At 29.6% G+C, this 135,099-nt stretch overlaps 2 protein-coding genes across 2 annotated transcripts; both read left to right on the forward strand.

The window, feature by feature from the left end:
- Window positions 1–429: 429 nt before the first annotated feature.
- LOC129957621 (phosphoserine aminotransferase-like) lies at window positions 430–91,532 on the forward strand. The gene is made up of 10 exons (XM_056070040.1): window positions 430–593; window positions 7,693–7,753; window positions 33,056–33,125; window positions 38,521–38,723; window positions 42,500–42,577; window positions 46,448–46,542; window positions 47,099–47,268; window positions 68,985–69,113; window positions 72,954–73,091; window positions 89,736–91,532. Exons 1-10 carry the CDS (start codon window positions 525–527, stop codon window positions 89,836–89,838), a joined length of 1,116 nt encoding a protein of 371 aa, XP_055926015.1. The 5' UTR covers window positions 430–524; the 3' UTR covers window positions 89,839–91,532.
- Window positions 91,533–96,901: 5,369 nt separating this feature from the next.
- LOC129957475 (phosphoserine aminotransferase-like) lies at window positions 96,902–130,582 on the forward strand. Its single transcript, XM_056069795.1, has 10 exons — window positions 96,902–97,069; window positions 100,015–100,075; window positions 119,710–119,779; window positions 120,639–120,841; window positions 122,538–122,615; window positions 124,484–124,578; window positions 125,507–125,676; window positions 127,115–127,243; window positions 128,590–128,727; window positions 129,865–130,582. Exons 1-10 carry the CDS (start codon window positions 97,013–97,015, stop codon window positions 129,965–129,967), a joined length of 1,104 nt encoding a protein of 367 aa, XP_055925770.1. The 5' UTR covers window positions 96,902–97,012; the 3' UTR covers window positions 129,968–130,582.
- The last annotated feature ends 4,517 nt before the right edge of the window (window positions 130,583–135,099 follow it).

A 135,099-nucleotide genomic window follows, 5' to 3' on the forward strand; every position in this document is an offset into this window, starting at 1 on the left:
GGTTACATTGTAAATTTTGTAAAATAACTTTTCAGTATTACAAAAATTATAAAAATAAGAAACAGCTCATGATATTTAGCCCAAAAATTTATTTTAGTGTTAATTGTTTACAAATTCATCGCAAAACCTAATGGTAATAATAAAATAGAACAATCTGATAATAAATTCTTGATTAAAAAGTTTACATGAAATTTCTATTAACAAATAATTTAAAATAGTTTAGCAAAGAAAAAAAAAACACATTAAAATATAATTGATTTTTTCCCCCAATTATAAAATGTTTGATGGATTTAAATTCATGAGAAAAATGAAGGTAACATGGCATTCTAATCTTAAAACTACCGTTTCGATTTCCGTGCGCTAATGCCATGAGACCGTTGCTAGAGTAGTCCATGACATGAAGAAGGGGTGTCCATCTGCATGGGTTGGGCCGTCTTTGCAGTACTTAAAGGCTTGTGTGCGCTACTTTCCGTGTGATGCAATACTGAGTGGAAGAAAGCCGCGAAAGCGTTAAATTAAGCAAAATGCCTGCAGATATGTCTTCAGATAAAATTATTTATTTTGCAGCTGGTCCAGCCAAAGTGCCGAAAGAAGTGAGTATTATAAATATTGATTTTTATTATTAAATAATGAAGTTATTACTATCTCTATGCGGGATCTTCATAATTGATTTTTACAATGTGCAATTGAAACTAGTTAAGGGACCTCTCTTTATGACAAATATTTTGAAAAATAAATATGTTTGAGTTTATTCGTACAAAGAAATATATAAAAAGCGATGGAAAATATCATAATTAGAAATATTTTCCCAAATTGCATTATTATAATGGGGGTTTTTTCGTAGAAGATTCAAACTTTAATTTTAATTTTTTATTGATCGGAGATTAAAACTAAATTTAATTTTAACTAAAAAATCAATAATCCATGTTAATTAAAAAAGAAGCTAGTAACAAAACTGAAAAATAATCAGCAATATACAAATATTTTTAATTTGAGATAATTTTTTATATATATATGTATGATTTATAAATACATGATTTTATATTGACAATTAAACGATCTTTATGCATTTAAAATAAATTTTTTTATATAGATATCTCAATTGTTTTTTATGTCAAAATTTTAAAGGTAAATATTTTAAGAACACGTTTTTGGTAATTTCTTTTATGTACTTGGTCCTACTTATTAATTAAATAATAATATTTTGTTTAACCATCTTTGAAAATATACAGAACTGCTTTCCAGATAATAAATAGTTTTTTTCATGGAATATTCTGAGGTTTTTAACCTAGCATATTAGTTAAATGATAGTTAATTGTTTTTATATTGCAATAAAAAGATTTGTTTGGTTTTGTGCTGAAACATAATTATCGAAACTGCTATAATTTTTTTGGTATGTAAATTATAGTTATTCTTTTAGTTTGTAATCTTTATTGTAATCTGGTTTTAAATATAATGATTCAATTCCATAATTCGTTTCTTTTTGAATTAATAAAAATAATATGAATCAACGGGATGGTCTTTCCGAAACTTTCTTCCATGATTCCAAATAAAGCTCTCCTTTCTTTTCTTTGTAAAATTATGGACCTTTGGCAAAAGCATGAACTCCATGTCTTTTATTATCTGAGTCTCATACGTGAGCGTTTTATGCTTCGTAGTATAGTGAAGAAAATCGATTACGCACTTTAAACATCATAATTTCATCCAAGTGAAGTAAAAAATGATTGACACGAAGTACAATTTTAACAACAGAAAATCACATGCCAACTATTCTTCATATAAATCAAGTCCTCCCTACAAATGTGCAGATTTGAAATTCGATATGGTTTTATATTTTAAATAGTACAAATTTTGTACAAATTTTAAAATTCTGTTTTTTTTTTGTTTTTTTTTTTGCGTTTGTAGTTATGTTTTTTCGATTGTATTAAGACAGAAACAGTTAAGGCAAATTTCTTGCATATAGATTTAGTTAATAATTTGACAGAAATTTACAAATATGTTATAATAACCATAGTTTAAATTTCGTACGTCTAGATCAAAGTGTTATAGAATTATCTTGTTCACAGAGAGACAGACAGACATAATTCCAAAAATGATTTTTCTTTTGGATCCATGGAAGTCTGAAGCATGAAGATTCATCGTATTCTCGAGGGCTTATAACTAATTGATTAATAAACACCAGTGAGAGGGGTCTTCTCAAAATTTCTCGCATATTTACTGATAAAATTGTTATCCCAAAGAATACTTTGGGTGGCTGTTGTTGTTGTTGTATGATGTTTAGTGGCGCAAGAGCCATATCTGGCCATGCTGCGCTAAACAAATGGTGAAGTACAAAAGCAGAAATAAAATATTCACATATGGGTGTTTTAATACATTAGTTAAAATCTAAAAGAAGATCAAATTAAATTATGTATGTAGTAGTTAGTTATGTAGTAAATTATATAATAATGCAATGCTATAAGGTAAAACTTCTCTGAATGAATGCAAGATGAATGATATGAACGTAATGACCATAAAGAAAAAACTAATGTTTACCATACTAAATGCAAATATAAAAGTTAATAGACTTTAAAAACTTAAAAATACTTGGGTGGTATCTCTCACCCACCAAGTCCTGCAAAGTTAATGACGATGTTTTAAAAAAAAAGAGCACAATTTAAATTAAAAGCAGAGCATTCAATTAAAATATGATTTACTGTAAAATCCACATGACATGTTGGGCACTTTGGCGCAGCATCACCAAAAATGAGATGTCGGTGTGTATAACGCGTATGACCTATACGGAGACGAGTCAATTTTACGTCAGTCTTGCGTGTAGGCAGAACAGACCACAATTCAATAGTTGGTTTGATGGAATGCAGTTTATTTTGTGTCCGCAGGTCCCACGTTAATTGCCAAGTAGACTTTGGGTGACATTGGCGTACAATAGTTACGGAATATTAACTTTTGGCGAGAATTTCAGTAAAATCTTAGCATTTTTACTAAATCTAGCGTGTCATCCTTGGCGAATTTTTTGGCAAATAATCCTTGCATGCAATTGATAATATCCGAAAAACGAATTTCATTTCAAGCAGATTTTTCCGAACCGATAAATCAAAATCTGACAGAAAACTGCACTTTTAGTCTCAAACTTACGTACCAAATTTTATATATTTAAGTCACTGCGTTTCTGAATTGTCGCGGTTACATGTTTCTGAATGTACAGATTGGCAGATGGTCAATCCCTTGTTGGATTTAGTTTTAAAATTTGATAGATGTTTGCACTATAGATATTACATTTGTATACCGAATTTCACTGTTTTCGTTCTCTTCGTTTTATAGTTATCGTGTTAACTTATATTCGAACAGCCAGACAGACAGACTTCCTTGTAACGAATTTTGCTACTTTTTGTAACCGCGAAAAGTTTTGTGTGTAAAATCCTAGATGGGCCCACTTCTTTTCGATTTATTTGAAATCTCGCCACGTTGACTACTAATTGAATATTTGTTATTGTTATTATTTTTCAATTAACAAAAGATACTTGAAGGCCAGAAATAATAATAAATAAAATAAAATAAATATAATAAAAAATATAATAACAAATAAATAATAAAATAAAATAAATATAATAACAAATAAATAATAAAATAAAATAAATATAATAAAAAATAAAAAAAGAATTAAAAAAAATCCGTCTAGGTTACCACATTGGCGACGTTATCGCCACTCGTTTGGCGAGAATTCAAAAAGACGCCAAGAGGTGGGCTGTGCTAGGATCCACCCGCTTTGTGTAGCAAAGTACAGACCGACAGATGGTCAACGAATTTAGCTCTATATTTTAGATGTTAAATCTGTGCGGCAAAATTTTATCTTTCTTGCTCTCAGCGTTTTATAGTTATCGAATACATTTGTACTCCAACAGCTAGAGAGAGAGACTTCTTTTGAACGAATTTTGTTCAAAATTTGATAAAAATTTACACATTTGGTGTAAAGATCTTATACAAATTTCATTCGTCTAGATCAAAACGGTAATGAGTTTTCTTTGTCAGAGACAGACAGACGGACGGACAGACATTCTCCAAAAATGTGTTTTTTGAACTCGGGGAGATCTGAAATGCGGAGATTCATCAAAATCTGGAGTTCGAATTTTTTTGATAATTACTTCTCTCTACTATGTGTACCAGAAAGTTAAAAAAAAAAGTAATGGAGAATTATCCATTAGCCTAACGTCAATGTTGAAATACGCCAGTTCCAGCTCTTTCAGCGAGAATCCGAAGGTTAAAAACATTCACTTTCCTCCTATACTTCTGTGTTATTTTGATGAATGTATTAAGCGTATTCTGACACTTTTCTGGGCTGATTTTCTTGTAATTCTATCCCATTATTTACTATTTTATCCAATGTATTTTTTTTAATTCCTAGTTATTTTTTTTAAATTTCTTATACTGAAAGTATATTGTTACGAAATTTTTCTTCTACAAATACCGCAAATTAATCGTAATAATGCAGCGCATTTACTCGCTAGTTCAGCAGCTTCCTTGCTGTCTAATCCTCTAATCTCTTTTACTTGTCGGCGACTCCGACTCTCTCACACACGACTTCCGCCGATCCACACAACTTCTTCACTGCAGCTTTAGAGTGCCCGTCTTTTATAGTTCCGGGAGGCGGGGCTAGAATCGTCAGACGAATCAGGGCATATGTGGGCGTATCTCGGTTATTACTGGATGGATCGTGAAACTTCTAGAATTTTCCGGTATTATCCATTTAGTCGCCAAACTCGCCAAATTCATCGCCAAGCTTACCACGCATAGGACAGATCTTACAAAGGTATTAACGGTTTTTCCCAGGATGACACTATTCGAGCCGGGTAGCAAAATTACAGATTTGTAACATTATAAAGAAAAAGTATTACAGGCATCAAAAAAAAAATTCTAACTCAAAATTTTGACAAATCACCTCATTACAAATCTTCTTGAGTTCGAAAATAATGTTTTTGTTATTATGCCTATTTGTCTACCCATGTGTCTGCTTTTGACAAAGATAACTCAAAACTGCTTTGAGCTAGACAGATGAAATTGGTATATGGTCTTTACATCAACTGTCTATTTCTATTAAATTTTGAATAAATTCTTTTCAAAGGAAGTCAGTTTTTCTGAATTCAAAGGAACGCCATAAATTCAAAATGCAAAGAACTAGATAAATAAAATTTGGTACACAGATTTAACATCAACATCGTTGATAGCGATCAAAATGTGAGCCAAATGCAGCAAGGAATTGAAAGAAGCATGTAAACGCGATAGCTCAAATACGAACTTAAATATACCAAATTTAGTATGTGAATTTTTGACTGCAGTTGTAACTCTGGTTGAGTTGATCTAAAGCACATTATGTCTGCCTTTCTGTCTATCTGTGGCATAGATAACTCGGAAACGCTTTGAGCTAAATGGAGAAAATTTGGCATATGTTTTTACACCTAACTTATAGATTTCTATTAAATTTTGTGTGAGATCCGATTCTTAGGAAATTTGTCTGTCCGGCTGACCGAATAAAGTTAACACGATTTAACATGGAAGAACAAAGAGAGCTATATAGATGAAATTATATAAAGTAGATTTAATGTCTAAATTTTATGAAATTTGGAACTAATCCGTCAAGGGTTTGATTGTTTGCGTTCTCGTTGCGTATGCAAACGAGATAATACAGAAATGCAATGGCTTAATATATGAAACATGGTAGTTTATTTTGTGATTATAAATATTTTTATGTGTCAAACGTTTATTTCAACTGACTGAAAATAATGCGTCTAAAGCAGAAATTTGAATTTAGGTTATTATTAATCGTATGTTAGACTTTAATCACCAAACAGAAAGTTTTCCAAGGATCAATTATATGTCCATCGATATCTTAAAAGGCATTCGCAGCGTTTCCAAAGGTTCATAATTTTATGCGGCGCGAAGGTGATAACGTCATTATTAAAAAGAATGCAAAAAAAAAAAAAAAAATTGTGGAGGAGATCATTTCTATTGATTTCATTTCCCTATCAAGCTTTCAATATGAAGAACTAAATACTAGGTGTTCCATAAATTCGTGCAAACTTCAAAAAATCACAATAAAATAAATAATGTTCGAAAAAAAGTCTGAAAGTCTTAGGACTTTTTCTTACTTATAAAAAGGACTATAAAAGACCGATAGACGATGCTCATACGTCAAACTGAGATGGTTTGTGCAAATAAGGAAAACAGAGCACAGTAAATTTACATAGGGCATGTTATTTTAAAGCAAAATATTATAAACGTGACCACCACCACAAGGTATTAAGTAAGTGAAGAGCGTAACTGCGCCGATTACAGCTGAGCGTAGCATGACGGCATCGATGCCATTGACGACAAGTTGAATGGTATCTTGCAGTTCCATCAAAATGGCTACAGAGACCTGGTAGACAGGAGATTTTAATTATCTCCACAACCAAAGTCCTCTAGAGTAAGGTATAGCGATCGGGAGAGTCACTTAATCTTACATCCTCATGTAAACTGGTTATCATTCAGTCCTCAGTAAATGTGTCTTGGAGGAACGTTTTGAAGGAATGGGAAATGTGAGATTCAGCACCATCATGCATGATGATGACGGTAGATAATGCATATAATCACGCAAAAGTGTAAGATACCATTCTTACAGTCACGGAACATGTTTTCCGACTGGATACAGGACAGCGTTCTTCAAAAAAGAAAGATCCCAGAATGAAGGACGTGGTGAAACTACACCAAAATAGTCATACGCGGAGAATTTAGTGGTTTGGTCTTGCAGTTACGCAATTTTGATGTCGCTCTGTGACGACTGTTTGCGCATTGACGTCACCATGCAATGCAAAATGAGCTTCATCCGCCCATTAGCTGTTCAACAACCATTTGGGTCACGTTCATTTGTGCAAGCGCTCGCGTTGCAAAGGTTTGTTTTTCATCGGAATCTGCTGGCAATAACTAGTGAAGTGTCTGTGCGGATGCAGTTTCATGATTCTGTACAGATTGCGTCGGATCGATATTTCCGGAATCCACGTTATTCTCCCACTTTAAAGAGCACTGCTATTACCCGTTAAGGTCTCAGATCCTAAATTTCCCATGGCGCTTTGTGCAGCAGGAACGGGGGCCGTACTGACTCGTAATCTGCCACTTCGTGGACGATTGCTCAAAGCAGCGTATTAAGTTTGGTATCCCATTCAATGAAGTAGGGCTTTTATTCGCTTTTATTCCTTTCACCGTGCAAAACTTTCACAATGTTTTAGTTGTTGATTTGCCCTTCTTATATAAATGTTTAACCACTAAGGCTCGATCCGATAACGATATGCTACTGGCATTGATTCACAGACTTATTTCCAGCCTTGTGTTTTATAGCTATCTTGATTTCCATAAACCACCTCGGTCTGACAGGTAAGTACCATCTATCAGTAATTTTTTGAATGGAAAAAAAAATAGTCCAACGGTTTTTTGAACATATTCCTGCAAAAGCAATTTTTTTCGAGTATTACTTTTTAGATTAGGTTTTTTTTTTATTTGCAAGAATTTATGGCGCACCATGTATATGCTGTGAAAAACACAAAGAAATTATTTAAAAGTATTTATAAGAGGAGGGGTATGCTTACTTTAATCTACTGCGTCACTGACTTACCCACAAGGAAGTTGAAATTTAAGCTTCATAATTCTCATTTTTTATTCTAGGTGCTTCAACAGGCTCACGAAGAATTTCTGAACTACAACAACTCTGGCATAAGTGTAGTAGGTAGGAACTTTTATTCATTTGCTGAAATTATGTTTAAAAATTGCCTCCGATATGATTTCTGAAGACATTTATCGTACTGAAATTTATATGCTAATGATTTCCTAAATTATAATGAAAAAATATTTCAGACCAAAAACAAACAGCTTCAAAAATCAGAGTTACTGATTGGAAGTAACAACTTATTAGTTTTTTAATTGCACTTTTACTTCCTCATATACGTAATGTAGAGAATGTATGGTTATCGTCAAAAAGAATGCTGTAAAAGAGCAGCAATTATGCTTAATTTTATTTATTTCACCATAAACAGTAATTACCTACATACATTTAATGGAAAAATAATTTATCGGCTTTTTACAATTTATTTTGTCTAACATTGCAAGAATATTATAATTAAAATTTTTCCGAAAATATTTTTTTTTTCTGAAAATGATTTTGAAAACTTAATAAAAAGTAAACGAATATTGTTATATTTTAAACGAGTAATTCATCGTTATTTGGATCAAGATTCGTTTAATGCGTCGTTTTAGATTGAACTTAACATCGGTCAGAGGTGGTGTTAGATTTTCGCCGACGGGGGAGAGCAAGACATCCGACAGGAGGGAAAGCACAATATTTCTAATTTGGCTTCAAAATAACTCATAATGATTAATTTTACATATAATTAAAGAAAATCAAGTATTATTTAATTCTTTTTTATTCAGATGCTGATACTTTTTTTCATTGTTAAAAAAATGAAAACAGGTATAAAGGTACTAGCTGACCAGGCAAACGTTGTTCTGCCATATAAATTATTTCTAGTGAATATTTTGGTTGTTAATTAAAAAATAACGAATGTATTGTAAGTGTGTGGGGATGGGATCTATGACAGAAAGGGGAATGGTGCGCTGTAGACGATGATCGCCGATAAAAAACAACAACACCAAACATTCATTTCTAAATACAATGTATTTCATTAGCGTAACGAACATATACATTGTTTGACCCCTTAAAAGTTAAACGTAAAGGGAAAAAAAATAATATATTTTTTATCCTAAAGTATAAAAATGAAATAAAGAAAATCAATATTCATTTTGAAGAGCAATTGAGTGTACGATATTTTTTGTCAGTCCGTCTTTAGCCAACACAAATAAGCTCGATAGTTTGCCCACGCGAGAACATGTCACGTATAATGTGAAAAACATGGTGTGCCCAAATTTAAGCCGCAAACAGACATCGTTTGGCCTTGCAACTAATTGATTGTCATTGCGAATGCTAATCTAATAGGAAACTGAACGCGTTTGAATTCAATTGGCACGTCTGTGAGAATCATTGGAATTCGTGACAGCAAAACATTTTCGGCTCGAAATTAGCCATTCAAAGTGGTGGCTTCGATAACATTTTTCATCAATTTTTAATGACCAATCGCATGCCATTGCACAGCCGTGATGGGTTCAAATTCCGAAGTAAAATAACTGGAGATCCAAATTTCAGTCGTAGAAGGTGTGGTGACATGCTTAGCAAATCCAGTGAGTTCAAAAACTCTGTTGGATAATTTACAGCTTCGTTAGCATCGCAAACTGTATCAATCGATTTGTATGATACCAAGTCACCTGGCAACGACTGCTGTATATCAAAGTTTAAATCTTCGACGTCCACATTTTTTGCTGCCAAAATGGACCTTTCTGCCAGCCACGCATGATTTATGTATTGTGTGTGTACACTGAGAAATATGCGGTCAATGAGAGCACTTTTCGAATCAACGATAGTGCAGAAATTAGTGGGCAATTTTATGCATCCAGCATTTTCATAGACAGCAACTTTTCCATCACCGATATCTAACAATTAGTCCGAGAATGTGTCAGCAGATGGATCTTGTAGTATTTGGACGCGCATGTTTATTTTTAGCTGGACATTTTCAACATTACGCCAAAGTGGCGATGATTTCAAGCAAGCGTTGATCTCATCAGCGTACGTTGAACGTGGAATGACGGGAAGACACTGGATAGGGACACCATAATTACCTAGTGTTATGAAATATACTTTACGACCTATTCTCAGACTTACCAAATACACATAAAACATTTCATAAAATTCCGTCCAGCCGTTTCGGAGGAGTACGAACACAAACACCGTGACAAAAGATTTTTATATATTAGATTTGTAAAAAAACAGGTTCTCAGTTTCTTTTACTAACCATCAAAAAATTGTCAATATTTGAGTCTATTTTTTTATGAGATTCTCGAGATTTAATTTCTCTGCGATCTAATTTTCGATAAAATATAGTCATATTCCCATCTAGATTGCAATATATAGATAAAAACACAGATTGTACCAGAATGACGTGTCATGTAAAATGGCAAATGCATACTCTTACTATTTTATATCAGAAGCTATATAAAATGAATGTTGAAACAAAAAGTTTTATAAAAGTAACTGTTTTAGAAATCCAGAATAATAAATAAAAAATATTCGATGTTTTCTTCAAAAACCGATTTTTCCTCTACCTAAAATATTTGTTAAGTAAGGTTTGGTTATATTAACGTCCCGTTTGAAGCAACACTAGGGCTATTTTGGGACGGACCTCGTAATTTTGAACCGCGGTCAGATGACGATTTTAAGTCAGGATTGCAACAACGAGCAAGAATTAAGATGTGTTTCGAATCCGAGAAAAATAAGTGCGCGTACTCAACAAAAATTTACTATAGTTCGGACACGAACAATATAGAATGCAGAAAAGATACAATATGTTGCTTTTTAAGAAGGCCGGAGAAAATATTTTGTAAATATATGTACAAGCTTACTATTTTATGTAAGATATGAAAAACATTCTTATGAAAAATGGGGTGGTTAAACGTTAGATCCCCCCCCCCCTTGTATTTATTTTTCTATATATATTTAGGCTTAAAAAAAACCAATACATTTTATTTGAAAAAAAAAAATAGATCTTGAAGATGAATTCACCTATCTTCATTTTTATTTATGTACTTTCTGACTATTCTATGTACTATTAAGTACTTTCTTAATTCGAAGTTATTACAAGCTAATATTTCTACCAAAAGGTGAGTTTTATTCCCTCAGGCTTTTTTTAACCCCTTCATATGCAGTGGCGAGTCTAACACGCGTATGGAATTATTTAATTTTTAATTTTAAATCTGCAGTTAAATGAAAGCATTAAGTAATTTAAAACGCTAAAATCACTTGAAAACGCATCATTACTTCAAATGCCCTTATATTTTTCTGGGGATTAAGATAACGATAATTGTCCCAAATAAGACCTGCCATCTAATTAGGAAATTAAGTAAATTTGTATATCAAGGGGTTAATGTGTTATTTATGAATATTCTAAGAATAACTATTTTAATCATCTTTTTATCAAGACATCTTTATTCAAAGTCCATTAAAAATTTAGGAGCATCTGAAATTATATACTTTTTTACGATAATAGTAATTGAAAGAAAAGTTTATATAAATGATACGTTCTCCGATTACATAGTGATAATATTTAATGCAGAGTCTTAAGCATTTAGGTAGTAATTTATTTTTAAAAAATTAGTGCATACTTGGATAAACTCTTTTAGTGTAGCTAAAAAGCTACTATACCAAAGATATTTTTTTTTTGTCGTCAAGTGCAGTCGCTAGTATTTCTTTAGTGAAATAATTCTAGCCTGATAAATTAGATTGCAAAAGAAAACAGATATTTTATTGTTAAATGGATTTAATTAACAATTATACAATTTACTTACTCCAGTGATTTATAATGAATTCATATAATTTGGTTACAGCAAAATAACTCTTCTTAGCATGCATACTCACAAGAGTGTCAAAAGAAAACAGTGTTTTTTTTTTTTAAATTTAGTTTAACCATTAACTAGATTTTAGTCAGGCAATTCTCATAGTGAAATGAATAAAATAAATTTATCAATTCGTTACCGGGGAAGTAAAAATTATTTGAATAGGATGATGATTAATTTTAGAACTTGGATTTGAATTATAAATTATAGAAAACAACTCTATCGCCCTATTCATGAATAATATAACAGCTTCAATTTCTCTAATAATTCCACTGGCAGGTAATCGAAATGCCCGATGAAAACAGTGGACTCATCGACATCCTTTCGCATTGAATTCTTCGTCAACCGATCAAAATTTTTAGACAAAATGCGACATGTCTTATGTTTTACACACATGTCGTCTTGCTGGTTATATTGTCAAAAGTAGTGCAAATTAAAAGCTTAATGAACGACATTTGAATCAAATGTCTGAAAATTCTGTGGATATATTCTTCGACATTCATCATATTTAGTTCATAGTCCGCCGCCCAAAAGTTATCGGCAGAAAGCGGTATCTTATTCGCTTGTCGGATATATTGCCAAATCTAATGCAAATTATAAGCTAAGTGAACGACATTTCAATCAAATGTCTGAAAAGCTGCAGATTTAACATCTTCGGCACTCACCGCATTGAATTCATAATCGACCGACCAAAAAGTACTAACAAAATGAGAATATCACCTTGTCAATATCTTATTCACTTGTAACCTTATCGGTTATATTGCCACAAGTAGTAGAAATTATTAGCTTATAAAAGACATTTGAATCAGAAGTTCGAAAATCTGCGAACTTAACGTCTTCGACATCCATTGCAATCAATTCTTAGTTTGGTCTATCAAAAATTGTCCGCAAAATACGGCATATTATTGACCTACCCCCAATCGATTTTGCCAAATATAGCCAAAACACTTTAACTATTACTTGGATATTTCGCTTGTTTACAATATATTAACTGTGGCGATCCTGCTTCCATCAAAATGACTGTATTCGAAAAACTATTTTCCTAACTGCGCACCGGAAGTACGAAGCAGTTATCTAAGATCAAGCGCGCAAGCTGTGCGAATTAAAAAGATAAATTTCCGGTCTTTCACAAAATCTGTTGTCTGTCGAAGTGTTAGCGTTAAAAATTAAAAGATGTTTATTTTTATATAAAAAAAAGTCGTCGCTCATTCTTTATGTGTGGATGTAACTTAACTATCCCAATTTGCAACCTTCTCCACTAAAACATCCCACATAACTTTAAGGTTCATTTTAAATAATAATATACGATAATGCTCAACTCTCTACAGCCATTATGAAATGGTGAACACTTTTGCCGACGAAACTCTGAATTTCTTGCCGACGGGGGGGAGGGGGACAAGAGGCTGCTGAATGGGGGGCAATTGCCCCCCTGCTACCGCCGCCTCTGACCACAGTCCCTAATAATGCCGACGAACGGACGGCTTTAATATACATACAAATATATAAATATAATAAAATAAAAATAAAAATATAATAAAATAAAATCAAAAACAATAAAATGATTAACCACTTAAAGACTTCATAAACGAGGATGATATGTAAATGCATAAATAATATACTTTAATACAGTTTTTATTACATTTTTACTTTCTTGTAAACGTAGGCCAGAGAAAATATAATAATCTTCAAAAAATTTGAACTCGGGATTTTGACGAGCCTCCATGTGTTAGACTTTCTTGACTTCGAAAGAAACTTCTTTGGAAAATGACCGTCTGTCTGTCTGTCACAAAGATAACTCAACAATGCTTGGATTTAGACGGATGAAATCTGATATATATGCTTGAAACCAATTTTGTAAATTTCTATCAAATTTTGAGTAAAATCTGTTCAGAGGAAGTCAGTCTATCCGGCTATTTGAATATGATAACTACAAAACGAAAAGAGCTAGATAGATAAGATTCGGTACACAGATTCAACATCTATAGCGTAGACACCCTTCAAATTTTTGAGCCCAATCCAACAAGGGTTTGACTGTCTGGCTAAATTATATCGAAACGATTTTATCAAAATTAAAAGGGAAATTTTTTAATTATTAAAATTAAATAAACTTGATATCCCTGGCAAATCAGCTGATCGCCAAAGTTATTAATAAAATTTTATTACCGATAACGGCGTATAATAGAACCCATTATGAGTCATGTGGCCAGAAATTGCATGGAAACATGCCAAATGAATACCGTGTCTTTTCTCGCTCATTTAATTAATATATTATTCCAAATGCAATCGATATGAATAGGTACTCACATTGAACAAGTATTTCATTCTTTTCTCATTTTTTTTATCACAGTTTTTACAAAGTTCTTGATTGTTACTATAATTGACTTCAGATAAAGAACCGCGAAAAATGACCTTAGGAAAAAAATCTAACCTTGAAAAACTGAGATTACACGTGCTAATCATTTTTTCCCCCTTTTTGTGTTACATCAGCTGTTATCTGTCGTAGGGTTCAGAAAACGCAAAGGAAATACGATTGATTCCATGTATGACGTTTCTACTCGTGACAAATAATACTCGAAACTTTGTATTCTATGAGTATCTCTGTAATGTAAAACGAAATTAAAATTCAATTTTTGGTGAATAATCAGATTTTCCGTACAAAATTACATCAATAAAAATTAAGAAATTTTCCTCTATGAGAACTATTTAAAAGAAGAAAACAATTTTTATCAAAAATCTGAAAATCTGAAATAAAAACGTAAAGGCATACGATACTATCTCTACTAATAATAAAAATGAATCTCTGTATATGGCTGCGATCTGAAGGCCAGACTGTTTGACATACAGCTACCAAATTTGGCACATACTGTATAACTTTGAGAGTTGGGATGTGCATCTCGGAGTGATTTTTTTTTTCGAAATTTTATTTCATTAAAATTAAATTGATTTTTGATGTTGCACCGCATTAATTTCACAAAATATTATACACAAAAATAAATTTTACATCATTTCAAAATACTGTTACCAAATTTCAGATACCAGTTTATCTGTTCGTTTCAAAATTTCAATGATACCTCTGGCTAGGACGTACTTTGTGATGTTATTTTCATCGTTACTCACCTTGGTTGATTGAATGTCAATCCCCACGGAGACGAACAATTAATATACATTAAAATGGATAGTTATAAATTTTTCAACATTATTTACTTACCTCAGTTGGCAACGTTATCAAGTATATGCTTTCTTTTCTCTTTCTCGGCAATCTATCTCTGACATTTGGTCTCTCTCCTTTGCTCAAAGCAGTGAAATAACTGTAAATTAATAGAAATTTATCAAAAAATTATACAAATGAGGAATATTGATAGTAATTCAATATCATGAATGTGTTGTTAACTAAACTAGTCGCTTTTGGCGATCAGCTTTATATTCACTCACCATATTAACAGTATTAATTTAATCATATCAACTACTTTGGCAAACTGGTTTTTTACACTCTTATGAAATTACTACTTTACATTATACCTACGCAACAAACATTGAGCGTTAGTTAGCTATACTTACAAAGTAACGAGGGCCGGGATAGCCTGGTTGGTAGAGCGTCGGATTCGCGTCCCTCAGGTTGCGAGTGCGAACCCCGCCGGCCGAAGATTCCCCGCGTGCTTGGTGGCTGACGCGCGTTAAATCTGTCGTGGTCACAAAGGCCTCCATGTCGAGAGTAATACCACTGGGGGTACTGGATCAGGGGTGATCGTTCTCTGATTCAGGTCTAAATTACGATCGGTGGTTGAGTGAATGGTTGTGACGTGTGTGTAGCTAAGTCGTTCTCTTGGCCCTAGATGGCGCTACGATAGAAACAAGAGGCGCTCCCCCTCAGGCTTAAAACGGCTGTCTCCGAACAGCGGGCTTGTCAATGGCAAGTGCCGTTAGAAACAACAACAAAGTAACGAAATTAATTTGCGATAAAAATTGGCGGAATCTGCTTAGTTATTAAGGTTGGGGTGTTGTCTATGTTTTATTTTGTTACATGTTTTGAAATTAAGGGTGTGAGGGGATACACGATTCTTAACTGGTCATGAACTTTCATATGGAATAATGATTGAGGAAATAATCAGTATATAAGATATATTATTTAATGATTTTGACTATGAAGAATAGTGGATGTTTTTGTCCGTAGAAAATGTACATTGAAATATTCTCTTTGAAATTTTTTTTGCATGTAAATGATGGTTAAAAAAGATGGATTACTGATGACATATTAAGACCTCACTCTGCTTTCATATAAAATGAGAATTGGTGAAATCGGTGCAGTGGTTTTGACTGGGAGATTGGTCTAATAATTTGGTCAATCAATTTAAATATAAAAAATTTTGGAGGCGAACATGAAGTCATCGAAGGGGGCTGATAAATATTAAAACAAAATGTTCGATATGGTTGCCATTTTACATTCATTTTGAAAGTCATAAAGCCACGGCAGATATAACAATAATATCAATATTTCTTTGTTGAAAATATTAAGATGCCTTATTAAATACAATTATTGTTTAATTATTTCTTGCCGCCTTTCGCGAACGGTCGAATCTCTGAAGATACTGATTGTATTTAATTTTAAATAAACCATTTATATATAATTTCATATCCGTGATTCCGTCAAACTGTTAGACAATAAAGCCGTGTTGTTTTAATTGTCTCTTATATATGATCTGTTTATTTTATAGATTAAACTCTCTAATGAAAATGAGTCTCATACATCATATCCGATTAAAAACATAAATATCCGATTTATCACTCTTCTGAATTTCGCGATATTGTAATTTCATTTTATATACTTTTAGTAAACTGCACAAATATTAAATAAAATACTGGCTTTCAACAATGGAAAAAAATCAGCTATTCAGTATTTAATGAAAAAATGAAAAAGGTTTGTGTTTCAGGGCAACAATGTGATTTATTATTGGAAATTCAGGGAAAAATATTTTAAACAAGTAATATATATATAAAAAAATTAAGTCAATTCCTACTTAGGTAAAAAAAAATTGCTTTAGTTACTTTTTATTAAATAATTAAAATTAATATAAATATGTTTATATATACTCATGTCCAAAATTAAGGTAACAAAAATGTTTTTCAAAGTAATTCTAAATCGCTACCAGTAAAATTTAAACAAATTATATTTTATATATTGTGAAGGACCGCTAACACGATATTAACCTTTGTTGTGGGAAAAAATGTTGTTTAGCATTAGTTTTTGGGGAACTACTGAAATTAGACCGTTTAGGCATCTGGGATATTTGCCTGTGAATATTGCATTAAAACAAAAAATTTAACTTATTTCCAATGAGAATGAGTTCTCATAATCATTTAGACGATGCCTTGAGATGGAGAACCGTTGGCAGGCTTGAAGCTGGGCAGTCTCAAGCGGAGGTGGCTCGATGGTTACAAGTGGCACCAAAAGTGGTATCAGGTTGGGGAATCAATTCCAAACAAGTAGTACTGTAACCAGGAAGGCCAGACAAGGCCGTCACAGAGCAACGACGCCTGCACAGGATCGCTTAAGTATTAAGTATCGTATTAAGCGCACGACGGCATAGGCTGACAACGGCTCCTCAACTTGCTCGTCACCTTGCTGCTGCGTCTGGAATAAAAATTTCCAGACAAAAAGTATACAGGCGTCTCGCAGAGAGGGCTCTTTATGCCCAGTGACCAGTTGAGTGCGTTCCTTTGATTGCATCCAACAGAAAAGCCCGGTTGTTGTGGAGCCGAACACATCAGTCTTGGGCAAAGCAAGAATGGGGGCGTGTTCTTTTCAGTGATGAGTCGAGATTTGCCACACAGAGTGACATTAGTCGAATATTCATCTGGACAGAGCGAGGAGCTCACGATCATCCCTCCTACGTAAAAGAAATCGACAGATTTGGTGGCAGAGGAATTCTTATCTGGGGTGGCATAATGTTAGGCAGTCGTACACCACTGCACGCCTTCGATGCGGGTACTATCAATGCACACCGCTAAAGGGTTGAGATCCTTGAAGCCTATGTGAGGGTGTTTCGGGGTGCTTTTAGCCCAGACTTCATGTTTACGGATGAAAGTGCGCTTTCTTACAGAGCCCAGATCGTTGATGATTTTCTTGAATAAGAGGATATTCGACGTATGGACTGGCCCTCGAGGACTCCGGATCACATTCCTACTGAACATGTTTCGGAAAATTTAAATTTTTTGCAAAAATATTTTTGGAAGCTATCGCTGTAAAACTCAAAAGTTTAGCTTAATTTTTAATTACTTAAAATTTTAAAAAAAATCACTCCGAGGTACATATTCCCGACCTCCAAAGCAGACTTGTGCTAAATTTGGTAGCTATATGTCAAACGATCTGGCATGTATTGTGCCAACACACACAAACACACGGACGCGTAAGCGCGAAGGCATGTATCTTTATTATTAGTATAAGTTATAAACTTTGTACTTGAAAGTTTACTGTATCTTATTGTCACTGCCTCAATAAAAAAAATTCATGTCTATAAGTACGATAGATTCTTCTAGACATCACTGATACACACACAGAAATACAAGTTTTCCCATTAAAAATTGAGATTTATATTTAGAAGTTATTTGCCTGTTGAAGGATGCCATCCTATTAAAATTATCTTAAATCTGATTTATACAAATTAACTGGTAGAAGTTATAGTAAGAAATATCATGCACATTGACAGAGAACTTCAGAAATTAAAAAAACAAAGAAAAAAAAACAACATTATTTTTATTACACTTTAATTGTAAATATATAGTTACAATAAAAATTTTGTTTCCTTGCAGTTGGATATTCTTTATATGTAATGTTTATGAATGTTCATATCAAATCTGATAAAGGATAAAAAAGGATCAAATCTGATAAAGGATAAAAAAGGATAAAAATATTAAAAAATACCAAAAAAAATAATAAAAATAATTTTCAACTGTCCCATGAAATGAGAATGTAATGAAACAATTTAATGTAATAAAACTTGCAGATCTCAGCTCATTCATCTTTGCTACAATCCAGCATAAAAAAAATGTAAATAAAACTACTCCATAACTCAATTTTATTCATGCTTAGCTTTATTCGCGCACATAAACTGTCTGAATTGCTAGACATCAAAACAGAAGTTAAGATTTCGTATCGGCAGGAATATTTTTAAACTCCGTCCAGAATTACAAATGGCGCTTGACCATTCTAAATGCTAATAGAAGTCTTTGTAATGTAAATGACCTGTTTATGCAGAAATATGCGAGACAATCGTGATATATTCTAGGCTGGTTAATTTGGTACCTCTTCCAGCAGACACACCCACAAGTTGCGAGCGACGGTTCTAAATCACTAAATCCACTTTTCAATTCGTCTGCAAGAACCATTAAATATAAGAAGCAAGTACAACTGGTGACGGGCTGTCGAAAAAATCGAAGCCCTCTGCTCTTTATTTGTAGCCCCTTTCTTGGCAGCGAAATTCCCAACAGACAGATCTTGGCTCGAGGCCATTTTCTCTTTTCTATTTAAGAAGAAAGTAACGAATTATTTCGCCAGTAGAATATAAAACTATAATCAATAATCTGCTCTCTGCATGCTGGTAAACTTCATCGGAATACTTTTCTATTTCAAAATTAACTTATTTTCTTTAATAAAAACTAGTACTTTGAAGTGTCACAAAGCAGAAAAAAAAATGTATTTAATCCTATGACAGATTTTTTTATTTTATTTTTATGCATTGGAAACAGTGTAAGAAAAAAATTCGAAAATGTCACAATCGATATTCTGGAGGATTACATTTTTATGTTTGAGTTTTTCTCTTGAGAATACAATTAACATTAACGAAGAAAACAACAGTACAGAAAATTGGGCTCATAAATGGGATACGCATCTGAAATTCAGTGTAAAGACCACCAATCAGATTTTATACATTTATCTGATTTTGTTTTTGAGTAGTGCTCATTCTCACAATAATGTTAGACGATCTCTGTTGGTTAAAATAATTTCTCATTTTAAACTTCTTGTTTGAACCAGCGGGGGTTGTCTTCCCAGAACATTCTCGCAAACATTCTAATAAACTTGTCATGCCAGAGAATGCCTTGCATGGCATTGGCGTTTCAATAGCTACGAAATATCAACCTTTGGCGTCGTGGATTTAGCACTTTTACTGAATATATCGTGTCATCCTTGGAGAGTTATTTGGCGATTAATCACTGACATGAGGCTAATAGTATTCGAAAATCGAATTTGTGTTTTAGACAGACACATTTTTTACAATCGATTAAAGCAAAAGTTTGACACTTGTAGTCACAAAAGCCCATACCAAATTTGATATATTTGTCATTGTGTTTTTGAGTTACTGAGTTTACATGCTTCTGAAAGTACAGGCAGACAGACGGTCAACTAGTTGTTGGATGTGACTCAAAATTCGACAGATGGCTCTGTACCGAATTTTATCTATCTCTCTTCGTTTTGTAATCATTGCGTTAACTTATGTTCGAACAGCTGAAAGATGGGCTTTCTCTGAACAGCCCTTAGCCAAAATTTGACACAAATCTGCCGTCAAATTTTAACTGTCTGTCTGAAAGTGCATTTGAGCTATCTTTGTCACAGACAGATAGACGGACATTTTCTAAAAAAGTGTTTTTCGAACTCAGGTAGGTCTAAAACTTAGAGATTCTTCAAAATCTCAAGTTCGAATTTTCCGACGATTACTATATTTCACCTATACTACATATACAAGAAAATAAAAAGCAAAAAAAAAAAGTCAAACCAGGAATTAAAATTCCAAATAATAACAATTAGTAATAGTTTCTTCACATCTTTCTTGCAGCTCTCTAATAAATGTATCCCCCCCCCTTCTCCATATAAAATTGACTCTTGGGCAAGACCATGGACACTACGAGTCCACGAGTGCTCAGATTTTTAATTTTAGAGTCCCACATATGAGAATTTTGTTCTGCCTAGAGTAGTATAGAAAGCCGAATATGTCGTAGGGAGGCATTTTTTTAGACCGATTGAAAGCAATTTTTAGCACAAAATTGTAGTTATAGACACAAAGTCCCATGCCAAATTTGAGTTTTTGTGTTTACATTCAAGCAAATATATAGACCGACATACGGTTTGGACGTTCGCTTGATAGATGAAGTTTAGAATTTTTACCTCTCTGTATTTCTAATGATAAAATTGGAAACTAAATTTCACGTAACTAAGATGTTGGGTGTTGTAGTTATTAGACTCACTTGTATTCGAATAGCCAGACAAACATAATTTAACGTCACCCTGCGCCCCAGTCCTATAACACTGCGTTATCTAACCAGTTGAAAGAGTGCAAGATGGAAGGAACAGAAAAGGGGGAGGGACTAAAAAATGATAAAAATTGATAATTAAGATAGACAGACTTCTTCCTGCAAATAAACTAAGATTGACAGACTTCTTCCTGCAAATAAACTTTGTTCAAAATCTGGTAGAAATCTAAAGAAAATTGGGATAATGGAAATATACCAAATTTCATCTATCTCTCTCAAAAATGTTTGAGTTATCGTGCTCACAAATCAACACAATTCTAATAATGCCTTTTTCGGATTCTTTTAGGTCTGAAACTTTGAGGTTCGTCAAAATGTCGAGTTCGAATTCTTTGATAGTTATAATGTTTTCTTTTTGTATACGAAATTAAAAAAGTATAACTAAAATTTTCGTTAAAAAACTTTTTTCTTTTCGAAATGTATCCAAGTAAATACATTAATATCTCCAAATTAAACATTTTTTTTTTTTTGTTTACCAAAATTCAGGACAAAAATCAAATATATGTAATAATGGTAGTATTTAAGAACAGGGTCCGGTTTTTCGCCAAGCATGTTGCAATTTATGCCAACGGTCCAAAAATTTGCCAAAAATTCTCCATGTTGAATTACTTTAAGTAATGGTAACAAATGCGTATTATAGCTCCAATAATAATATCAGTACTACCAGATTTAGCAAGAAATTGCCAGAAAATTAAATTTTGGAGATCGTGCATTATTTTTGACCAGTTCGAGTTCCTCCATAGTCTTAAGTTTTTCTTATTAAAATATTTTTGTGTGTATCTTTTGTCAAAAAGATAAAATTACGGTTGAAATCTACTTTAACATATCTCTTTACACCGCCAAGGAGCCAGCAATGCTAAGGCGCCAGAGTCAATAATTAATATTGTTGATAAGGTAAACAATGCTGTGCATAGGATTGATTGCTGAATGAAATTTTCGCCAGCTTGTTTGAATTACTATTTTGGCGATAAACTCAACAAGCATGTTAAAGTAAATTTCAAATAAAATTATAAATGAGCCTATATTTTACTCTGTAATTCAATGAAAATTTATAAATAACGAAAATAAGGTAAGTGAAATCTAGCTACTTGCGTCTGTCTTATAGCGGCCCTAGAGTTTACTAGACAATTTTCAGATTGCGCCAAGATCGCCTAACTCCATTATACATAATGCATCTATCTTGGCGATGAAATATACGGGCGGCTATAAGATGCACGTACCAAACATAATCTAGAATAGTGCAAGCTATAAAAAATCTAGCGAAGTGTAAATGCCTCCATCAAGTCGTAGCCAAAACCACATCAAGAAACAAATTAATTACTACTGTAATGGCATTGGTCATAGATATGTTTGTCGGTATTAATTAACAGAGAAGGATTGACGATTTGTTAGAGAAAATAAACAATAAACAAACAATCAAAAAAATGTTTACTAACACAGGATTTCAAAATGTTTTAAAACATTGGGCTGCAATGCCAATTCGTTTTGGTGCTACATTTGGAAAGTTTTGGTTCTCTCACCGTTAATTAATAAGTACGTGTTTGTCAAAGCTGTTGAAAAGAGTTGTAGTTTTTCAGCCTAAAATGTTACACAAAAATATTTATAAGTACTTGTCGATTGTAATGACGATCAAAGAAAAAATTGCGCCAGTTTGGCGATTTCAGTTGGCAGCATGTGATTCGTACGAGTTTGATATATATTTATGCACATATTTATTATATATACATTTATGCACTTGAGTATGGTTGAGTCGAGTAAACGTGTAGTTTAGTGTGCCCCTTTCTGCGCTAAGGATGCCAAGTTGCCAATAAAGATGACAGACTAAATAAACAAACATTTCTACAAAAACAGTTACGGTTACCACTTTCTGCATTAAAATTATGAACTTTACTGATAAGTATTGTTTTATCTGAGATTTTTATATTTTTTAGCCTTTGGATCGATCACTATCGCTGCTTATTTTAACACTTTTGAAATAAAGAAGTTTTTCAAACCGGCTGCGCTAGTCTGTTGTGTAAAGAGCAAAATTTAGAGCATGCGATGCCTTCGGCATCTAAAGAAAGCACCGAGTAGAATTTTTTTACTCATAAAAAAACATCCTATAGTTTCGCTAACATCGGGAGCGGGAACCTAGTAAATTTGCTAGCTCGTTGAACACAAAGACTGTGTGTAAAACAGGAACAGTACATAATCAAAAGAAAAGAAAGAACAAAGAAAGAAACTATAAAACCATTCTAAATACAAGATTTCAAACAAGCATTCTTTCCCCAACTTCATCCATTCTTCAAAATATTTCCTGCCATCCCATTCACCACATATCCGTTCTTGAACAATTAGCGACATAACGAATTATCAAGGAAACCGTCAGCTCAGAAAAAGAATACGAAAAATGCAAGGAATTCCATTGCAGACAATTTCTTAAATTAATAATTCAAACGATTTCTAAAGCGTATACCGACAGTTAAGTATTGCAAAAGAATAAATATTTTCTGTTCGTATTCACATTAAAAATGACATTACAATGTCTTGTTAGCAATAAAAAAAACTTTTAATTATAATACAAAACTAAATTAAAATCTTTAATCGATATTTTTTATTATTTTTAATTTAACATTTTTTATAAAATAGTTGTAATTCATACACAACTCAACCACTGTGAAAAGTAGTAAACAAAACAGCATTAGGGTTGCTATAAGATCGTTTCGTTGGGTTACCATACTGGCGACAAACTCGGGAGGCATACTAAACTACACTTCAACCGAGTATATTTTTATAATTTAACAAAAAAAAAAAAAAAAAAAAATGTGCTTTTTGGCCGCCGTTGAAACAAATATTCAAAACTATTTGTGAAATAGTGTTGAATACATATCAATGAGGTTCATAATTTTACTTCAAAAAGGCCGGTAACTGTATTTGTTTTACAGTATTGTTTATTTGATTCGCTACTTGGCATCTTTGGCGAGGTAATAAGCACAGTTAACTAGAATTTTACCAAACATTTGTTTAAAAATTTTTTTTAATTAATATTAAAATTATTAAGTTCAGATCTGAATAATGAGATTTAGTAAATAATGGAAAATGTAATTTATATTGCTTTGGCGATCGTTTTCTTTGCGAATAAAATTTCACCACGTGGTTAATAGTTTAAAACGAGCTCATTCAACTGTATTATTTATTATATAACATTACCTTATTGACCATTCCAATAAGTTCGGTGGGTGTGTTCTGATGGCGGCTTTGGCATAATCCTTTAAAATGAAAGGAAATTCTTCTGGAATAGTTATTTGATCGTCTAAAAATATATGCTCCATGTTTTAATCACGCATTAAACTTTAAACAATATATTTTTAAATTAATAACTCATAAATGCGCGTTTTTTATAATACTGCCATTTGAAAAAAGTAACTTATATATTTAATAGCAAATTTAGCAGATGCCAACATATTGGGAAAAAAATGAATCCTTATATGTTTCATTACTTTGTCTTTATAATCTTCTAAATTTTCTCTCCTTTATTCTTTTAGAGCGCTTATTCTTTTAATAATTTTTCTTTAGGTTGGGATAGAGTTTACTGCCATCCGTTGTCAAGTTCTGTTTAAATTTCGCATAATTCAGGTGTTTCACTTTTTTTTTCATTCTGATTTTAAAAATAAAATAACAGCAGGAAAGACTGATGCAATCTCTAGTTTCAAATACGAAAAATGTAAGAAATACTTCTGTTGAAAAAAAAATGCTTCCTAAAATTTGATAAATTTTTACATTTCTGACCTCTTTGAGTTATAAAACGGATTTTTAAAATTTCTGTTTATCTATAGACACGAGAATTCATAAATGTTTTAAACTTGATAGAAGAAATTTGTTGCATGTTTTTTAAATCATATTTGCAGATTTCAGTTAAATTTTGAAAGATATCCATTCACAAAAGACTTAACTGTTTGAAAGTAAGTGAAAACGAGAATGACAAAGCATAAACTTGCGGAAGTGCCCCCCCCCCCAAAAAAAACCTTTCTCGCAAATATTCTAATCATTTTGTCATACCAGAGAATACCTTACATGGTGTTGGCGTACAATAGTTATGAAATATTAACTTTTGGCATGAATCTATCATAGAATTTACTGAATCTATTGTGTCATGCTTGGCGAGTTTTTGGTGAATAATTCCTCACATGCAGTTCCTAGTATCTCGAAATGGAATTTGTATTTTAGATACGTTTTTCTCAACCAATTGAAATAAAAATTTAACACTAAACTGCACTTGTAGTCACAAAATCCCATACCATGTCAAAATTCCATACCATTATTTATGCCATTGCATTTTTGAATGATCGCTTTTACATATTTCTGAAAGTACAGACAGTCAAACTTTAGTTGGTTTTGGCTAAAAATTGACAGGTATATATATAGATGTTAAATATGTGTACTGAATTTTATCTATCTAGGGCTCTTGGTTTTGTAATTATCCTGTTAACTCAGCAATTCTCAGGGGGGCACGAGCACACTAGAGAGGGGGGGGGCGAGAATATTCAAGAGAAGATATTATTTTAAAAAATTGATTAACTGACTGAAAGGAAAGCACACATACACATAGAAAACAAAATACATTTCAACATATTTCATAACTTATTAAAAAAGACAACGTACTAAATCAAAACTTATTTAATCAAAACATACTAAATTAAAACAAATTTAATAATTATTAGTGACTTCCTGGGGCCTGTCTTGCAGAGCAAAGTTTTTCGAAGGAAGGCTTAATATTAGAAACAGCCACTCTCAGTTCTGCCGAGATCTATATTATGTCTTCAAAGTAACCACAGCAGAAAATCCAGTTTCACAAAGATAGGATGTTGAAAATGGTAATAGAATGCGAAATTCCCTTGCTTTTAGTGCAGAAAAATCATCCTCTACTCCTGCCCAAAATTCAAATAGTGGTTTATAACTAAATTGTCTTTTAGTTTCGCCACTTGTCGTGAAGTTTATGAATTTTTCTTCCTCATCAATTGAGAGTCCCTCAGGAGTCTTACGAAATGGATCCCTAACTCACTCGTAATTTGCTATCAGTTTGTAGTTAGCAAGAAAATACTTTTTAAATTTCTTTGCCAGCATGGCTAAATGATTTTCAGTAGTTACAAAAACAACTTTTACACGTTCTTCTTCAGCCTTGTAAGTTTTAGTACAATCATCCACATTTGCAAACATTGTTAGGTTTCTTTGCTTTAAATTTCTGCTCCACAATTCCAATTTTCCACAAAAAGCATTAACTTTATCACTCGTATCCAACATATGTGTATTTGCTGCTTGGAGCTGAAGATTCAAGTTATTTAATTTCTCGAATATGTCGACCAAGTAGCTCAATTTCATCACAAATAAATTATCGCGAAAATTCTCGGCTTCCGGTCTGTTTTCTTCTTCTAGAAAAATGGCGATTTTCCTAGGAAAATGGCCTCGCAATAAAATAGTAGCTCTGAATGTACTGAACCCATGTCTTTACTAAGTACGGAAAAGATTCTCGATTTCAGGGGGTCTCATTTTTATATAATTTACTGCGGTTACAACCGTAGTTAACATTCAGACCAGGACTCATTTCTTTCGAAGCCAAAGCTTCTCTGTGGATCATGCAATGTGTCCAGACGCACTGAGGCGAGTTTTGTTTTACAAGTGCTTGTATACCTTGGAATCACCCGGGCATTGAACGAAAACCATCTGTGCATATTCCGACGCAATTTTTCCGTTCTATGTTTGCCTCGTTCATAAAATCATTTAAAATAGCAAATAATGCGAGGGCCGTTGTTTTGAGTTCTATTGGGTTGCAGACATATTATCGTAAAATCGAACATAGGCAATTAAATGAGCATCTTTATTACTATCTGTTGCTTCATCAAGCTGTATTGAAAACAATTTGTCACGCAACATCGAGAAAAGCTGACACTTTACATCTACAGCTATCACCAATTCGACGAGCAACAGTATCATTTGAAACAGGTACGGACTGCAATTGTTTTGAAAAATTATCTCCAAACATAGTTTCTACAATCTCAATTGCTGCTGGCAAAATAAGCTCTTCACCAATGATGAGAGGTTTTTTACATCTTGCCATTTTATATGAAACTTTGTAAGATACAATTAAAACTTTTTTATTCACAGACAAAGCTTCTTTAAAAAATGATTTTTGCTTTTTATATGATTTTAATTTTAATTCGAAGAATTCTCTGGGTTTGTTGACGTACTCACTATGAAGCGTTTCCAAATGTCATTTAAGTTTATTAGGTTTCATGCTGCCTGCGGCCAATATTTTTGAGCAAATGATGCACAGGAGCCTTTCTTCTTCATTTACTTCAGTAATGGTAAACCCAAACCAAGTATTCTTGAGAATATTTTCTTGATTTTATTTTCGGACCCACGTTCGTCTGTATACTTGTTGATGCTTGACTGTCGTCTACTGCTCGCTTACTTCCGCTCAAAGATTTATCCATGAGTCTGCATAAATCTGCTGCCGTAAATATTTAATATGGGGAATGGCAATTAACACGAAAACATATATAACATACACATTCACGATATATTCGATAGCGATAGAAGGATCGTCTCGAATGAGACTGGCTGGAATTGAAACTTGCGTTATCGAACATTTTCCTTCTTCCTATGAGAAAACATCTGCGCATGCTCGAGATGGCATTGGTCATGTGGATTCTTTTCCACAAACATTACTTATTTTTTTTTCTCTTTTGTTTAGTAATGTTTCTGTTTCATTTCTTTTATTATTCGAAAAAATGCATTCCCAGTTCCTAAATTTTGCTCACCCCGTATAGGATAACTTTCATTAACGAATTTTTCTACTTTCATATTATTTGAACGTTATCTCCCTGTTTGGCTTTCATTTCAAATATAATATTTAAATTTTCTCCGCTTTCATTCATTTCATCTGTTCACTGCCCGCTTTGCAAAATGCCAGATGTGGTTTTTCGCCAATATTGGCTCACTTTTACTCTTTTTTTTGGCAGTGAGTTAAATATAATTTTAAAAAAGAATACAAAATACTCAATATGCACTATTGTTGTATACATTTTATTGTAAGCGGGGGGGGAGGGGCGAGATGAAAACTATGATTGAAAACTGGGCCGCGAATACTGAAAGGTTGAGAAACGCTGTGTTAACTTATATTCGAAATGCTGGGCAGCAGGTCTTCCTTTCTACAGATTTTACTCAAAATTTCATAGAAATCTACAAATTTGGCGCAAAGACCATATACGAAATTTATTTCATCTAGCTCAAAGCGTTTTTGAGTTATCTTTGTCACAGACAGACGGACATTTTCTAAAAATGTATTTTTCGAACTAAGGGTGGTCTAAAACGCTGAAATTCGTCAATATCTTGAGTTCGAATTTTTTTGACTACTGCTATACATTCTCTATACTACTTATGCGAGAAAGTAAAAGACTAGAGAATTATAATTTGATACACAGTTTTAATAAGAGTAAATTGTGTCAAATTTTGAACCGAGTTTGTCAATGGGTTGACCGCCATGCAGGCTGTATATTTGCATACATGTTGTTATTGTTGTTTCTAATGGCACTTGTCATTGACAGTGCCATTAGAAACAGTCATTTTAAGCCAAGGGTGCGTCTCTTGTTTTTCAGTAGCGCCCTCTAGGGTCAAGAGTACGACTTAGATACACACATGTCACAACCCTTTTTACGGTGCGGACTTCATTCATGCATTTCATTCACTCATCCACAGATTGTAATTTAAACCTGAATCAGAGAACGATCATCCCTGATCCAGTACCCTTAGTGGTATTCCTGTCGACATGGAGGACTTTGTGACTATGACAGGTTTATACTGCGCCAGCCACCACACGCACGGAGAGTCTTCGGCTGGCGGGGTTCCACCTCGCAACCCAAGGGACTCGAATGCAACGCTCTACCAACCAGACTATCCCGGTCTCTAGCATACATGTAAAAGCGGTAACTCAAAAGCGGAATGTCCTAACTAAATGAAATGTGGTATATGATCTTTTTATGAAAAGTGTAGTTTTTTGCTTCAAATTTTAATTTCCACAGGCGGGAAAAAAATGTTGCCCAAAATAAGGTACTCGGCTTTTATCATTATACTACTAAGGACAAAATGTTAATGGGCGATACCAAAAAAACTTGAAAACTCGTGGCATTATTGGCTTTGTTCAAGGTCCACTAGAAAGGGAAGGGAGATAATACTTTTATTAAGGAGTGTGAGAGAAACTTTCGGAGAGACCACTTTCATTATTTTTTTATTCTAAAAACTAAAATACAAGAGATTCTCAATTATTAGATACTGCAATAAACCTGCCATTCTCTTAATCCGCCGCTTTGAGCAGAATGATATGAATTTTTAAGATGGAAACAAGTCAATCTCTTTCCAGTCATATCTATCATATACTAACCGTCATCGGTGATCAACTGTTCTCCAATTTTATTAATTCCATTCATTACCATTCATCCAGTTCAGACGCGTATAAACAGACATACCATCGACAGTTTTCGTACAAATTTTGAAAGAAATATTCTATTTTGGTGTAAAAACTTCATATATATCTCATCAATCTAGATCAACGTGTTTTTGAATTATCGTTTTCATAGAGCAACAAACAGTAGCAGACAATATTTCAGAAATGTGTTTTTCGGACACAGGGAAATCTGAAGTTTGAAGTTTCTTTTGATATATTATGTTCATGTTTTCAGACTGAAATACTTTCTTTTTTGTATAATTTTTATCCGAGAAGATAAAAAATTTAAGGTAATGACTACGACTTTAGTACATTTGAGTAATTGGGGCTTAAAGTAGGATTAAATATGTTCATTTAAAGTAATTGGAATCAATGAATGTTACCGCAATACATGTGAAATGAGCCACATAGATTTAAAAAAACATTTCACCTCTCCCCCGATGTTATCACTCTTTCTCCAAGAATTTACATTGGGCAGAATCGTGAACGTCGGAGAGTGCTCAGATACTATTTTCTCTGTTATCAGATTACCTTACATGAGAGCCTTGCACTTCGTAGAATGGGGAGTAAAATCGAAAACGCGCTTTGCTCTCTTTTTTCCGAACCAAAATTTGGCTCAAGACAACAATTTTGGTATCAAAATCGCATATCAAATTTCATTCATCTGTGTCTTTATAGATACAAATATACAGACTGACATACAGTCCACTGTTTGCCAATTTTAAATTCTGCCGGATTGGACGTTACTGGAACTATATTATATATATATATATATATATATATATATATATATATATATATATATATATATATATATATATATATATATATATATATATATATATATATATTATAAATATATCTGTGCACAAAATTCATAAATTCATATAGCTCTTTTCTTTTGTTAGTTACCGTGTTACTTTGTATTTTGACATACTAACAGACAGATTCCGGTTAAAAAGATTTCGTTCAAAATTTGACAGAAATCTACAAGTTTGGTCTGAAGACCAGATTTCATCCACTTAGCTCAAAACGTTTCCATTTTTCTTTTGATTCAGAGAAGTCTGAAATGTGGAGATTCCACAAAATCTCGATGTCGAATTCTTATGTAATTATAAAATTTTTACTTTCTGTACTTCGTATGCAAGAGAATTAAAAAACCTACACTTTTGGTAATTCATCTGGGTAATTGATCAGATTTTATCGATGAAAAAGGAAGACGTTTGGCCACTAATATCTGAGTACAGTAAATTTTTATCTCGGATTTGAAGAGAATTTTTATGTAGAAATGTAAGATAAAACTGGTGAAGAGCACTCCTATTGTTTTTTACAAAAAAGATTTTCGAAATTTCTAAAATCGAATTAGCTTTCCAAAAATTATGTTCAGAGAAGCTAACTTTTTCTGACTATCCAAAATAGAATTGCAATAGGATTAGAAGTAGAGTAATCAATACTTATACTCAACACACTTATTACAAGAATGAAAGGAAGGGGGAAAAAAATGAATAACGGAAGGAAAGTAAGTTATCTTCTGAAGAAGCTATTTCAGTTATAGCTTTCTATTTTTTTTTTCTATCCGAATTATGAATCCATGTTGGCGGGAAAAATTAAAAGAATATCTGGGAAAAATCAAGTACCTTATTATCATGTGAGAACATGATGTTGTTTCGGTTTGGAGTTTTTGAAGCCTTAAAATGCACAGGCAAAAAATTGGAGATTTATTACTTTTCAGGCATCAATTTTTCGCTTTTAGGATGATTAGAAAATCATAACGAATGTTGTCACATTTGGCAACTTATCGCCAACAAAGAGTTAAAACTTATTGTTCTATCTGGCAAAAAAAAGTTTTACCCTCAAACGATTTTGAGATAGGGGAAAAAAAAATCGCTTTTCTGAAAGTTGATAATTGCGCAATACAATAACCATGTAAACATTCCATATCAGTTTTAACCGTATTTTAGCACAAAAAAAAGGGGGAGGGGGGTTGAGATGAAGTTTTAAAGCTTGAACAATTTTGAGATTAAAAAAAAAAAAAAAAAAAAAAAAAAAAACCGTTTTTTAAATATCGAAGCATGAGTAATCTGATAGTCACGTGATTGTTTAAAACCGGTTTAAACTGGTTTATCACGAAAAAAAATTTTGACCACGAGATAAAGTTTTGAAGCTCGAACGGTTCTGAGATAAAAAGAAAGGGGAGAAAGCAACCCATCGTTTTCTGAGAATTGACGCATGCGTAGTCCGATCGTCACATGATTGTTTCAAACCGGTTTAAACTGGTTTTTACGAAAAAAATTCTGACTTTGAGGAAAAAAAGTATTAGAAGTCGATTGATTTTGAGATGGTTGAAAACCATCGCTTTTCTAAATGTTGGTGATTGCAAAATATGAATTATGTGAGAACATGTTTTTTTCTGTGGGATTGATACCACGTGATTTAAAAAAAAATAATGTTTTCACAATATAGCGTGAAATTTGCGATAGCAGATTTCAATTTACTTTTATATTTTTATGATTTTTGTTGCCAGGACGATCGAACTCGCACTAACAATGCATTTTTTTATTAACGCTATATTATTCCAAAAGACTTAAACCTTTATTTTTATTATGTGTTGTGTTGAAAACAATGAAGTTTTCTACTGATTTCAAGTTGCATAACAATGCAGAGCTGTTAATTACGTAACTGTCTGGTTCTCCTTTGCATACTATAACTTCACATTTTTATTTCTCTTGTAAAATTCAAGGTGTTAGATAGAAAAAAAAAAAAAAAAAACTTTTTTATTTAACATCCAGGTGTTGAATAGAAAAAAAGTCATATTTTTTCTTACCTTTCAATAATGGAAAAAATAATCATAGATGCCAAATTTGGCAATTCTAGATGAAATGGTGCGGACTATCGAGAGTCAACAGACTGAGATACACAAAAATAGGCACAAATTCTTTTTCACTTGTTCTTATACAAAGTACAGTACACTCCCGATTATCCGCGGAATTGGGTGGCGCGGCCGCCGCGGATAATCCGAAAAAAGCTAAATACGGGTATAGAAAAAGAGAAAACAGTCATTCCAACTTTGAAAAATCGTTTTATGTACAACAAAACGTAAGATAAACAGCAGGAAATGTTTACTAACGCTTAATATTTTAGTATATCACTCAGAACTAACCTAAAATGCATTTTGTTAATGAAAACAGAAAAGTGCTTTGTACTTACGAGAGGCGTCAAGGATGCACAGAAAAATTAATACATATGTACTGTTTTAATACTGTAATGTATTATGTAATTACAAAAGCATAACTGTAAAACGACACCTTTTTGAAGAAATCAGTCATTTGTGTTTGCTTCTTGCTTTGGAAGCCTTTTCTCTTTGCTTGGAAACAAAAAAAAAAAAAAAAAAAAAAAAAAAAACTTAGTGCGGCAGGCGCGGATAACTCGCCCGAGGATAATGGGGAGTCTACTGTATAGAGATAGTATTGTAATCGCCGAAAACTTCAAATTGGAGATTTTGACGAATCTCCACGTTTTAGCCCTCCCTTGTTCGAAAAACGCATTTTTCGAAAATGTCTCTCTCTCCGTCTGTCTGTAACAAAGATAACTCAATAACAGTAGCAAGAATTAATATAATTCTTTCGATATGTACCATCATTTCACAAACTGTAGAGCGGAACGAAAACGCTTTGTAATTTATTTTTTTATTGAAAAAAAATGATATTTAGTGTTTATTTACTCTGTTCGTACATGTGCTTTTTCATTTTCCAGAACTGACGCACAGAGGAGCTGATTACGAAAAAATTAATGATGAAGCCGAAGCTGCTCTGCGAGAGATTTAGTAAGTGAGACTACATTATTTCCTCATATTAAAAACAGTATTATCAGCTGCGTAATCTAAGAAAACTTAAACCCTAATTCATTTTTTAAAAAAATATTTTAGTAATTTTTTTGATTATTTGGGTCATAGAGGATTTCAGAAGAAAGGAAAAAAAAGGTTTTTTTTAATGCTAAATTGATATTTTATTCAATTATAAAGTATATACAGGGTAACCAGTAAAGTCATTTTAAACCCTTTTAACTCAAAACAGCGTCTCGTATAGCCAGAGAAGTAGCATATGCGTAATGCGTATGCTAAGTGTAATGTAATTGCTTAAAGCGACTATGCTGAAATGATTGAGACAGGTTACAGCGCCCCTAACGGCGAAATAACGAAGTTACAAAAATGACTAAAAAAACAAAGAAGATAGACCAAAAAGTGCAGTTTAAGAATTGTACGCTATACCATAATAAAAACACAGGAAAACGTTTCATGAAGTTATCTATAAGATTACCGGAGAAATCTGCGATAAAAATCATGAATTTCTTATGACTTGATTAAGGGTTCATCTTAAAATTGAAAAATATATTTCCAGTATTGTCATGCAGCATTTCCGAGTTAAGCAACGAAGAAAGTAAACAAGCATAATAATAAAATATCTTAAAAAAAGCACTCATTTTGCGTAGGTGGGACAACCTGAAGATACATTTTTCAGTTTCGAGATAATTCCTTTTTCAAGTTACAGGAAGTTCATAATTTTAATCGCAAATATCCCCGCCAATTTTTGAAACAGTTTCCTATTTTTTTTTTATTATGGAATAGCGTACATTTTCTACATTTGAATTTTTGGCTAAGTTTCTTTATTTTTTTAAAATAATTTTTGTAACTTTCTTATTTTGTCACTAGGGGCACAGTGGCATGTTTTAATAATTTCAGCATAATCAATTTACTATAAGTACACGATTATTCCCTCGCTGTACCAGACGCCATGGAGAATTTAAAGGACTTAAAAGGATTTTATCAATCATCTTGTATATTTTATGAAATCAAATCTGTCATATGTAAGAAGGTTTGACCATACTTTAAACAATTATTTTAAAAATCAAATATTTATTAGGATTTAAAACTCATTTACCAAAAATGTCGATTGTGGTAACAGTCAAGGCTTAGGACTACTATTTGTAAGCAGCCAGTTTGAGAGTTTGGATTCCCATATTGACTCCAATTCCGCTGCTTCAGAAACTTCATCCTAATAGACCAGTAATCTTCAATAGTCTCCGAATCGAAGTTGTAACAAGTAACAAAAGATAATTGTATCAACTTTTATTTTGAAAAGATTTCTTACATTAGAGTTTGATTTTTTTTCACATGATTTTAAAATTAAGCCACTGGAATTAAGATATTACGTACATTCGTAAATCAAATTATAGTTTGAAATACGCTAAAAATATAGAAATATTTTAATTTACCATATTTCCAGAATAAAGTTCAGTTGCCTTCATTCATTTTTCAGAATTTAAAGAAGAATGAAAGAAAAAAAAAATAAAGGATATCCCAAAATTAACGCAAGATGTGAATTTGCCACCATTCGTGCAGTAAAGTGTTGGCAACCTTATTAAAGAAAACCATTTGGTAGCTGATAGTTTAAGGTTAATAAAAACGGAACATTCCACGACAGAAAAACGTTTTTTCGTTGTTGAACAATATTTCAAAAATAATTAAAGTCTGACAGCCACAATTCGAAAATTTGAGAACAGGCTTCCTAGATCGTGTGATTTAACATCATTGGATTTTTTATGGGATTATTTGAAGTAAAAGGTCTATGCCGACATGCCCAAAAGCACGCATGCATTGAAAGAAGAAATTCAACGCTGCATCAACGAAATTCAGCCGCATTTATGCCACAAATAGGAAAATGATAATTTAAAATTTCGACAAAAGAGTGCTATGTGCCAGCAAAGCTGTGGAGGCCATTTCCCTTTTTATTATTCCATATATAACCTTATCCCATATATTACTTTACGATTCAATAAAGATATAACAATTTAAAGAAAGAATGATTAATGATTTTGATTTAATTCAAATCTTGCTTTTACACGTTATTCTATCATATAAAGCTCCATTTTTACTAATCCTAAACTATCAGCTGTCGAATGATTTTTTAAAATAAGGTTGCCAACTTATTTCAGAAATGGTGGCAAATTCAAATCTTGCGTTAATTTTGGGACATTCTTTATAATTCGAGAAACACAAAATACATTCTTTTTCGCTGTGGTTTATCACGTTGGATTGGGAAAGAAAAAAAAATCCAATAAATTGTATGACTAATGGCTAAATAAAGATAGCGTTAAAAACTTACCAGTTATCACACAATTTGGGAAATCATTTAACATCAAACATTTGCAATTTTCACTATAATGATCTTTTTTAATTAAAGAGCCCCAATTCTTATTGTTTAGCACAGAAATGTAAGAAAAATAACAATTAGTAATAAGAGCGTTAGGTGCATAAGCATTTATTTTTAACTATATATCTTTTAAAATCTGATTTCCTCCCCCCCCAAAAAAAATGGGAATAAAAACATAGTATATATTGTACGGGAGGCATTGTCTATCTATACTTATAATAAAGCTCAATGTGTGTGTATGTGTGTGTGTGTGTTGGCACTCTACAGGCCAGACCGTTTGACATACAGCTACCAAATTTGGTACATGTATACCTTGGAGGTTGGGAATGTGCACCTGGGGTTCCTTTTTTCAAATTTTTAATTAGAATTTTAATTATTAATTAAAAACTAACTTTCCCGCCAAAAAAAATCTTCCATTTTCCCCACCGCCAACTTTTCCGCCAAAAAAATCTTCTATTTTCCCCACCGCCAAACGAGAAAGGCTTCAGTTTTTTTTTCTCCCAACAGTAATGAGGCTAGGGTTAAAATTTTTCGGCGGATTATTTCAATCGATTCTGTTTATTTTCTTAATGTTTGATGCATTTAAAATTAAACATTGTTAATGAATCGATCTTTCAGATTCATTCTGAAGTACTTTTGAATTAAAATAAAACAGAATAAAGGAAATTAAAAATTTCTAATCCGCATAGCGTTACCCCAACTGGCGTAGTAAAAATCACGTAATTGCGTTACGTAACCGGCGAAGAAAATTCACGCATGCGCATTCTGTTCTGATTGTTGCCATGACAACCGTAATCAATGGATGATTTAAATTATTTTTGGGTTAGTTGCATGCTTTTGTAAGTAAATTGTATTTATGTTACTTATATATTTTTTGTATATGCTTATAGTTTTAAGTACATCGTTTTTTAAATAGTTTTTTTAAAACCTGTTTTCAACCGTTTATTTTAAACGATTCGTTTTATTTTCTTAGTGTTTGATGCATTTAAATTTAAACATTGTTAATTAATCGATCTGCTCATAATGAATCTAAGAAAATTTTGTTGACCAACTCTTGAGATATTACATAAATTAAGAAAGATATTCTTTAGTGCCCATAAAGTTTAAACGCTGAGTGACTCTATTTTCAGTAATCAGATTATAAAAAAAATGCTTTGTTTCAGTAAAAAATATTATTATATTAATTGAAGATTAATTCTTTCCACTTTAATTTAAAGCATAAATTCTACGGGTGCTAACAGAAAAGGAGAGAGATACATATTACGTTATGACTGATGGCCTTTATAATATTATGAATGAATTATATGATAATCAAAATTTGAAGTTTTAAAATATTTTGATGAAGAAGCTATTAAAGTAGAAATTGCATAAAATATTTAATTATTAAAATTTTAACGAACATTAAGATTGGCGAACCGGCTGGTCGCCAAAGGCGGCTAGTATTAAATAAAAACAAATCATTAATTATTTTTTTACTCCTTATAGAAATCTAAATTACAAAATAGATTCTCTTCAACTTTGCTTATAAATAAAATGACATTCAAATTAAGCTTTAGAGAAGCTTTGTAATAATTCATTATTAATAGTTAATTAATTAATAATTAAAAACTATTCCATCGCACAAGCAACCAATTTAGTGTAGTGTTCAATATTTGTCTGAATTTAAAATATCCAAAACGTTAGAAATAAATAAATTTAACTGAGATGTATTTTACTTTATTGATATTGAAAAAATACGTTTTTAATTTAAAAATTGTTTTGACGCTCCTTGTAACTTAAAAATTTGTTCAGAATTTAATTATTTAAATTTAACAGTCGAAAGAATTTGACTTAAAAATAATTATCTTCATGCTGTATTTGGTAAAAGCATAATTAAGTTACAATTCACGATATTTAATTAAATTTTGTAGCATTTTCTACAGATTATAATTGAAAAATATTAGTTTCCTATTGTTTTAAAAAAATCGTTTGGCGCCGTCAGTAATTTTTCTCAGAAACTACGATAGTAAAAATCTTTTGACGCAACAGTCTGTTTCATTTTAATTAAAAATAAATTTGCGGATGATAAAAAGATTTTAGGTCTAATAATATTTTATTTAATAGCATTTTTGAAATAAAAATATTATATAGATCTAAGAAGCATCTGCTTGCTGGTGAATTAGATTTCGGTGAATGTTATTACCGAATCTATTTTTAATTTTTTGCATATGACGTCTTAGCTAGGTAGCTTTCAACAGCTGCTTTAATATATGCGAGCCTTCAAGCTTTGATATAATTGCTTTTAATATAACTTTACCTTATTATACAAATTTTTTTTGTGTGTTATAAATTACTCATATAAATTTTCCTCGCAAATATTGAGCTATCAAGATTTTTATGAAGATTTTAAGACAATTAATTAAATAATTGATAATTCATTAGTAAAAATATAAAATAATTTCATCTTGAGTAAAGCTTAGTATATCGTCTAGTTTCACAAAAATATGATGATAAACTATTGTACTGATTGGATTAACCATTATCACAACGACAAATGATAATGCTATTTATTGAAAATTGCAGATCTGCTACAAAGTAGTTAAATATTTTCTTAACAGTTTTCATTTTTTTAAATGTTAGTAACATCTTTAGGTGTTAGATGGATTTTTTTAACTGCTAATGTATTGTCTTTATATTGCTAATATTCTGAAATGAGCTATAACTATTCGCAGTTTTTGCAGTATCAAACTGACGCTTTATTAAATTGATACTATTTCGAGAAAATTCTACATTTTAAATATCTGTGAAATTAGCGATAATTATCTGAGTCTTTGCAGCATCAAACTTATGCTTTATTAAAATAAGAAATTTTAAATTTCTAATATTTCGCGAAAATTTTAACTCCCAACTATTTCTGAAGTGAGCGATAACTATTCGCAGCTTTTAACTATTTGCAGTATCAAATTGGTGCCTTATTAAAATGAAAAAAAAAATATTGAAATTTTGTGTAACATAAGCATTTATTTTCAGCGACATACCTCCCAATTACAAAGTTCTCTTTCTACAAGGAGGAGGTACTGGTCAGTTTTCTGCAGTTCCTCTGAATCTGTGCTCATCCCCCGATGACGTCGTGGATTACGTCATTACTGGCACGTGGTCATCTAAAGCTGCTTTAGAAGCTGAAAAATATTGCAAAATCAACAGGGTTTTGCCGAAAACAAATGTCTATACAGGTACATTTACCAAAGATACTTTTTTCAACGAATACCAGCGGGGCACATTAACTTGCTGATGTGTTTGGATAAATACTATAATCGAATTCACGCAGTGAAGCTCGTTTTTATTTCTTGAAAATTTTAAAGAAATGTATAATTAATTGGAAATTAATTTTGTAAAGTTGATATAATACTGTAGCGGATAATTAGGAGCGAGGATAGAACCTGGGACTGTTGTGGTTCGCAGCCGAATAACAAGACCACAAAACAAAAGTAATTATTCGTGTTTCGTCGCTGTTATCTGGCTTATAAGCTTTTCGCCACAGTACTAACAATACAATAGAAGAATTATTATATTATGACTGTATTTTTAATCATCATAAAATGAATTTAAGGAACACGTTCTTATCAGAATGTTTCCATTTTACTTTCTCGTATATGTAGTATAGAGAAAGCATAACAATTGTCAAAAAATTCAAATTCAAGATTTTGAGGAATCTCCACGTTTTCGATCTCCCCGAGTTCTAAAAACACATTTTTGGAAAATGTCCGTCTGTCTGTTTGTCTGTGACAAAGATAACTCAACAACGCTTTGATCTAGACAGATTAAATCTAGTATTACGAGTATTAGGTTTTTATTCTAAATTAGAAGATTTCTATCAAATTATGAGCAAATTCCGCTCAAAGGAAGTATGTCTGCCCGTCTGTCCAAATAGAAGTTAACACGATAACTACTAAACGAATAGAGCTAGATGAATAAAATTTGGTGCACGGCTTTTACATTTATAGAGTAGTCACCTGTTATATCTTGAACCAAATCCAACTAATGGTTGACTGCCTGTCGGTCTTTATTTTCAGAAACATTTAAATGCCATAATCCAAAAACGAAATGATAGCCGACTACGTTCGAAACAATATTTTTGAAAAATTGGATTTTTTAAAAACTATTTATGGTTTTTAGATGTATTGTCAATTATAAACACTATATATACAAAAAAATTATTTGGAAATATAATATATTTTGAGAAATAGGAAAATTTGTAGTAAATTTTAATGAAATTTAACCTAAACGGTTAACACTCTACACAAAATTGTAATGCAGCTATCCTATTTTTCTTTGTACACAAGTTATAGAATATAATGGTGAATGAAATGAACCAAAATCTAAGAAACATTTTGAGATGCAAAGAAATTATGGGTAAAAATGTACGTATATATACATTTTTTCCATAAATTTACAACTTAATTTTTCTAAAAACACCTATAAATGAAAAAGTATTTCACCAACAATAAAACCCTTGGTTCATTTCATTGCCCACAGTATTTAAAACACACGCTGAAATTTTTATGTAAATACCTCTATTAGTTTTTGAGATATCATGTTAACGGTGGATAATTTTTATAAAAATTGAAGTTTAGGAAAATTGAAGTTAAAGAAATATTTTAGCTAAAAAATTGCTTAAAATTATCCTGGATGATAGATCAGACCTTCCTTTTCCTAGAAAATACTATTTTGGAAAGAGGAAAGCCTGAACTACAAGAAATAATAATAAAAGAAGAATTCGCCAATGTGGTCGAAAACCAGTGTTTTTAACGCAGTCGGATACCTTATTATGTATTAAATTTGGTAACATTTTGTGACTACAAATACAGTTTTGTGTCAAATTTTTGTTTCAATCGGTTGGGAAAAAAGTGTCTAAAGCATAAATTTGATTTTTGGATACTTTTCAAGCATGCTAGGGATTAATCGCCATGGATGGCAGAATAGATTCAGTAAAAATGCTAATTTCAAGCCAAAAGTTAACATTTCGTACTATTGTACGCCAATGCAGTGTAAAGAGTTCTCTGGCATGACAAGTTTACTAAAGTGTATGCGAGAAAGTTTTGGATAAACCACTCTCTCTGTTTCTTTTTAAAAATATTTCTTACTATCTACTTACTACATTTAATGATTTTTTTAAAAAAATTTTATGATTAAAATGTTTTGAAGTCCATTTTATGCGTAAAAGAGTTTTCATTAATTTAATGTTGTCATTCAAAGAGAAAAGAATTCATATTCTTAAAAATTATTTGCTCTACTATATTATGGTTTTATTTAATGTAACATATTTCACGTTTGTAAAGAATGGAATTTCATAATCGGTTATTCATTTCCCGTTCTAATATAATAGAGTTATGTATCCTATACACACACACACACACACACACACACACACACACACACACACACACACACACACACACACACACACACACACACACACACACACACACACACACACACAGATATATATATATCTGTGTGTGTGTGTATCGTATATATGTGTATTTTAGTATTTTAATTCTTAATTGTTAGTTAATTTTATTTAAAAGTTTTGTGCATAAGGCGCCATCTGGAAATGGAATTTAGTGTAAAGACTATATACCAAACTTCATTTTTCTAGCTCAAAGGGATTTTGTGTCATCGTGTTTACAGACAGACAGATAGACATAATTCCAATCACATGTGATTTGGATTCAGAGAGGTCTCAAACGTAAATGTCGTCAAAATTCGAGTTCGAGTTCGATTTTTTTTTTTTTTTGATTATTACAATATTTTCTCTTCGTATACTGCGTGTAAAAGAAAGTAAAAACTGATATGAAAGTAAATCAGATATTTTTATTTATTTATAAATTTTCATACCGATAATTGATTTCATAGCACCCATAAGTCAAGTCAGATATTTGACTAATAAAAATATCTGATATGAATTGTGGTACCTCTTAAATATTACTTGACTCTAAAATATTCTCATAATCATTATTATTATTTTTTTGACTACATAAACATTCATAAAGAATTTTAACTGAGATATTTGTCCTTTTAAAATGCACACTTATATATATATATAAAAGTATTAGAATCAAGTTAATAGGAAAAAGGAAAAACAAAAAATCAAATAAAAATTAAACCAAAAAAATTATAAAAATATAAAAAAAAGAATCCGGCCTGAAGACTTTTTCAAGGGTCACCCTCAGGCAGGGATTCAAAGAAAGGGATTTTTTCTGTAAGGAAATACAGACATTGTCTAATAATGATTCCTCGTGACCCGAAAATCCCCTGAAATTATGCTCAAGAGATATACCATTTTAACAGAAAGGAAATACAAAACAAATATATATATATATATATATAAATTCTAATTTCAATTTAATTAATTTCCAAGATTTTATCTTATTTTGGCCATAGTAACTTCATTCTAAAATATTCTCTTATTTCGTGATCCAATTCCACTTTCGGTCTAATTAATCCCTTTGTAAAACTAATGCGCCATCAGTACTACGTCTCAAATGAAAGTAATCCCTTCGGTGCCCTAGAAACGGTGTCAAAGATCACCACGTGTATTGAATTGGCGCGTGGCCGGAAATCCTATGTTATATAAGACTTGTGATCATTAGTCTTATATAACTATCACCAGTGATCGCGCTTCTTTTTTATTTCTGCTTTTGTGCCGCGCTGCTCCTGCTTGTAAATAAATTGCTTTCCCGAGATGGATATTAAAGAGAATTAAAGATACAACATCTCGTCTATATCTTCAAACCTGCACTCTGCTTCAACCAAAATAATGTCATATATATATATATATATATATATATATATATATATATATATATATATATATATATATATATATATATATATATATATATATATATATATATATATATATATATATGACCTGTTGATTTTGTTCTTTAGGTAAAACGAAACCACTTTTTACTTTTCTTGACTTGTGACGTTTCTTTTCTTTCAGGCATTCCTGATCAATCAGAATGGAAGCTGAGCAACAATGCAAAATACGTTTATTACTGTTCAAACGAAACCATACATGGTAAATCTTTTTAAAGAATTTTTTTGTATAAATTTTGTATCTTTCTGAAAAAAATTGATTGGTAATTTTTTTAATTATCTGTGATATGAGTTTATGATTCATTTATTATTTTCGTAGCTTGATAATATTAATATGCTGACTTACACTCTTCAAACTGCGATGAAAAACTTGTTTAAAATTATCTATAAGGAAAACCATTAGATTTACAACCACTGAATTAACTACGTAGCTACTTTTTGAGTTGAAGGTGCTCTTTAAAAAGATTTTTTAAGTAACTTTTAAGTAAATTTTTAAAAGACTTTTAAGTAAAAATTAATTAAAATGTAATGTTTTTCTTAATAACTTAGAAATTTATCTAATATATAAAAAGAATTTTTTCTTTGTTGGTATCTTATTCATTGGTGGCAAGAAAATAAATATCACTCTTTCTATTATTCATAATTAAACAAGGCAGTTATTTCAAATTTCAAACGATATTTCCAAGATTATTTCTTCTGCGGCGGCAACGCGTCGGGTACCAGCTAATTATCCTACAAAAATTATTTTTTCTTCACTTTACAACCATTTGATTAATGCAAACACGCAATCATCTGCTCTCTTCTTTCATAAATAATTTTTTTAAGTGGGCGCAAATGGGAAAGAGGAGTAAAGGTTATTAATTATTGTGAAGAATTCATCCTCATTATTTTTACCTCATATATTATTTATCCCATTTATGTCTATACTCTACCATTGTAAATGACATTTTTAAATAGAAGTAAGTATCAAAGATGCGATGTAAATACTAATTATTGTGAAAAATTAATCATTTTTGTATTCATTTTTTATGTAATTTATTTCATTCGCGTCTTTATTTTCATTTCTTTACTTTTTAATGGGCAATAAGATCTTTGAACCTTTAATTTTTAGAATTTTTTTTAATGATTTCATTTGATATTCGAAACTCTAATTAACATAATTTTATATTTCACATATATGTACGTTTATTAGTTTAAAACATATAGCTCAAAAAAGTGAAGGTCTTTGATGATTTTTCACTTAGAATCCTCTACTTTAAAGTCATTTTTCTCAGTACTACATTTTCAGAGCTTGCGCGCAGGATTTAACAAAAAGGGGTCATCGTATCAATATTTCTAGATATCCTTATATACACATAAAAAAGAAAACCATGCAAAGTCGAAACATTATTTTGTATGCTTTTTTTAAGTGCTTGCTAATATGCTGAAAATATTTCTTAAAAAATGCTACCATGTTTTAACAATATTAAAAAGTAAAATAGCCCCAGTAAATCTATTAAAATATTTATAACTTTACATGATTATCAAGTTGTGTTCTTTGGAAGTCAATTGGTGTAACATTTGTTAATATAAGTTGATTATTTTCAGAAAAAAATTGCGCGCAAGTGAATTCAGTCTTCGACAATTTACACAGAAAATGTTATTTTTTCACATACATTATAATTATTGAAAATTTTTTCACTGCCTTAAAAAATCCATAGTTAAAATGATAAATGTTTAATAAAACTGTAGTAAAAAAGCTATTAAGAATTTTTCTTACGTTAGAGAGAGTCACATTTAACCAACTTTTGAGGTCTGTTTTAGCCGTTAAAGGTCCTATACATAGCAAACTCTAAGAACTACTAATTAAGTGAAGATGTTAAATTTTTGAATGTAATTGATTGAACATTTTTTCGTCATTTGTTGTCCGCATAGCAATTATTTTTATTAATAGTTAATATCCACGTATTACATGTTGTATAATTAGAATTTTTTTAAATCTGAATATTCGTGTAGTACTAGCTGAGATACTCATTGGCATTAAATACTTCATTGGCATTAAATTTTAATGTTTTTCACAATTAAAAAAAATAATGGTTAAATTACTTGTTGCAAAAAACTAATCACAACATCGCTTATGCTTCAGTTTTTTTTTTTTTTTTTAGAAAAAAAGTTTGAAGTATACATAGTATACGAAAAATAATAAATGTATTTAATAATATTAACACGTGACGAAATCTCTAAAGAAACGTATTTTAAGTAACGTGCTTCCAACGCAAAAAGGAAAAAAAAATTTTTTTAAATTAAATATCATAATATTTAAAAAATTTTTATCGTCTGCAATTTAATTTTTAATTAAAATGGGAAAGTCTGTCGCAAAGAAGAATTCTGAAAAAGTTACAGATTGCCCGCAATGATTTTGAAAACTTCAGAAACCTAATTTTTTTTTCTTATAAGCAATTAAAAAAAATATGCAAAATTAAATTAAACTTTGTGGTAGGCAACTTAAATACGAGTTGATAACATGGAATACAAAAACAGCTATTTCCAACCGTGAGTTTCTGTCTCCATTGGCCATTAAAATTGAATAGTCAAATTTTGCATGAATATTTAAGTAATAGGAAATATCAAAATATTTTTCAAGTTAAAGAGCATTTTCCATCACCTATAATGAAAAATTTATCCTATTTAAATTTGTCTTCTTTTTTTTTCTTTTTTTTCATGTTTTGGCTTCGTAAAATTCTGCTTATTAAGTAAGTCTTGAGCGCCTCCATATTGTTTTGGTGTAACATTGCTCATGTTCAAAAATTACTTAATTTATCATTACTCAAATTTGCTTAAAACCATCTTTATATTTTATAGTATTTGGAAGAAAAAATTTGAAAAATATCTTTTTAGTAGTTTGCATTTCTTATGAAGAATAGAAAAATTACCATTATACTTTGTTTATATACAGTGGCTCAAAAAAATTGAGAGTACACCTTACTTTTACTTGATAAATCCGGCTTTCAATATAAACAACACATTACCGGGAAGTGCAAACATGTTTTTATTTTTACACATAACAAATGGTTTAATTTAGAGTAAAAAGAAAGAAAAATCAACCAAAAAATTCTAAATTGAAAAGTTTCAGAAGCATTCTAAATAAACATACGCAGAATTTTGCCTCAAAAAATTGAGAATACACCAATGAAATTCTTGTAATATCTCGCATAGAAAGAACGTGTCAGTATTTAGTTGCATGTCTTTTGGCTTTTATAATGGTCTCTAAACTTCATGGTACCTATTCAACCAATTTTTGATGGTATCTGATGATATTTTATCCCATTCTTCTTGCACCACTTGTTTTAAATGGGTTTTGTTTCTAATTTTGTGTTTTTGAACCACTTTTCCGAGTATGGCCTGCAAATATTCAATGGCATTATGTCGGGGTACTATAGTGGTATGTGTAACTGCTGTTTACAATGAAAAAGACACCATATTTTGACGTTACGTGCATTCTGTTTGGGGTCGTTTCCTGCTGGAAAATACCATCAAAACCATCAAAAATTGGTTGAATAGGTACCATGACGTTTAGAGGCCATTATAAAAGCCAAAAGACATGCAACTAAATACTGACACGTTCTTTCTATGCGAGATATTACAAGAATTTCATTGGTGTATTCTCAATTTTTTGAGGCAAAATTCTGCGTATGTTTATTTAGAATGCTTCTGAAACTTTTGAATTAGAAGTTTTTGGTTGATTTTTTTTTTAATTTTTACTCTAAATTAAACCATTTGTTATGTGTAAAAATAAAAACATGTTTGCACTTCCCGGTAATGTGTTGTTTATATTGAAAGTCGAATTTATCAAGTAAAAGTAAGGTGTACTCTCAATTTTTTGAGCCACTGTATATAAAGTGACATGCTATATCAAAATGTTGAAACGAATTCCCGTTCATTTAAGAGTTTAAGTAAAACGTTTAATAATTTATTCGGCCAAATTCTCTTTTCCAATATGTTTCCTTTAACTCTTTATTGCCTTTCTTTAAAATAATCTTCATCCATTTACTTCATTTTATTCCAGTAAGAATTTTATTTGTATTTTTTTCAGGTATTGAATTCGATTTCATACCGGAAACAAATGGTGTGCCTTTAGTGTGTGATATGTCTTCAGATATTTTAACAAGACCTCTTGATATTTCAAAAGTAAGTCATATTTTTAGTTCAAAATTGTTTTATTGCGCAACTCCAAACTAATGTAGTCTTAACTTTTCCACTTAATAAATAATGCAATTAATAATAATAATAAATGAGCAAAATTAACTCAGTTTGATGAATATCGATGTTATATTATTTTGAATTGGGTTGTTTCAAAATTATGCTTTATGTAAAACATTTTTCTGAAAACATTTAACTTTAACATAAACTGCAATTAAATCGTCTGCTAAACATTTATCAATATGTAAAATCAAAATATTAATTATAATTTTTTTTTTATTTTGTCATGGAAACATGTATTATCGTTTGCAAATATTTTAAATTTGAAAAATTAATTCAGAATTTTCGTTTAGAATAGATAACTTATTAGAGATCATTTCGGGAATTGAAATTGTGGCTTTATGATGTTTAATTTTTCGTTTCACTCTTTATCGACGATTGTTTAAGTTTTATTGCAGTTATGTAAGTATTTTTCAGTATGTATTTTATGTATACATTTTATGAATGTATTTTCCCGTTAATTTCGATATGTTTCTCCTTCTAGTTTGGTGTTATATTTGCTGGTGCGCAAAAGAATGCCGGAATACCTGGTGTTGCCATTGTTATTGTGAGAGAGGACCTTCTTGGAAAAGGGATGTCTGTATGTCCTACGGTTATGGATTACAAGATAAATGCATCAAACAAATCCTTATATAATACGCCTCCAACATTTAGGTAAGACTGTTTCAAAAAATAATTTCTTTAAATTCTATATAACTTTTTTCTTCAAAAATTAAATTAAAAATTGGGAGAAAACATTTTTAAAAAAACTTTAAGTTATCAAATTATTTAATTACTAGCCGCCTTTGGCGACCAGCCGGTTCGCCAATCTTAATGTTCGTTAAAATTTTAATAATTAAATATTTTATGCAATTCCTACTTTAATAGCTTCTTAATCAAAATATTTTAAGGCTTCAAATTTTGATTGTCATATAATTCATTCATAATATTATAAAGGCCTTCAGTCATAACGTAATATGTATCTCTCTCATTTTCTGTTAGCACCCGTAGAATTTATGCTTTAAATTAAAGTGGAAAGAATTAATCTTCAATTAATATAATAATATTTTTTACTGAAACAAAGCATTTTTTTTTTTTATAATCTGATTACTGAAAATAGAGTCACTCAGCGTTTAAACTTTATGGGCACTAAAGAATATCTTTTTTAATTTATTTAATATCTCAAGAATTTGTCAACAAAATTTTCTTAGATTCATTATGAGCAGATCGATTTTTTAACAATGTTTAATTTTAAATGCATCAAACACTTAGAAAATAAAACGAATCGTTTAAAATAAACGGTTGAAAACAGGTTTTAAAAAAACTACTTAAAAAACGATGTACTTAAAACTTATATTAGTTATATAAGTTTTAAGTACATCGTTATACTCGTATATACAAAATACGTTATAAATACGTACATCGTTATATATACGTTAGTTATATATACAAAAAATATATAACGAACATAAATACATTTTAATTACAAAAGCATACAACGAACCTAAAAATAATTTAAATCCAGTCCGCATCCGTTGATAATAATTGTCAACACAATGCGGAATTCAGAACACAATGCGCATGCGTGAATTTTCAACACCAGTTACGTAACGCAAATACGTGATTTTTGTTACGCCAGTTGGGGTAACGCTATGCGGATTAGAAATTTTTAATTTCCTTTATTCTGTTTTATTTTAATTCAAAATTACTTCAGAATGAATCTGAAACATGGATTAATTAACAATGTTTAATTTTAAATGCATAAAACATTAAGAAAATAAACAGAATCGTTTGAAATAATCCGCCGAAAAATGTTAACCCTAACCTCATTACTGTTGGGAGAAAAAAAAATGAAGCCTTACTCATTTGGCGGTGGGGAAAATGGAAGATTTTTTGGCGGGAAAGTTAGTTTTTAATTAAAAATTTAAATTCTAATTAAAATTTCAAAAAAGGGACCCCAAGTGCACATTCCCGACCTCTAAGGTATACATGTACCCAATTTGATAGCTGTATGTCAAATGACCTGGCCTGTAGAGCGCCAACACACACACACACACATTGAGCTTTATTATAAGTATAGATGAATATTAAATTCTGCATAAGAGATTGAATGAAAAGTAAATACAACTAATATTTCCAGGGAATTGCTTGATTAAAAAAAAATAATTTGGCATATTAATAAATATATCCTGTTTAGTAATAATTCCTTTCAACGAATGTTTTTAACTAGATGGTATATCTTATTTGAGATATTAATTAATATTTCAATACATGTACCAACATAAAAGATACCTCGATGTAGCGTATGCAATTAAGTTCTGCTTTTTAAATTAATATAGTAAATAGAGATTTGAAAATCAAAAATTCTAGAACTAATACTTGCTTTATTTTCTATTAGCTTCATAAATTGTAATATAATTCACTTACACATTATTAGAGCAAAAACAAACTCTTAATGTCTTTAGAACTTAGAAATAACCTGTTACTGAAATATTCGATTAGATCATCAGCTTTTAGTTATATTAAAATACAGCATATCTGACAAGTATCGCTAATGCTTACTTCAAAAATATACATGTCAGAAATCGTTTGAAATATTTTATAAATTACGAAAATAAATTTTTTCTCCATTTGGCAACACATAATATTTGATTTTATATTGTTATTTATCTTTAAGGTTATAAGAATCCTAACTTTGCTGATCTTCCAAAATCGACTTGAGCAAAGAATGTTCATTAAAACATATTTTCAACAGTGCAATGTTTCGGGAAAAAATATTTGAAATGTTACAGAAAGCAATTTTATGACAATTATTTAACAAAAATAAGAATATTTGAGTAGTATGATTTAAAGTAGTAAAGAATCCGTTAAAGATGAATCAAATTCTAGTAGATCATCCACTTCATATAATCCTCAATATGTCGATTAGAGAATTCATACTTAGTGTTTGTCGTTTAACAGTTTGAGTCTTTATATAATCAAGTTTCTAGTATATTGAAAACACGGCAATCAATCTGAATCATATTATTTCATGGATCTCCCCCCCCCCCCCCATGAAAATACGCCAACTCAAATTTGCCTTCTCATTGTTATTATTATTCAAGAATTTTTAACAAAAAAGTTCAACTAACGCAGTTCCACAAGCTTTGTATTTACCAGATATTGCACAGTATGAGCTGCTTTTGTCGTTTTGTGCTCTGAGTTTTGAGGCTTTTGATGTGATAAAAGAAAATACACTGTAAACACTGAAGGGATTTCACGAAAACAACATTAAGTCAACTTTGGAAATCGAAAAATGTTAATATAAGTGTATTTTAGTTGAAAGAGATTGCTATGAAGAATATGTGATAAATATTAATCAATAAATTTATATAATTTGTTTCGTGGCAACATTCTTGATTTTTTTTCAATCTTTAATAACTTTATCTTTAAAAAAATCCATAAAAATAAACTAAGATATACACTTATGATTTTAATTTATGAAACAAAGTTCCAAAATTTATTTTTAAGCGTAATAAATACTAAATAAAGTTAAGTAATTCATGTTGCCAATTTCGGTTCCATATGGAAATAGCACAACTCATAAGCAGTTCATCAAATTTCTTTAACACACGTGCAATATAAATAGTAACATCTTCTTCAAATAACGAGTGTACTTTTTTATAAATATTGTTGTCGTTGTAAGTGAATGGAGGTCAAATACCCAATTTCGAATTAACTGGACTTAAAGTTCTATAGAATTTCGTACAGATCCTAGAGTTCCCAAAAGAAAGCCGTAAGTTATAAAAATTCCCAATATGCTGAAAAGAAGAGATTTTTTAATACAGTATATTTTCCATAAAGTGAGAGAAATTTTTCTCGTGAATCTTTGACGGACGCACATCTTTACCTTCTTGTGATACTCTGGAAACCACGCGTGCAGCTGAATGATATTTTCTCTTGCAATCTCTGCAGCTTCGTTCACAGCAGCAGCTGGAAGTAACACAAGCAATAGAAATATCATGCGTTGTATTAATCCTAAAGAAACGCATATATAAATTCGAAAATCACCGCCTGACATGAAAGCAAAGCTGTAACAAACCCAAAAAATTCCGAGTAGATTAACTAATATATCGATGAATATTGGGAAGTTGAAGATATTGTCTACAAAAATCATTGTCTGTGTTAGCTCTTTGTAGATTTCTAATATGCTCCGGTAGTCTTTCTGTGCGATTAAATTTCGTGATTTTGACATGAATTCCAAGAAGAACAGCTTCATATACTAGCATGTGAAACAATAAAAACCTGTTACCGTAGTAGAAAAGCTGTGTAACAGCATGACGATATACACATTTAAAATATCATTAAACATTGAGAAATATCCTTGAAATTCTTGAGACAAATAGGGAGAATTCCAAAAAAACTGAGATTTGTGCAAATATCCGAAATATGAAGATACCGCCACAATGCATGCAATTAAAATAAATTTTATTATAGAATATATAACAATTCATCTTCTTAACAATTCCGCACAAAATCCAACATGATATCCTAGAAAGTTTCAGCAGAAGAAGCAAGATTTTCAGTCTGGACAAAATTATGGAAATATATTCAGATGTATGAAGAAGAAGAACTGTCCACTCGTCTTTAGAAGCGTTGATAAAAACCATCCACAAGACTTGAGAGAAGAAACTGGTGAATGACAAAATGAAAATGATAAATTTAGAAGTCCACACCAACTTCAGCAGCTTATTCTTTCGTACAGAGGTAGGAAAAGATAAAATTTCTATTCCTAGAATATGAAAAAGAAATAAAAATGGCGCGAATGCCCCATTCAACAATTTTCTGAAGTGTGTCATTTTTAAAATTTTTCTATTCGATTTTTCCTCTTAAATCGAATTTGCTGATGAACAGAAAATGATTGATTCCAATCTTTTTCATAATAAATAATTGTTACTTATTCCGTACATGGTTCTCAATTTTCATTTAACAGCGCATATAGTATACATGTTGCCACGGCTACAATTTCTCAACAACGAATCACAATCAACTAAAAGATCAATCATTTATGAATTGATAGTATAAGAGAAAATTTTTACATTTCAATTGAATAACCATAAAATTATTCAAAACTGCACAATAAAATTTCTTTTATCAAATCAGATGAGGTTTAAAAAATGTTAATAAAAAACTTTTGAAAAGAATTTTTTTTAAATGATTTCAGCGACGGCTGTCTATTATAAATTTATTTCCCAAGCTTTTCTATTATTCAATCTCATATATAGTAAGCGAAATTACTGCGATTTTGAGTTTTCTTTTTTAAAAAAACTTTCTGTCTAATAAAAACTCATTTTTTTCAATGATTATGCATTCAGTTTACCGACATAAAGATGTAAAACATAGTTTAAAGCCCCTTGCCGTGTTTAATCATTTTGAAAATAGTTAATTTCGATTATTTTTATTTTCTGTTGCTGTGTCTTCGTCTTTGCTGCATATTATTAAACAAAGCATTACAAATAAAATGTTTCTCTTCAAATTGCTTGCTGGAAATTATTTATGATGATCTAAAATAAGCTGAATCTTCATTGTTTTCTTTTGGTTTTAATAAATTTTAAAATTATATCCAATGTTATTTCTAGTAATTTGTGATTTAGCTGTGTTAGTAATTTGATTTTTCTGAACATTTGAAATTTATATAAAAAAAAATTGAATTCAGTTTTGTATTCTTTATATTATTTTGCACATTCTTGAAATTTGTCCAAAGTAAAGGTTTGTATTCAGAGGAATGAATTGCCAGAACCGTCTGCAACGATAGTCGAAATTTAAAAATATCCTCACTCAGGCAGAATCCTAATTTCTGTTTTTGTGTCTAACGACGACTTAGACACGCATTTTTTATGAGTGCGAATAAAACTAAGCATGCATAATAATTAGTTGTAATATCGTAAACTTCACATCTTATTTACATTTTTATGCCATATTGTAGCAGAGATTAATAAGCTGAGGTCTGCAATTTCCATTATATTCTCATTTCACCGTGCAATTGAAAGTTCTTTTATTTTCTTCTATTCAGTAATTTTTTAATTTTGTATTTGACAATACGCTTTTTTTATTACGAATAGAACACCATTTATTCCAGTTCTATTTTAATGATTAGTTTTAATTTGAGTGCTCTTGAACGTTATGTATGAAGAATATAGATCTCGCTGTAGGAAACGCAGATTAAAGAGAGAGAGAGAGAGAGAATTGCACGGTAGTTGGCGAAGTAAAGCCAAGAATATAAAAGTTAGGGGGTCACAGCTTTACAAAATATTTATTTGCATTTTGTTACACTGGATTGCTGCAAAGGTTAATGAGATGAGATATATTTTCACTTCATTTAGTCGTTAATGTTAATCATTTTCTTTCAATATAATTTTTATTTTGTATTTGTTATTGCCCTCTTTTCTGGGTCACTACTTGTTTCAAACTGATTTTAGTGATTATCTTTGATTTGAGTGTTCTTGTGCATTAGGAATAGAAAAAGTCTCACTGCAAGAAACGTTGTTTTTGATGTTATTATGTATTATTTAGAACAGTATTAATTTTAATATTATATATTTATAAATAATAATCTTTTCTTTTATTTCGTAACACTCAGTGAATGTGTGATCGCGGGAAAAAAAGAGGCCATTCAATTTTATTCTGCTTTCAATCATCTATACTTATATAAATCCCAATGTGTGTGTGTGTATGAGAGAGTGTTGGCGCTCTACAGGCCAGATCGTTCGATCTACAGCTACCAACTTTGGCACATGCATACCTTGGAGGTCGGAAATGTGCACCTGGGATCCCTTTTTTGAATTTTTAATTAGAATTTTAATTATTAATTAAAAACCAACTTTCCCACCAAAAAAATCTTTTCATTTCCCCACCGCCAAATGAGTAAGACTTGTTTTTTTCCCCACGCTAATGAGGACAGGCTTAACATATTTTCGGCCAATTATTTCAATCGATTTTTTTTATTTTCTTAGTGTTTGATGTATTTAAAATTAAACATTGTTAATGAATCGACCTTTCAGATTCATTCTGAAGTACTTTTGAATTAAAATAAAACAGAATAAAGGAAATTAAAAATTTCTAATCTGCGTAGCGTTATCCCAACTGGCGTAGAAAATTCACGCATTTGCATTACCATAATTGGCGTTGAAAATTCACGCATGCACATTGTGTTCTGATTGTTGACAACTCTATTTTCAACAGATACGAATTATCTACACTGTTTTCAAAATTTTGAAGGATTAACATTGTTTCAAACGATTATTTGAAACGATTCTGTTTATTTTCTTAGAGTTTCATGCATTTAAAACCAAACATTGTCAATTAATTGATCTGTTCATGATGAATCTGAGAAAGTGTTGTAGAACACCTTTTGAGATATTACATAAATTAAGAAATATATTCTTTAGTGTCCATAAGGTTTAAAAACTCTGCGACTCTGTTTTCAGTACTCATGTTAAAAAATGCTTCGTTTCAATAAAAAATTTTCTTATATTAATTGCAATTTAACCATTTCCACTTTCATTTAAAGCATAAATTCTACGGAAACTAACAGAAAATGAGAGAGATACATATTACGTTATGGCTGAAGGTCTTTATAATATTATGAACGAATTATATGACTATCAAAATTTGAAGCTCTAAAATATTTTGATGAAGAAGCTATTAAAATAGGAGTTACATAAAATATTTAATTATTAAAATTTTAGCGAGCATTAAGATTGGCGAACCGGCTGGTTGTCAAATGCGGCTAGTCATAAATAAAAACATAAATTGCCCTTTTAAAGTCAGCAATGTATACTAAAAGGTGCTATGACTAACATGTTAGTAGGGGATTGCCTGCGTATGTAAAATTGAACAGACGTTGAAATTTTCTATGGCAACAACCTTTTATTTTTTTTTTTTTGGATGTTATAAAAAGATTTCTGCATGAAAGATTACTTAGAATATAGATTTTAATTAAAATATGATGATTACGTACTTGGCAGTTTCTGTTAAGGGATTGTTCCCATATTTAGATGTTTAAGATTTAGGCATCTTCTAGACTTCGTTAATAGTATTTTTTCATTTTTATGGCACTTATAGAACATCTGTAAAGTTTGCAATCTACATATTGAATTCGATTGCTACTTCATGTATGATAAAATATTTACAATGAAAATTTCCGGGATGAGTCCGAAAATAAACATGCTTTCTTTTTTCCGAAAAAGAAACATGCAAGAGCATTGAAAGTTTTAATTAAATTGCATCTGAGCTTCATCCGTCATTACTCTGAAAGAATTAAAATGGAAGGTTTGAAGCAAAAGAAGTAAAAATCAGGGCAATTTTTTATTGTTTAAAAGTTGTATTAGGTTTGGTGTCAAAATTAATATCTTATCGTTAAAGAGAAAGAAAAAATTAAGGGTTCTTTTTTGCATTTTATTTCTTTATTAATACAGTACACTCCCGATTATCCGCGGAATTGGGTGGCGCGGCCGCCACGGATAACCAAAATCGCGGATAATCCGAAAAAAGCTAAAAACGGGTATAGCAAAAAAGAAAACAGTCATTCCAACTTTGAAAAATCGTTTTATGTACAATAAAACGTAAAATAAACAGCAGAAATGTTTAACTAACGCTTAATATTTTAGTATATCACTCAAAACTGACCTAAAATGCATTTTGTTAATGAAAACAGAAAAGTGCTTTGTATTTATGAGATGCGTCAAGGATACACAGAAAAATTAATACATATGTACTGTTTTAATACTGTAATGTATAATGTAATTACAAAAGCATAACTGTAAAACTGCACCTTTTTGAAAAAATCAGTCAAAAAAAAAAATTTTGTTCGGGCAGCGCGAATAATCCGCACCGCGGATAATCGGGAGTCTACTGTATATACTATACCTGTCATCAGTGCTTAATATTCATAAATAAATATAAAATGATATATCACTTTGTTTTATGAGCATATAAAAAAGTAATGCATTTCTTTCATTGATAAATTGTAACTTATTCATTGTAAATAAGTTTTCTTCCATATTTTCCCGGTAATTTAGTGTTCTATATAAATGTTTTTTAATTGCGAAAGATTTCGTTACACGAAGACGATGCTTGTTACAGACATGGAACACAAATTGTAGGGCATCACTCTAAATGTTCATTCCTTCATTCTGTATATACTTCATTTTTATTGTGGTTTCACTTTTTAGTTTCTCGTATATGTTATAAAGAGAAAGTATAGCAATCGTCAAAACGTTCAAACGCGAGATTCTGACGAATCTCCTCGTATTAAACCAACCTGAGTACAAAAAATACTACATTTTTGGAAAATTTCATTTTATTAGTCTTGACAAAGATAGAAACGCTTTGAGCTAGACAGGTGAAATTCGGTATACGGGATCAAAACCAAATTTGTAGAATTCTATCAAAGTTTGAGCAAAATCCGTTCAGATGAAGTCTGTCTGTCCGGCCGTTTGAATATAAGTTAGTGCGACAACTACAAAACGAAGAGATCTAGATAGGTAAAAACCGGTACACAGATTTATCTACAGTGTAGAGATCCGTCAAATTTTGTGCAAATCCAACTAGGAATTGACTGTCTGTCGGTCTGTACTTTCAGAAACTTATAAACACCATAATTCAAAAAAGCAATAACTTAAAATTATATCAAATTTTGTGACTACAAGTGTATTTCTGTGTCAAAATTTTATTTCAATCCATTGGGAAAAATGCGTCTAAAGCACAAATTCAATTTTTGAATACTATTAACGAATGACAGGGATTAAATGCCAAATAACCCGCCAAAGATCACACAACAGATTCAGTAAAAACGCTAAACACACCAAAAGTTTATATTTCGTAACTATTGGACGCCAGTGCCATGTAAGACATTCTTGAGAAGTTTATTAGAGAGTACGCGAGATAGTTTTGAACAGATTACTTGCGCTGGTTAAACTATTAATTATTACATATTTTACTGTTTCTAATATGAATTTAAATTTGAAAGCAGGTATAATCATACCTGCATATATATGATAATTCTATAATCATATATGAATAGAAATGTCGATTTAAGATAGGGATATCTTTAAAAGAATTTGTTTCATTCAACACGTGTACAGAAATCCTTTCAGAATCTCATGGTATCTAATGACCGTGGATAAATATTTCTGCTTTTTTTCGCTCCTTTTGTACTTGTGTCGTGCTGTAGGTTGACGTTCCTCGTCGCTTCTTGCTTGTTCATAAATTAAGCCTCCTGGGATGGAATAAAACGAAGTTTTAAAATTACAAAAGTGTCTTCTCTCTTCGGCCACGACTCTGCTTCTGAAATATGTATTTTACACACACACACAGTTTAACATTTGCATTTGTTTTTAAAATTTTTAACTTATTTTCAAAAGGATATAAGAAAAGCGCTTTAATGGGATTAAACAGAATAATTTGATAAATCCCAATCGTTCATACAATTGAGGCAAATAAAAAAAATGAATCGTAAATATTTTATACAAAAGTTCCTTATAATCTGTTTTTTTTTTGAAAATATAAAATATTTGGAAAAAATAATAACTTTAAAATGAATTTCATTTGAAATTTTGTTCCCTTTTTTGCTATAAAATATTTTTGTTTATCAAGATAAATTCTTACATAATTTTCTTTTTCAAGTAATTTAATCATTTCAACATTATAGTAAATTTTGAAATTTAGAGTTTAAAAATTTCAATTTGATTTGCTTTCGCCTTCCATTTAAATATGAAGTAAACGGAATGCATAATTTTATGCTGGCAAAAATAGCGGTAAACTAAAATACTAATCAAAACTTCGTAACTAAAATATTAATCAAATCAAAACTGTTAAAAAAAAATATGAGATATATGTTACATCAAAAATCAGTACTAGTTGCGCTTTAGTATTATGTTTTGGGTTTTTTTTAATTTTTTTTATTCCATTTATGATTACATTCTATATTATAGTAATTACAATTATAGCAGATTAATCTTATGAAATTTCAGTCTTTTGTAAGAAATATTCAGCACAAAAAACAAACATCAATTAACATAAACAAGCACAAATAAGTATAAACAAACAAAAATATGCAGCTCGTTATGTGTTATTTATAAAGAGAAATAATTTGGTTTGGCATGTTTGTAAAATTCAATATTTGCAATCTTACAAAATATTTATTAAGAAATAAAATCCATATTTTTCAGTAATTTCTTATATTTTCAGTAAGTGACATCATATGAGGCCAGCGAGAAAACCACAAAGACATAGCATTATAAACAATAAATATAAGTATGCATTATAAACAATAAATATAAGTATGCATTATAAACAATAAATATAAGTATGCATTATAAACAATAAATTGAGTCATTATAAATTTGTTTAATTATTAATTTTTCTCAGAATGGAACGTATTGCTTTATTTTACATCGATTCTTAGGGGAAGGAAAATTGTTTCGCATTACGATTAAGATTCAAAAACGAGTTATGCTCGTTAAAGGAGGCTCCAAAGTAATAATTTAAAAAAAAACAACAAAAAAAAAAAAAAACAGGAACATTCTTGTGAGCTTGGTTTCTAAGTAAATGCACATAAATCCGAATAACTAATGACTTAATTAATATCGTTGCTGGTACATGCAACTTGTTTTAATCTAAACATGTATCACTAATTGCGAAGAATTACTGTTCTTTTGAATTCTGTACAAATAGCAGCGTCCATAAAAGAAAGCCATAAGTTATAAGAATTCCTAATACACTAAAAAGAAGAGATTTTTCTATATGGTATATTTTCCATAATGTGAGCACAATTTTTTGCGTGAACTTTTGGCGTACGAGCATCTTCACCTTCTTGTGATACTCTGGAAACCATGCATGCAGCTGGATGATATTTTTTCTTGCAATCTCTGCAGCTTCGTTCACACCAGCCGCTGGAAGTAACAAAATCAATAAATATATCATGCGCTGGATTAATCCTAAAGAAATGTATAGATATAATTGGAAATCAGCGCTGGACAAGAAAGCGAAGATGTAACAAAACCAGAAAAGTTCAATCATGCCGACCAATAATTCGGCGAATATTGGGAAATTGAAAATATTATCAATCAAAGTCAACGTCTGTGTCAGTTCTCTGTACAGTTCTAAAATGCTCCGGCAATCTTTTTGTGCAATTAAAATTCGGGATTTTGAAATAAATTCGTTGAGGTACAGTTTCATATATTGACAAATAAAACAATAGAAACCCGAAAAAGTAGCAGAAAAACTTTGTGAGAGTATAAAGGATTGAAAAGTTAAAATATAAATGCATAATGATAAATATTCTTTCGGTTCTTGAGAAAAATAAGGTGAATTCCATATAAAATGAAAAATATGTACTTTTCCGGAATGTGAGAATATCGCCATGGTGGCTATAATGAAAATTGACTCAACTGAATATATTAAGATAAATCTTCTTAATACTTTCTGTTTCTGCACAAACCCCAACATGCTGGATATTTTAGACAGTTTCTGAAGAAGCAACTGAAGTTTATGTTTGGACGAAAACATGGAAATATATTCAATTGCATGAAGAATCAGAACAATCAATACTATCCATTCATCTTTAGAAGAGCGGAAAAAAACCATGCACATAAGGTGAGAAAATAGACTGGAAATCGATAGAAAATGAACTATAAATTTTGGAGAAGTCCATATCAACTTCAGTAACTTATTTTGTCGAACAATGATTGGAAAAGACAGAATCTCTATTCCTAGAATATGAAGAAGAAACAAAATTGGCCAAAATGCCCTATTCAACAATTTTCTGAATTTCGCCATTCTCAAAATTTCGTTTTACCTTTCTACTTGAATAAAAACATAATAATATTTTTTCCAAACTTATTCGTAAGAAATAAATGCTTGATTTGTCACTTTTTCATTATGGTTCTCACAACTTGTAAATCGTCATTACGTGTGTATTACCACGCCTTCTTTTTACGAAAAACGAATCACTGTCAATTCATCCGCCAATCGCCAATTTACCCGCCAATTCAATCGCCAATAATTATTCCAAACTTGTGTTTTTATTTTTACATTTTATAACCATGACATTTCACAAATATATCCAATTTGCACTTTAAAATTCAATTTATAAAATAGAGTGAAGTTGGAAAAATTTAATGAATAATTTCAGAAAAAAATGTTTTTTAATAATCAGTCTAATCTAAAAGGACATATTTCGCAAGCTTTTAAATTATTAATTCTTATGAATAAACGCATTTATAGCTCTTTCCATGTTTTTTTTTTTCCAAAAAACTTAGTACTTGATAACATTTCATTTCTCCATTTATTAAATATTCAACAGCTTAAAACAATTTATCAGCATGCTTTTAAACTTCTGATTACTTTTAACTCTGTCGTATATTTTCAAAATAATTTATTTTATCTCTTTTTATTTGTCGTTGCTGTGCATGCTTCTGATCACATATTAACATGCAATAAATTTGAAAATCAAAATTTAAATAACATGCATCTTCTCTTTCTAATATTTATGGCAAATCAATGTAGAAATTATTTGCGAAAAAATGAAATAAGTGAATAATAATTGAATCTTTGTTGATTTCGTTTGGTTTTAATACATTTTAAAATAATATAGCGTTTTGAATTAATTTATGTGTTTTTTGAGTTGCACCCATAGAAACAACCAGCTGGATAAGCGGATTTTCTTTAAATAGATTTCGTTCAAAATTCAGTAGAAATGCGATTACATACCATATTTCACACAACTAGATCAAAGCGTTTTTGAATTATCGTGTCCATAGACAGATAGTCGGACAGTTTGCCGATTGTCAGAAAAAACTGATTCGTTAAATCTTGACTTCGAATTTTTCGGTGATTTCAGTACTTTGTATACTTCCTATTCGAGGAAGTAAATAAAAATATATAAGATGCGGAAGTAGAAATAATACCTGTACAAAATATGCGTGAAGCTTGGACGTATGGTTTAGGACATAAACGCAAAAATTTGGAACTGCAGCATGGTGAAACAGCAGTATGTTAACTTCACTATTCATTTTCATTTAATATATAAGTTTGCATTAAAAAGGCAGAATATGTTTATTTTAATAATGTTTTAAATAAAAATATCGAGCAATGCTGTTTCTTGAGATTTAGGGGACAAGGCAGAGGGACCTTTTCTCCCGATACAATATCCAACATTAAATATTACAAATTGCAAGACATTTATTGTTTTTTGTACTGTAGTGAAAGCTTATAAGCCAGTTAACTGCTACGCTACCCGAGCAATTGCTTTTGTATTGTGGTCATGTTACTGGGCTGCGAACCACAAGGTTCCAGTTCTATCCTCGCTCATCGCCAATACGCTACATTGGTGACCTCGGACGATGAACCTTCAACCTTCGTACAGCTGTTGTGGCGCCATCTACCCATACGCAAGCAAAGTCGTCAGACTCATTTGACGCAGTAAACCAAAGTCGTCAGACTCACTTGACGCAGCAACAGCAACCACTCACCCACACACGCTCGCCATAACGCTTGGCGCTTCTCAAATGGGTACAGGCGCATTAGACTCAACAGCTAAATAATACATCACCACTCAACGGTTATATCTTTTGTCTCACCTCCGGCTCACTGGAGGGAGAGTTTGTAGTGAAAAGCTTATAAGCCAGTTAACAGCTACGCTACATGGGCAATTGCTTTTGTATTGTGGTCATGTCACTGGGCTGCGAACCACAAGGTCCCAGGTTCTATCCTCACTCATACCAATCACGCCACTGTACATTTGTCGAATCAATGAGTTCAAACTTAGTTATATTAACAAGGGAAAAAAACCCTTAAAAAATGACTTTTTTTAATGCCATTGAAATTTATCTCTACTAACAATAAACATGAATATGTGTGTGTGTGTGTTTATCTGTATGTCAGCTTTCTACAGGCCAGACTGTTTGATCTACAGCTACGAAATTTGGTACATATATATACTATGGATGAGCAAGGAGTTGTGCAAATAATTCAAAAATACAAAGAACTGTATGGTTTATATTTATCATCTCATCTTTACAACAAATTTCTAGATTTCTGTCAAATTTTGAGCGTAATTCATTCAGAGTAAGTCTATGTCTGGCTGTCGGAGTACAAAGGAACATAATAACTAACGAGCTGGAATGGTCTACCTGATACTTTCACATTTTCTCTCCAATGAAGGTCTAATCACTCTTCCTCTGTATAAAATTGCGGATCTTTGGTAAGATCACGAATTCCTTGCATATGACGCCTTTTTAGGCGATTACCCTCCAAAATATGACCCAAAACTATAGTTGTAGTCACAAGGTAACAAAATGAATTTCATTGGTAAAATTTATGAATTATTGCGTTTGTTTGCATTCGAAAATGCAGATTGGCAAATGGTCAACCATTTGTCATTTTGGTTCAAAATTTTAAAGTATCTGTATTTTAGATGGTGAATCTGTGCACCAGATTTCATCTGTCTAGCTATTGGGGTTTTGTAGTTATCGAGTTCTTTGTATTCGAACGACAAATTTTCTTGATTGGCTAGCTAGAGAGATAGATTTTCTTGAATGGATTTTGTTCAGAGAAATTTACAAATTTGGTCGTAATTATATAAATCAAATTTCAACCATCTAGCTTAAAATATTTTTCAGTTATTGTGTTCACAGTAAACAGACAGACATAATACCAAAAAAAATATTTTTTTTGACTGAGTGAGGTCTGAAGCTTGGAGGTTCGCCAAAATCTCGCGTTTGAATTGTTTTAAAGATCACAATTTATTCTCTGTACTTCGTATACGGGAAATTAGAAAAAAGTAAAGACTAGACTGATAAAATCTTGTCACACAGGTTATGCATCTAAAACTTAGATCAATATTAAATTACAAACCGACAAGGGGATGCTCGTTTGTCGGTATGCACTTCTGCATACAAGTAAACGCTGCAATTCAAAAAAGGGACAACATTGGTAAAGGAAATTTAGTATGTGATCTGATTAAAATTATAAGACTATATTACATTTTGATTTCCATCCTGACTGAAAAGAATCCTCCTTTTGACGTCTGAAAAAAGCCTTCAAAATGTATGTTCAATTTCCTGATACTTTTGTATTAATAGCATGCTAACGATTAATTACCGAAGATCGCACGTGCAAAGATTTATCAAAAATGCGTATTGAATTTTGAATATAATCTGTCTAGAGAAAACAGTCTGTATATTCGTCTTTATTTAAACTTAATAATTGACAAACGCCACGGCTTATATTAAGGAAACTTTCGTATAGTGTCTTGTTGCCAAAACTGCAGGTCTATACCAAATTTTGGATTCGATTCGGTAGAAAGGAAAGTTTCTATAATAGAAACTCGGGTTTTATGTAATGAAACACAAAGCGAACCATATTGTTTCTTACACGAACCATATTGTTTCCTACACGAACCACATTGTTTCCTACACCATATTGTTTCCTACACGAACCACATTTTTTCCTACACCATATTGTTTCCTACACGAACCACATTGTTTCCTACACCATATTGTTTCCTACACGAACCACATTGTTTCCTACACCATATTGTTTCCTACACGAACCACATTGTTTCCTACACCATATTGTTTCCTACACGAACCACATTGTTTCCTACACCATATTGTTTCCTACACGAACCACATTGTTTCCTACACCATATTGTTTCCTACATTAACCACATTGTTTCCTATTGTTGAAGTGGGTATTGAAGCCACTCATGTTTGTGGCTTGCCTTGGCCTTCTATGATTTATTGCCTGCCTTCTTATACTAACCACCCCCACTATATATATATATATGTGTATAAAATGCAGAGGCGAACAGAAAAGGAACAGGAATAAAATATTCAAGATTGTCTTAGAATATGAGAAAATGGAGGAGAGAATTCTCCCATTGGTTCTCTTTCAAGCTGCAAAAGGGATTCCAAATTTTCATTGGAATAGCGTTTTGAGCATGCTTCATATGAACATGAATTGGCTGTTTTGCTACCTTATTCGTTTACATACAAAATTATGAGATAAAACTTTATTCCTAAGATCGTGTCAACAAATTTTCACGATCGATAAATAAGGTTCGTGATCTTAATTTGTTTCTGAAAATAATCATAAAGCAAATTGCTCGAAAACAGAAGTTATTAGAATCAACGTAAAGTGGACTAATCCGTTCTTAGCCTAGACTGTAAGTCTTCAGACTATGCGACCCCAGTATATACAGGGAGTCCCACAAAATATGCAGCGAACTAATATTTACAGATACGGATAGAGCATTTCAAGACGAGTATTTTGATGTATAACACGTGTGGTCCCCGAATATAGCGTCATAGTCTAATTAAAGTGTGACGCTTGTGTCATGGAATCTTCAAGAAATGAGGTGGAAAAAACAAGTGCAAATCAATGTTTATTGAGAAATTTCAATACAACAAATTTTCGAAATGTCGGCCGTTCGAACAAATGACATGGTGAAGTCTGTCCTTGACCTCGGTTTCAACTGCTGCTCTCAAGGCGTCCAATGTTGAGAGCTGTGTGAGATGTCTCTCGAGCTGTGTGAGATGTATATACAGGTTAAGATCCGGTGAGTAACGTGGGCACTCTATACCATTGCCTATTCTCATAACGGAATCCAACCTGATCAGTCTATCGTGAAAATGTTCCGCTATGAGATTGAAGTTTCGCTGAGTGCGGTGAGGTCTAGCACCATCTTACATAAACCAATAATCTCTTATCTTGCTTATGCCATGCAAGAATGGGATGACACAACCATTCAACACGCCAAAATAAGCTTCACTGGTCACATTTTCGATAAAAAAAAAAAAAGAAAACTGGCCCAATGATACTCTCGGGAGATAACGCACATCAAACTATGAGCCTGAGTGGGTGCAGTGTTCGGAATATTGCATGATGAAGATTTTCAGTGGCCCAGATCTCTTTGTTAACATATCCTTCGAGGTGGAAATGCGCCTCGTCACTGAAATAGATCCGAACGGTTAATGGTGATTGATTTGAATTTTGTAAGGAAACAGAGCCACATAGGAATTTGTATATTCAATTACAGGCGCTCTTTTTCTCTCATTTGCTGCCAAAAATTTTCATAGCCACCTTGGGAAACTTCAACGTTGTGCAATCGTCGTATGTAAAAATTATCGCTTTTCTTGATTACACAATAATTTATTTGATAGTGAAGATTGTGGTCTGGGTGAAATGACTTGAAGACACGTGTTGTCTTTTATGTGGTTTATTGGTAACATCAACAACAAAAGGCGCATGAGTACGCCATAGTGTAGTAGGCCTAGAAAACGACACATAAAACTTCTCGGAAGAGAGAGAGAACCAAGATAACACTCCCCCTAGTACAGGAGTCAAGTTCCCTTCTACTGGGGAAAAAAATATACTAACATCAATTGGCATCTAGGTCCGCGCAGGAAGACCACGTGGTTAACTGAATTCTTAACATCGTAATTTGGAATACTAACCGTCAGATTCGTAACTAACGTTCTTCGTGTAATTAAACTATGGCGCTATATTCGGGGACCCCACATGTTATACGTCAAAATACTCGTCTTGAAGTGTTCTATTTGAATCTGCAAATATTAGACACTGCACACCGTGCGGGACGCACTGTATATTCGTGTTTTGTGACACATTTTAAATTTGAAATGCTATTGTTCTTGTTTATAATGACACTTGCCATGAACAAGCTCACAGACGAAGTCAGCGATTTTAAGCCAAGGGAACGTCTCTTGTTTTAGTAGCGCCAACTAGGGCCAATAGTACGTCTTAGCTACTCATGCATCACATTCTCTCGCACAACACCTTTTTACAGGAGGGCACATTCACACATCTCATAGTTAGAACAGAAGAAGAACAACTATGCCCGAACCGGGACTCGAACCCAGGACGGCCAGATCATGGGGAAGACGCGCTACCCCTATGCCAGTACGCCGACAGCTATTATTCTTAAACTGAGGTTTTTCTCCTATTAGTCTAAGAATGCTGTGCCCGCAGTTATTTCATACCTGTATTCTGGCTGGTTCATATGAAATAGAGAAGTGTGTTAACCGATTTTCAATATTAATTTTTTTTATTGGTTTCAAATGTAGGTTTACAATTTCGCTACGATTCCTGTTATTAACTTCACTTGGTTTTGCATTCATTAAATATAAAAAAATCTATTTAATATTTTTTATTATTTTTTTTAAATATGGTGCTCAAAGGTACAGCATAGTGTTGTACTTTTGACCAGCACTTATTATAAAACATGCGCAAAGGAATTAAGAAATAAAAAAAGGAATTTCATTCATATAAAATGATAAGATAGTTATTTTTGATTAAATTTCAGATTTTAATATCAAATTATTTACAGAAGTGTTATTTAGTCTTTGAAAGGTTCGTTCCTTTTAAAATATATTCATTGTGTTATCATTTAATAAATAAGAAATTTTTTTCCTAAATTTAATAATTTAAAAAAAAAATCTATCGCTACTTTCAGAATTTGTTTTTTCTTATTTTTTTTTAAAGCAGAAGAATTTCTTTTAAGTCTTTTCTGTGTTTCTTACTTTGTAGTTTTAAGACCATCATTTGATTTTAGTAACTTTTAATGATAATCTTTGATTTATCTTTTTTTTTTTTTCATTACTTGCTCCTATTTTTAACTGAGCCTTAAGGAAAAATCTCACATTGTCAAAGGATATTCTTAAGAAGTCAATGGTATATTTAGATTGTCAAGAGTATGAATGCGATTTTGTGTTGGCAAACCTACAATGGCTAAGTCATGCATGAGGCATGGATGAAATATGAGTCTATCAGTTACAGGTGCCAGCAGAAACTCTTCTTTCGTAAAAATATTCGTTTTAAAGATAACAAAATCCATAACTTCAAACCCTTCCATGATAATATTTGAAGTCTGATTTAGTAACCCAATTTAGCTACATCACAAATTGTAATAGATTTACGTGTAATACTTGAGTAAACACCCTTTTTTCCTTAGTTTAATAATTTTGAATAGCCCAAATACCTTCCTACAAAATTGATGCATTCAATGATTTGTTGTATGTATAAAATATTATGATAATTGCGCCAATTTTGTCATCTCAACAAGAATGATTTCGTGAGTTTCATGATTAACAAGGAGTAACACAGATTTTCAGGACTTGGTCGAATATGTTAGTAAGTGCTTAAATAACAGAAAGTAATATTGTGAAATGAATGATAGATCGAAAAGTACTCTAAAAGTAGAAAATTTATCTCATAAGAATTGAATATTCTCTTAGAATAAAGAGATTAGGCAATATCGTATATCAAATTATAAATTGAAATATTCTTGAAATTGAAGTATTCTTTAATTAATCTTCTTCCATGAGTAAACTTCCAGTCGACAATAAAATGAAAAGAAAAAATTTCTTTGGAACTTCCAAAACATACTTACCCACCCTTCAATATAATGACTTTTTTAGATTGAAATGAGAAATAGAGAATAGACCATATATGCATTAAATATAGATGACATACGTAAATAACCATCTGAAGAAACAGTCCTTAGTTTCCTTTAAATATGAAATATTCTACTTCTGACGTGGTCAAAGAAGTAACACATCATGGTAGTCAAAAGTACAACATGGTATATACTTTTACTTTAAATCTTTATAATGCATCTTTGGTTTTGAATGGAAAAATCAAAATTTTCACAAAATTAGAGGATTAATCTATCTATAGTGCATACACTGACATCATTTATTAACTGCATAAAAATGCCTTGCATCAGAAGATAAAAGATTGTGTATATAATATTTACTTTTTAAAAACGAAATCAGATAAATGTTTTTATTCATCTAAGTCTCCATTTTTTTAAAAAAATAGCAAAAAAATAAATAAATAAAAAATAAGTAAACAGTTGTTAATCTTTATACTAAACTCAAAAACTTTCAATTTTTGTCACCTGTTGCCACCAGAAGTAGAAATGATCAGAAATACAAGACTTTCCGCTATCAGTAAGACACTGATATTCCACTTCCCCCAGTACGCTAATCTGTTGGATCTCTAATTACCTTCTCCTATTTTTGTCGCTTTTTCTTATATATTAAGCGATGCATAGTGGATAGGTTTAGGGCTAATAAGAAATAATAAAATTTGACTCCTCCCACAGGTTTCCAGAAGAGATCACAAATTTTATCTTCAAATGATTTGAAAAGTGTAGAAAAACTGTTATGAATTTCAATACAGCTTCCCTGCGCAATCACTATCATGATAAGGAAGAGAGTTTTACAAATAACTCTAACTGATGTCGAATGGATGCCGGATCAATGATATCCATCTTTGATGATCATTTGATGACAAAAATGTAGCACCTAGAATATTCGAGAATCTTGGCTATCTCTCTAGGATTCGAGTTTTGAAGATTGGTCTAGAAGCTTCCTTGCCCTATCATGGAAACTGTAAAAATCCAAGGGAGCTGAGCAGTGAGTGGTCAGTCGAATGGGAGCAATAATCGAACCGAGAAAGAATAGTTGAGTTCTCTCTGAGAGTTTTGAACTTTTGCGATTGTTTAATAGCGATTTGCTGCTTATATGCCGATGTTTACTCCAAGTACTGCGGATGCATATGCTTCATCTGCGTTTTGCTGCTGTGAATTCTGGGTTTCGTGTAGAATGGAGCATCGTTTCCTTGTTGAACTTTTCAATATACAAATCACGGATGGACTTTAGGTTTTCCTGTAATAATAATTTCCCATTTATTTGTCAATATATCCATTTGTTACGCCAGTCCCCCAGTGGATGTACGTGAAAAAAGTTCATTATGTGGGATAATGGAAACTGAGACTTTAATATACAAGAAACATGAAGTATATGCAATAAAAACACAGCCGAATATACACTCACAACACGAGCAGACAGAAAACTGGTAATTAGAGCAGTGCTAAAAGAATACAACTACATAGGTCACTTTTTCTTGAACTCTTCATCGAAAAAATTTACTGAACGTGTCAGCCTTTGGCATTTATATAGGTTTTCTGATTCACAATAGAATTATCTTGAAAAATGTTTATATCTCTGTTCTTTATAGAGATAGGCCCAAAATTCTTGCATTTTCCGGAATCTCCAGTTCTGTAAGATATCGTGGCCATATTTACCATCAATGTTGAGGGTTATTGACCTGGTATCCACTAAGAATCGATGCAAATGACTCTTTCCAACCATTTCACTAACTTCCCAAAGAAATGATATGATAGATAATATCATTAATCGTAATAATATTTTATCTGTAATCAAATGACTTTGATAGGTTATCATTTTTTACTATATGTAAAACATACGTTTTCTTGTTGATAAACTGTAACTAATAATTAAAATCATGTGTTTCATTTTCAGCGTATATATTCTTAGTCTGGTGTTTAAATGGATGCTGGCAAACGGTGGCATTTCTGCCATGGACAGAAATAGTGCCATTAAATCTGGCCTCGTCTATGAAGTACTCGACTCCTCTGAGGGATTTTATCAGTAAGTACTTTCACAGTAATTATTAAAATTTTTACAAATCATTTAGCTCTCTTAGTGCAACATAACTTGGCACTCAGATCATTCCATGTGAATGCAGGAACAAACCAATATAAATTAATATCATTTTTAAAAATATTTATGAAATTATACGAAAGCTCGACTGTGCACATATAATTGTTAAAAAATGATAATAAAATTGTAACAGCTGCTTATATGCTGCTCCGAATGTAAAATTCCATTCCATTCTTTAAGATGTCTCATTCAATCCAAAATTTTTTATTTAATTTCATATTCCCCCTCCCAGTCGAATTTAGTCTAGTTAGTACAGTTATATTAAGGTTCTAGTTTAAAGCAACATTAGGGATATTTTAGAACGGACCTCGTAATTTTGAACCATCGTCAGATGACGAGGACGGCACCTGAGCTGGCATCCCTGTCTCCAAACGACCACGCCAAGACAGCAGGGGAGGCATTCGGCTCCAACGGTTTTAACGTGCACCAAACTCTTTTAAGCAATTATCCTCGGTCTAATCGGGTCTCAAAGCTGAGATTTTATCACCAGGCCACCGCGGCCCACACCCCTGCTTATCAAATATAAAGTTATAAAACATGTAATTCGAATAAGATTAGTATATAATGAAGTTTTATATACATACATATTATTATATGAAACAACCAACAGTTAATATTAAAATGAGTATGTGTAAATTGTTTTAATATTTGCAAAAGAAAGAAAGAAAGAAAAAAGTTTTGGGAGACAAAAAAAAAATCGGAAGTGGCCTTCCCTTCACTTTTTCACATACTCCACTCCCTTGCAAAGAAATTGTTTCTCCACATAAAAATTGTAGACCTTGTTGAAAGAGGCCTAGAACACCAGAAGTGTTCAAGTTTTCAGAGTCCCACACATGAGGGTTTTGTGCTTCATAGTGTAGAAAAGGAAAACAAATATGCATTTCGATGCATATTTGTTTTCCTCTAATGAGTCAGCTAATATTTGTTTTCCTCTTTTAGTCAGCTAATTGGAACAAACAAAAAAAAAGCTACAATTTCCGTGCCAAGATTATATACTAAATTTCATTTATCTAAATTGTTGCATTTTTGACTTATTGCTTTGACGTACATGAGAATGTGCGGTATCGATAGATGGCTAATCAATGGCGGATTTGAAACTAATCAATATTGAAGGCTTTAAAACGATATATCAAATTTTATTTATCTATAGTTTTATAGATATCTTGTTTATTTGCACTCGGACATGTAGAGAGTCAAAATTCCTGTGTATGGATTTCTTTCAATGCTTGATGGAAAAAGCAATAAAGACACAGAAATAATTCCAAATATGTGTTTTTAGGACTAAAAAAAGTTTGAAATTTGGAAAAAAAAATCATAAAAATTTGATAATGCCGTATGCTTGGCGCAGCATAATCAAATTTGGTCTTTCAGCCCCCCCCCCCCAAAAAAAAACTCCACTTACAAACTCGTCAAACCTTGAAGGTTGGATTTTTTTACGATTACAATGCCTTTGTTTTGTATACTGAAAAGTTTCAAAGAAAATCTAAAATAATATACCTGGCGTTTAGAAAGAAATATGGTCGGTCTGCTTTTATGGTTCTGACAGCTGAGCCCTCTCCTGAAATGTTATTGATTGCAGCCATAACCAATGAATCTCATTCTTCTGACAGCAATAATATTGAAAGGAGAAAGTTGGAAAAGATTTGATGCCGTATAAGGGTTTTTTTTCCTAAAGTATCCCAGGCATCCATTATGAAATGATATCCCGCTTCCGGGTACTGACTACTCTATTCAATGGATGACTTTTCCCCCTTAGAATTATAGACAAGAACTCTGTGAGGCCTGTGGTCCATCGAAAAGCGATCTCTGACACTTTTCAGAAAAGCTTTCATTTCTGTTATTTGGATTTCGTCTTTTTTTTTTTTTTTTTTCAAATAAAGTTAAGAGTAAATTTTGAAATATAAATCCAGTCTCTTTTCAATTTGAAAAAGAATTTCAAAGATTGGCACAAATATTTACTAACATGTATGGAAAAATGTCCGAAAATGTGAATATGTAATTACTTCCATATCTAGAAATATTAATTTAAGAAAAAGCAGTTGCAGTCAAACTTTGCTTAAAGAACGCGTTGCATAATGAGCAAAATAAAAAGTAAAGAAGAAGTGAACAATTGGCGAGGAGACATCGTGGCGCCACAGGCTGGATTGGTCTGTATGAGTCCTAAGTTAAGCACTTTTTTAAAGAAATCATTATATCTACATGGAAAAAGTCTTGGCGGAAAATCGTTTTCTAATGCAGATATATTCTATATCAGATAACAGAATATCGATCTACCTGTTTGAATCGATGAAGTCGCATAACGATTCCGTGATACATGAGAAAAACCCTAATACCTTTTAATTTTGGATGATTTCTTTTAGCAACTGAGCATAGAAAAACCATTGTTGTGATATTTGTGAATAGGGTTATAAAAAGCTGTGAGCTAGAAAGATCGAATTTGAAAATTGTTACTTTATACCAATGTTATATAGCTCCATTAAATTTTGGAAAACCCAATTAAATTTTCTTTCAATCTCTCACCCTTTTTTCTGTCAACAAGTTAATTCAAAAATGCAATTAATTAGAAAAATGAAATTTGCCATTTTGTTTTAAAAATAGAAATATAGATCTGAACCACAAAATAACTGCCCCGTTTGAAGACATAATGATTGAATGATCTGGCCTTTGGGAAAGCATTGACGAGAGCTATGGTTGAGTCTTACAGGCCATCACCGGCCACGGTACAACCTCTCCCGCTATCTGCTGGAAGTACTAACCCCACACCGTTATTATATTACCTGGGTAGTGACAAACACTCACCATACTGGAAACTTTTTATCTCTGAATCTAAAGTGCCCCATAGTGAGATTACTGTAAATCTGCATGAAATTTTTGAACGAAACCCTCACAGGATTGACTATCTGTCCGCTGTCTAATTGTGCAATTGTGCATAAATGGAAGTATCAGTAGATAAATAAAATTTGATATATGAGTTATCAACCCAATCGCTCAATGAAAAGATGTCCACCATGCCTATTCGATTGTCTTGATTATGAATGAAATTAAATGCAAAATGTGTCATATGGTGAAAATTCATTATAAAATAACAGGGTAAAATTCATATTGCGATTTATTCAATTTTTAATTATCAAAATAATTTAAAGGTGCAAAGCATTCCTTCGTTAAAACTGTAGACTACCCGGACCAAAGTATTAATTTTTTCGTTCTACTTTGTTTTCTTTTGTATTTTACATTTCGAGTATTCTGCGTTTCTAAGTAATAGTTTTTGTTCGTTTTCCAATGGTTAGCATAAGTTTTGATTTCATTTACTTTGTTGAGCTTCAGTTATGTATTAATTTTCGAGTATAACTGTCTCGCTTGCATTAAGAGATGTTATACCCAGGGCTGAATTTGCGATTAGATAGTTTAAATATCTACCTAAAGCATAAATGGGTGAATTAAAACATGTTATTAGATTCCTATATACTTCATTACGATCATTTAGTTATTGGGAAGAAAAAAATAACCGCCATCTGTTTCAATATTATTGGTACAAACGTTGTTGCCAGAATGCACAAAATTATAAAATTAATGGAATAAAAAATATTAATCCAAAATAAGTCATTAACATGTAAACATTTATTGCAATATGAAAATCAATTGACCATCTTATTAAAAGAGGGCCTCATAATGTCCTCTGCCTGGAACAGTAAAGTGCTTAAATGCGTTACCGGTAACATCTTCTGTATATTATAATATTTATTTATCAATTTTATTTCTTATCCTTAGTTCTGTGATAAGAAAAGAGAATAGAAGTCGCATGAACATCCCCTTCAGGATCGGAGGTCCCAGTGGCGTCGATGAACTGGAGAGGAAGTTCCTCAATGAGGCAAAAGCTCGTAACATGCTTGGTCTGAAAGGACACGGGTGAGAGGCAATTCTTTTACTATATCAAGAATTTTATTTTATTTCTTCACTAGCCGCCATTGGCGACCAACAGGTTCGAAGGGAACTTTTCTTGCGTTTAATTTCAAATAAATTTATGCAAACGTTAATATTTATTACATTCTCAAGATATTATTTTTAAGCATCAAATTATGACACATATAATAACCTTTCACCAGTTCTATTCAGTGTGAATGAACCATTTTATTAAAGTCTTTCCACTGTACTGTAACATCATTCTCTTGTTCCTGGTGCAAACTACTCGTATATTAGAATAATTCTTTTTCTTTAGCTTCCGACAATGAAAGAACATACGCGATCAAATGCGCCATTTATTTTCAGTGACGCAAGTCCGTTTTTTTCTTCTTTGGAGTAAATTGAGGGCTAGCATATTAATCAATGTAAAAATCAGAATTAATTTTGTAGTCTGGAAATATTTCCAGGGACATCTTAACTTCCACGGCGACTGCTATTAAAATGACGCCAAGAATGACGTCAAGCTAGAATTACTCGCATTTAATTTGTGAGTGAAAGTGTGTATACTAAAAAAAAGAAAAAATTACTTTTTAGTAGTTGCTCTTACTTTGACTACTTTTTTTTAACTTGATTTGGCGGTTTATCACGGTCGCCGTGGAAATCAATTTGTACCTATTTCTATTAATTTAACAATATGTAATTTGATTATATGAATTTTTCAGACGAATTTATATAATTTTCTATTTTTCAGACGAATATTATGCATTTACAGGTTGTAAGTGGACGTATATTTCTTATAATTAGCAAATTGTGATGATTGACTTAGTCAAATTTAATTTCAATAGTAAAAAATTAAATATAATTTAAAATATATATTTATTAAATAACTAGCCGCCTTTGGCGACCAGCCGGTTCGCCAATTTTAATGTTCGTTAAAATTTTAATAATTAAATATTTTATGCAATTCCAACTTTAATAGATTCTTCAGCAAAATATTTTAAAACTACCAATTTTGATAGTCATATAATTCACTCATAATATTATAAACGCCTCCAGTCATAACGTAATATGTATCTCTCTAATTTTCTGTTACCCCTCGTAGAATTTATGCTTTAAATTAAAGTGTAAATGATTAATCTGCAATTAATATAATAATATTTTTTACTGAAACAAAGCATTTTTTTAATAATATGATTACTGATAATAGAGTCACTGAGCATTTAAACTTTATGGGCACTAAAGAATATCTTTCTTAATTTATGTAATATCTCAAGAATTTGTCACCAAAATTTTCTCAGATTCATTATGAACAGATCGATTAATTAACAATGTTTAATTTTAAATGCATCAAACACTAAGAAAATAAAATGAATCGTTTAAAATAATCGGTCTAAAACAGGTTTAAAAAAACTACTTAAAAAACAATGTACTTAAAACTATAAGCATATACAAAAAAATATATAACTAACATAAATACAATTTAATTACAAAAGCATGCAACTAACCTAAAAATAATTTAAATCATCGAAAACAGGTTTAAAAAAACTACTTAAAAACGATGTACTTAAAACTATAAGCATATACAAAAAATATATAACTAACATAAATACATTTTACTTACAAAAGCATGCAACTAACCTAAAAATAATTTAAATCATCCGTTGATTGTGGTTGTCATGACAACAATCACAACAATGCGCATGCGTGAATTTTTTTCGCCAGTTAGGTAACGCAAATGCGTGAATTTTTCTACGCCAGTTGGGGTAACGCTATGCAGATTATACATTTTTAATTTCCTTTATTCTTTGTTATTTTAATTCAAAAGTACTTCAGAATGAATCTGAAACATGGATTAATTAACAATGTTTAATTTTAAATGCATAAAACATTAAGAAAATGAACAGAATCGTTTGAAATAATCCGCCGAAAAAAGTTAACCCTAGCCTCATTACTGTTGGGAGAAAAAAAGTACTGAAGCCTTACTTATTTGGCGGTGGGGAAAATGGAAGATTTTTTGGCGGGAAAGTTAGTTTTTAATTCATAATTAAAATTTCAAATAAAGGGACCCCAGGTGCACATTCCCGACCTCTAAGGTATACATGTACCAAATTTGATAGCTGTATGTCAAAGGACCTGGCCTGTAGAGCGCCAACACACACACACATTGAGCTTTATTATAAGTATAGATTTAGTTTAAAAATAATAACAAGAAATAAAACAGGATAGTATATTTTGTTTCGAACGTCAATTATACTAGCCACCTTTAGTGACCAGTCTGCTCTGCCAGATTATCGACTTTTTAGACTATAAACGATCAAGACGGAATGTATTTTCTTAAAAATATATATTTATTTGATATAGTTTAAAAATAAGAATTTAATTGAATCAATCAATCTGTAATAAATTATTGTGGGCACAAATTAAAGATATATACTACTAAATATAATTGGGAGTGAAAATCCTATTTCGGAATTAATGCCAAAAAAAGCAATTTTTTGTAATGTTAATTTGAACTTTAGCAAGAGCATGCGATTGATGATAAATGAATTTGAATTTCATAACATACAAAATATCGCAACATTATAAATTACAGAATGTATCAAATTTTATTAATTATTTAATTTTTTAATTAAAATTTTAAAAAATAATTTCAAGGGGCCTATTTCAACCTTCCCAAATATATCTGAGACAAAAATTTCGAGCACTAAGTCAAATGATCTGACTTATAGAGCACTAATGCACACATGCATTATGCCTTATTATTAATAGTGATTTAAAATTAGTTGCTACCTACCACCAATTCTTCTTATATAATAAATTCCGTAGTTAATTAGTTAATAATGACTGCTTATGCGTGTGCTTTGATTTTTTGAAAGTACTGTTTCTATTGTGTATTATTATCCGTGTTTCGTATGTTTGTGTAGAATAAAGTATCGTAATACAATGTCGTTTTACCGTCGACCTATCGGAGGGATTTTTCCGTAACAGTATATCGTCACAAATGTGTTAGATAGTTAAGTCATTAATTATATAATTAAAACTGAAAATGTTTCGTATCAGAAAGCAATAAAGTCGATTAAACATTATTATTATAGCAATTTATATTCGATACTTTATATCATAAATGGATGATCGATAAAAGAACTATATGAGTTGCGAACAAATCGAGCAATGAACAATTTTGTGTATTTAAAGTATTTTTTAAACAAACACCTCATGGAATAAGCACAAAACGAATCACAGATATAAAGAACTATATCCTGCCATCTATCTATCCATTGCCCTTGAATATATTTTTAAAAAGTAGAAGATACCAAAGCTAAGTTGAAATCAGTATGTTACGAGATTTCTGTAGCGGTATTCAAAAAAAATAAGGGTAATTTTTAAAGATTATTATAGAGTACTGTAATTGTCAGAAAATTTGAACTCGAGATTTCGATGAATATCCACGTTTTAGACCTCCGTGATTGCGAGAAACACATTTTTGGAAAATGTCCATCTGTATGCTACAAAGATAACTAAAAAAAAGTTTGAGTTAGGTGGATGAAATTTGGTATATGATCCTTATACCAAATTTAGATTTCTATCAAATTTCGAGCAAAATTTGTACAAAAGAATGTCTGTCCGGCTGTTGGAATATAAGTTAATATGATAGCTACAAAACGAAGGGATTTAGATGAATAAATCTTTAGTGAAGACACCTATCAAATGTTGAGCCAAATCCAACTAGTGGTCTGTACAATGGTCGTCTGTCAGTCTGTAATTTCAGAAACATGAAATATGATAACTAAAAAACGCAGTGACTTAAATACGGGCTGATCAAGAAATAACAGGGGTTGTTCGGAGCCTGGTAGCGTGTTATGTATTGGACGAAATATAACAAAATTTGGCCACCATACACATTAAAATATGCGATTTCGATTTCTCAAGGAAAAAAAATAGTGCCAAAAACGCCGATAGGAGATATTCTGGCGCTGCAAGCGCATAATGTGTGGAAAAAGAATACACAACTGCCAATGGAAACAGTAAATAGCAACACACCAAATACCAAACTTTTATTATAGTAGCTCACAAATTTGGCTCTAGGTGACCACCAGTCTGATGTTTCAATAATTGCATTCGGTACACGAAGTTCTGGACCGTTGCTCTCGGCATATCGGTATTTATTCGTCTGATATGCAATTATTGGCCAGTACAAATGTACCAGTATGCATGCCAGTACAAAGTAGAAATGTCAGGAACATGTCTTTAATACACAACGCCTTTCAAGTAGCTCCACAACCAGAAATCGTCCTCGGCCTGAAGAAACGTTAACATCCTCAGCCAGGTTGCACATCAAGAATTCCTGTTGTTTCAAATCTTTCAACTATTCTTCGTCAGTTAGTTATGGTCATCAGTCCTCTACGTAACTGTTTTAACCACCGGTATTCACGAAGAGCAGCACTGGCATTTTCATCTTGCTGATAAAACAGCTTGACAAATAAGGCACGTTCACATAGTGAAAACGTCATCTACGGGCGAATTCTTGCACAATGACTTAAATTCCAGCAACCATTCCTTTTATTCTCAATAGCGTGTCACAAAGTACCCACATATGCAAATTACATAATGAAGTTTTCGATCGCAGCACCAAAATGTCCCCTATCGGCGTCTTTTTGTACAAATTTATTTTTTCTTGAAAAAACGAAACCGCATACTTTAATGTGTATGGTGACCAAATTTTGTTCTATTTCATCCAGTACATAACACGCTACAGGGCTCTTAATACCTCTTGTTATTTCTTGATCACCCTGTATATCAAATTTGGTATGGGATTTTGTGACTCAAGTGTAAATTTGTGCCAAATTTTGTTTCAATGGGTTGCAAAAATCGTGTCTAAAGTGCAAATTCGATTTTTGAATACAATTAACACTTTCCGGGTATTAATCGCCAAATAACTCGCCAAGGATGACACCATAGATTTAGTAAAAATGCTAAATTCACGCCGAAGGTGTGCGTGATATTGCTTCACCACTGTACGCCAATACCCTGCCAAGCATTCTATGAAATAACACCTTTATTAGAAAATATGCCAGAATGTTTTGGGGAAACAACTTCCGCTGCCATTAAAGTCATGCAAATTTCTACTAATAATAAAGGACAAAGTGTGTGTATTTACGGATTGATACTCTATTCGATAAATTGGTTTGTAGAGGTATACTTTTTGAGGGTGAAAATGTGCGCTGTGGAATTGATTAAATAAATATATATTTAGAATTTTAATTAATCAAAAATTTAGCGAGATTTTGGGCTTTTCCTCTGATAACTTCCGAAAATATGATAATTCAAATTTGATTTTCACACCAACTTAAAATTATTTAAAAATGTCTTTTCATAATACCAATTTAATTATCATGCAGATTTTTCCAGAACTTTGGCAATTTTTTTAAAAATATATTTTTATATAGTTTTTTAACTATAAATTTAATTGTTTCATCAAATATTGAATGACGTGATTTTCTTCCACACTTAAGGTGGAATTTAAGGTAAGATTATGCTTATTTCCTCCTGAGTTTGCCTGTGGAATCAAAATGTGAAGTCTAAGCACCGAAAAAGACAATGTGCAATTGAAAGATAAATAACTGTTGAAATCAGGGAACTCGATTCTACTTAAAAGATACACGTATATAATCTACAAAACGAATGTAAAGCAAATTAAATAACATTGCTTCAATACCTGTGACAATTCGATGGTTAAAAATACGTTGTTAAGGAAATCGTAAACACCAAGTATGCATAACAAATTTAATTTAATTTAAACCGAACCAATATTACTGGCAAACCAGCCGTTACCGAAGGCGGCTAGTAGTGAATAAACTAAATCGATTAAAATATAAAATTATATAGATGAATAAGTTATTACTAATATGCAGGAAGATTCAAAATTCTCTGATCAAACTGTCGAGAGCGACAGAATCAAGAAAAGAAGAAGCCAGAATTAAAAAAGAATATTTGATCTCCTACCAGATGAATTAAAGAATACAAAATGAATCAGAAACGGGAATTCAATAATGGGTGAAAATTCTTTATTTAGCGATATTTTATAAGTGGAGACAGTGCTTATTCTGTCAGTTCCCAGATACGACAACCCACCATGATTTTGCGCATGCGCAAAATGTTCATTTACTAAAATAGGGGTGAGATGAAAGAAAATAGTTTGATATGGAAGTCAAGTGTAAGACCTAACAAAGAATTCCGGGAAAGTGATGATCTTATTGCGTATGAGCTGCAAATATTATCCAAAAATGATAATCTTGGGACCCTGAAACGAACAGTAGTCCAGTTTGCCAACAGTTATTTTAAAGTTCTTAGCACTTACAGTTATTAATGTTCCATAGCAGTAGTGCATAGATTGATGCACTCTTTTGAAATTATCCAGCATTCTGCAGAGATTTTCAACGACATTTCATCAATCTTCATAAGAATGAATACGAGCTACATAAATCGGGCGGTACCAAACATATTACATCATTGGAAAACAACGCCATCTAGCCAATCCGGTTGGCTTTCCCGTCAAACTTTCCTACTCCTTTCCGGTTTGTTTTTGTGGTTCTTACTTCTCTTAATAGTTTGTACGCTGAATTTTTTTGAACATTTTGTATAAAAGAAAAAATTAAATAGTTATCTTGTTTTTAGAATCTCTAGAAAGGTAAAATAGATAAATATGTTAAAAAGTTGATTTTTTTTTTTTTTTTTTGCAAAATTATGAATTTTTTTTATTTAATATTCATAATATTTGAACAGGTTTCTTTATAAGGCCATTAGAATTTCATTTCTAAGTTTATTTTGGGGGGAAATTATACTGATTTTTATATTTGTATTTACATACTTTTATATGTATTTCACATCTTTAAATGCTATTTATTTTCTCAAATTCTAATCTTTGATAAATTTTTTTCTAAAAACCTCATAAACTAAAATCTAATGCATATTTTTTGCTCAAATTTGGAGTAATAATTTCTCAATATGTTCTGCAATTCTTGAAATAAGTAATTTATTCATTTAGAAATATTTTATAGTTATTTTAGTGCTTCACAATGTGAAAGAAAAAAAAAAATGGAAAATTTCTTGTTATTTATCAGTATAACCGCAATATTTAAAAATGCAGTTTATTTTTTTTAGTTCAGGAACTAAATAATATATTTCTTAAGCTATCTGCTAAATTTTAAGCAAATCACTTGTTAAATCTCTAAGCTACAAGATTTTTACTTTATATTTCTTTTTAGTGCAAAAAAAGGTCTTTTTTTTCATTTTTTTAAAATTTGCCCTTAAACTAGGATAGTTTGATTTCATAGATGTTTAACCAACCTTTTTTGTTCAAATATTCAAAAATATGACTCTTTTCGAACGTTTTTCGAACAATTCATCCCGAACTTAGTCATATACCTTTTAATATCTGCGATAACTTTTTCATCAGTTTATAAACAGTAAATGTAGCGAATTTAATTTTAGAACCAGTATACTCGCTAATTTAGTGCTTGTTGTGTAATGATTTGAACCTAAATTATAATATTTTGAATGATTTATTTATACTTTTTTTGTGGAGATTCATTTTTTCCCAGCATACTTTATTGCATTGTAAAACTTCTTGAAATATATATATATATATATATATACAGTGGCTCAAAAAATTGAGAGTACACCTTACTTTTTCTTGATAAATCCGACTTTCAATATAAATAACACATTGCCGGGAAGTGTAAACATGTTTTTATTTTTACACATAACAAATGGTTTAATTTAGAGTAAAAAGAAAGAAAAATCAACCAAGAACTTCTAAATTGAAAAGTTTCAGAAGCATTCTAAATAAACATACGCAGAATTTTGCCTCAAAAAATTGAGAATACACCAATGAAATTCTTGTAATATCTCGCATAAAAAGAACATGTCAGTATTTAGTTGCATGTCTTTTAGCTTTTATAATGGGCTCTAAACGTCATGGTACCTATTAAACCAATTTTTGATGGTATCTGATGATATTTTACCCCATTCTTCTTGCACCACTTGTTTTAAATGGGTTTTGTTTCTAATTTTGTGTTTTTGGACCACTGCTTCGAGTGTGGCCCACATATATTCAATGGTATTGATGTCGGGGTACTGTGGTGGAGTGTGTAACTGCTGATTACAATATAAAAGACGCCATATTTTGACGTTACGTGCATTCTGTTTGGGATCGTTGTCCTACTGGAAAATGAAATTTCCATCTAAACCCAAATTTTTGGCACTTCTCTTTAGATTGCTGCAAAGTATATCCAAGTAAACCATATCGTTTATAATGCCATCTATAAAAATTAAATTTTCTACCCCGGATGAAGCCATGCGACCTCAAATCATGACGGAGTCACCATCATGTTTAACTGTAAGACGTACATTTTTTGGTTCCAAAGCAGTATTAGGCTTTCTCCATACTGAACGATGGCTGTCACTGCCAAAAATGTTGAGTTTTCTCTCATTACTAAATATAGCTTTCTTCCAAAGGTTATTGGTCTTCAATTGATGAGGTTTTGCAAACTTCAAATGTTTTTTCTGAATTTGCAAGCTGATGAACGGTTTCTCTCTAACAATTCCACTTTTATAGATGGAAATTGATTTTCCAGCAGGACAACGACTCCGAACAAAATGCACGTAACGTCAAAATATGGCGTCTTTTTCATTGTAAACAGCAGTTACACATACCACTATAGTACCCCGACATAATGCCATTGAATATTCGTGGGCCATACTCGAAAAAGTGGTTCAAAAATACAAAATTAGAAAACAAAACCAATTTTAAAACAAGTGGCGCAAAAAGAATGGGTAAAATATCTTCAGATACTACCAAAAATGGGTCGAATCGGTACCATGACGTTTACAGGCCAGTATAAAAGCCAAAAGACATGCAACAAAATACTGACACGTTCTTTCTATGCAATATATTACAAGAATTTTATTGGTGTATTTTTTGTACACTTTTTTGAGGCAAAATTGTGCGTGTATTTATTTAAAATGCTTGTGAAACTTTTCAATTTAGAAGAATTTCGTTGATTTTTCTTTATTTTTACTCTAAATTAAACTATTTGTTATGTGTAAAAATAAAAACATGTTTGCACAGCCCGGTAATGTGTTATTTACATTGAAAGTCGGATTTATCAACTAAAAGTAAGGTGTACTCTCAATTTTTTGAGCCACTATATATATATATATATATATATATATATATATATAACCAATCTAAAGTAAGAAAAAGTTTGAAAACGAAACAAAACAGTTTCGCATTCGCAACTAAAATTTATTACCTATTTAAACTAAAACCAAAAAGGAACTTCATAGTATTTAGAGAGCGCAATTGCAGCTACTTCTAAAACACAGATGAATTGATACAAAAGTATTAGAATCAAGTTAATAGGAAAAACAAAAATCAAATAAAAATTAAACCAAAAAAATTATTAAAAAAATATTAAAAAAAGAAGAATCCGGCCTGAAGACTTTTTCAAGGGTCACCCTCAGGCAGGGATTCAAATAAAGGGATTTTTTCTGTGAGGACATACAGACTTTGTCTAATAATGATTCCTCGTGACCCGAAAATCCCCTGAAATTATGCTCAAGAGATATACCATTTTAACAGAAAGGAAATACAAAATAACAAATTAGAAAAAAAGAACCACAACAAAGTAAAAATACAATAAAAACAATAACAAAAGAACAAAAACAGCATTAAAATTAAAATTAAAATTAAAAACGAAAAAGCCAGAACATACAATCCAACAGTCAAGGAAGCTTTAAACAATCGATTGTGATTTCCTGTTTTTAAAAAAGTTAACGGTAAATTATGTAAACAGAGGTAGGCACCCAGCGCCATCTATTGAGTGATCCAATATGCAAGTAAAGTTCTATTTTTATTTAAGCCAAAGGATTAATCCCAAACCATACCTTGTTTAATTAAAAAATTGACATTACAGTAATTTCTAGGAAAATCATTTTTAATTAAATTTTTAAGGAGGATATTTGATGCTTCAATATAAGAATTTTTATTATTGCAAACCCTTTTGATCCTGTTAACTTGTGAGAAAATTAGATTTTTGAAAATTTTAGAGTTTAGATTGGAATGGTAGTTACATAGTTTTGTTATTTTAAAGTTGAAATCATCCCTTTTATCGTATATACCAACTATTGTTTTATCATTAGCAATTTCGATTTTTAAATCCAGAAAGGTATAGCCTCAAGTTGATTTTTATTTGTATCTTTTAGAATTAAATCTTTTGGATAGCAATTAGTAATAATATTAGTATTGTCGAAGTTAATCAAAAGTAGGTCATCAATATATCTCCACCCGTTTATTAAATTATATTTAATTATTTTTTTCTCATAGTAATGCAGGAAAATATTAGCTAAAGCACTTGAGAAAGCTGTCCCCATTGGAATGCCCTTGACTTGTTTATAAAAATTAATACCATTAAACACGTAATTTTCAGTAATATTAAAATTACATAACTCAAGCCAGTTATTTTTAGGAATGATATTTTCATTTAAATATTCATCATATATAAAAGTGCAGACCTTTATTAATTTTTCATGAGGAAGATTAGTGTATAAATTTTCGAAATCAAAAGTATTAAGTTTATTAATGTTGTTATCTTTAAGAAAATCCAATACTTCTTTGTTACTAGAAATAATAAAGTTGTCTTCATTTTTTATTTTGTCCAGGATAATTTTTAAGTATTTAAAGAAATGTTTACCCGTATAGTAATTATAACTACCAGTGCTACAGGTTACGAATCTAAATTTTAATGGATTTTTATGAAATTTAACTGTTGGGAATAAATAAGGATAGTTAAGAGAGCAAGTCTTAGTTTTGGTTTTTTTTGCGAAAGCTAGCATTCTTTTATCTAATTCCTTTTTCCCGGTGTTCTTTAACATATAAGTTGCATTAGAGTTATATTCATTAATTAAAAGTTCTTTATAATAATATTTACAAATTAAACAGAAATTATTTGCTGATTTATCTATTACTGTAATAACAAATTTTTCTTTTAAATTTTTTATTTCATTTTTTAATGTTTTACTAAAATAAATCCCACGTTCTTTAGATCTGTCAAAATCAGTATTCAATTTTATTTTAATTTCCTTTAAAATTCTCACTTTCCATTCCCCGAAACCTTCCGCAGGCCAATGGTATTTTCTAGATAATTTGGCAATAAAAACATCCAAATCATTACCAATAGAAATCAAAATTTTGTTATGGTTTATTTTTTCTCTTAATCTAAATTTTGTTCCTCTTCCCATCAAATCTCTTAAAGAGTTGGATTTAATAATTTTTAAATTACCTGTAATAATATGACCTTTATCAATATCTATAAAATCTTTATATTTTTCCTTGTTACTTTAACAATCTGTTTTATTTATTTTATCTAAATTTTTGCTATAGTAGTTATAATTACAAATTTTTTTCTTTAAAGTTGAAGTGTAACTAAACGCTATTGATACAGTACTTTTATCTGCAAGAGGAAAAAATATATTATTATTATGTATAATTTTGGGTAATTTTAGATATTCGAAGTAAATATCCAAGAATTTAATCACACAGTATTCTTTGTAAACATTATTTTTATTATTAAAAAGTAAATCGTTTTTTCCAATGTTAAGTTTACATTTAATAAGATCTAGAATAATACATTTGGTGTACGAATTTTTAAACTCTAATTCCCCGAATTTATTATTTAAAAACCATTTCATTTTATTATTTCTAAGACCAAAAATGTATTTCCTAATTCTGTGAATGTTTTCACTATTGTGTTCCAGATTACAGTAATTTTGAAATTCCTCAAATATAATTTGAAAATTGCCTCCTTTCCCTTTACCTCTTTTAAATCTTTTAGAAAAGTTATCTTTATTTAGAAAATTTTTAAATATGTTAAATTTGTTATAAATGCAATTATTGTTTAAATCTGCATAACCTTCCCCATTTAATTTACTATTGAGACCATAAGGAAATAAAGTTTTCAGGTTGCAAATATAAATGTTTTCCAGATCTAATCTTTTGTTTAATTCGTTAATATTGTCTTCTAGAATGTAGATATTAATATTGTTAAAGTTATGGTTTTGAAAATGCTCCAGTTCGAAGTCAGTGGTCCTATTTTTTATGAAGTTTTTTATATCGGATCTGTGATTGTTAATTCTTAAATTAAGCTCGGTGCTAGTTTGGCCAATATATTTTAAATTACATTCTGAACAATTAAGGAGATAAATCAAATTTTTGTTTTTACAGAATGTTTGCAATTTTGAGTTTTCATTTTTGATCTGTTCCTTATCTGCTAATGGACATGTCCTACACTTTCCGTTTCCACAAATTTTATATTTTTTTGTATTTTTAAGATTTTTTAAACAAAACAATTGTGTCAGTAATTTTTTCTCCGTGAATGCTCCTGACACAAAGCTATCCACAGTGCCCCTTGGTAGAGCGCGCGACGGGCCATGCGCTATGATAAATTCGTTATTAACTTTTTGCATAGTTTAATTTATTTATTAAAATGAAAATATATCTCCCAAACGTCAAAAACAAGGAATTCTCGAAAAAGTAAAATCAGGAAAAATGATCTGAAAATTCTTAAATTTTTTAGGCAATACACCGAAAAACCTATTGAACCCCCCCACCACCACCACCAAAAAAAACTATTAAAAATATTTTATTTAAAAATTTGCAGTTCGTGGAACAGCGCACCTGCAGCTAAATTCCAACCAAATGCAAGAACGAGTAACCAATCTAAAGTAAGAAAAAGTTTGAAAACGAAACTAAAATGAAAACGAAACAAAACAGTTTCGCAATCGCAACTAAAATTTATTACCTATTTAAACTAAAACCAAAAAGGAACTTCATAGTATTTCCGGATTCTTCTTTTTTTAATATTTTTTTAATAATTTTTTTGGTTTAATTTTTATTTGATTTTTGTTTTTCCTATTAACTTGACTCTAATACTTTTATATATATATATATATATATATATATATATATATATATATATATATATATATATATATATATATATATATATATATATATATATATATATATATATATATATATATATATATATATATATATATATATATATATATATATATATATATATATATATTCATTTATTCTGGACTTATACAAAAAAAATACAAACATCTTTCAATAAATATATAATCAGATCTGCCGAAGTCGTATTACCTTTTATTTACATGTGCCAGACAATTCGTTTGAAAAATATTTAATTTCGTTTTATTAAGTTTTAGAAATGTTGTATTGCGTAGCTTTTGATTAAAAAGATCATGTTTCTTCAAAAAAATTCTTTTATTAAAAAAACAAAAACAGGCATCTTCTTACTCAACTGTAACGAAAATCCTCGATTTCTTTTTGCTCTCTCTTTCTCTCTCTTTTCACCATGTATCAAATTGCTCGCTTAAACTTTAATAATTTTTTAAATTATGTTTTTAAAATAGATTATATTTTTATGATTTCAATATATTTTTATGATTTCAATATATTTTTATGATTTAATATATTTTATTTATTTCAATATAAATACTATGCTTTATGCCTATGAAAGTAAACACATCTCTTAATCAACTGGATCGAATTCATTCTAACTTTGCTCACTTATTATTTATAAGATTAGGAAAAGATTAATGCAAATTTTCTAAGTTCTAAAATTACTTAAATATTCAGTTAATTATTTAGCCGAACTTTTGCAGTTGTAATCCGTTGTAATTTTGAAGCAGATTACGGCACTTGAAATATTTCTACATCATCTTAAAAGTCAAAATTGTATCTTTTGAATGATATTAATTTCATTTCCACGCAATTTTTATTTCAACTTTTATAAATTTTTCAGTATTTAATAAATAATTTTGTAGAAGCAGACGATTTTGAAATACCTAAATTCGCAGATATGCCGTTGCTAGGCAACAATTTGACACTGAACTCTACGCTCATTTTTTTTAAAAAAAAATATATTTCTGTTTTATTATTTTTTTTTAAGTATTTTTTGGCAGAGTTCTTTAAATGACTTTAAAAGAATTCATAAGTTTTTTTTTAACGAAAACATAATTACAAACTATAAAAAGATGTTGGGTATCAGTATATATTTTAAATAAAAAACATTTTTGCATTAAAAATTTTAAAAAGCGTTCGTTTATGGATTCATTGGGATTTCGCCGAGTGCTAATGTTAAAGAGATTTTTAATTTTCGATTTTTAATTCGAGTCAAAATTTTGCTTACAAATATTGAAATATAAGCGAGGTATTAATGATGTTATAGTAACTTTTAATTAAACTGTCAATTTTTTTTAATAATAATAAAAAATCCAAATGAAATTTTCATTCTGAGAAAAGCTGGCTATTTCATCTGAAAAAAATAAATGTAAATTAAAATATATATGAATTATTTGAAATCTCTTTATTATATATATATATATATATATATATATATATTTAAATATCCCAGAAGATGACATTTTTATGATGTCGTACCATTTTAAATATCTTAATCTGTATCTCCACTTATAATAAAAATGAATGCGCGTGCGTGTGTGTTGACACTCTACAGGCTAGAACGCTTGACTTAGAACTTCGAATCTTGGTGCGTGTATACTTTGGAGAATAAGAATGTGCATCTAAGAAAGATTCTTAAAACTTTAATTAGAATTTGAATTAATTAAATATAACAAAATTTTATCATTTTCCCTTGATAACTTCAAAAAATATTACAGCACAACGATAATTTTTACATTATCTTAAAATTCAAAACATTATTATTTTACTATTCCTATTATTTTGTTATATAATTTTTTTCTGTTTTTAATGAATTTTTCAAGAATATTTAAAGCATATTTTCAAATAATATATTTCATATAAAATAAAAATAAAGTTAATCTCTTCGAGTATGTTACACGTGTGTGAAAAAAATTAGTTTTTATCAACTTGTAGCCACTACGCAGACAGAAACTCGAATTTAAAGATTAAATTAACTTTCATCACAAACAAAACCTAGAAGCGTGTAATTTTTAGCACGTGTCTATATGAAATGAAATAAATATGAAATATGATATTTTCTGGAAAAATAAATGCAAGAAAATACTTCCTAAGGCCTTTTAAAATATCCATATTTTTGATTGAATGATTCTGTATTCTTTAAGATGTGACAACGTTTGGGATTAATTTTTTGAAAAACGTTCGAAAATAGTTATATTTTTGAACCTATTTCCATCTATGAATATTATTTTGAATATTATTATCTACAAAACCTCTATAAAACCAAATTATACCAGTTAAATGGCAAAAGATATTTTAAAAATTTAAATTTTTTTTTGGTTAAAAAGAGGTTTAGAGCAAAAAATTTTTAATTTAGAGGTTTATCAAATGATTTTCTTAAAAATTCGCTGACAGCTTAAGAGGTATATTATCTAAAATATAAATTGTATTTCTATCCATTCTTTAAAAATTGGGATTCGATTGATAAATAAAACGAAATATTCAATTTCTTTCACATTGTAAAGTACTCAAACAACTATGAAATATTTCTAAATTAATACATTAGTTATTCTCTAGTTCAGGCACTGCAAAACATATTGAGAAATTATTATACCAAATTTGAACAAAAAATATACACCAGAGGAAATTTACGATGTTTTTCCTTAAAAAAATTCTATCAGAGATTAGAATTTGAGAAAATAATATCTAAAAATATAAAATAATATTATACTGTATTGAAATACTAATATAAAAATTAGTGCAATTTCCTCCAACAATAAACTTATAAATAAAATTTTAATGGTTCTGTAAAGAAACTTGTTCAAACATTTAGAATATTAAATTTAAAAAAAATTAATTTCGCAAAATTCAACTTTTTAAGGCAGTTACTTACCTGATAAACATTGTTTATACGTATTAAATATCCATATCCAAAGCGTATACCCATAATTTCTGCATCGTTAGTAATAGGCACATATGTCTAATAAGAAAATACGTCTAAATAAAGAAAATTATATTTTAGACAGCTTGAATCGATAAATCATGAATTTTAAATTTTTACTCTGTCCCTAAGTACTGTGAACTATTTTTTATAAATTTGTTTCTAATGTTTTAGAATCAGATAATTTTTTTTTAGAAATAATACTCGAAGATAAATTATAAAAAATATTTCATAGTATAATCTCAACGCTGCACAATTCTATCTTCGTAGTCATGTAAAAAAAGAAACATGTTTAATTTCATCAAAAATATTTTTGAATTAGGTGACGTTTAATCACTTCTGTTTCAAATCAAGTTCAAATTTAAGAATAGACGACAGGAAATTGGGGAAATGCATTGTACAATGAACAAAATGGGGTAAAATTTCAAAAACGTATGTGTTATATGTCTATTAATATTTAACGTTTAAAAATATTTGGTGAAAAAACCATTGCATAGAATATTTAATGGAAAATTTTAGCAATCATCAATCCCGGTGAACTGGTAGCCAAAGGCGGCTAGTATAAAAAAATAATACAGCCTAGAATATGTATGAATTAAATGAAATGTTTTTGTTACATTATTTACATATATCACAACCCTTAACATTATTGTTCTATTTTTTTTTTCAATTGCAGATCTGTTGGTGGCATTCGGATTTCACTCTTTAACGCTATCACTCTGGAACATACTGAAAAATTGGTTGAATTCTTGAAAGAATTTCAAGCGAAGAATAAATAGATTTCTTGAAACATTGGAAGAGAAACAATTTTTAAAAATTCCATTTGAATGTTAATGCTATACATTTTAGAACTATTCTTGCTCAATTTTTGATTCATCTGTGCAAAGCAAGAAATCAATTTAAGCAACGAAAATCTTATTGGAAAATCTTCATACTAATTAAAATCTTATTTAAATATTACTATGTTTGAAAAAATTATTTCAGTTTTTATTGCTAATATATGATCTACTTTTGCTTGAGCTTTTCATTATCTGCTCAGTTAATAAATCAATCAATAAATCCTCAATATATAATGAATATCTTGATGAATGGCCTTTACGAATTTCATGCTACGATTAATACACACAGCTATTTTTTTATTAACTATTATAACCGTTCTTTGACAGACTTTTCCTTAATAGAAGCAACGCGAAATTTTTTTTTATAAATTATAAAACTAAACAATCGGCGATTATTTTTTACTAAGTTGTTGATTAATCTAATCAAATTGAAGCAGCCAGCGAAATCTATGAAATTATTTGCTGAATAGTACTTCGTGATTTCATTAGAGTTATGAGTTTTTTACAGCAATTCTTATTAAAATAATTTATTAAGAGGGCGAAACAGAAAAGATAAGTGAAGTCTAATAAATACAGATTTACTTATAGCAGGCGACATTTAGCTTTGTATATTTTATAACATTTCTAGTTCAAGCATTCTAATTAACAGTTCAAAGCAAAAGTAAGAAAGGCGATAAATTTCATATTCTTATCCCTACTTTTTATTAAACTGAACAAGAAAAGGGCAACAACAACTAAACTCTTTGGAATATAGTTATTTATGAATTTCTTTTATGGATTAGTGGTAAATTTTTACAACTATTTATATTTGCGTTTTCTTTTAATAAAAAAAAATCAGCGGAACTTCATTGATTTAATATCAAGGGGATCATAAACAAAATTCAATTTATCCAAATATTTGAATTAAGAAAAAAAATGGTATGAATCTAAAAATGTGCACATCAAAAAAAAAAAAAATAACAATGAAAATTTGCTTCTAATGTTTAACAATTTTGATAAGAAATATTTTTTTAAATAATTTGTAACTAACTTTAATAAATAATAAACATAATTTATAAATAATTTGTAACAAACTTTAGTAAATAAATAATAAGCATGATTTATAAATAATTTGTAACTAACTTTAATAAATAATTAATAAACATAATTTATAAATAATTGGTAACTAACTTTAATAAATAAATAATAAACATAATTTTAAGAATAAAACGAAACCTGATCAAAACAAAAACAAAAACAACAACTAAGATTTTTGATTTAAATTGGTTCAAATTCTATTCGATTTGGCGCATTTCGAATTAAAGTTAATAATTTAACATTGCGCTATTAAGTAATGCAAGGAATCGGAGAAAAACGCAAATTACCGATCAGTTTGTTTTAAAAACGTTCAAGTCTCTTAGTCAAGTCACTAATGTTAGTTCTATGAACATTAATTAAGAAATTTAAACCAGAATTTAAAAAAAAAATAATTTTTAGAACAATTGTTTTCCTAATCTTTTGTTAATTCGAACATTTATTGTTACTCTTAATAGTTCTTTAACAACTATAACAAAATTAATTCGTCTCCTTACTTTAATGGCTTCCATCATTGTTTAATGTTTAATTTTAATACCTGAGCTGATTATAAAATCTTTCATAAATATTTTTTTTTTAAATTTTTTTGCTGTTTGTAATGTTTGCTGAAAATTCTATGGAAATATTTCTTTTCTTTTATGTAGCATATGATGAATACATTTATAGCTAACATTGTTACGTCATTCGACATCTTAATTGTTAGATTTTAGTTTTAAAATAAAAATATTTTTAATATTATCTGACAACTTGTTTTTTTTTTCTTTCAAAATTAACATATTTTTCAAATATTTTAAATTGCAAAAACTGATAATGCAGAAAGCAAGAAGGGGGATTTTACGCTGTCAAAGAATGAATAAAAACATACAGACAGACTTCAATGATATGACAAATCACTTTAATCGATTTATTGTATTTCATATTGTATATTTGTAAAATCAGTCAAAGGCTGCAGTAATTTTAGTTTCGTGGCAGGAGAGCTTTCCCAGGTTCAAAACCTAATTTTTCCAACGATCTGCACATATGAAATCTTCATCGAAAGTAAACATCTTACTGCTAATGTGGCATGGAAAATTCGAAGACATACTGGCATAAATATTGTCTTCATCATCTAACCACAGTTCAAAAGGAAAGGATTATTTTCAGAATAGTCTCATTTGCTTCGAGATAACAAAATTAATTCCTTGTGCTTCGTCACATTGTCCATGCAAGCGAAGGTGAGGTTGTCACATCCTTTAGAAGACCACTGCAGGGTTCAATTCAGTGACCTTATTCATTGGCACTATATATTAAGCAGTGGCATTTCACAGCCTCAAATATGGCATATTATGAGGCCCATCTTTTAATAAGAAAGCAATTTCGTTTCACATTTCAATAAATTTTAAATCCAATCACATTAATGATTTATTTTAATTTAATTTTTTTGATGACTTGGTAAAAATATATAGGTTTTGATTTATTTTTCAGCATGTATATAATAAAAAAATTAAAATCGTAAAATTCTCGAAAAATTTACCTTATATAATAAATAGTATTGATTAATAAATGTTCACAAAATTAATAAAATAAAAAATAACCTAAAATAAATCATTAATATGTTGAAAATGCGTTAAAATATGAAAGCAAATTAATCACTTTGTTAAAAGAAGGACTTCATTATCATCTAGGGATATAAAATGCTTAAATACATTGTGTATTATATCTGCCTTCGTTTCTAATTGAAAAATTTGCTTTTATTTTACATATTTAATAATTTATTAATAGAATTATAAAATTTCACATTTATGTATTTTATATTGGTATTGTTACGGATTTCACCGCCGGGTTCGCTTGATAGTGCGGTGATTTTTCTCACACCATAGTGTGAGAACACAATCAGCAGGCATCAGTTGAAAACAACGATGACGTTTCTTTACATGAAGACAGGACAGCACAAATACGACAAATATTTACAGCCTAGACGAACACACAGCAGCACACAACGTCCATTTTGGCATGTGCAACAAAGCGGCCAGGCAGAATCCAGCAGGAGAGGAGGATCCTTGGAGCTTCGCTCAACGATCTCTTCAGACGGCCGAAACACTCCTGTGTCTCTTCTCGCTTTAGCTGCCAACTCACTACTTCACAGAACTGGCTACTACACATGACACGACGCTGCCTCCACAGTAGACAACAGGACTCGATGCTCACAGCTCAATTCATTAATAGCTTCACACAACGCTGGCGCTCCGCCATTGCTTCGCTATCCTCTCGAAGACTCATTACTTGCCGGCGACTCCGACTACAATTACGATTCAATTCACGACGACCTGCAGCTTGAGAGTGCTGGCTTTTGTAGTTCCCAGGAGGCGGGCCTAGAACCTTCTGGACCAATCAGGCATATCTGGGCATCTCAGTTCCTATTGGATGGATCGTGAAAATTCTCGAAGTTTCCAGTATTATCCATTTTGTCGCCAAATTCATCGCTAAGTCGCCAAATGATCGCCAAGTTTGACGCCTAGCTCTGACATTACTGACGCGGCACCCGCTCAGCACCCAACTGAGCTGATCGTTAAAACGGTCTTTCTTACGATGAAATTATTCGTGCTGGGAAGCAAAATTAAAGGTTCGTAACAGTATGCGTTTTTTCCTTTATGAAATATACTTATTTAACCTCATTACCATCCGTGAAAAATGAAGACTTTAAATTTTATAAATTTCCTTTCTTGTTTATCATGTTCCTTTTTATTTTAATTTGAAAATGAGCTATTTTAGAAAAGCAAATTTTTATCAAGAGAAGTTTAGTTAATTTTTTTTTTTATTAATGCATTAAAGTTTGTAAGGAGAAACTTAATTAACCCATTTGTGTTTTGGCAAGAAACAAATATGTTTACACCAAGCGTTGTAAAGAAACATTTTTAAATAATTTTCTAACTGCTCTGAAAAACTAAAAGATATTTCAAAATCAATATGAAGCGATTAAAGCTTTGATAAAAAAGAATGAAGACTTGATTGTTTTGAATAAACATAATCAGAAAAGCAAACGATAAAAAATAAATCTTGATGTGATGCTCTTGTTTAATTTTAAAAGAAATTTTTTTTTTTTTACGTCAAAATTATTTTTAAATATACCACAATTTTTCTGAGCTGTAAAGTATTTTTCGTAATCACTGTTCTAGTTGCATCTAAAACGCCAGTGCCAAAAGGGTGTAAATATTTTTTCCCTTTTCATTCATTACATTGGTTTAAATTTCCTTAACGATGTCTTTTCAAATAATTGATCTTTTTATTGTTACAATTCTTTTTATTTTTTGGAAACTCAAATTTATTACCAAACGATTACGAAACATATTTTTAGAGTTGTTTCTAATGAGTAATGTATTTAAATTCATCTAATTCTTTGGTGATGTTACATCAAAAACTATATTCTGATAAGGAAGCGCAAGAATCCTACACTTTATAATCTAATGATATTTTTTTAATTTTATAACATGACTCTTTGTCCTTTAAACCGAAATACTATAAATAAAAAGAGAGCGGCTAGACATTTTCTTCTTTTTGAATGCTCATAATAGAAATACTTGAAAGCAGATATTTTAATAGAAATCTCGTTCGTAAAATTGAGATAATTTTCAGAAAAATGAAGGTAATCGACTCGTGCTGATATAAGATTTGCTTCTAGGAGAAATAATAGTCTTCTCAAAAATTACACCTATTAGATTAATTTACATTGTAAAGGACAAAAAAAAATTTTTTTAATAATTTACGCAGTTAATTTTATTTGAAAAATGCTTTTATTTTATTTTAAATTTTTTGTCAACAAAGATGTTTCTAAAATCATTAACTGTAAACAGTTGCAGTTAATAATAATAAGAAAAAAAATGTAATGATAATATATGAGTTGTACTAAAAAAATGTAGGAAACGAATCATTTCTTTTTAAGCCTACACTATGAAACTATGTACATATTTGCTTACACTTTTCCGATTCTGAATCAAACTTCATTGATTCATGTAGGTGAAAGGCATTCATTTTTATTCATTCATATATTTTTCTTAATGCATTGTTGACTTCAAGCTATCACGTATTTACTTTCTGGTATACTAAATACAGAGAAAGTATAGAAAAACCTCAAAAACTCATAACTCAAAAAAGCAATGAGCTAGACAGATTAAATTTGGTATATGGTCTCTACACCAAATATGTAGATATTTTTCAAATTTTCAGAAAATTGGTTCCGAGGATTTCTGTCTGTCCGGCTGTTCGAATATAAGTGAGCACAATAACTAAAAAACGAAGAGAGCTAGATAGATAAAATTCGGTACACATATTTAACGTCTTTAGATAGATGACTACCAAATTTTGAGCGAAATCCGACAAGTGATTGACTGTCTGTCAGTCTGTACTTTCAGAAACATGTAAACGCAATAACTGAAAAACGCAATGGCTTAAATATATAAAATTTGATATGAGATTTTGCAATTTTAAATATATTTTTATGTCAAATTTTTGTATTAGTCGGTTGGGAAGAACGTGTCTGAAACCCAATTCGATTTTTTGGATACTATTAACCTCATGCTGGGGAGTTATCGCCAAAATACTCGCCAACGATCACAAGGCAGAATGAGCAAAAATGCTAAATTTACGCCAAAGATTAATATTTCATAATTATTACACGTCAATGCCATGTTCATAGAGATAACATCTTTATCAAATAGTATGCGGGAAAGTTTTAGGAAGACCACACCCACTGATTTAAATATTTAATTTTAATTAAAGTTTTAAACTCACGATTTTTTTCCCGATCTTTTGCCAACATTCCGTATTTTGATTTATAAAATCTGATGTAGCTGGAACAGAGAGATTTTGCAAAGTAGAACTAAATTGAATACCCGAGTAGGAGAATGTTTTCTTATTTATTATTTACAAGAAAAATTTTATGGCATAGCTTAAAAATAAACCTAATTCCTTTTTATTAGTATTTTTTAAAGATTAGATAAAAATAAAATCCATTCACCTTGTTTTGCTTTCAATAAAACGGTTAATAATTTTTAGGTTGTAGTTCGAAGGATTCATGAATGAAATTCTAAATCTGTTGATGCTTGGATGAAAAACACTCTGCTTCAGAATAAATTTGATTCATAAGGATCTCAGAAAATATTTTCTTTTTTCGAATCGAGAAGCAATTCTGTCTAACGTAGTCATAGGAATTATTAAAATTTTAAAAAATAATAATAAAATAATTCATTTTCTTATTATTTATCTATGGATGCACTGGGCTGTTCTAACAGCTGTATATCATTAAAAAAAATCGTATTTAAAAAAATAAATTTTATTAAAAAAAAATCCAAATTATGTATATATATTTTTTTAAATTTTGAGAAGAAATTTAAGAAAAAGTATATTTCTTCAAGCATTCCATTTTTTAGGATTGTATTTATTTATTTTTCTCTAGTTGTGTATCAGGTTTGTAAATGAAAAAAATAATTTGGAAGAAAAAGACCTCATTTAGTTTTAAATATAGTAAATATCTATTTAAATTTTAAAATATATTGTTAATTCATTTTTATTTGCGTATCTATTTTCAAATTCTAGGGTTCACTAAAACCTTTTATATTCTTATTTATAAAAAAAAAAAAAAAAAAAAAAACTTAGATCAGATAATTTATAAATTATCGATAAGATTATCTATAAAAAAAGGCCGATTATCAAATTGAATAAATATAAGAAATTAAAAACAATTATTAGGAAACTTGAGCATGAGGCAATCAAATCCGTCATTCTTTATGACGCCAACTGACAAACACATCACTTAAATCTTCAGTCGAATTTCGAAACTACCGCTGCAGCTGGTTACACGAGCGCCGGGAGGATGAGTTCGTTGCTAGGGCAGTCCATCACACTTGCAAGAGGGGTGCTGGGAGTATCGAGCTGGGCAGATGCTACATTACTTAAGGGCTTGGGTATAGACTGCTTTCTCTCTTTCTGTGATTTGACGTACACCGGTTAGGAGGTGTGTTTTGTGAATTCAATTTTAACATCAAGTTGCATTTTTCAAATAAAAATGGCATCGAATAAGGCTTTGAATTTTGCACCAGGACCTGCAAAAGTACCGGAAGAGGTAAGTGTTATTCCTGTTTCAAATTTTGTTGTTTTATCCTTTAGAAGAAAAAAAATTAATTGTATGGAATCGAACCTTTTTTTTTTCCTTTCCCCCCCCCTTTCTTTTTTGCAATAACTGTGAAATATGCAGCGTGCAGTGTAAATTATTTTTATTTCAATTTTAGTAAATCTTGCATAAAAATTGTGATGCTAATATTTTTTTACACATACAAATTCTACGTTTGATCCTGGATTTTTTTTTCTTTTGCTTTATTCTTATTTTTATTTGCATGTAAAAAATACGAGCCCAAACACCGATATTAATTATGTATAGTCGTCAACCCAATGTAGAAATTGATATTTTTAATTATTTGTTAATTTTGACGTTGTTAATCAGATTTTTTTTTTCTTTTCTCCCCCTATCTGTTATGCTCAAGTTTCTCCAACTCTCTGTTTATATTCAAGTTCCACTGTAGCTTCTATGCACAAACAGTTTTGGATCAAATATTAAAATTCATGCATGAATATCCATTTTCTTTTATACTTCTCTCAGTTTAAAAGATGCATGATTTCAGTTAATGAAATATAAATTGTAATCTGTAAATTTCACTATTTATGTTTTTATTGATATTGATCTATAAGTTAAAAGATAGAAAAAGAATGATATAAAAATTGTGCTTTAAAAGGTGCAATTTTTTTAATTCTTATTAATTTTCAACATTATAATTTCAAAATGTGGAATATGTTTTTTTATGTCTACAAATAATTTAATTGCATATTTATGTTATAATATACCTGGTGAAGTTTTGAGTCGATTCATAAATTGAGGAAATTTTCTCCTTTACAAAATCCATATTTTCATCATTTAATTATTGAATATTTTATCTTCAGAATATGGATTTTGAAAAATAGGGTACATCCATTTATATGCTAGAGGTGGCTTTTTGTAGTTCAGGAGAAAAAATAAATAAAAGAAAGGATTTGTCATTAACTTTGTATCTCTTCTGGTGTCAATTATTCTATTCTTAGAATATGGAGTAATGCTATCTAAATATAATTTTCTATGTAAATATTCTATAATGAAAGTGAGCTACTTCTTCAATACTAGATTCATTCGAGCTTAAATGCAAAGGAAGAAATAAAAATATTTTTAGTGCAACTAATGCGAAATCCATAATAAAGGAGCTAAGAAAATTTTTCCAGAAATATATGCAGTGGATTTTATATTCGGTTCTACAGAGTGTCCCAAAAGTCTGTTTATAAATGTTAAGAGTAGATAAAGCAGGCAGAAAGAATATATTTCATATGGAATATTGGGTTGCAATTTTAAAGAGCAGCCCTATCAGGGACTTTGTGTCAATGAATTTGATAAAGGGAAAGGATGTATCAAATAAGATGTATAACACAGATTTAATGGGAAAAAAATTAAAATAGCAATCCTATTAGCACAGATATTGTACAATATCTCCATTTTCGTTATTCTGAATATCATACAATATCACAAATATATGGTAACAAAATTGGTGAGAGCTCTATGCTAATTGGGACAATAATATAACTGCATGAATAGTAAAATGAAATACATGTTTAGCTTTGGCTGATATGTCCTTTGAATACCTACTTTAAGTATAGTAAAGTTTCTTTCTTCCTTTTTTTTTTTTTTTTTTGCAGTTGATACTATATTTTACATAGCATTGTGTCTGCTATATATTATATATGACTTGTGCAGTAGTAATTGAAGCAATTGTGTTGTGTTATTGTATATTTATATTTTATTTTATTAAACTTGTGTTGTACACTTTATCCACTTTTTTTTTTACTTAACTGACAAAGAGCACCTTGTAGCAATTTCCTTTTGCGTGTGCAAACCAATGCTCTTATTGTAAAAATAAATTGTTTCTGCATGTATGACCTTCATGTAAAGTTTGTAAATGACCTTTTAGGTTATCCTGTATATGCATTTCAAGAAAGTATTCAGGTTGTTTGCCATACTATGGACATTCAGTTTAGAATTTTAAAATGTATTGATTTCATAGCTTCATCTGATACTTTTTTATCTGGTATTAAAAGAAATCTTTTCATGTTACTTTTCATAATTTACTCCTTTCTGCTAGAAATATTTTATGAAAGTACTTTTTTACCATGCAATCTAATTCAGAGAAAATTCTCATATATTTTAATGGACATATAATTCAGGCATTCTATTAAATGGCTTGGTTGAGTATGCATTATCCACTTCAATAGTATTTTATATATGTTCCAGTATATGAATAATTTAGATGAGGTTTAACTCTGTGGTGTTATTTGGACAAACCAGCTGAGTTCTATTTAAAATGAAATTCTAATTTATTTTCTTGAAAATAGTCATTTTCATTTTCTCCAAGTACATTTTGCTGCCTTTTAATCTGTGTTTCTTCCATTTTCAAATTCATAATTTCTTGGAAATATTTTATAAACTTAGTTAAATTGAAGTTGTTAAAATCAGTACATATTTCTTAATTCTTTTCATTTAAGAATGTGAAATGAATTTAAAAAATGATCTTATGAAAATTTTTATTGCATTATCTGTCTCTTTCGCACACAGTTTTTACAGTTCTTTACTTTATTGCTAAGTATATTATACAATGCCTTGGCAAAGAATTTAAGATAAATATTTTATATTTATTTATGCATTTTATGTAATACGAAATATTATTAATATTTATTTTGCTGCTCAATGCAACTGTTAGTCACCTTTATAATGCACAATCATTTGCTAAGTAACCCATATCGTCTGTTGTTTCCGGAGATTAAGAAATTCAATTCAAGAACTCTGTGACCCATCCCCTCAATCAATGAATTTATATATACAACTATATAATTTTAGCATGGTAGATTTCAAGAACATTTTAATTAATTAAAGAAACTATATATTTTAAAATCTATTTAGATACTAATTTAAGTTGTTTTCTCTTTTTAATATAGGTACTGGAACAGGCACATAGGGAATTTTTTAACTACAATAATAGTGGAATAAGTGTAGTAGGTAAGCATTTTAAATTATAAGGAACATTTTTTTTTGTATAATGTTTGTTATTATGATGAGTAGAAATTTATTAAAATTATAGCCTTCTTTTCTCGAGAAAGTTCTTTTATTTGTGAAATGATCAATAATATTGTATTACTAATGAGGTATTAGTTAAAATATGCATTTAAATTATTTTTTCTACTTATAAATATTTCTTTGAAACATTTTAAATAAAAAACTGATGACATTGCAAAGCTATTAAAATTGGGGAAAGAAAAGTTACATTTTTTACACTGAAGTGTGCTAATATTTGCATTTGTATACTATTTCTTTTAAACATTATCAATAATTGCAATTGCATTTATTAAAAAAAAAATTCCTTTTTTGAAGTCATTAGAATGAATATTATTTTCTGTTTAATAGCTTGTTCTTTTTTAAAAGATGATGATAATTGTAATGTCATTTTTTAAAACTAAAATGAATTTACAAAATTCATATATATTTTAATATAAATTCTGTTAATATAGGCTTTAAATATTCTACTATAACTCTTGAAAGTAGCTAGTAATTTGTTTTAATATATAAATGTCTTTTTATTTAATCACTACTGTGGTATGCACAATTAATAAGAAAAAGGTTTCTTTTCAAATTTATATACCTTGTATTAATTTGTAGAATTCTGGGAATTGCAATTTTTTTTTAATGATGAAAAATTCTATTATCTGCAACTGATTTTATAACATTAAAAAGTGCAAAATGATGTATTTAAAGTAATATCTAATTTTCTTTTTATTTAATAAATTGAAAAAAACTAGATATATAAAATGTAGTGTAGATAATTAAAATTTGTGCATAATATTATTATACGAAATATCTTCAATATTTTTAAAAGTTATTTTGTCTAGTTATGTGATTAAAAATTAATTTTTTAACATCACGACTTATTGATTTAAATAATTGAATGGCTTAAAAATAATTTAAATCAAGAAACTACTCAAATTATTTTATAATTCTTGTGCTTTTATTATATTTTGCATTGAGCATGCATAACTTGTACTTAAAACTTTATCTAAATTAGCTATTTAAAAAATTCATTCTTCACTTTTTTATTTGTCTGATGTATTATCTTTTTATTGTCTAATTGATGAGGTGAATAATTGAATTTGAATAATTGTAAACATGGGTGAATAAACATTAATATATTTTACAATTCAAACTAGATTCCCTATAAAAATATTTGAATTTAATCATTTTAATTCTGTTCTGCATGCATTTAAGCGACAAATATCTATCTGATTTCTCTCACCTTGTCATATTTTCTATGGATAGATCAAAATATTCTTCTCTGTGTCCTTTGGATTCATGTTGAATATTATCTGTATTATTTTAAAACTCTGATTGATGAATAATTATGATTTTTTTTTGTGTATGTGTGTAAAAAAATTGTACCAGAAAAATGAGAAAGAATTTTTTCTTTTGTTAAAATTTGTGACAAATTAAGATAGAATTTGAGATATTATCATTGATAAAGGAATATATATATATATATATATTTTGGGTACTAAGTAGTTTGCAACATATAGAAACTTTAAAAAGGGAGCATGCATGGAATGCTAAAAACATACTTAAATGAGATGCCGTCCATACAAAATTTTGTATAATTTTTATAAACATCATAAGAAAAAGGCACATGTTTAATTTCTAGATAATGATTATAAAATTATTGCAAAAAAGTGCAATATTGTGTGTAATATAAAAGTGCAATATAAAATATATATCCAAATTATCTGTCCCAATTTATAACCTTTTCTCTGTAAAAGTTGCTTTACTGCAATCATTATTTTCTGACAGTGAAAGTGTTGTACCAATTTTGTAATCATTAATTCTTCATTGAATTCTAAAATTTCCATGTTTTAATTTATTATTTTATAAATTATGGAAATTTTAAAGAAAATTAAACTGAAACTTATTTTAACATTAGTTGAGACTTTTCCTTAGTGAATTCTGTAAATTTCCTTTTGTTAGTTTATATTTTTTCTTGCATTTTTTATAATTTTTTTAATTATATTATATCATTAACATTAACTATTTAGAAAGGTTTTTAAGAGCAATTAAATTCATGCTCCCTTGAAAATTCTTGATACGAGATTTTGATTTTGGTTGAATGATTGTTTAATTTAATTGCCTTACTATCATACTGATTAAAATATAAAAAGGACCTTAATGTTTTTTTTTTTTTAAATCCAGGATAATTGATGTATGGGTATTACATATTGTATGGCGTTACTTCCTTTTAAGCTATACATATTTCATAGTTTTTCTTTAGTAATGAATTAAGTATGTATAAAAATCAGTCTTCTGTTTTTAAAACAACAACTGTTTGACAAATTTTGTATTCCTTTATAATTTATGTGCAGGTTCTGAAAAAAGTTTAGCCATTTTGATTGAAGAAAAATTGAATCATCAACAAAAATTTGAATAGAATGTAACATAATTTCATATTATAGTTGTAATTTTGGGATTTAAAAAAAGTCAATCTAAGCTTTTCTGGTGTTTATGTGTGAATTCATTAAGTGAGAATAATTTTTTATTAAATAAAAACGATGCAATGCTGCATTCTATTTCTAAAATTCTGCAAACGATAATAAAAGGCATTCCTAGTCTGATAGAATGGTTGAGTATTGAAAATATTAAAGAATGGAATTTTTATTTGTTTCTCTGAACTTTATTTCCTTGACAGATCTTCAAAATATTGCCATATTGATTGAATCATATTCTTCCCATATTACGGACATTTATTTTATGGTTCATGCGGCATTTTACTTCTTAGCTGAAATGAAACGTGCGTCCTTGACTTTACCATCTTATCTCAAGGACCATTTTGTCTAGAACGCAAAAAATTTATTTGGTAATCTAAATTTTATCGTGAAGATATGATATTCATTTTTGAAAATGGTGATAACTTTTTTTTTTTTTTTATCTCATTTGCGTCACAGCCGATCTAAGAGTAAATGAAAAGAAAAACGTAAACTTAGTATCTGTGCATGTGGAATATTTTTTTTTTCTTTGATAAGTATGGCGGTTTCATCTTTCGCAATTTCAAAAGATGACTCAAATGTGTTATGTCGTCATTAAATGGTAGCGTCATTAAATAGTTAAGATAATGGAATATGCTTTTAGGTACACTACATTTTTACAATTACCAATTTGGACCGAGATTTGATACAAATCTAATCAATGGCGGATTAAATATTTTGCACACTATAATGCCCCTCTTTGGATAAGCTGGGCAATTTTCTTTTAATTTACTATTTAACACTGTTTAATTTAATAAATTTATTAATGATTTAAAATAAATGAATTATTTTGTTTTTGTAACTTTTTGAAAATAGATATGTCATTACGGAATTAAACCTTAGTATTTTTAGAGCCAGTGATTATGTGGCATTCAAGTCTATACACAATTTTATTGAAGCAGATAGATATCGATATTTCCAGAAAGTTTTGGGAGACAATTCCTGCTGTTTTTTTTTTTCTCTAAGCATACTTCATATAAGAGAGAGAAAAGCTCAGCTCTATGGAGAAAAGGGAAAGCGGAGGGTGGGGGAAGGAACTTAATGGCAATTGAATGAGCGGAGTCTATTCGAAAAGTAAGGTTGAAATAGCAGAAGTCTGGTTGGTTTCGCTGTTGAACGAAAATAAGCATGCATTTTTTCAGAATTCCAATGTACATAAAAAGAAGGGAAAAAATATTTTTGGTAAACATTAAATCAAAATGTAAAGCGAACCGAAGTCGATATTTTCGCTTTGAAAAACTACAAAAATTAAAATTCAAACGATTAAGGATTATGAATGTTAAGAGAATATACTATTTTCACCGATTTTGCCGGTGATGAAAAAGGGCAGTTAAAAGAAGGAATTCCTGCTATAAGAGGTAGAAATAATGAATGAATTTTACTTACCTTTCTTATCTTTTAATTAAAATGAGTTTCACGTGCAGTTTTGAATGAAGATTTTCCGTTTATGCTGATCTGTTATATAATTAATATTCTGTTTTCGAAAAGTCGTCTGCTAATTTGGTTTGATAATTTTGTGTTAGGATCTGCCCTTTTCATTTGACCTTGACTCGTAATTGCGTCATCATATGATAAATCAAATCATTTTTCAAAATGGCACTTGTGTGACACATAGAGAAATTAAGGGGAAAATTCTTGGTCTTTTTCTGGCGTAATTAATAATCAAAATAAATTTCCGAGATTGTTTTCCCTTCTAATATTTTTTATGCTTTCACCATTAGAACGTTTTGCGTTTAATTTAGTACTGAAGGGAATCCAGTTTGTAGTCCGTACAATCAATTAAATCCAAGATCTGTTAAAGGTTTCACTTTGGATATCATGACCACATTGCTAAATTTTGCTTGTTGGTTTGTTGATGTGTTCTCGCGCATATAGACACAGAAAAATAAGTTACTTTTTGGCTAGTATAGGCCTAAATTTAATACTGTTCCATAATTTTTGGTATAAAACCCATTCAAAATTCTTTGGTTATCTAAAAAGCTTTGACTGATTTTAAATATTTGAACATTTCACTTTTGGATAGTAATAATTATAATAATTCGACTGGATCTGGATAATATTAATTCGACTTAATTTATATGATCGAATTGCAAAGTCGAAATTGCTTTATTTTAATTATTTTGAGACCCTTTTTTAACTGTACTTTGAACTTAATGCTAATTTTATTATATGCACAGTGACATTTTTTATATAAATTTTATTAAATGCTTAAAATTTAAACAGTTGAAAAGTTTTGAATTTTATAATATTATGACATTTTAAAATTCTTGATCATTCTTATAATTTATAATATAAAGTAATCATATTACTAATTGCCCTTTCTTGATAATAATATTTATTTGAAAGTAGTGTAAATTTTTAATAAAAAATTTCATCTGATAAGTTTTATTGCTTTTCAAAGAAAAAAAAAAGTCTCTTTTATTTACCATTCATTAGCTAAACAGATGCCCGACAGAATTTAAAGCATTTGAAATAGTCTTACCCTAGATGTTTTTGTATGGTGCCTAATAAATGTGTCATCCCACGTTTGAAACTTGCAGAATTGAAATAAAACCACGACTGCTATGAGTATTGGCTACTCTTGTCCCGGTCTCCAAGTGTGGAGAAGTGATACTAGATGCAATATTCACCTCTTCATACTTAGAGAATATTGACATATGTGTATGTTTTGTATGAAGCATTGTAATCAACGGCATTAGCGCTCAATGTTTTCGAAATATTAGCTTTTGGCGTGATTTAGCATTTTTACTGAATCTATCGTGTCATTCTTGGCGAGTTATTTGGCGATTAATCCCTTATATGCCTTAAGAATATCCAAAAATCGAATTTTGTGTTTTAGACATATTTTTCTCAACCGATTGAAACAAAAATTTGACACAAAACTGCACTTGTAATAACAAAATTACATACCAAATTTGATATATTTAAGCCATTGTGTTTTTAAGTTATCGCATTGACATGTTTCCAAAAGTATGGATCGACAGATGCTCAACCCCTAGTTGGATTTGGCACAAAATTTGATAGGCGCCTACATTATGGATGTTAAATCTGTATACCGAATTTTTACTATCTAGTTCTCTTCGTTTTATAACTATCGTGTGAACTTACATTCGAGCAGCCAGACAGACGGACTTCCTAGGAACAGATTTTACACAAAATTTGATAATAATTTCCAAATTTTGTGCAATGATCGTATACCAAATATCAACAATCAAACTCGTAGCATTTTTGAGTTATCTTTGTCACAGACGGACGGACATTTTCCAAAAATGTGATCTTCGAAACAAAGGGAGGTCTAAAACGTGGATATTCGTTAAAATCTCGAGTTCGAATTATTTCGTGATAACTATATTTTTTCTATACTATATATACGAGAAAGTAAAAACAGCGAGTATATGCATTTCGGGCGGTTTCTTTTCGATCGTTACAAACCATAATTTGATGGAAATTTGTAATTTTGATTATAAGACTACGTGTGAATTTTAATTCATTTAAGTCTATGCGTTTCTAAATTATAGGATTCACTTGCGTGCAGATATACAGACAGACAGACAGATACACAGATATATAGATGTTTGACGGAATTGGTACACAAATAGATACAGATTTACGATTCTAATGGTTAAAATATGAAACAAATTCTGTTACGGTAACTTTTTGCGTTTGAGTTATATTTAAAGAGAGGCAGAGCGACCGACAGACAAACAGATATCCAATACTTCCAAAAATGCATTTTTATTTTCTCGCATCGTCAATTATTATCGTTATTTATTTTCTCGTATCAAATTTTGAAACAAATCTAACAAGGAGTTGAACGCCTTTTGGTTTATACTTTCAGCATTAAAACGTGATGACTCAAAAACTGAATGACTTCAATATATCAAATTTGATATTGATTTTGTTACTGCAATTATATTTCTGTTAAATGTTGGTATCAGCCGGTTTGAAAATTGTTATTTAAATTCGATTTTCAGATATTATTAACAAGGTCATAAGAATTAATCGCCAAAAAACTCGCCAAGATTCAGTAAAAATACTTAATTCAGGACAAAAGTTAATATTTCGTAATTATTGTACGCCAGTGCCATGCGAGACGTTCTCTGCCTCGTCCAAGGTTCACAGTTTTTTGTAGTGGTTTCGATATAACTTCTTTATTAGAGGCTATGCAATAATGTTTTATGGAAACTTCTCCCACTTATTTGATTCAAGAATGCATAAAAACTGGGAGATTCGTCAAAAACTGGAGGTTTAATTTTTTGGCGGCTGTAATACATTTTTTTTTCACGTTTGTGAATTAATAAGAAAGTAAATGTAGACATCTGCGTTAAAACACACCGAATCGTGTCAGACATCTTACAACGTTATACGTCAGCAAAGAATCGAAATAAATCATCTGCTTCCTGAACCTAATCTTCAGAACACTGCTGCCGGATATTAAAAGCTGTCACTTAAGCCACTTTGAAAGAAATTTCCGCTGCTTAGTTGTCTTTGACTGCTTTTGTTGCAAACATTCTGAAGCCTCGGGTATGAAGAGAATGCTTTACATGGCATTGACATCAAATGGTTACGAAAAATTAATTTTTGGCGTGAATTTAGTATTTTTACTGAATCTACCGTTTCATCCTTGGCGAGCTATTTGGCGATTAATCTCTGGTATGCATTAATAATATCCGAAAATCGAATTTGTGTTTTAAATACGTTTTCTTAATCAATTGAAATAAAAATTTGACACAAAATTGCACTTGTAGTAACAGAATTCCATGTAAAATTTAACATATTTAAGTCATGACTTTTGAGTTGGTTATCGCATTTAGTTTTGAAAGTACAGACCGCAGATAGTCAACTTCCTGTAGGATTTGGCTCAAAATGTGACAGGTGTCTTTAGTGTAGACACACTAAAGATTGTAAACCTGTGTGTCGACTTCTGTCTAGCTTTTTTTTGTTTTGTAGTTATAGCTTTAATTTATATTCGAACAGCTGGGCAGGAAGACTTTTTCTTAATAGATTTTGCTCAAAATTTGATAGAAATCATAAAATTTGGTATAAAGACCGTATACCAAATTTCAGCCGTCTAGCTCAAAGCATGTTTGAATTATATCCATCACAGACAGACAGACGGATATTTTCCAAAAATGTGTTTTTCGAACTCGGAGAAGTCCAAAACGTGGAGAATCGTTAAAATCTCTAGTTCGAATTTTTGAATGATTAATGCATTTCTTATTTAGCTTCTTTTTACAATAAAGAAACTCTAGAACGCATGGTGGAAATGTAATTCTTTTTAATGGCATTCGAGCAATGATAATGATCTCTAATTTGGTCATAAAGACTAAATACCAAATTTTTGTCTAGCTTTTTCCGTTTTTCTCATGCTCTCCGTATACCAGGACAGACTAACAAAAATAATCGACAAAATATTTTTTTCCAAAATTATAAAGATATGTCTAAATTTTGTAGTCGAATGTTTTGATCATTACAATCCATTTGTATTTAAAGCAGTAAAATCCAATTGTTCTAATAATCTATTTACTAAAATGTTTCAAATTTCAATTATAGTCACGAATTTTCGCCAAAAGTCACGAATCTTCTTGCCCCTTCCCCTTCTCTATATCTCTTGATTTTTCCTTTATTTCTTTTCTGGATACTTCAGAAAAATTCTTCAACTTACATTCTAATTTCATTTTACGTCACGTCTAGAAACGAGCCAGCTTGAAGAGGATAGCACATATGCAATACGGCTTTCTGATGCTCACAGAATCGAACAGGTGTTCGAGTTGTAAAATACATAAATAAAATTTAATGAAGTGAAGAGGAAAATAATGTACATTATGTACATTTTTTATAAGCAGATAAAACAAACATCAAAACTTCTTTATACCACTGCTTCAGCTAACCTTTTTACCCACAAAGTTAAATTCAATGATTTTCGTGCTTTGGAGAAAAATTTTAATGGCTGTTTTCGGAAAATATTATGTTGAAACGAAACAGATACTTTTAACTTTCTCGTATACGTAGTATAGAAAAAGTACTGTAATTATCAAACAAGTAATATATAATTTAAGTCAATTCCTACTTAGGTCAACAAAAAAGCTTTATTTTAGTTACTTTTTATTAAATAATTACAATTAATATAAATATGTATATACTTATGACAGAATTACAATATTTAGTGGCAAAATAGAGCTTGGTGACAAACTTGGCGACATGGTGACGGATTTGGCAACTTTGGCGACCAAAAAGAAATTACTGGACAAAATTAATTAATATTTGAAAAAAAAATCTATTAACATCAAATGTCATCCACTGCAAGTTTAAAAAATATATTTGAACTTGAGTGGATGAAAAAAAAAAGTATTCTATTAACGATTGAAAATTTGAACAAGATATATAGAGAGTGTGAGGTAATAGTAGGAATTCAATAAAGCGCTTTTATCGAGTGATTTTCTATCTACATTTGGTGTTTGTGCGCAACATATTTTCTTGAGTTCTGAATGAATTGAAATTTTCAAATTCGTTGAATAAGATTTTAATGAACTAAATTTAAAATTTAAATAACTACTCCTTTTCGCACATCTTAGTAGCTACCGAATTCATTAGTTTTGTGCTCCAAAACTTAAAAATAATGTTATGATTTTTTTTATTTTTTGTAGTCATGAATTCGTCTTTCTGAGCTTAATAAGCCCTAAATTTTAAACTTGAACAATGTATAGAAATAACTGAAAATTATCCACTAATATAAAGAAACTGATTGCAAAACTTTGAAATATTTTTTGTGTAGGCTAAAATTTTTAAAACTTTGAAATATTTTTTAAATATTCTAAAGGGTTTTGCCCCTACTCACTTTCGTTCACCTATCCTAATATTATTCCATACTTACGCGATATTCCTCAGTTCTAGTAAGCAAATTTTTAAACTCCACTGGCCCATTCGTTCAATGCTGGAAGTTTATTTTTTCCATGATGAGAACGTATATTTTCTGATCGGCCAACTTCCGATTAAAAACTGAAAAGCCCCCCCCCCCCCCAATGAGAACATTCTTTACATATATTTCCAATATCTAAATATTGACATCAGTTTGTCACATTTTGGCGCCAATTTAGCAGTTTTACAATCAGCTTTTCTTTTATAATTGCCAGATTCTCGCTCGGTCTTTCATAGCATTTTTTGTTCATCTGATATCGCCAGACGCCCCATTACTATTTCAAAAAAAAAAAAAAAAAAAAAAAAAAAAAGGCAAAGCATGTTAACACGTCTATTGCTTAGATATTCAGACGATTGCTAGACAGGAGACGAAAAAATTTCCACTACTCAAAAAAATTAAACAAATCGAAAAGTTATTCATTGGTACAGCCACAAATGATGTGTCTAAAAGTAGAATTAACAAATAATATTTTTTTAAACTTTTTCCCCTGTTAATTTGGTGTTAATTAAAGCTTTCATTTTCCTTTTTTTTTGTCACCATTACACTAACAAATGTAATATAAATACTTATTATAACGCAATATTAATTTTAATTAAATATTTCAAACAATACTGGTGAAACAAACCTCAAATGTTTTGGATCAGGCGATTCGCGATCTACCAATCATAAAGCGAATAAAACGAAATGTTTACATCCAAGTTCTTTTGTATAAATGATAGATATGCAAACGATTTTCATGTGGTTGCTAATCTGTGCATATAATATATACTTTATCTTGGACTTTGGACCGAAAAAAAAAAATGGAAGGAGAAAGATAGCAAATAAAAAAAAAATGCATTGGCAATGGCGAAAAATTCCTTGAATTAACAGATTTTTGATTTCATTTGTAAAATTGGACATTATTCAAAACTTTTATTCAGTAAGTCATATAAATTTATAGTGACAGAAAGGATCAAAATATTAATTTATGAATGGCTGAGAAATAGAAACTCTACTATTGAAAAGATATAATTTACTCCTCTGATTCGGAGAACGAGCTGAGTTGGTATTGACAGGATGATTCAACGGAATGGGCTATTAGAGTGATCGATCCGAGTACATCAATTTTTTTAGTATCCAGAAAATATCAATTGACTGTAACTGGTTTTGACGAGTAGGTGGGTGTGACGTAAAAATTGTTTAATATTAGATGAGCCATTTTGATAAGTTAGGAGATGGGCGTGGACCAATCACTTGACGTACCAGTTTACAATATATTTAGTAAAGTACATATTACCTATTTTTCACATTGTACTGGTGATTATCCATATGAAGATTGAATTATACTTATTGAATATTATTTGAAGTAATATTATTCTGCTAATATTACTTGTAAAAAATGCCCAAATATTGTCCAAAACACTTTATAGAACAGTTCTTTGTACTTAGAACTATCAAATTTGACACGTTAGTACTTCTTGTTTAATAGAAGCTTTAAGAAAAAGATTTTCAAAATTTAATTATAATTTTAATTAAAAAATGTTAATTAAATCTTTAATGTTTTTCCTCAATAAATTTGGAATATATTATTGCATAAAAAAATAGTTTTATAGTGATACTGTACCGTATATTTTTATAACCGTACAATTTTTACTTTCTCGTATAAGAAGTATAGAGGAAGTATGTAATATCAAAAAATTGGAACTCTAGATTTTGACGAATCGCCACGTTTCTGACCTCGCAGTGTCATGAAACGAATTTTTAGCATTATGTTTGATTGTCTGATGTATCGGACAATACGACAGCTCAAAACGCTTTGAGCTAGACGTCTGAAATTCGGTGCATGGAATTACAACCAAATTTTAAGATTTTCGTAGATTAGAATCTTAAACAAAATTGAATTACTGGAAGTCTGTGTAGCTTCCCCAATATAACAACAAAACGCGAAAAGTTAGGCAGGTAAAATTTTGTGCACAGGTTTTAGCGTCTAATATGTAGATTCTTATCAACTTTTGAAGCAAAGCTGTGAAAGAGTTGACCATCTGTCGGTCTGTAATCTCACATGCTTGTGAATGCAAGAACTCATAAACTCAGATGTTTACATTTTGTGTTAAATCTGTTATGTTGTGAATACAATTGTAGTTTCGTATCAAAGTTTAGCGTCAATGGATCACAAAAATGCATCCTAAATGTGTACTTTTACGATACAGTATCACGCCAAAATATTGCGTAACTATTAGTCATGGTACCTTTCAAAGAATTCGCAGCCTTACCCTAAGTCCTCAATTTTATAGAGAAGAAGGGAGAAAAGATATTTATTGGAGAATATGCGAGAAAGTTTCGGGGAGACGGTTCCTACAGTTTCCTTCAATTTTAATGGATTTTAATTTTAACGAATCTATGATGCGTGTAACCTCATAGTAAGAAAAATAATTTTAAAATATCTTTAATGAATGTCAGGTGAGAGACTTTAATTTGTGACCAACAGCGACAGAAATGAAGGTTTATAAAACACAAGAATTATGCCTTTATTTCTGCAAGACTCTGATATTCGAGTTTTTCCTAGAAATTCCATATCCTTTTAGGGAAACTATAAAAGATGAAGTGGTCGTACGAGGTTTTCTCTTTTGTATGTCGATCGTGGAACAAGGTTTTTTTTTTTTTTTTTTTTTTTTTACTGCAATTTGAGCGCTATTGTGCTGCTATTGCTGTTTAGAAACAGCAATTTTATATTTTTAGAGCAGCAAACAATATTTTAAAGTATGATTTACAAAAATACCTTTTATTGTTTTAGTTACTTTGTACTTGCAAGCATTGCAATGATATTTATTGGAATTGTTAATGTTTCTCTTCAATAACTTCGTAGATATTATAGCAGAATCCATTATATACGTACACTACTACTGTTCATTTCAGTATCCCGAGACTACGACTTTTCGATGATTTTACCTCGCTAAAGGGTGAGGTGAGGATGAGCGCATTTCCGGTGTTCTTCGTTCTTTGATCTTGATTTCCGTCCCATCAGATATTTTTTCCCCCTCCATTTGTATGCTAGTGTCTAATCGTGCTATTTTATTGAAACCCAAATTTGCGTAATGATTGCTTATATGGCGAGTTCAAGAGCCAAAAAACTTTCAGAGTTGGTACGAAAAATATTTCAAGCAATATCATTAAATGTGACAGATTATCTGCCATTGCTAATCTCAAAATGTTATAAAATAGATTACAAATTAGAAAAAAAGTGCTTTAACCTAAAAAAATTATTACAAATTTGTAAAAGAGTGAATAACCAAATTTTAAAAACAAAAATCTTCCATTTATTCATAATAATTTAATGCTTATATCCCTAAAAGTAAATAAAAATTGCTCTAAAGTATTTTACTGAGAATTAGAATCTTTTTCCGACAAAATTAAATATTATTTGCAGTTTTTACTCCTCCTAAGTCGGCGTTTAATCAGAGTTCACTTTACTGTTAAATGTAAGCATTTCTACTTTCCATTTTTCCTCTCACCCCTATTTTGAACGAATAAACACATCTTGGCGCATGCGCAAAAGTGTGGAGGGTTTTAGAATCCGAGAATGAACAGTATAAGATGTGCCTTTCTAGATGGACTGTTATTCTATTATCAATATTTTAGATATGGTTGTCATAGATTAAGTAACGAAAGCAATAGTAGAAAATCTCATGCACATTTCAGAGTGGTTAAGAAATTAAAAAAATAAATATATTATTTGTAGCACATTTTACATGTAAATATTAGGTACCATTAAAAGTTTTGTTTCTTTAAGTGGAATTTTCTCTATTCATAATATTCAGGAGCAATCAAATGAGTTTGAATGGAAAATAATAAAAATTGCAGACCTCAGCTCGTTAACTTTTGCTACAATCCAGCATTCAAAAAATGTAAATGCGAAGTTAACGATTCCATTACTAATTTTTAATCATGTTTAGCTTTATCCACACACTGAGGAATGAGTCAGTTTCAGCATCAAAGAAAATTTTCTGGATTGCTTGAAGATGAAACAGAAGTTGGGATTTCGCACCCATTAATGACGCAGTCGGAATGGGCGAGGATATTTTTAACTCCTCCTAGTGTTAGAGACGGCGGTGGACAATTATATATACTGATTTTATTACATTTTTAAAAAATGCTTATATATATATTTTACAAAATGCTTTTTATTATTTTAGTTGCCGGTTATATATGCACGCATTTTTTTTTTCGCATTTTCTTTATCACTGATTTACAATTAAGAGAAATTTTAGAAAATAAAATAAAGGTAACATAAAATGGTATTTTCCCCCGATATTTCGTTTTAGAGGCTCGAATCTTCTTAAATTTTTTTTAATTTTTTAAGGAGATTCGAGAGTTTTAATTTTTCGAGAGTTTCTAATTTTTGATTTCGAGAATTTTTAATTTTTCGAGAAATTTGAGATTTTAAGAGTTTTAATTTTTTTATGCAGCTTCATTATGAAAATATTGACTTGAATACAATTTTGATTATTAAACAGTTTTGCTTAATGTATTATTTATTATCTCCTGTATAAAACCTCTCAGACCCATTTTGCTTTTTCTGCTCCATCGAAAAAGTAATTTTTATTTCATTAAAAACCACTTGTGCAAGCATGAGAGCAGCGGACATAATTACTGTTTCAGGTTTATATCCAGTTACTCATTCGAAATCGGATATTCTGAAAAGCTTTCTTGGAATTCGATGATGTATAAAGTGCTTCCGATTTAGGAATCCTTGGTGTACGTGATGGTGGTTTATGAAGTTTTTCAGAAACGTGACTTGAGATACTAGATGGACTTTGTAGGAATTTAAAATTCCACTGACGTCAAGTTGGATAGGAAAAAAAAAAAAAAAAGAAAAAAAATGTCTGCACTAAATCGTTAACATTCGCTGGGAACTTGTTGGTTTCTCGATGGTGGAAAAAAGCATAACAAGTTTTTGAATTTCATCGAGTTTCTGCTAAATTACTTTTTGAATCTGGTTCCAAGTAGTTTATCTGCATACCGAGGTTTGTTGACTAAATCGAAAGAAAAAGAATTTTACTTGAAGTAGCATTAAACTCATTCAATGGCGATTTTTTTTTAATATTTGGTAGTTTAAAGAAATTATTAATCAATTCTAAATTAGTTCCGAGGTATTTATAGAAAAGTCTAGCGATTTTTATTTCGTTGAAGTAATTATAGAGAAATAGAAAGTTACATTAATATTTATTTCTTGCAAAATTCGTCGGATATTCCCATAAGGTGTTAGAAGCATCCATTTGATGTTTTGGTAAAATTTTCAAGGAACACTCTCTTAAAATAAAAATAACAGATCACCTCATGTTTAGTCATAAAATGTACTATTTTGAAAATCGGATGACGCATATTACCTTAAGAAGGACTCCAGGCTCAAGACCCGACTTTGTCATGTAAGCGGATTTGATATATATGTGAAATCCATCGGGTCCAAATGTTTTGCCGTTTATATGGAACCAAAGTTTAGGGAAGTTGTACAGACTCGAATGTCGTCCTCATTATCTGACTAGAGCTCAAAATCACGAGTTCTGTTTCAAAATAGTCCTAGTGGTGCTTCGAAACGGATTGTAAATATCTGGGCGATTAATATATATTATATAATTTCAGATTTGACGTTTGTATTTATTATGGATGTGTTTTAAATAGTGAAAATATATTGTCATAATTTAATCTTAGAAAAGTATGTGAGATATGGTAAATATGCTAAAATGTTGTTGGTATGCTAGAGGATTTGATTGTAAATCTAAATTTCGTTTTTTTAAAAAAGAAATTACTATCTGATAGACATTTATAAGAACATTATTTAAAAAAAATTTATTTATTGAATTCTCATCGATTTCACCTACTTATCCTAAACGGATGCACTGAGCTTGAAAGTCTGCAGGAAAGATTTAGAAAGCATGTATATCACAACATTTAAAAAAGGGCAATGTCATGAAACAAAAACTTACAACGTGTTTGTCAACATTCAGAAAAATTAAAAACGTAATGTCATAATAAAATTAGAGTAATAATTTAAACCGAGGTAAACAATTAAACTAATATTCAGAACTTAAATATTATTTTATATTCTATTTTAATTTTCTGTAAGAAATTTACTATTAAGTAGGGTAAAAATAATCAGGTGAGAATAATTTTTTTCTAAAATTTAAAACTAAAATATATTTAACCATAGGAAAAAAAAAAAAAATGTATACAGTCACACAATTTGAAATTTTAGATGTAAGAGTCTGTGAAGAATTCTCTTTGGAAAGTTTTGAAAACTGAGTTAAAAAATAATTTAACGGAAATTTCCAATCTAATTTCAAAACTTCTCTTTCAAACTTCTATTTTCCCATTCTAAAAAAGATTTTTATCATCTCTCTTGTTTATTTCACGGTTATGCTTTTCATTCTGACCGAAATAAAAAAAAAGCGCAAAAAAAAAAAAAAAATACTTTTTTAGTTTGTTATGAAAAGCCATGTATCAGTAAAAATCTGATTAAGGAAAAAGCAATCTTTTATCTCTAAAGGTGGGTTCAGACGAGGCTTATTATTGCGCGCAATAGAAGGTCACGCCTACTTCAGGAAAATCACGTGACAGCAACGGGACAATGGCAAATGGTTGTCCCGTCGGGACAACTATTAGCCATTGTCCCGACACGTTGTCTCAACTGTTCACACGGGGACAATAGAGGGACAACAGTAGAGAGACAACGTTTGCGCGCAATAAAAAGCCTCGTGTGAACCCACCTTAAGTCTGTTTTATCGAGGCCGTGCGCGAAAAAGACAAGAGCGCTACCTAGAGGAGGCCATAAACATGAGAAATTTAGCTGCTGTGACGTCACAGCGTAAAGCCTTCGTTTGAGTGCTTGCGATTGGAATGCGCGCGTGATTTAAAGAAATACATATCGAAATTCCGGTGTATTCTTGGATTAACTCATTCTAAAGTAAGTTTTTTAAATTTATGTTAGTTCCATACAAAAATATAATCTAGTTATATTTTAGAGTTAACTTTGATTGCAATATTTTTAGATATAAAGCTTGTCTTGTATTTACTCACGTGGTGACAAGTCTAATTTGATGCTTTAATTGTTGATTATATTACCTCTACATTATCGTTTATTTAATTATGTAATTTAAGCATTTCTTAGGTTCTTCTAAAGCTTAGAAATTTCAATAGCTTCTTTTAAATGTAAGCATTTCATAATGGTTAGAAATTAATGTTACTCTCCGAGATCGGCTAAGCCTAAAGTACGGAAAAAATCAACTCGCTTGTGCGGGCCGAGCAAAACGAAATTGTTCGGCTGAAAATTAACGGACTTTTTCTCTTTATGTAAAGCATACATAATTTTTTAAATTCAATTGTGGACAAAAGAAAATAATAGGTTTTTGGAGGAAATCGCTAGAAAATTATTCAGAAACGCAGTTATTTTTTAAACATACAGAATGACGAATTTTAATTTGAAATAGTTTAATGAAATATTTCCTATATTATTTTTATTACAGGTAATAATTTAAATTTGTCGAGATCCTTGAACTTAATGCTAATTTAGCTTTTTTAATTTTAGTTAGCTTTAATCTTACATTTTTTGTAGAACCTGTGCCCCATTATTAAGAATGACCAGCTTAGAGCTAAAAATTTGAAAAGAAAACTGTCAACTTTTTCTTAGTAGGATAAACTTTAGGATATTAATCTTTTAGCAAACGAAGGAAATAGACCTACTGAGGAACCCACCTTCGCTTAATATTTCTGAAAAGGGGTAGTGCATCTAGAAACAGTACCCCCAGGGTGATGTGGAAAGCTGTTTCTAACAATTTAATTAGAAATTTATGTAAATAAAATTAAATAATTTATCATTTTTGTATATTTTTTCTCAAAACACTGGATTATCCAACATCAGAATTTCCTACTTTGAATTAATCTTTTTTAAATTGATTTTTAATGAAATATCAGTTTTTTGCGTATGCTATTTTATGAATATGAAAAAAAAAATGTTTTTTGGTTTCTGGTACTTTTTCTCTAAACAATGGGTGATCTTCTATCAAAATTCATTTCTTGCAATTGAAATTTGTGTCAAAGCCTCTTTAAAAGTTTTTTATTTTACTTGTACTATTTTTTTTTCAAATATTTATTTTAATTAATCGTCGATGTTAAAAATTCATTCAGTAATAAGTAAATGCCAAAAACTTTGTACTTCTGTTGTGTTTCTGTAAATGCGATTTGATTTGAAAGGAAACTTATGGATTTAAAGATACAAATCCCCTATTTATTTCAAAGGTCTTCTTAATCCGCAAGAAAATAAATGTTTAATTAAAGAGGTTTTATGAATTCTTAGTTTTTATTGGCTATTCATTCTGAGGTTAGTTTGAATCCGTAAAAAAAGATAGAAAAATTTCTATCGAAAGACGAAATAGTTAGTTTCTGCATAGGAATAGCGTTTCCTACATCACCAACAGAGCTAAGGAGAGGCTTTCGACTGTGACGTCACGAATTCAACCTTTCGGCCTCCTGCATAGCTACTTCAGTTTATCTTTTTCGCGCACGGCCTCGGTTTTATCTTATTTTTTTTCTTGTATACAAGGTTTTTCTATATTAAAAAAATATTGACAAAAGATTCGATGTGATGATATTTTATTAAACAGTTTTTGTGAAGTTCAGTTTGAGAGATTCTGGAATTCGTGCCAGCAATCCTGAACTATGGATACTGGAAAATGTAGGGAATATTGACAAAAATCAAAAAAATATGTAAATAAAGAAAAAAAAAGAATACAATAATTTTGGGAAATTCTTTAATTAGAGTGTTGAGAAGTAAAATTATTTCAATTATTTTCTTAATTTTATAATTCATCCGTCTTTAATTTATAATTCATTATTATAAATATTATTTATTCTCTTGACAGTATTTTTATATTAATTACTATTCATGAAGGACTATAATTAAAGAAATTAATTGTTGATTAAATTTGAATGTATTATTATAATGTGTTGTCTAAGAATACATGGGAGAACAAAATTTCAGAACTTCAGGTAGCGAGTTAAAAATTCTTTAAAAAAAATTTCATATTAGCTAACATGGGAAAAAATCAAGTTTTAAATAAAGGCTTTTAATAAAACATGAAAACAAAATAGTTAATTATTAAAAAAGCAGGCAATGATAAAAAAAGGCATTTATTATATAGTTTGTTTTGAATTTTATAATTATTTTTTCTTTAGTATTTTACATTGGTTTCTCATGGTAATCATACTTTTGGTAAAATATTATTGAATTGAAAAGTTCCCCGTAAAGTACTTCTAGAAAAAATAAATCTAGTTGATCCTTAAAATTTTTATAAACCATTTATTGATAAAAAATAAAATAAAGATAAATCAATATATGAAACACTATTAATAAATACAAATGGTATAAACCGGTGCATGTTATACATTATATTTAGTTAATGCACCCTTATATGAACTGTTCCTCTATAAGTAAAATTTGAGTTAATTAGGAATATTTAATTCAACTTGAGAACAATTCTCGATCCGAGACAATCGATCAAAATTTGAGACTGTCTTGGCTCATCGAAAACAGCTAGCTTTTTTTTTAAAGACACATGTCTGTTGTTTAAAGTAAAATATGTCTCCTGCCTTACTGAAAAGAGAGAGAGAGAAAAAAAAAACTTATTGGTAGTTTCTCTACTTTCTGGTAGTTTTACCAGAAATTTATTTACTCAGCATTTTTGTAGCTTTATTTGCAATTGCCATCTGTTAAAAGAAATAATACTCGCAGGTGCAAACAATTTTCATCAGATGTTAGTGTTATTTTGTAAATGTAATCAATTTTTTTTTAAAAGTGAATCTTATAATAATTTTTTTTCGATAATTCAGATTAAAGCACATGCATTTGGCTTAATGCGAGTCTTTCAAAGGCAGATTTGTTTGCAGCTGTGTGTTATTAAGTAAAAAATCATTAGTTTTCGTAATGTTTTTTAATTTTGTTTGTAATTGTTTTGTTCAACTAAATAGAAATATTTTGTGATTTTAAAATATACAATATGCATGTTAAATGTTAAAATTACAAGTGTAATAAAGTTTTTTTAAGTAGTGCTGTGTGTTCTTTCTGTTTGATTGATGGAAAATACGTTTTAATGTTGATTAATTCTTTCTCATTTTTGTCTTTACAGAATTAACACATAGAGGAGTAGATTATGGAAAAATAAATGATGAAGCTGAAGCAGCATTACGTGAACTTTAGTAAGTTAAGTTTAACTTTAGTCAAAAATTCATTTTCGGATATCATGAAAGTGTAAATAAGTATAAAAGCTGGTTAGCTCAAGGACAAACAATTTAGTAAAGGGGCTCAAAAATTTGTACATTTTTTTGTAAATAATAATAAAAATAATTTTCATTTTACATAATGCATTTAAAATTTAAAAAAAAAAAAGAAAAACCCTTTGAAAATTGCTTTATTTTAATACAATTGGATCAAGGCTTATTAAAACTGTCAATAGGATAAAAATTCTATTTATCCAAAAATCTGACTTCAGAAACACTAATCTGAAAGTAAGTATGACAAAGAAAAGTTATTTTGAAATTAAAAAAAAAAGATTTGATTTATTTGTGACATTTAAGTTTTGATCAATTAAGTAATGATTATAATGCAAAAATTTTAATTATTTTTAAAATAATTATCTCAATAAATTTATCGTAACAGATATACAGTTAAGCCTTTAAATACAACAGTTGTACAATAAGACATCAAAATAAATAATGCAATTTACATCAAATATTTTCAAAGAATTTTTTTAAAATGAGAAAATTATTACGTTTTTGATTAAATAGTTGCCATAATGTATATAAGGCGCTGATGTATTTAACTAATAAAAGCAATTTAGAAATAAAAAAACAACAATTTTTAATTTTTTGAATTTATTTCCTCACTAATAAATTCGAATTAAAAGGGACATTGTTACCTTCATGTCAGTAGAAAAGGAACCAAGTAAAAAGTTCGAATTAAAAATGTTTAAATTAACCTTGTTAACCTACAAAATATATTATGTTTCCTTTTTGTATTGAATATTTTAAATTGATAATAGCATATGTCTGTTTTCAGCCAAATTCCTCCCAATTACAAAGTTCTGTTTCTGCAAGGAGGAGGTACTGGTCAGTTTGCTGCTGTTCCACTAAATCTATGTTCCTCCTCTGATGATGTTGTTGATTACATCGTTACTGGCACATGGTCATCCAAAGCTGCTCAAGAAGCTGAAAAATACTGCAAAGTTAACAGAGTTTTACCAAAAACTTCAGTCTATACAGGTATGATTTTTTTTTTCATCTGTCATTTTGATTTTTAAAAAAATGGCTAATTAAAAAAATAAATGTGGTGAAAGCTTATAAGCCAGTTAACAGTTACGCTACCCGGACAAATGCTTTTGTATTGTGATCTGAGACCTTGTGCTGCGAACCACAAGGTCCCAGGTTCTATCCTCGCTCATCGCAAATTCGCTACATTGGTGACCTCGGACGATAAACCTTCAACCTTTGTACAGCTGTTATGGCGCCATCTACCCGCAACCAAAGTCGTCAGACTCACTTGACGCAGCAACAGCATCAGCAACCACTCACCCATACACGCTCGCCGCTACTCAAATGGGGTACAGGCGCATTAGATTCATCAACTAAATAAATACATCACCACTCAACAGCTATATCATTCGACTCACTGGAGGGAAGTTTGTGGTGAAAGCTTATAAACCAGTTAACAGCTACGCTGCACGTGCAATTGCTTTTGTATTGTGGTCATGTTACTCGGCTGCGAACCATAAGGTCCCAGGTTCTATCCTCGTGCATCACAATTCGCCATATTGGTGACCTCGGACGATGATCCTTCAACCTTCGTACAGCTGTAACAAGGTCTGTTCTTGAATATTTTTTGAAATATTAAGTACTGATAGTATATAATAAAAATCAGAATATTAGTCTTTATTTGCTTATTTTTTATTATTGAAATTATTAAAAGAAAAACCTGTTTTATGTATTGCAAAACCTCACAAAATTTCTATAGTAGATTGTACTATTTTAATAAAAATGAGTACAGAATGTTGAATATTTCTTATTGCAAACATGTTCATGATAGATTTTAACCCTTGGAACATACTAAGTATTCCTATTGTAAGGGTAGTCATAAATCATTCTTGTAAAATCTGGGTAAGAAGAAAAACCATTTATATGTTCCTTAATTTGGATAGTGTTTTAAAGGGAAGTTCAAGCATATTAAAAGGTTAATTTTGAAAGTAAAAAAAAGTACTTTCCTTCCCCCACCCCCCAAATAACAGTAAGTTAAGATCTCTGTCACTTTGTACCATCCATGGAGACATTATTCTTGTTTTCCCTCATTTCCATTCTTTATCCTTTCCAGTAACTCATCAGAACTAATACTAAATAGAATATGAGAGTAAAACAATTGCTTGCATAATTAGAAGAGAGACAGATTTGATTAATAATTAGAGATGAGAAGAATTTGAATTATTTGATGAAACAATCATTGTTGCAGCTCATAAACTATGGTAAAAATTGTGCTGGTATAATTTTTGGATCATTCATAAGGAAAAGATATACTGTGTTATTACTTTTGTATAATTATCTGCAATAATAGTATTTATAAAGTGATTATAAATTCATTTATTTGGAGTTCCAGAATGATTGTGTTAAATTTCTATATAAATTTAGGATTAATTGATGATCAAATAATGAACAATAATAAAAAAAGGAAATATTTCCTTTTCCATTTTATTAATCACCTGAAATATTTTAAAATAATCTTTAAATTTGAAACCTCTTTCAAATTTCATGTTTGTTTGTAACAATCATAATCTTCTCAAACTGATATATGTATATATATATATATAATATATATATATATATATTAATTTACTATTATGAAATTACTTGTATAGTAAATTATGTAACTATTATCTTTCTGCTATTAATTATTTTTCTTTTCTTTTTTTAGGCATTCCAGACCAATCAGAATGGAAGCTGAGCAGTAATGCAAAATATGTATACTACTGTGCAAATGAAACTATACATGGTAAAGTTGTTTTTGAATTTGATTTCTTTTCTAAATTTTTGAGACTTTTAAAAAAAATTATGCTTAATTTCATATTTTAAAATCTTTTTATGTTTTTCTACTTGCAAGATAAATTATTTTGAATCTTGAGTAAAATATATCAGCATTTTTTTTTCCATGCTTATGCGAAAAAATAATCATAGTTATGGATGGTTATTTCCATCTCTCTTTGGGGGATGGCTGTACAATTGAAAATGACATTTTTATTATCACTAGTTGAGTATATTGCTGACATTGGCATCTTGCCATTTTAATCAAATGTTTTTAGTTGCAAACACAGCTATACGTAGCTGTCATGATAATTACTATTATAGCAATTATTCTTTCACATGATTGAGGTTTTGGGTAGAACTAGATTTTATAAATGTTGAGTTTTCAATGTTATGAATTAAAAGAGTTGTGAAATAGATTTTTATTTTTTATTATGGGCAGTAGCAAATGATACTGGATAATATTTTCAGTTTATTGATATCGATTTTCTATTTTAATATACAATAATAATATGATTTTCAACTGTATTATTAGTATTTCTTTTAATAATTTTCATCATGGGAAAAATTTACTATCTGCAGAGTAATCCAATAAGTTATACCTTGGCATGAAAATCAAACCCAAATTTTTGTTAAAACATTATACTTTTGGAAATTTGTAAAATGATTTTATGTGTAAGTAAATTGATTTCTTGTTGAAAAGTTCAAATTTTTAGTATGCAAGTTGGATCTGTGAAATTGAAAGAAGGTTTTTGTTTCCAATGGGAATTATTGGTATCATATGGTATAGTTAAAATTTAGGATTTCCATTTATTAATTTTGTCACTTTTAGTTTATCATGGAAAAGAAAAAAAAAAAAAAAAAAGGCAGCATTGGAATAATCTTTTTTTTTTTTTAATTATTTGAATGTGGCACTAAATTTAAAGCTGCTTTTTTTAATCTTGAATATCTGAGATAAGATAAAGAAATCTAATATAAATGACAAGTCCTCTTGTGAAATTATGTTGATTTAGTAATTTTATCACAATGACGAAATATATTTGTAGTGTATTTCCCAGGTTTCCGCTTTTTTTCTTTAACACATTTTTTTTACTATTCGTTATAACAATCATAAATAAATTCTTAAAGAGGGTTTTTTTTATTTACTAAATATGATTGAAATGTGAATATTCCTAATAAATGTTGAGCATAAATAAATAAATAGAAGAACTTAGATAATGGAAATAAATATAGTATAATTTAGAACTTCTGGGTTCTGTTTTCTTAAAAACTATTATCTTTATTTGTATGTTATAAATTAAAATTCATAAGGATTTTGTATTAAAAAGTAAAAAAAAAAAATGTAAATAATATAGAAAGATTATTATAATAATTTTTGTTAGAGGTCTCTGCATACTTTTTGTTAGATTCTTCTAATTTAATGAGAATATATATCGTGTAACATTTTTAGATTAATTTTTATTAGATATTTTTAGATTAATGTAAAATTTGATTATTATCCCATGTAAACACAGAATTTTATGAATTAAATCTTCAAAATTGAAATAATTTTTGATGAAATGAATTCTGTAATACATAGGTTTCAATAAAAATTTAATTTAATTTAATTTTCATTTGACTTTTGTACTTCATAAATTCTTTCAAGCAATGTGTTTAGAAATAGTGAAGCTTTTAACTTATTTTTTAAATAATTTAAATTGTTCAGTTTTTTTTTTTTCAAAATTTAAAATGTATGTGTGTGTTTCAATTGTTTGAAGAAAGATGAATATATTATATTTTATTTTTTAGTTGTAAATTTTCATATTAATCTGTCTTTGTTATAATTATTGTATTTTGCAGGTATTGAATTTGATTTTGTACCTGAAACAAATGGTGTGCCTTTAGTTTGTGATATGTCTTCGAATGTTTTAACCAGACCTTTTGATGTGACAAAAGTTTGTATTTTATTTTATTAACATAATTTATTTTGTAGTTTGGCAATGTATTGCATTACCTTAAAATTGTACTCATTACATTATATTTATTCGAATATATAACCAACACAGTAATTGTTTCAATTTTGTATTTGTTACTCGTATTCTCTTTGACTAGATAACTATATAGTAGTTACAAGTTTCAATAATGATGTTCCCATCCCTTGCCTCAGAATGTTTTTCAACTTTTGTTATAATAATATTTTTTTCAAATAAATGTATTGCTTGTTTTTTTTTTGTTGTTGTTGTATTAGAGATTGATAACTTAAAATTATGTTAATCTCTAATTAGATCAACTAGATTGGGTCTTTAACACTAAAATCATATTACAGCAAACATTACATATTTTAACCTTGTGAATTTTAAATCTTTCTTATTGAATATAAAAATTGTACTTATATCCCGATTGAAAATTATGTCTTGGCTACCCAAGTTACACAACTGACAGACGCATAGTACAGAATTAACAGTTAAAATTTTTTGCTTGTAATTATCACTTTTAATTGTAAATTTTTTGAATATTTAATAATTACAGTAACTACCAATATTGATTGTTCTGTATTCAACTTATGTTAATCTCTAATTAGATCAACTAGATTGGGTCTTTAACACTAAAATCATATTACAGCAAACATTACATATTTTAACCTTGTGAATTTTAAATCTTTCTTATTGAATATAAAAATTGTACTTATATCCCGATTGAAAATTATGTCTTGGCTACCCAAGTTACACAACTGACAGACGCATAGTACAGAATTAACAGTTAAAATTTTTTGCTTGTAATTATCACTTTTAATTGTAAATTTTTTGAATATTTAATAATTACAGTAACTACCAATATTGATTGTTCTGTATTCAACTAAATTTAAATAATTATTTTTTTTAGTTTGGTGTCATTTTTGCTGGAGCCCAGAAAAATGCAGGTATACCCGGTGTGACATTTGTTATAATACGAGAAGATCTTCTGGGAAAAGGCATGTCTATATGCCCAACAGTTTTCGACTACAAAATAAATGCTGCAAACAAATCTTTGTACAACACACCTCCAACTTTCAGGTAATTTCTAATTAAAATTCTGTAATGAAATCAAATTTTATTTTAATGATTTCAAAATTAACAATATGCTCCCTTTTTCCTTATAGATCTCTATGAATATTGCATTTATAATGTAGTGGAATTTTGTGGTGTACAGTTTAAATTTTACTTTTATAAATATTGATATAATCAAATTGCAATCACTAATTTTATTTTTCATGAAGTAAAGAATTTTCTAGAAATGTAATTATTCTGTAATTTTAATTAAGATTTGTACAGAAAAGTAAAAAAATTATTATCACATTTCATTTACATTTTATGAATATTAACTTTGAAATATTTGTATAATACAACTGAATTTTTATTCACTTTTTCATTTTACTGCATATTCCCAATCCTTCAATTAATAAAATACTACACATTCCAAAAATTTCCACATTCCATGCATTTCCCCATAAGGTACAAAATCATAGCATGCATCGAATTTCCCTCTGATTAAGTTGATTGGTTTGCTGCTATCGTAGAAGTTATACTTATTTTTAAATATATATTATAATAATATATTATTATATATACAATAAATATATTATAAATAATTGTCTAAGAAGAAGAAAATTGAAAATTAAAGAAAGAAAAAAAAAAAAACTAAATTAAAGAATTAATAAAAAGAAGAAGAAAAAAAATTAATGTCATTTTTCAGAATTTTTACATAAATAATTGCGTAATTGTTTGCAACAATTGCAATGCAATAACAGTGCATAGTTGTTTCTGACATATTTATTTGATCTCGCAACTAATTATTGAATTGGTGATCTCTGACTGATATTTTTTGTTCAAGCAGTACAAGAATACAAATTTTACCATAAATCTTATTATTATTTTTAGAATTATGTTCCTTTAGGAAGTGTTTTAGAAATAAGTGCCATTTTTTAAATGATAAAATAAGATATATGTACTTGATGTTAAACTTGTTTCAATATTAATGAGCAATATAAGAGAATTACATTTGAAATTGATGAAAAAATTTGAAAGCTTAATATTTTAAGTTATAATAAAACTACTCGACTGCTGCCAATTTAACAATATAAAATTAAATGAATAATGCATTGTCAGAAACAATATCAAGTGTAAAAGCATTAAAATGATAGATATTTTATAACATTAAATAACATTGTACTTCAATTTCTAATTTTTCTATTATTCAAGAATGAAGATGCTTGACTTTTTTAATAATGAAATAGCTTTGTTTACTATTAAATGATCATGTTTCCCCAAACAATCATTATAAGGAATACTAAATATAAAATTACTAAATATAATGAATACTAAATATAAAATTAATGAATTCAACATTCTTAAAATAAATTTAACATTATTTCATTATTCCTACCATATTTTTGTTTATAAATTGCCATCTTGAAATATAATATTAAAAAAACTCAACACTAATCTTTTTCAGTGTATATATCCTTGGCCTGGTTTTCAAATGGGTGCTCTCTCAAGGAGGAGTCTTAGCGATGGACCAACACAGTGCTGTGAAATCTAGTCTAGTATATGAAGTACTGGATGCCTCTAATGGGTTTTATCAGTATGTATTTCCTCAAGTTTTCAAAAATTAGTGTATTTTCCTAAATGTGATATTCAGGCATTCAATTTATTTCAGCCAATATATATTTTAATATATTAGATTTAAAAAAGCATATGAGGGTTTATTTTGGATCTATTACCTGTTTATTAAAGTTCTTTACCAATTGGGTTTTTTTTTTTGAAAAGTACAGAAGCTTTTGGCATATTAAAATGATGAATAAATAATTTACTACTACAAAATATAAATATTAACCCTTTGACTACATATTTATTTCAAAGCATCATTTATATTTGGAGTGCATTTAATTTTTTGAACATGTAAAGGCAGTAGATTTTATGTAAGAATTAATATATTTCATATTATTCAGAATATATATTGCTGCATGATTTTTAAATAATTTAAGCCAATAAGCATTAGAAAAAAATTTAAACATAAATTCAAACAAATACAGGGTATTCTGATATGCCAAATATATCAAAAGAATGAAGAAATCTGTAGTTTTTTAATAATTTAAATTTTATATAGAATTCATGATTTTGGTGACTAAAGATTTGAAATTGGACGCTTTTTTTTTTTTCATTTTAATGTATCATTAATATTTATTTTTATTTATTATGAAAATCAATATTTTTTTTATTATTGTGTCTTATCTAAAGTATACTAATTATCTTGATAATAACTGAATAGGAATCTCATAGATTTTTGGAAAGAAAAAATAAAATTAAATATGCCATTTTTTATAAATAATTCTTGTACAAATCTTAATTACTGTATTGTATTGTCATGCATTTGTTATTTTAAAGAAAATTAAATCTCTTAGTCAAAGTTTTATTATATAATTGCTATATTTAGGACATTTTTATATGCATTTGTATTTATATAAAATAGCATAGTATCATAAAACATTTGAAAACATTAATGTCAAATTAATATAAATATAATGCTTTACAAAAATTTTTAAACATAATAAAAGTTAATTACAGGAATTTCTTTTCATCATTTTGAAGAATGTTATTAATTAGCAAGTTTTTTTTTTAATTTGAAATTATGCATTTATTTTGCACTGTATTTTATTTTTATTATTTTATTAAACTACCAATGATTTTTACCTATCAATTACTACCTGGAATTCTGTAATAATCATTAATAAGCTACATATTTCCTATTTTTAGAAGCTTCAAAACAGATGTCCTTATTTATTATCTTTCCTTATAACTAATGAATGCATGATTGTTAATGATTCAATTATATCAAGTTAAATAATATTTTATTTTTTTGTTAAAAAATTTAAGCTTTTTTTATCCCTTATAGTTTTTCTAATTGGTGCTTATTTTTTAAATTCATAGCTTTGCAATTAAAAAAGAAAACAGAAGTCGTATGAACATTCCATTTAGAATTGGTGGACCCAGTGGTAACGATGAACTGGAAACAAAATTCCTGAATGAAGCTAAAGCTCGTAAAATGTTATCTTTAAAAGGACACAGGTAATAAAATTTTAGACAATAGTAAATAAATATAATTCTAAATGTGGATAAAATCTTATTTGAATCGTCATTAAAATTCATGAAGTTTGTGAAACTTTGAAACTTAACATATAAAAAATGTATAAATTTTTATCAGTATCAGTTACATTCTAAAAGACTTTTCCTTGGTTTGAGAATCATTTTTTATTCTAATAAATTATATCTATGTAGTGGTTTATATATTTCCAGATAGTTTTTATTTTATTTAAATCAATCTGTGCAATCTACTTCCAACATCTGTGCTTCTATATTGAAAAATAAGAGAAATATAGTTTAACACTTTTGTACTCGCAAGATTTTATAAGGCTGTTTTGTTGTTAACTTGTTTTGTACAAATGTTACAAAATCTTTTCAGTTTTTTTTTTTAATCATGCTCTCTCTCTATGTTTAAATTTATTCACTTTTAAATATTTTATTAAAAAATAAACTGTGAATTCAGTAACGGTACATAATAAATCCAAGTAAGATAAATTAATCGATTAAAAAGATAAGTTTTAGATTATTGTAAAGGAAGTTATTTATTTTAATTTTATATTACTTAGATTCATCTGAGAGAGATACAATCATTCTTTATTCATTATAATTTTATTTTTATTGAAACTATTCAAAATTTATATCAAGATTTGATTGTGAACAATATTTTTAGTTTCTTACTTTATTATATGTTGCAATTTGTAATGTCTGGACTAAAATATATTATGTGCTTAATGGTTTTTATTTAAGAATTTATCATAATCTTTTATCTTACTTAAATACCTTTACAAATAGTTAATTTTGAAATCTCATGATAGTACAATTGTGTTTGAAGAAGCGAATCTCAAAATCAATTGTCATGTGGAAATTTCATGTGCCAACTTTTTACAATTTTTGAGTTCTTGTAAAATATATTATAATTGATAGGAAAGTTATGTAATTGAATGCTTTAAACTATTATAAAAATATAACTATAATAGTACAAGATTAAATTATCATAGTATACTATACTATTACTATATCCTAATATAAAAACTTTTCAATAATAAAACATTGAATTTACAAAATATTACCTAAGATTTTATAAATATTTTTGTTTAATTTTTGTCATATTTTCTTTTTCAGATCTGTTGGCGGCATTCGAATTTCTTTGTTCAATGCTATTACTCTGGACGAAACAAAAGCATTAGTCGAATTTCTGAATGAATTCCAAGCAAAAAATCAGTGAATTTACTGAACATTCTTGATGACGAATATTTTATGAATTTTATTTGTAGACTGACATTTCCAAAATTATTTTCTTTGAAATCTTTTATTAATAAGAGCTCAAATTTTAAATATTTTTATGCATTATTTTTACATGTATAATCCATGAATTTACTCTACATTTTTATATTTGTTTATCTATGTGACACCTTACACATTCCTCTTTTTTAATCTTGTAAAATATTTGAATACTTAGCAAATTATTTTACAAACATATTTTGTGCCATATAACTTTATAGGAATATTATGTGTTGAGTTCTTATTTCTAAACTCTCGTAGTGTCTTAAACTAGTAAAAGATTTCAGAATTTATGCTATGTGTTTATATAGCTATGAGAGTAGCAAAAAAGTGAAAATCATGTTAAAAAATAGTAATAGTTTTAAAATTAGAAGAGATTTATTAAACTGTTAGTAAATATGTGTTATGGATTAAGAATCGTTATCTTACATATAGCTTGTAAGCCAATTTTGTTATATGTTTTATGCTTTGAAATTTTATACAAACTGTTATACCTTTTACAATAGGAATGACTTTTGTCATCCTGCACTTGATGATAAATAAATATATATGTCTGCAATTTGTGTGCCAATTTATTTTTTAAAAATAAGAAATATATTATATTTCTGTCTTTAGTGACAAGCTGATCCAGATATATCACTTGTTTTTTTAATTAAATCTTTATGTGTAAACATTTAATGTTCGTGTTTTCCTCACTAAATATTTAAGCATAAAATTTGTGATAAATATATTAATGCTGTGCCATTTTAATAGGCTTACTGTTGGTCTATTCATTATGTATATGAACCATCTTAATAATCAATTCTCGTGACATTATTTAAAAACAGCCTGGTTCATGTATTTTTCTAACTTTCAGTCATCTCGTAATCTACTCTGATATTTAACAGAATCATTCTTCCAACAGTGGAATTAAATATTAGATAAAATCTAATGTTGATAACTATACAAAAAGTATTTTTTAAAAATTGCCAAAATAAAAAAAATGCACTTGACACTTAAATTAGTACTATTCAAAAGACATTTTGAACTTTAATTTTATGTAACAATATTTTAAGGAGTTATTGTGGTAAAATGCCAAGACAGAACTGTTGTCTGCTTATTTTACACTCTAGTTCTGTAGATAATATGTTTGATCGCCAATTTAATTATCACAAAACTATGCATTTGTTTTTAATCCTTTTATGTTCCAACTGAGTTGGAAATAAAATTTTACAGTCCCCTCCCCCTCATCTAAAAGTGTAATAGTTAAGATATTTTATCATTAGTTTTTTTGAAATAGGAGAAAGAAGTATTTATCCACACTTGTAAGATGATAAAAAAATCTAAGTGTTATGCATTTTAATATAGACAGTAGTATAATCCAATGATGCCAAACAATTGAAAGAGTATTTTTCTGAAATATTTTAGTTATAGCCACATATTACAAATAAATAATTGTATTTAAATATTATTTTCTGTGTGACAACATACATGCAAATAAACACACATATATTACTGAAGGTGAACGGCAATATAGAATGTTCTTTTTTTAAAGTAATGTGCTTAATTTGTCTCCATTTTAAATCATAGTATATATATATGAGGATTACCCTTTCCTATTAAAAGATTTAATCTAAAATTTAATATGGATATAAAATTAAACAATAAAATTAGAGTGTAAAGATTCATAGAAGTAGAAGCTCTTTAGGGCCCCCTCTTTAATACAAACCAGATTTTTTTTTTATTGATTTTAATAATTATATATAAGTTTACGTAACAAATATTATGAGCAATTGAAATGATGAATATTTAATTGCAGACAACAGATTAGTAAAAAATTCATTTCAGTATGAAAAATTAAATTTTAATGATAAAAAATCACTAAGAATTTCAAACACATTCTAAATACTGCAATATTAAGTTTGTTGACTTGGGAGTCAATTAGCTATGTGCAAAAATAAAAAGCAAAAAATCCCAAGAACCATACAAATTTACAAGAAAAGTTTAAAAACTATGTTTTAAAATTTAAGTGACACTCAATTTTAATTTAAATGTTTTGAATATATTGCCCAAGTAAATATAAGTACAAAATTATTAAGATTTTTGATAACCTGTCCTTAAACTACATGCTAAATTTAATACACACAGCTAATTTTTTTAAAGTTATGTTTGCAAAACATATTATTGGTAATTTGATACACATATAATGTTTAAAATTGTTTTCTACTTATTTGGGCAGGTCTAATACAAAATACAATTTTTTGTTTATTATAATGCCAAATGTGTTTTGTAATTTTATATGCTTAGATACAAAACAGTAAACTGCTCTGAATTTTTTTTAAAAAAATTATAATGCAGATTTTCTGCCTACTTTTTATTACAATAATCTATTTTATTGTTCAATTACTATTCAATCAATCAATATATGCATTAATTCCTAAAATTAGATCAAACTAAGTACTTTATTTAAACTTTCTTTTTCAAATGATGTATATTGTATGTAGTATTCTATCCTAGATTATATTACTGAAAAAATTTAAACACTGATTGAATATCTACACAATTATAACTAAACTTTTTATTGTAAAAAAAATATTAAGGGATGACACAAGTGCAAAACAATAACATCAATCTGCTGACCTTTTTTGCATGGCCATTTTAAAAATTAAAATATTAAATCTCAAATTGAGGCAATAAGTTGAAATAAATTGACAACTTTTTATGCATAATAAATATATCAAATAAAATTTCTGAATATATTATTCTTAGACAAAAATACTGAAGACCTTTTGCAAATAATGTGCGAGGAATAAATACTTTTTTTCAGTAGATGGACACACATTAATTGTATTACTTTAAATATTTTTTTAAAATTCTGTACACATATAATAAGGAGATTAACTGTACAATACTATTAAAAATAAACACTCTATGAGCTAACATACTTACAAAAACATCAGATCTTTCATAAACGAGCAATATCTTTTGCAAAAATACACAAATAATATAATTGCACTTTGAAAGGATGGCATCATTGTCCTACTTTCAAGAATATTGAACTATGGACAGTGCATAATTGTAGGACTAGGTCAACACACCATTAAACCTATATATTAATTTATGCACTTCATTTAATACACTATGCACATACAAAATAAAATTCTGAAAGCTCTTTAAATTCAATTCTATAAGTTACAAAATTTCTACAACTATTAGAGAATAAACACATTGTGAAAAATAATGAAAAGTAAGTTTAAGTTAAATTAAGTTGGTAACAAACAGAGAAAAATTCAGTGTTGATTTTTGCCACATATCTAGTCATGGTTTAAAAAAAAAAATATCCATGACTTCTATCACAGTAAAATTGGAATTTCCTTTTTCCAAAATGCTTTTTAGAATCAAACTGAATTTCTGTCTGAGTAACCCAAATTCACTACTTTATATTAGTGAGCAAATAAATATCTATTAAAAATTCTGAAAAGTTTAACATTTGCCCCCTCCCAACAAAAAGGAGTTGATTCATCTATCTTTTATTTTTAAAATTTATATTAAAAAAATAATTTAAGGTTGTTGGAATATGTGCAAGTTAAATCTATTATTTAAAACAATGTAAAACATAGTAAAATAGTCATAAAAATATTTTCAGATTTCTTAAAATTGAAAAAAAAAATTATAAAGAAATAAAATTGATATCACTGAAACGTTTATCTGTATTTATAAGTGATGTACGAATGACTTTTGTGCAATAATTAGTTTTTAAATTAAATGTAAAATATTAAATTTGATTATTTTTCAATTAAGTATCTAAAAAAATTTTTGAAAAATTCTTTCTTTGCAAACCTTTACAACTGAAGAATTAATTGGCAGTATGTTAAATTTGGTTAATGACTAAAAAGTACTGCATTAAGAATTATTTTTTTATTTTATGTCAAAATCAGATATTATACAAACATAAAAGATTATCATTCTAAAATTTTTTTAAAATGTATTATGCTTTCATGCCCAATTATTATTTTTGTAATTTAACTAGCATAATCTCATCTTGATTACTTTGAAGGTAGTGCATGACAATAAAAAGCCATAGAACACTGATAACAGCCTTCTGTGATGAATTTTGATATGTACAAAATTTTCCTTGAATAAAGAATTGCACTTTTTGTAGAAAATGTGACAAAAATGTCAATTTTAAAAATTACACTTTGTTTTGAAATGCTGTCATAATACTTTCAAAAAAAAAAAAAAAACTTATATAAGTAGATTTTTTTCTATATATGATTTACCATTATAAAAAGAAAAAATATTTTAATTCAAAGGATTTATAGACCCCCACCCCGATCAAAACCTTACTATTACAAGAAATTATCTGAATCCACTGCATCTGTAAATATAATTTTTCAAATCAAATAAACATGTAAATGGAATCTTAAAAAATTAGATGCATTATTGCAGCTGATTTCAAAGAAGAGAGAAAAATTACTTTTCATTATTTCTCATTAAAAAAAAAAAAAATCCACTCTAGAAACGTTCCGCAATATTTGACAGTAAGACAACACAATAAGCTCAAAAAAAAAAATTAACAAAATGAGACCACACTATGGCATTGTTTGAGTAAGGTTTAAATATGGCATCGTTATTGCAATATTTACTACATTTTTTTTTTTTTTTTTTTTTTGCTCTGTTATACTGGAAGGAAATATACTTCATTTTGATAACAATATTAAAATAATTTCGCAAATCAATATGAATTATATTATTAACAAAATGTGGTTAGACTTAAGAACATTGTATTGCAACCAAATTTGACTTTAATGATGATAGCAAACCAAATTAATAATGGAGGCTATTATAAGAGCCTGGTGATTTGTAGGCAATTGTTATGAAATTATAAGAGACGACTGTACTTGTCCTTTACAGGACATGGTGGAAAAATCACTCTCTTATGGCTGGCTATCAAAAGACCCTAACACTGCCATCAGATACAGGAGCCTGATCTATACCAGCAAAATCTTAAGGAAAAATATAAAAATAAGATAACCAACACTCTCCTCCCTCCAAGTGAAAAAATTCCCTGTATATGAATGTGGGAATAAATATTAA

The sequence above is a fragment of the Argiope bruennichi genome, chromosome 11 (genome assembly GCF_947563725.1).
Source record: "Argiope bruennichi chromosome 11, qqArgBrue1.1, whole genome shotgun sequence".
Taxonomy (NCBI): Eukaryota; Metazoa; Arthropoda; class Arachnida; order Araneae; family Araneidae; genus Argiope; species Argiope bruennichi.

Excerpts from the sequence above, each read along its gene's own strand:
- LOC129957621 (XM_056070040.1), top strand. The coding sequence starts at position 525 with ATGCCTGCAGATATGTCTTCAGATAAAATTATTTATTTTGCAGCTGGT. Across the intron at positions 33,126-38,520 it reads GCTGCTCTGCGAGAGATTTA|CGACATACCTCCCAATTACA; the intron begins GTAAGTGAGACT and ends ATTTATTTTCAG. Across the intron at positions 46,543-47,098 it reads GACCTCTTGATATTTCAAAA|TTTGGTGTTATATTTGCTGG; the intron begins GTAAGTCATATT and ends TTCTCCTTCTAG.
- LOC129957475 (XM_056069795.1), top strand. The coding sequence starts at position 97,013 with ATGGCATCGAATAAGGCTTTGAATTTTGCACCAGGACCTGCAAAAGTA. Across the intron at positions 124,579-125,506 it reads GACCTTTTGATGTGACAAAA|TTTGGTGTCATTTTTGCTGG; the intron begins GTTTGTATTTTA and ends TATTTTTTTTAG. Across the intron at positions 128,728-129,864 it reads TTATCTTTAAAAGGACACAG|ATCTGTTGGCGGCATTCGAA; the intron begins GTAATAAAATTT and ends TTTCTTTTTCAG.